The 142,538-nt window shown below is 43.3% G+C and overlaps 4 protein-coding genes and 1 non-coding gene across 16 annotated transcripts in view; 4 read left to right on the plus strand and 1 right to left on the minus strand.

The window, feature by feature from the left end:
• The first annotated feature begins 1,699 nt into the window (after nt 1-1,699).
• On the plus strand, nt 1,700-12,914 carry LOC131746428 (septin-4). 4 transcript variants are annotated; one of them, XM_059047742.2, is made up of 12 exons: nt 1,700-1,829; nt 6,734-7,027; nt 7,349-7,442; nt 7,895-7,981; nt 8,485-8,608; nt 11,056-11,190; nt 11,304-11,421; nt 11,510-11,611; nt 11,809-11,905; nt 11,999-12,161; nt 12,321-12,420; nt 12,692-12,914. In XM_059047742.2, the coding sequence occupies exons 1-12, from the start codon at nt 1,827-1,829 to the stop codon at nt 12,749-12,751; spliced, it is 1,377 nt and encodes a 458-aa protein (XP_058903725.1). In that variant the 5' UTR covers nt 1,700-1,826; the 3' UTR covers nt 12,752-12,914. The 4 variants fall into 4 exon arrangements, with proteins under 4 accessions (XP_058903725.1, XP_058903726.1, XP_058903729.1 ...); XM_059047746.2 differs by lacking the exon at nt 1,700-1,829 and adding an exon at nt 4,400-4,639; XM_067021237.1 differs by lacking the exon at nt 1,700-1,829 and adding an exon at nt 6,322-6,556.
• Nucleotides 12,915-15,212: 2,298 nt separating this feature from the next.
• MTMR4 (myotubularin related protein 4) lies at nt 15,213-38,772 on the plus strand. Of its 7 annotated transcripts, XR_010838093.1 has the most exons (20): nt 15,213-15,340; nt 16,514-16,552; nt 20,216-20,305; nt 20,663-20,779; nt 21,304-21,386; nt 23,359-23,519; nt 23,634-23,730; nt 23,932-24,045; nt 25,293-25,489; nt 25,738-25,866; nt 26,380-26,491; nt 26,990-27,185; nt 27,424-27,609; nt 27,683-27,853; nt 28,004-28,158; nt 32,970-34,371; nt 35,899-36,009; nt 36,229-36,317; nt 36,532-37,996; nt 38,529-38,772. XR_010838093.1 is itself a non-coding variant. In XM_059047689.2 (19 exons), exons 2-19 carry the CDS (start codon nt 16,550-16,552, stop codon nt 36,707-36,709), a joined length of 3,591 nt encoding a protein of 1,196 aa, XP_058903672.1. In that variant the 5' UTR covers nt 15,213-15,340; nt 16,514-16,549; the 3' UTR covers nt 36,710-38,772. The 7 variants fall into 7 exon arrangements, 6 of the variants coding, with proteins under 6 accessions (XP_058903672.1, XP_058903673.1, XP_058903671.1 ...); XM_059047689.2 differs by having other exon boundaries at nt 36,532-38,772; XM_059047688.2 differs by lacking the exon at nt 15,213-15,340 and adding an exon at nt 15,818-15,896 and having other exon boundaries at nt 36,532-38,772.
• A 982-nt stretch (nt 38,773-39,754) lies between these two features.
• Nucleotides 39,755-89,007, plus strand: HSF5 (heat shock transcription factor 5). The gene is made up of 6 exons (XM_059047724.1): nt 39,755-40,358; nt 45,406-45,780; nt 54,646-54,743; nt 58,264-58,788; nt 61,452-61,629; nt 88,937-89,007. Exons 1-6 carry the CDS (start codon nt 39,755-39,757, stop codon nt 89,005-89,007), a joined length of 1,851 nt encoding a protein of 616 aa, XP_058903707.1.
• LOC131747170 (U6atac minor spliceosomal RNA) lies at nt 88,141-88,268 on the minus strand. The gene has a single exon (XR_009332800.1). It is a non-coding gene; the product is annotated as a U6atac minor spliceosomal RNA (small nuclear RNA).
• Nucleotides 89,008-97,018: 8,011 nt separating the features above from the next.
• Nucleotides 97,019-142,538, plus strand: part of RNF43 (ring finger protein 43) — a 59,277-nt gene continuing 13,757 nt past the window's right edge. For 2 of the 3 annotated variants that reach the window (XM_059047710.2, XM_059047711.2), the window contains exons 1-2: nt 97,019-97,270; nt 141,131-141,253. In XM_059047710.2, the coding sequence (XP_058903693.1) occupies nt 97,019-97,270; nt 141,131-141,253 (375 nt within the window). The remainder of the gene's footprint in view (nt 97,271-141,130; nt 141,254-142,538) is intronic. The other variant, XM_059047712.2, reaches the window with a different exon arrangement.

The raw sequence follows: 142,538 nt of genomic DNA on the forward strand, positions 1-142,538 counted from the left end.
ATTCTTGGCTTAGAGATGAGTTCCATGGTCCCTTCCTCTTTGGGGGCCTCACTTCCTTCAAAGCAAGCTGGCACCAACATGCCTTAGGAAACACGGGGCTCTCTGGGGTCTGGGCAGCAGGTGCCAGAGCAGAGCTGGGATTCCAGCTGCAGCTGAGGATGAGCTGCTAGCTGAGATGTGTTTGTGTCTACACTTGAGCAGCAGCCAGAACTGGGGGAAGGAGGGACATTATGAGTGTGGAAAACAAGGCTTTGTGATAGGGCCTGTCTTCCTTGACATAGGCTTTCTCCCTTGGGCCCAGCACCCACAGTCCAGGCCTTGCAGACTGAAGCATCCAAGAGGTATTCTTTTTTTTTTAAATTTATTTATTTGTTATTTATTTTGGCTGCGTTGGGTCTTAGTTGCGGCACGCAGGATCTTTGTTGTGGCATGCGGATTTCTTAGTTGCAGCATGCGGGCTTCTTAGTTGTGGCATGTGAACTCTTAGTTGCAGCATGCATGTGGGATCTAGTTCCCCAACCAGGGATCGAACCTGGGCTCCCTGCACTTCTTTAAGCAATGACACCCCTTCTATCCTCCAGTCTACCATTGCCAGATATTCAATAGCAGCCCCATGTTTTCTGAACCTGATCTCACCTGTGGTACCCAGGCTCCCTCCCTCTCTCTGCTGAGTTTTGACGGATCCCAACCAAGACCACTGGGTCACGGATCAGACTGAAATAGTGTAGGCCGGCCTCTGGCACTTCTACCAATAGAGGGAGGGGGCCATGCCTGTGGCCTCAGTTTTGTCTAAAGTGTATTCAAGCCAGTCAGTCTGCCCTGGAAGAGGACTCTTGGAAGTCAGGGAGGGGCATGCTGCTGGAACCTTCCACAGAAGCCCGACCAGCTCAGACCTGTATTAGCTCAGGAAATCCCCACCAACTCCCCACCCTCTAAGCATCTATGTTCTCCTAGCTGCTGCTGACCCTTCTGAGCCTCTAATGCCTCTAAAGCTGCTGGGGATTCTGTTCCCACAGCATCTCACCTGCTTGCCCAGCATGGCCTCTCCTGAGGCCCTCACCACCTTCCACAGCCACAGGCAAGGCTTCACTGCCCTGGAAAGGCCACGCAGCCTCTCCCTTCCATTCTTCCAACAGATGATCCCAGGATAATTTATGCAGCAAATCCTCTTTAATCTTTAATCTAGGGTCCTGCACGAAGGGAACTCCCTCCTGTCTCTTCTTCACAGCTTGGCTGGAGGTGGAGGTTGTCTGACATTCCACCTTAGGAGGTGTACAGAGGGTATGGACAATCAGTAACTTGGACATCAGCTGGGTTCAATTCCCACAAACCTTGTGGACTCTCCGGGGTAACTGATCGTTTCTCTCCAACCTGTGAGGCAAACTCCCCTCTCCTTCCAAAGGTTTCTTCTCCTGGGGATACCAGGTGGGCCCTTCCTTTTTCTTTGGGGACTGGCTCAAGCCCCCACGGTGCTGCGCTGCCTGGGCAGGCCACTCTTTAGGGGCTGAGTAAGGAAGAGCCAAGTGACCAGCGAAGCCCTGTCCCGAGCGCCTCTCCGCACCCTGTCTCCGGGGGTCGAGAGCTGCAAAGCCCCACGGCGGGCCTGCCTTCCCTTGCCCAGCCTGCGCCGGCTCCCCGCGCCGCGGAGGTGCAGGCCCCGCCCCGGGGCCGCCCCACCCCGCCCCCGCCGCCGGGCCCCGCCCCCGGCTGGTCGGCTCTCGGGGCAGCGGGCGGGGGCAGGCGGTGTGGCGAGGTCGGCACGCAGCTCCGGCCGCGGGTCGCTCGGGCGCTGTCCAGGCGGAGCCGGCCCGGCCCGGGCTGCAGCCATGGTAAGGCTGGCGGGCGCGGGGCGGGGCCGGGCGCGCAGGGCCCGCCGCTCCAGGGCGGCTTCGCCGAGACCCGCGGCGCCGCAGTCCAGGCTGTGCGGGGCGGGAGGCGTTGTCGCCTGCCGCGGGCACAGGCAGGCTGGCGGACGGCGCTGCGTCGCTGCTCCCAAGTTTCTTCTGATGCGAGCAGGCACGGAGTGGGCCCCGGCCACCGGGGTGCTGCCCCGTTCTTGGACGAAGGGGTGGGTCCGTGCTGGGTGGAGAGGGGGCGCCGGCCGAGACGCGCTGGTGGGCTGGGGTGAGTGAGTCAGGCAGGGGCGGAGGTGAGGGTCCCCACCCTTGCCTGGGTCAGCTGTTAGCTGGGTGACTCTTCCTCGCCCACCTACCGTGGGCTCAGGGACCAGCACCAACTTCCTTGGAAAACACACACAGGAGGCCCGCAAACACTGCCTGCCTCGCCAAGAGGGATGGTGAGACGCTTGGGCCCTCCCTTCCCACAGCACCATCTGCCCAGGGACCTCGGAGAGAGGGAGGCCCAGCCACCATCCTACCCCGTGGGATCAGCTGTGTCCCTCGGCCTCTGAGACAGGAACCATGGGGAATCTTCCTCCTGCTGCATCCTCCCCCCTCCCCCCAAGCCAGGTCCCTCTGCAGTGGTGGAGGGTGGAGGGAACTCATTCCTGCCACCTGCCTGTGGTGGGAGGAGAGACAGTAACCCCAGCCAACCACGCTGAAGACCCCCCAGCTAGGAAGTTTTGATGTTTGACTGTGAGGGTGCAAGCTCTTTTCCTGCCATCATTGCCAGAGCCTGCCACAAACACGTTATGCTGAGTGTCAGGGCCTCCAGGCCGTATGCCAGCTTCTCCTCCCAGTCTGGAAGCCCCCTAGCCTTTGCCCTCTGTATTGGGAAGCACAAGCTGTTTACAGCAGGAGGAGATCCGTGACCAGCCTGTGGGGCAGGATGTTGGCTGTGGGCAGCCTCCAGAAAGGAACTCCCCGGGCCCTGTGGAATCAGAAGCTTCCAGGTCTAGAAAGGCCAACCTTTTGGGCTCTTCTCTCTCAAGCTGTGTCCAGGCCGAGGCCCAAGCCTTGGCCAGGAAGTCTTGGTGACACCGTGACCTTCCCCAAAGAGGGGTTTCCTGGGAGAGGCCAAGTGGTGGCTGCCTTTATCCCTGCCCCCATCCTTCTCCTCACATGGGGATGGACAGACCGATTGTCCCAGGGACGGAAGCCTGGGGGAGCACTGATTGTTCTTAGTGCCAAGTGTCCCTAGTGCAGGGACCGAGAGGGGCTTTTTCTGCCACACACTAAGTTCAGTTCAGCTGAGGTCTTGGTGCTTCAACTTGGCTGAGGCCACCCTGTTCCTCTGTATTTAAAGGCACCCCGTCACCACCAGAGTCCTCAGCCTCAGGCCCCTGCCTCAAGCCAGCCTAGTCCTTAAGCTGACTGGGTTCATGTCAAGCCAGACTTCTCTACGAGGGTCACTTTGTGGAAGGAGATCAGGCACCCAGCTGCTTCGGAGATCAGTGGGGAGAGCTCCTCAGCCCAGGAGCCCCAGGGGGTTTTAATTGGCATGCAAAAAGAATGACTTGGCTAACATTAATAACCATCCTGTGACTTGAGATGTACCTTCTCTCCCCAGGTTCAAAGCAGCTTGAGGTATCTGTCATCTGGGAGTGCTTTCTTTCCCCAGCCTTCCTGGGAGGCAAGGAAGGGCCATTCACAACTGGACATTAAGGCCCTGAAATTAAGACACTATTCAAAATCACAAAGGGTATTTCTAGCCAAACCAGAAGCACTGGCCTCCTGACTCCTAGTCAAGTGCTGCATCTGCACTCTCCCAGTTAGGTCCCTCAATTTGTCTCCCACCTAATCGGCAACTTTGAAGCCTCTGGGATCCCAGCCTCTCCTTGACCTGAGCTCATGCCCCTCAGAGACCAAGTGTTAGCAGCTCCCCTGCTGACTCTCTGAAAGTGATGGGGTGATGAAAGTGATACAGGTCCCCATGAGTCAGAGGTCAGGTATCCTAGGATGGAAGGAGTCCCTGCAACAAAGGCCTCTCTGTGGCTGGGACTCTCTGCAGGGAAATCTAGGGGCAGATTTCTGAAGGCAGTGCGGTTCTCCACTGAGAGAACACAGAGGGACACTGGGAAGAAAAGTGGGGCCATTCCTAAGAGAACATACACCCAGGGGGATTGTAGGACACCCCACACTACTTCAGCACTGCTTGAAGTTAAGGTGAAAGAGATTGGAAACCTTTGGGACTGGAGTCTCCTGGGTAGCTGCCCCAGGTACTGATGGACCAGGTCACCTTGGGGACAGGTCTCAACCCTCCGGCAGGCCTCAGTGTCCTTGGGGGTTACAGGAGAGGCCAAGTGGATCAAGAGCCTGTGTTGCAGACAGACTTGGGAGGCTGGTGCTGTGCCCATCGGGGTAGGCGGCGGGCAGGCATCATGGAGCAGCCAATCAGAGGAGGAGGGGACTGCAGAAAAAAACGATCCTGCTGCAGCTGAGCTGTCCTTGGAGGGTGGGAGCCAAGGGAAGGGAGGAGGAGGGGTTGGGGAAGGACATTCCACAGGCTTTTTTGGCCCCTGACAGACACAGGGGGGTCAGAGAGAAAGGGAAAGGAGCAAGTCAGGACGCTGGATTACAACAAGAGCATCAAGACCAGGCTGTTTCTGTGTGTGAGGAACTTTTCTTGGGAGATAAAATTAGACCTAGAGCTTGCTGACAGGGAGTCTGAAGCGTGGGACATGGACCGTTCATTGGGATGGCAAGGCAGTTCTGTCCCTGAGGACAGAACTGAAGCTGGGGTAAGGTGCTGCTCTGGGAGATGGGTGGACCCGCCCTGTTTTCCCCCTGCATTGTCTGGGATTGGGGCTCAAAGTCAGAAAATGATTTGGTCACTGGCAGAGCCGGGGGGCAGGGAAGGACAGACAGGAGGTGAGGCCCCTCGTGTCCTAATTCCTTGTCTAGAGCCCCTGTGGGCCCCTCTGTGCTGATGAGCAGCTCCCTGGCATGGAGAGTGGTGCTGGGTTCCTGGTGACTCTACTTGAAGATTGCAAGGGCTGGGGGTCTCCATCAGTGCCTTCCTTGCTGCCCTGCTGCTCAGTGCCCCTGGGGAAACCAGGCGGAGTGCAGTCCTCTCTCTCCCAGCCTCAGCCTGACCCCTAGACTGACCTGCTGGGTCACTGTGGGGTTGTGCAGAGGGGCAGGATTTCCCCGAATTCCCCAGACCCTTAGCCCACAGCCCCATCCCTTCTCTGTTGCCATATAATTAATCTTCCAAGCTGGGACACTTTGCAGAGTGAAAAGGGGCAATTAGGCCAGAACAACAAACATAAACTGGCATGTATGGTCACCCCACCGGCCCCCACAAACACTGTGGGTAAGAAAAAGCCTGTTGGATCAGGCTTGCCTCAGGACTGTCTCTTCTGGCCACTTGGCCCCTACCTGCTCGTTCCAGTTTCCATCTAAAAGGCCCCTTTTCCTGTCTAAGCAAACCCTGGAGACTACGGCTATAAGCAGGAACGGGGACTTGAGAGGCGACAGCCTGGCAGTAGCTCTTAGGGCACTTTCCCCTCTAGGCTCCCCGTGTAGTCCCTTCCCTCTGCATAAACTCGGCAGCGTGACTGCATCCCTCAGTTCTTCCCTTTGTAAAACGGGGGCCTGAAGGAAGACTGCAGCCATGTTCTCTGCCCTCACCCTGGCTGGGACTCCACAGTGGTCTGGGGTAGCCCCCACTGGCTTGGCTGATTCCCAGAGGGTGAGTCAGCCTGTGAAGCCGGCCCTTGTCCGTTGTCTGGGGGAGGCACGTGGGTTTTGTGAGGCCGAGCTGAGCCCAGCACCGCCAGGCACTCCGCAAAGGGGGCTGGCCCCAAAGGAGAGAGAGGAAGCTTTAGGGTCTGGAGCTGAGGGTCAGAGTAGCGGGGAGTGACCTGTCTTCCCAGCTGGAGATGGAGTGGAGCAGGTCTCCACAGAGAGGCCAGCCCCCCGCTGCCTACCACCCGTGCGGTTCACAGTTGAGACCAGACCCCCTGCCACACTGCAGGCTGAAGCCTATCTCTGGGCACCGGGGGCAAGGGACAGCTGCGGGTGCTTCCCCCTATACATCCCTCACAGTTGGGGGCTGTCAGAAGTGTCCTGCCGTCCTCCCTCACCTGGTCCCTCCCAGCTCCCCTTCACCCACACTCAGCATCCACTGGCAGGTTTCCCCTTCGCTCCTGGGGCCCAGGCTCAGGTTCTGTGTGGCTCAGTGTCTGGAATAAGGGGGGTCAGGTCAGCTGTGCTGAGTTCTGGGCAGTGAGTCCTGGGGAGTGAGCACCTCCAGTAGAGTCTGCACCTCAGTCCCGGAGCTCTGCGACTGCGGTGACGGTGACAGGAGGCAAAGAGACCCCTGCTGGCAGCTCCCTTCTCCCCGCCCCGTCCTTCCTGCCCCCACCCCAGTCTGGCTGGCTGCACCCTCCTTGAGTCCTGAGCCACACTCTCCTCTCAGCTCGAATGCCTCTGTCTGCTGCCCCTCATTCAGCCTGACTTCCTGGCCTTTGGGGGCAGTCCCTGGTCCTGGCTTGGAAGGGCAGCCTCAACAAGCACCCTGTTGAGAGGGAGCCTTGGGACTGGAGCTGCTCAGTTCCCCAGAGCAGTTTGCAAGGGCTCTGGGGGCTGCCCAAGGCTGCTGCTGGACTCCATGGCCTTTCCTGACGTCTTGGACCCTTGGACCAGGGAGGCATGTGAGCAGTCGCGGGAGGGATGGTGAGCGCTTCCTCTGGCTTGGCCGCCTGTGCAGTTTCTTTCCCTTGTAACCATAAGTGCTTCCCTTTCTCCCTCTTGCCTTCTCCTGTCTTCCTCCTTCATTCTTCTCTTCCTGCCACCTGCCCGCCTACCCCACCCCACCCCCAAACCCTCAGATCAAGCGCTTTCTGGAGGACGCAGATGATGCAGAACTGAACAAGTTCGTGAAGGATTTCCCAGGAAGCGAGACCTACCACCAACCAGAGGCCAAGACCTGGGTGTCCAGGCCCCAAATCCTGGAGCCGAGGCCCCAGGCCTCGGACCTCTGTCAGGATGACCTGGAATTCAGACGCCCTTCGTGGCCCCAGCCCTCTGACAGCCAGCAGTACATCTCTGCCTCAGCCCCTCTCAGCCCCTCAGCCCGGCCCCGCAGCCCGTGGGGCAAGCTCGATCCCTATGACTCCTCTGAGGTAGAGCCTCCAGCCCTGCCTTGGCCTTTCAGTGGGCTGGTGCAGGAGGACCCGGGGAGGGAGCAGGGAGAGCCCGAGTGTGTGTGTGCGTGCGTGCGTGTGCGTGCTGAGCTGGAGCCCCTCTCTGTCCTGTGTTGGCCCCAACTCTGTGGTGTCACCCCGCAGGCATGTTGGACGCTGACAATATCGGCAGGGACAGGAGCCCAGCCGGTAGTCCCAGATGGGGCCTCAAAGGAGTCTGGCACTGCTCTTTAAGGCTGGCGTTGGGTCCTGGGGTTCTTCTGCCTCTACCCTGATGCACTCTGCCTTCTCGTCCACCAGGATGACAAGGAGTATGTGGGCTTTGCGACCCTCCCCAATCAAGTCCACCGAAAGTCCGTGAAGAAAGGTTTTGACTTTACCCTCATGGTGGCAGGTAGAGCAGGGGCGGGGCAGGGCAGGGCTGGGCAAGAGGTGTCTCAAGTGGGGATGGTCTATATGTGGGGAGTGGGTATGGGTAGGGCAGGAGAAAGCCAGGGGCTGTGCCTTTTTGCAAAATAGCTGGGAGACGCGGGTGGCCGAAAGTACGTATATGTTGCAGGGGAGGGGGTGGTGACGAGGTACAAAAAACATTTAACCCTCAGCTTTCTAGTAGTTGCCTTTCTCTGTGTGACCTTGGGCAATCTCTTATCCTCTCTGGGCCTCATCCAAATGAGAAGCTGGACGAGCTCTTCTCTGTGCTTCCTTCCAGCTCTGCTGTGGTTTAGTTAGTCTCTTCCCAATTAGATAAGAGAGCTGCTGCCCCTGCAACCCCGCCACCTTGGTCCGGCGGGGTTGCCTCTTGGTTACAGATCTGATTTGGTGCCTCTGTCCTCTCTCCCCTGTCAGGAGAGTCTGGTCTGGGGAAATCCACTCTCGTCAATAGCCTCTTCCTCACTGATCTGTACCGGGACCGGAAACTCCTCAGTGCTGAAGGTGAGAAAAGGAGAGGAGCATGGAGACAGGCAGGCAGAGCTGACTTGGGAAATCGAACTGACTGCAGCCGCTGAGGGATGGGGCCTTCCCCAGCACGCAGGAAGCCGTGGCTTCCTAGAGAGACTGCCAGCATCTCTCTGTAGGCCTCTTTGGCCTGGAAGCCCACCAGCCAGCTCCCTAAAGATTTGGGTGCCGAAGCAGGGCAGGGACCAGAATCCTGCTCTTGGAGTGAGTCTCTGACCCCCAAAGGATTCCAGGAATCCGAGAAAAGAGCCGGGAGCAGAGAAGAGGCTGGGGCCAGAGCCAACAGCCCCCGGCATTTCCTGTGTTGGGAAATGTGCTCCTTGCTGGTTCCCAGAGAACAGGCCCCCAGGCAGCCCCCGGGGGCGGGAAGGGGGGCAGTGCGGGTGAGGCAGTCTAGGCAGCACTGGCTGCGGTGGGTGGTGTGTCCTGACTGGGCAGGTCCTTGCCCTTGCCCTGGCCTCAGTTTCCCCCTTCTCCAGAGCGGATCATGCAAACAGTGGAGATCACTAAACATGCAGTGGACATAGAAGAGAAGGGTGTGAAGCTGCGGCTCACCATTGTGGACACACCGGGTTTTGGGGATGCGGTCAACAACACAGAGTGGTATGTCTGACCAAGCACAGCCCCTGCCCCGCCTCCCACCAATTCCGTACACACACACAGGGGCGCACATAGGCACAGACACACCCACAATTGTCAAGAAGGGGTTTGTGCTCTCGAGCGTGTGCCACTGCCCTTTACCGGGCAGCTGTCTCCTCTGTAAAGTGAGAGGGAAGGCCTTGGAACAGATGATCTCTAATGTTCTGTTGACTTGACCCACAATTCTAGAATGGGGTTGAGGACACAGATAGGAAAGAAGCGCCTCAAGAAAGCAAACCCATGTGAAAACGTGTAGCACAGAGCCTGACATATAAGTAGGCGGTCAGTAGTTGTCACCCTCCCTCCTTCCATTCCTTTCACCAGCAACATTTTAGGCGCTACCAGCAAGTTATTAAAGGCGTGAGAGTGCGTGGAGGGAGGGGTGAGGGGAGAAATACGAGGCAAAGTGAGAGCATGGGTGGAACTTTGTTTAAACTCCCGGGATCCTCTAGGCCACCTGCCAAAATAAAAGGTGGCTTGCCAGCCCCCCCCACAATCATCCCTGACATTTTTTTTAGGAACTAGAAGGATGCTTAGATAATGGTCAGTCAGACAGACCTGAGTAGATGAGGAGGAGAATGGATGATAAGGACAGGAGAAAAGGTGATGCCTTTGATGAGGGAGTTAGGCAGGGTGGTGCTGAGACACCTAGCCTGAGAGTTCAGATCTCGATGCAGCATTTAGGAACTGCGTGATCTTGAGCAAATGACCACGTTCCCATTTCTTCAACTGAAAAGTGCTGGCCTTACCACCTCACCCAGTTGATCTGAAAATCAACCCAGAAAGATGCATGTGAATATGCATGAAAAAGGTACAGTTTTTACGGGGCTGTGTACATTATACTCATGAATATTAAGATGATAATGTCAGGGTCAGTGAAACATAAAAGTGTGGGGTCCCCTGTTCCAAATGATTAAGAATTTCAGCATGGCCACAGCAGAGAATAAACCCAATGTGGGCCTCTCTGAGCGCAGGGCCCCGGTATGACTGCACGGGTCATACGCCCAGGAAGCTGACCCTGGGTAATTGCCTCATAGACTGATCAGACCCTTACAGACCTTTCTGTGCTCTGAACCACTATCCCCTCCATTTGTGCTTGATCATTACAACATGTGACTTTCGGCTCAGCACATTGGTTCATCTTCCGCTTCATGGTCTAAGCCTTGAGGGGAGGGCCACGTCTTATATTCTTGCCACACACTGTGCTGGTACATGGTGCTTGGTCTCTGTAAATAGTCCTGCTGGATTGAGGTGGTCTCCGGTCATCACCACCCTTCCGGATCGTGGACTACGTCTCAGCAAACTTGGGCTCGCCCTGAAACTCGGGCTCCAACCAGCACCTGCTTCCTACTTTAGCAAGTATCACTGCCTCCTTCAATCAGTCTACTTACCTCCTCTTGCCTTCCATAATAATAATAATTTCACTTGCCTGGCGCCTCACAGTTTACAGTGTACACCGCATGTACTCATTTAGTCAACCAGCAGGAATTTATTGAGCACAGATGAGGTGTCCAGCCTGTGCTGGACATTTTAAGGGGTACAGAACAAGTGTGAATAATCCCTGTCACTGGGAGGCTTACAGTCTCGTGGCGGTGGGAGTGGGGGAGTGGGGGGCGCAGCAGGTCTCTGACGTGTGTCAATCAGGTAAAAACTTAGGTTAGTAAATGAGTGGGGCATTGTGGTGGCAAACACACTGAACTAAGAGTCAGAAGGCCAGGGGCTTGAGTGGGTAGAGAATTTGCTAGCTAAAGAGATCTGGATTAAGTGTCTTAGCAGCTCTGGATTTAGCTTCTTCATGTATAAAATGAGTGATGCTCATAATGTCCACCCATCAGGGCACCTATCAGTGAGGATGAAACTCAATAACAGAAGAGCAAGAGACTTGAAAACTGAGGTTGTTGAATATGTATATAAAACCTCTGCGTGTGGTGAAGGGAAGGGGAGAGCAGTGTGTATTCCTGTAGTCACAGGAGCCTTCATGGAAGAGAGGGTTCTTGGATATGGCTTTGAAGGGTGGAGTGGGCTTGGAGAGGTGGAGGAGAGGATGGAACCACATGAACAAAGGCTCTGAGGCTGAACTGTGAACCTGACTTAGGGCTGCCCTGGCCTCCAGTCACTTTTCACCTGCCGGCACCTTGCTAGTCTTATTGCTTTGTTTGGTCACCTGGGCTCTTTTCCTTTCATCAAGCTAATATTTATTGACCTCTGTCGGTGTGCTTAGTCTGATTATCTATCAGGATGTTTGAGATGCACCCCTGTCCCACCCAGGTACCTCCCTGAAGATGTAATAAAGCAAGTCGGGGAATAGCAAAGTCTTGAAAAGACTGCTCGGAGCGTGGGCTCCTTGCAGGCCCAGAGCTCACTAGGCAGCCCTCACTTCCAGTCTCTCTGCTTGTCTGTCCCTGCCCCAGCTGGAAGCCTGTGGCGGAATACATCGACCAGCAGTTTGAGCAGTATTTCCGAGATGAGAGTGGCCTGAACCGCAAGAACATCCAAGACAACAGGGTGCACTGCTGCCTGTACTTCATCTCGCCCTTTGGCCACGGGTATGGTCTGAGCCTGAGGCTCCTGACAGCACTCGGTGTTGCCAAGGGAACAGGCCAAGAGCACCAGGGGCAGGGCTGCCACTAGCAGGTGGTCACAGTTTCCTGTTCCCCAGGCTCCGGCCATTGGATGTTGAATTTATGAAGGCCCTGCATCAGCGGGTCAACGTCGTGCCTATCTTGGCAAAGGCGGACACACTGACACCTCCAGAAGTGGAGCGCAAGAAACGCAAAGTGAGGGAAGCTGGTGGGAGAGGGGAGCAGGTGGGCTTCTGGAAAGGATGGGGTCCCCAGAACTATGGGCCCCTCATGTGTTTGCCAGATCCGGGAGGAGATTGAGCACTTTGGAATCAAGGTGTACCAGTTCCCAGACTGTGACTCTGACGAGGATGAGGACTTCAAATTACAGGACCAAGCCCTAAAGGTGGGGCCACCCCAGGGCATCCCTTTCCCATCTTGTTTCTTCTGGGCAGAAAAGGGAATTAGAATTCTATATAAGGGTGGGCTATTGGGGTGGAAGAGGACCCTGGTTTCCTAGAATGAACCAGAGAAGATGAAGATACAGGTGGAAAGGAACAGGTGAGAATGGCGGTGTTGACAGACACCCCTAACTTCTTCCAGGAAAGCATCCCATTTGCTGTAATTGGCAGCAACACTGTGGTAGAGGCCAGAGGGCGGCGAGTTCGGGGCCGGCTCTACCCCTGGGGCATTGTGGAAGGTAAAGCACCGAGCTTGTGACCAGGGTATCTCCTTGCCCTCAATGGTTCTCCTCTACCCATGCCCCTGGCTGACCCCTAGCCTTGCCGTGCAGTGGAAAACCCAGGGCACTGCGACTTTGTGAAGCTGCGGACAATGCTGGTGCGTACTCACATGCAGGACCTGAAGGACGTGACCCGGGAGACACATTATGAGAACTACCGGGCACAGTGCATCCAGAGCATGACCCGCCTGGTGGTGAAAGAACGGAATCGCAAGTACGGCCAAAGGCCAGGACAGAGCGGGCAGGGGTGGGGTCCCAAGCACAGCCTTGGGTGAGACAAAGCCCTTCCTTTGTTCTATAGGCTCTGTGCTCAATCCAAGCAGGTGCTGGGGTCTCACTAGCCTTACCAACCCCCCTTTCCCCTCCCCCTCAGCAAACTGACTCGAGAGAGTGGTACCGACTTCCCCATTCCTGCTGTCCCACCAGGGACAGATCCAGAAACCGAGAGGCTGATCCGAGAGAAAGATGAGGAGGTGAGAGTTGGGTGGGGCAGTAGGGGTTGCCAGCCTGAGAGGACCCCTGCTTAATCATAACTCTCAGTATCTCTTGGTTTGGGAATAGGAATATCCCTGGCTCTGGTACATATCTGGATCCTGGATTGGTGGCTTAGTGGTTCTACCCAGAGACTCCATCACACCTCAGGGCTACCAAGGCCCTGGCTGAAGGGATTAGAGGTTGGGGGCACTTCTCTAAATCTATAGGACTCTCTGAAAGGCCCCACTTTGATTCATGTGCCTGTTCCAGCTGCGACGGATGCAGGAGATGCTGCACAAAATCCAAAGACAGATGAAGGAGACCCATTAGCCGGCTTTCAGCCTTGAATATTTAAACGCCGCCTCTTCGTCCTGCCTATGCCGGCCCCTCCCAGCACCAGTTCTGCTCAGGCCCCTGCAGCTACTGCCACTTCGCCTTACATCCCTGCTGCCTCCCCAGAGACTCAGAGGAAATAAAGTTTAACAAATCTGTAGGTGGCTTCTGGTGTCACTGTCTGTATCTTTATAAATTTACTTTTTTTTTTGGCCGCGTTGGGTCTTCGTTGCTGTGCGCGGGCTTTCTCTAGTTGCGACGAGCACGGGCTTCTCATTACAGTGGCTTCTTTTGTTGCGAAGCACAGGCTCTAGGCACGCGGGCTTCAGTAGTTGTGGCTCGTGGGCTCTAGAGCACAGGCTCAGTTGTGGCACACTGGCCTGGTTGCTCCACGGCATGTGGGATCTTCCTGGACCAGGGCTCGAACCCGTGTCCCCTGCAATGGCAGGCGCATTCTTAACCACTGCGCCACCAGCGAAGCCCACTGTCTGTATCTTTACCATCTCATGGAAACCAAGAAGATCCTAGGACCCAGTTTTGAAAGGTTGCTGGAGGAGGGTGCTGGCTTCTGACTTTTAGTAGGGAAGGGAGAGTGGGGAAAACTTTCTCCTCTCATGACAGGGTTCAGTCCGTGCCCAGAATCCAGCCTGGCCTGTCCATCCTTCTGATTGTATCTCTCCTGCCTCTGTTATCTGGAACCCCTCTCATCTTTACCACATACAATACTGACAACCCCACAGAAGTTTAGGATTTGATATCTCCCTCGAGAAAACATCGTATTAATTGCATGCAACCTTCGTATTTCCCCTGATTTGGGGAAAGGGATATGTAGTACGAATTAAGTTCTGTACTCCAGGAAGCTTGTGATAGAGCACTGAACAAATGCTGAAACCCCTGTAATCACCAAACACTATAGTAAGTGCTGGGAATGGATAGAGTACAATCATCATCCTGGAAGAATTCAATATTCATTTAACAAATACGTATTAAGCATCTGCTAGGTTGCAGACATTGTTTTATTATTTTTTTAAATTTTTATATTATTAATTTTTTAATTTTATTTTTGGCTGCGTTGGGTCTTCGTTGCTGCACGTGGGCTTTCTCTAGTTGAAGCGAGAGGGGGCTGCTCTTCATTGCAGTGCGTGGGCTTCTCATTGCAGTGGCTTCTCTTGTTGCAGAGCACAGGCTCTAGGCGCGTGGGCTTCAGTAGTTGTGGCACATGGGCTCAGTGGTTGTGGCCTGCAGGCTCTAGAGCGCAGGCCCAGTAATTGTGGCGCACAGGCTGAGTTGCTTCGCGGCATGTGGGATCTTCCCAGACCAGGGCGCGAACCGTGTCCCCTGCATTGGCAGGCAGATTCTTGACCACTGCACCTCCGGGGATGTCCCAACAAACACTGTTTTAAACCTTGGAGTTAAAGCACTGAACACAGGTAAGGTTCCAGTTTTCCTGGAATTTACTAAATGTAGTAAAAGTCCCAGTGACCTATAAGAAAGAGACACGTGAGGACATAATGGCCCTGATGCCTGCTATTAAAGCATTCAGGCCCACTCCTGAACTGAAGCTATCGGTTGAGAATCTGAATCAACTGTTCTCCATTTCTGCCGGGTTGGTGGTATCTCGGGGCTACGGCGACCTCCAGCGGCCACCCACCGCCCTGCTGCCTGCTCCGGCTCCCTGTGGGAGAGAGGAAGGGAGGAGCGAAGAGCTAGATCCTCGGGAGAGTCTTATTCCCCACACCCTTTACAGACCAGAAGGTCGCAGCTAGCTCGTGGCAGTCTCAGTCCTATTTCTCAGGTGAGAGGTCTTCTCAAAACTGAAGGCACCGTTCATTCAGCTCACGGAGAGCAGGGTCGGTTCGCGGATGAAAAGTGAAGGTTGGAGGAACACGTCAAGGTGCGGAAGAAGGGAAACCCTCCCCCCACCGCGCCAGTAGAAGACCCAGACGGAGCCTCAGGCCCAGCCCTCCCTCCTCTCTTAGCGTTCGGGGTCTTTCTCTCCCTTTCGGCTTTGGGACGGATGACCGCGGCGAAACCAAAACGGAAAATGGATAAACTAAGGGGCCGCCGGACATCTACTTGAGAAGTAACCCGGGGACGGGTGGTCACCGGAAGTGGCTGTAAGGCCTCTGTCCCTACAAGGCCCCGCCTTCAATTGCGCTACCAGTAGGCGACAGACCGCCCCCACTTCCGGCCCCTGGAGCTTTAGCCCGCGGCCCCCCTTTTACTGTTCTTCCATTGGCTACCGCAGGGACGCGCTGTGATTTCCCATTGGTCGCGTCTCCTCTCCCGCGCCGCGCCCCCTCCCTCCAGGTACAGTCTCGTCTTCCGGCACCCGATAGGCTAAAGGCTGGGAGGGCGTCTGCCCCATTTGACCAATGAGCGGCGTGAATAGTGAGGGCGGCGGCTGCGTGATGGGGGGCAGGGCGGGACTTGGTGTGGCTATTGGCCAGGGTGGGCGCAGGCCAGAGATAGGATTGGCTGGGGAGAGGGGCACCGTGGTGGGGTCGAAGCTGCGCGGCCTCCGCAGCTGCGGGAGACGGAAGTAGTGAGAGCGCGGCCTCGGAGGGTCGGGCGGACGCCACCTGGGTGAGTCACCGTGCCCCGTGCACTGCCAGTTTGGGAGCCACAACGACCGTGTCTTGCCCGGCCCCGCCCCGGCCCCACCGGCTTTCGTGAGCCCCGCCTTCTGTCATTCGGGGCTCCGCCTCCGAGTCTTTAGGCTCCGCCCCTAGAACCTGGGTACCTGGGCTCCCCTGTCAGCCTGACCCGCCCCCCACCCCCCACCCCGTGGCCAGATCACCTAAGTGCGGGAACCCTGGGCCTCCCAGGCCTGTCCTTGTCTCTCACTCTCTCCGTTTCCCTGAGGCTGCTTGCCAGTGGGCGGTGAGGCAGCACCTCTGGCTTGCCGCTTGCTGGCTCCCCCATGGGGAGGGTGGGCTGTGATTACGGAGGCGGGTAGGGCCACAGATGGAGACTTTTATCCCCACAGCCTTCTGCGAGGCACTGCTGGACTGTCCCTGAGCTCGGATAGCAGGCATAAAGAAAAATGTCAGTGAAACCTGGGCCTGGTTCCCTAAGTGGTTCCCTAAGTGGGCCAAGGAGGCCCATCCTGACATTTCTGTTGCTTGGGCCCATTTGACAGGTACTGACTCTGAGGCCTGCACTGGCCTGATTCTGTCCCCGTTGTGTGGCCTCCTCCCACTAACCTGCACCCCACTTGGTGTCAAGTACACTCAGCAAGGCATGTCCAGCCCTGCTGCCTTCTGATCACAGGTTGTGGTCCCCTCCCTCTTGTCCTCTGCTCTGGACTCTGCCCCCAGCAAACAGGTCAGGTGGGTGCTACTCCCAGACTCAGAGGCTGGCAGAGCACTCTTGTGGATTCACGTTCCCACCAGGGCCAGAAGTGAGCCCTGGTTGGACAGCCTCTGTCTCTTCAGAGTTGGCAGTTCTTTTGCTCTCCCACAAAGAACAGGGTTTGGAGTGTTTTGCTTCTCTCTTTGGGACTGGGAATCAGGACTCTTGAGTCCTGCTCCAGAACTTGATGGCTGCCTTCATGCCTTGCAGAGTCGCTTGTTGCCTTCTCCTCATATAGCTCCCATTACCTCTGTCTAGCATGGTGACTTGTGGAGAGGCTGGATTCTCTGCAAGGAAGGCAAATAAGAGTTGTGGGGAAGTTCAGGAGTAGATGTGTGGCATTTATTGATTCTATGGTTATGTTAATGTTGCTCTTTATGCTTGTGTTTCTCGGTCTCTTTACAGTGAGAAGCAGGTAGCCAGGACCCTCACCACGGTAGAATGGTGAGTACTCTTTCCTCAGACCACTGTGTTTTCTGTAATCCTTGTGTCTTTCTCCATGAAGCTGCCCGCCCCTCCTGGACCTTGAGCTCCAGGCTACTCTGTTCAGCAACTAAACAGGTTCATCTGCCCTGGAGATAAATTAGGGCTTCTTTAGGTTGCAAAACATCAGCCGATATACAGCACTGGGACGGGAAGCCTCTAGATGTCTTTTTCTGCATGTGCTATGCCATGCTTTCCCCACACTACCACTGGCTCCCTTAGCTCTTCGTAATGGCCCTTCTCTTGCTTCTCCCAGTCCTTGGGTGAAGCTCTCTGTTCTGGTCTGAAAAGCAAGGGCTCCTTTATATCAAGATCCTTGTACTTCCTACTGGGTCCCTTGAATGTTGTGGGTGCTGTATCAGGAGCGACTCCACTAAAACTGTGGGGCTTCTCTAGCTCCAAGGTCCTGCTGTCTGTTAAGCTACTGTAGGCAACAGCTGAATATATAGCAGAAGAGCACCCTCAAGGTGCCCAGCATATCACTGGGGGCGGGGTGTGTGTGTGTGTGTGTGTGTGTGTGTGTGTGTTATAATGATCCCATGAATTTTCCACTAACTGTAACTGCCCTTCTTTCACCTCCAGTTCAGGGAACCCCTTAAGCCCTGAGAGCTGGGAGGAGGAAGCAGTGAGATGAGAAGGGAGTGGGGAGCTACAAGCCTGGGTCCAGACCAGGTCCTTGCTCTGGCTGTATCTCTTTAGTTCTTTCATGTGTCCCCTGTCCTTAGAGACAGGTCAAGGCATTCAGTTGGTGAGAGGACTTGCGCTTTTCCTCCACAGACACATGGGTGTGTGGGGTGTGCAGTATTGTTCTGGTTTCTTCTCAGAAAGTCTGCTGGTCCTGACCCCCACCAACTGATAGCCCCTTTCTTTTTTCTCTTCTGTGATACACTGAAAAGGGTCAGCCTGGTCTAATTTTGAATTCTAGCACCACCACTTAAATACTTTAGGTGAATTGCATACTTTCTCTGTAAGCCTGAAGTGTCATTTCTTTGAGAGTTGAATGGTTTTAGTGAGATAATGTTTGAAACATGTCCGGCTTATAGTAGGTGCTTAATAAAATGTCAGGTTTTTCTCCTAGTCCTCCCTTCCCCCAAGACCAAAACTGAAATAAAAGCCCTGGTTTCTGAAAGTTACCAGGGACAGGGAGTGTGGGGTTCCAAACGGTTCCTTCTGTGACTCTTGGTGATATTTTGAGCCCCTTATCACTGCCCCTTATTCTCTGGCCTTCTACCCAACTCCCTCCCTCCTCCATGAGTTTTGTTTTTGCATAGCTTCTGTGGTCCATAGTTCTAGCTCTTCTCTTTCCCAGCCTAAGAAATTCTTTCTCCTCCAAGAGGGACTTTCTTACCCAGAAGACACAGGATGTGAAACAAGGGGAGAGGTGGAGCTGAAGAAGTAGGGCTGGGCAGGGACCTTGGAATAAAAAACCCAGAGAATTTCCCGCTCAGGAGTGTGTAATGACCAAACTGGCACTAGACCAGTGTCCATTCTAAGGGGCAAAAAGGGAGTGGGATTAGTGAGGTCAGGGGATTGGAGGACACTGATGGACCGGGGAATGGTGAGTGGTGGTTTTGGAGGGAAAGGAGGAAGCCTAGAATCTAGAAAGGGCCTCGGGTGGAGGGAGGTGAATTTCATCCTGGGAATCCGAGCAGGCACTGGGGGGACTCAAAGAGGAGGGGAGGGCGTGGGTTCAGACGTCTGAAACAGTGGTGTGGGGTGGCTCAGGTGGGAAGATGGGAAATGAAAAGATGTAGGCGGTCCTGCCGCCCCCTCCCACGCCGTGGGGGGGGGGCAGTCCCGCAGCCCAGACTCCTGAGAGCCCCTAGGAGCCCGACGAGGACGCGCTCCCACGCCGCGGAGGGAGGAGTAGGGGGCTGTGGGCGGGGCCCGGGGACCCGCCCCGCCCTCGCCTTCCGGGCGCGGCGAGGTCGGGGAGCTCCCCTCGCCTGGGCGGAGCTGGGCTCGCTCCATTGTGGAGAGGAGGGGAGAGGCGCGCGCCGAACACCGCCGCCCGCCCTCGCCTCCTGGCCGCAGCGGCTGCACCTGGCCGGCCCCGCAGCCGGGATGCGGCGGACGCCCGAGACTGGCGGGCAGCGCAGCGGCTCCGGGGACATGTGCGCTGGCCCAGACCGCCCGCGACCATGAGCCTGACCGCCCGCGTCTCCTGCTCCATGCTCAGCTGCTTCGTAAGTGCCGGCCCCGCCTGCGGCGGGCCGGGGACCCCGACGCTGGCTGCACCCGCCGCCCTGCCCAGGGCCGGCCCTTGAGATCCCGAATTTAAGCCCATCCCCCTTAACAAGGGCCCTGGCAGGGGAAGGGACGTAATCCCTTTTCTTTCTTGGACTTGTTTTAATCTTCGGGTGCCGGGGATTGTCGAAGGCCGGGGATTGGAATTCTGTGACCCATCATTTTAGCCCTGAAGCCGCTGCCCTTGACTGCAGATCTTCAGGCCCCGCCCTGCAGGGGTACATCCCTTTACCTCCGCCTCTCCATCTTGGGCCCACCCGCTGCATCCTTGCTTGGGGATGTGGGATGTGGCTAGTAGGCCGTCTGGGATGTTAGGGGGCTGGTCGGGGAGCACAGGATGTCTGAGCTGTCTCCCTGGCTCCAGTCCCCTCCCCCTTCCAACCCTCCATCCCTCACCTGACACGCCAGTCTTTTCTCCTTGACTGTCCCCCAGCCAGCCTCTCTTCTCCATCTTCCCTGCCTCTCTGCCTCTGCAGGCCTCCGTACCTCTGCGCATCATTCCCAGGCCCCCCCTCCTCCCCCTCTGGCTTAATGCTCCTTCCCAGCTTCCCCCATATATCCTCTCAGATATCCCTACCCATCCCCTTCCGGCCCGCCCCCCCCACCGCCCCCAATATCTGCCAGACCTCCTCTCTCTCTCTCCCCTGGCTGTCCTGGGTCCCCTGGTTCCTCCCATGCACGTGGATCCCCTCTTCTCCCCTCCCTCCCTGGTGGCTGGGAAAGGAGTTACTTCTGCTTGCTGTGGGTATTCCTCAGGAATTCCCCTCATATCAGCAGGCAGGGCAGGTTGCTTGGCAGGTGGCAGGAGCTTGTTAGCAGTGTGGGCCTAACTGGAAGAGAAGCTCAGCTCCAAAACACATCCTCTTTTTGAAAGCATCCGTGAAGGCCCTCTAGAGGCATGGGACTGAATCCCATGACCCACTCCTCTTTGTCTCCTTCACCCACCAGATTGAAGCCTCAGTGGAGTGACCTCACCTGCGTCCCCTCCTGTCTCTGTGACCAACTGCACACCTGGTTCCTGTTTCTCAGGGCAGCACTTCCCATTCCCACTTCTGTCTTACCCTTACATTTGCCTTTCTTTTCCTTCATTTTCTCTCCGTCATTTGGGAAATTTGGCTCTACAGGAGATTCCCTCTTTGAGGAGCGCAGATTTGCAGTTACTTCGTGGACCTTACTCTTCTCTTAGGCTTAAGAGGATTGAGTTCCCCCTCCACTTCACCCCTCCCACAAAACCAGGTCTCTCTTCCATTTTCCGGTGACCAGAACGTTTAGAAGTGTGTATGGGGTGTATGTGGGTTTATTGAGGGGAGGGAAGCAGAATGAGGCCTGATGGGCCAGGCGGAGCCTGGTGACTTAGGGCTGAGGCCTTCCCCACAGGGTGAGGAGGGGCCCCCCAGCCTGGAGTACATCCAAGCCAAGGATCTGTTCCCCCCCAAGGAACTAGTGAAAGAGGAGGAGAATCTGCAGGTAAGGAAGAGTTGGGGGCCCAGGGTGGGTAGAGCTCCCTGCCTGGTTAAAAAACACCCTCCCTTCCCTCCCCCAACCCAAATATCTCCAAGGGGATCTAGTGTGGGAGCTCTAGCTTCCTGCTCCTTGGTCTCTGGAGGGAGGGGAGCCTGTCTGTATGTGCATTATGGAGCCTTTGGCCCCAGAGAAGCAAAGGCAGCTTTCCTGTATAGCTGTTGTCTGGTGCTGTTACCATGGAGAGAACCTCTGTCCTGCCTTGGCCCAGCTTTTCCAGAGGAGATCCTACAGATCAGGGGTTGGAGAGGGGATGGAGGGGTGACTGACTTCTGGACTGAGGGGCCCTCTGCCCCTCGGCAGGTGCCCTTCACAGTGCTGCAGGGTGAGGGAGTGGAGTTCCTGGGCCGTGCAGCCGATGCCCTCATTGCCATCTCCAACTACCGGCTGCATATCAAGTTCAAGGATTCTGTCATCAACGTGAGTTTCTGTGTTGTTCTCCCACACCCAAGCCAGAATCCCTGTGAAATTCAAGGTGGGATTGCTCCAATGCTCTACTTGACCATGTTTCCAAAGAGTTGGGGTTCCTTTCTTTTTCTTATTATCCTTCTTCTAACGGCAGGTCTATCCTTCTGTCTCTCTTACTTAATTTTCCTTTCCCCTCTTCTGTCTTTCCCTCACTCTGTTGCTGGCCCTTCTAGGGGCACAGTGGCTTTGTTGGAAGAGTGCCACTTACCAACTGTGTGACCTTAGTCAATCACCCAGCTGAGGTGCAATTTCCTCCTTAATAATATGGTGTGAAAACACTTGCCTTGTGGTTTCTTGTGCTTATTAATTGGGGTCACATATGTAGAGGACCCAGCATCGTTACCAGGCACCTAGGAGGCTCTCAGTAAATGTTGGTTTCCTTCCTTCTATTGATACATCAGCATCTGGGCAGGGGCGGGGATGAGGAGTGATGTGGAGTGGGGGGATATGAGAGCCAGTCTGCATTTCCTCTCCAGGTCCCCCTCCGGATGATTGACAGCGTGGAGAGCCGTGATATGTTCCAGTTGCACATTGCCTGCAAGGACTCCAAAGTGGTGAGGTGAGAACGACGGGGCCTCACTCAGGTCCTCTGGCCCTAGTCTTGTCCAGACCTCTCTGCTGCAGGGTTTCTCTGGAGCAAGAAAGGAAAAATACTGCCTCCCTTTCCCCATTTGGAAGAAACAGTGAAAACCTTGTCTGGGTTGGGGGGTCAATTTTCTGATCCACAGTGTCTTGACCTAAAGAAATGGGGATAATGCTCACAGAATTTTCATAAGGATCAGATGAGAAGATGCATCTGAGAGCACTCACACTGTTGTTGGTTCATTTATTTATTCATTTAACACGTATTTATCGAGCACTCTCTACTCTATGCCAGACTGTTCTAAGCACTGGGGATGCAGCAGGGAACAAACAGACAAAATTTTCTGCCCTCATGGAGCATATATTCCAGTGGGGTGATAGGAGTGGTAAATAGTAAGTAAGTAAAATATGTTAAATCATGGTAATGTAAAGTTAAAACGTAAAGCAGGGAAAGGGGATATGGAGTGCTATGGGGGTGAAGGTTGTAGGTTTAAACAAAGTGATCAGAGAAGCCTGCACTGAAAAGGTGACATTTGAGTCAAGACTTGAAGAAAGTGACCATATGGGTATTTGGGGGAAGAGTGCGGCAGACAGGGAACAGTGCATGCAAGGGCCCTGAGGTGGGTATGAGCCTGGCACAGTGGAAGAATGGCAAGGAGGCTAGTGTGGCTGGAGTGGAGGGCAAGTGGGTCAGGATAGTGGGATACAAGATCTGAGAGGTAAGAGGGGTGTCAGGCTGTCATAATGACTGGCTTTTACTTTGAGGGAAGTGAGAAGACCACTGGAGGGTTTTGAGCATAGGAGTGACGTGGTCTGTTATAGAATCACTCTGGCTGCTGTACTGAGAAAAGATGGAAGAAGGATGGGGGCAAAAGCTAGGGCAGAAACTGGGAGACTAATTAAGAAGCTATTGCAGTTACCCAGGTGAGAAATCATGGTGGCTGGTCCAGGTTGGTAGCAATCAAAATGGTGAAAAGTGGTCAGATTTTTGAAGGTAGAGATGATAGGATTTGCTGACAGACTGGATATGAGAGAAAGGGGAATCACTCCAAGGATAATTAAAAGGATGCCCAAACTAATAAGAACCTACTGTATAGCACAGGGAACTCTACTCAATAGTCTGTAATGACCTATATGGGAATAGAATCTAAAAAAGAAGTGGATATATGTATATGTATAATTGATTCACTTTTCTGTATACCTGAAACTAACACAACGTTGTAAATCAACTATATGCCAATACAAATTAATTTTTTAAAAAAAGGTGCCCAGTTTAGAGCCTGCCATGTACTCGGGTCTGTAGGCATTAAGCACAGGAATCCGCATTGCCCTTCCCTTCAAGGAGATTAAAGTCTAGTTGCTAAAGGAAGACTTAACCTGTGGCAATATGCTCTGGGAAAACTTACTGTTTAATACTCCCAGCATCCTAAGAATAACAGAGGAAGGGTTGTGTGGAATGGGTTAGGCTCGGAAGGCCTCAAGGAAGAGGTGGGACTGCAACTTTCTTCAGAGTATCAGTTAGACATGGCTAGGCTGAGAGGAGACATTATTAAGCAGAAGTGAAAAAACAAGGAGACAGGAATGACATGGGCAGGACTTCCTTCCTGAAACAGAAGGTTTGTGCTGGGGAGTCATGGGAGAAGACACAAGGGGTAGCAGACATTCAGGGCCAGATTTGATAGCATTCAGATTTGATATGAGAAATGGTCGGGCCCCATTAGAGGGGATCCTTACGTCTCAAGGACAAGAGTTCTTGGGAAGAGAATTGTCACAAAGACAATGTCCCTTGGGTGTTGCCCAGTCTCCCTGGTCCTCCCCAGGGGCCCCACGCCTTACCTCCTGCTTTGCAGTCTCCCCTCCCCGCAGCCTTTTTGTGGCTGGGTCTTTGACCCTTATGGCCCCAGAGCTCACTCACCTCTTGCCTCACTTCGTGGCTTCTTGCCTGGCAGGTGCCACTTCTCCACTTTCAAGCAGTGCCAAGAGTGGCTCTCGCGGCTAAGTCGGGCCACAGCGAGACCTGCGAAGCCTGAGGACCTGTTTGCCTTTGCCTACCATGCCTGGTGCCTGGGGCTGACTGAGGAGGACCAGCACACCCACCTGTGTCAGCCAGGTGAGGCCAGGCTGCTCTCTTTAGGAGACTTCTTTTTGTCTCCTGCTTCTCACCCCTCCTCCACCCTGGACCTCGTGCTCTTGGATGCTGACAGGCAGGGGGGCTGTGTTGCAGGAGAGCACATACGATGTCGGCAGGAGGCCGAGCTTGCGAGGATGGGCTTTGACCTGCAGAACGTCTGGAGAGTCTCGCATATCAACAGCAACTACAAGTGAGAGGGTCTTGGGTGGGGAACCAAGACACCTGTCCACACCCAGACTTCCTCCCCGTGTGGATAAAGCATGGTGGGCACAGCTCCTGGCTCTGTGAGGGGAGGAGGGCTCCTGGTCCCTCCTTCCCACAGGGCCATCCCGGAGTCTTGTGATCACAGGTCTTTAATCAAGCTCCACGACCCCATCTGGTCTCTTCTCAGATTGTGCCCCAGTTACCCCCAGAAGCTGCTGGTTCCCGTGTGGATCACAGATAAAGAGCTGCAGAATGTGGCTTCCTTCCGCTCCTGGAAGCGGGTCCCTGTGGTTGTGTATAGGTGAGGCGGTGGGGGCCGGGGAAGTAGGGGGATGCTTTTCGTGTAGTGAGGAGAGTCAGAAGTGGAGGTCTGTGGCAGTGTGGTTGACTGGGAACTGACACTCTTCAGGGAAGTGGCTATGAAATAATTTTAAAAGAAAAACTGCTTCAGTTTTCTTTCTCCTGAGGACGAGGCTTTTGGGGAGTTTACACACTTTTCTTTCTTCCTTTCTTTCTTCCTTCCTTCCTCCCTCCCTCGCTCCCTCCCTTTCTTTCTTTCTTTCTCTCTCTCTCTCTTTCTCTCTTTTCTTTCTTTCTTTTTAGGACCTGCGTGTGTGTGTGTGTGTGTGTGTGTGTGTGTGTGTGTGTGTGTGTGAAACATTGCTTTAGAACAGGGGTTGGCAAACCATGGCCTGTGAACCAAATCCGGCCTGTATCCTGTTCTATGTATAGCTTGTGAGCTGTGAATGGTTTTTACATTTTTTTAAAAAATTAATTTATTTTTGGCTGTATTGGGTCTTTGTTGCTGCGCGTGGGCTTTCTCTAGTTGCGGTGAGCGGGGGCTACTCTTCGTTGCTGTATGCGGGCTTCTCACTGCGGTGGCTTCTCTTGTTGCAGAGCAGTGGCTCTAGGTGCTCGGGCTTCAGTAGCTGTGGCTCACGGGCTCTAGAGCACAGGCTCAGTAGTTGTGGCGCACGGGCTTAGTTGCTCTGTGGCATGTGGGATCTTCCTGGACCAGGGCTTGAACCTGTGTCCCCTGCATTGACAGGCAGATTCTTAACCACTGCGCCACCAGGAAAGTCCTGATTTTTACATTTTTAAAAGGTTATTTAAAAAAAGAAAACACAGAAGAGTGTGCAACAGAGACTGGCTGTGACTCCCAAAGCCGAAAATTTATTGCCTGGTTCTTTACAAAAAAAAACGTTTGTGAGGCAGGTAGCAGCCATGAGGTTTGGAGTTGTTCGTGCTCTGGGCTCAGGCTTGTTCTCCTGCTGGGTGTCTGTACCTGGAGCAGGTGCTGTGCAGATTTGATGAGTCAGGGTCACCTTGGGAATACACAGCCCATTTGAGAAATATGTGTGACAGTGCTTTGTAAACTGTAAAGCTATCTCGAGATGTTAAGGGCTTTTGGTTGCTGTTATCATAGCCTGGATGATCTGGTGGCCCCTGTTGGCTCTGGAGATCTTGGTCTGGCCCCCTGGGGTCTCAGCAGTAGGCCTCTGGGAGCTGTGAATGCCAAGGGCCTGATGGTTTCTTCTGTTTTGTTAGACACCTACGCAACGGGGCTGCCATCGCCCGCTGCAGCCAGCCCGAGATCAGCTGGTGGGGCTGGCGCAATGCCGATGATGAGTACTTAGTCACGTCCATTGCTAAAGCCTGTGCCCTGGACCCAGGGACAAGGACCACTGGGGGCTCTGTCGGCACCGGGAATAGTGATGCCGGCGAGGCATGTGACGCTGACTTTGGTAAGGTGTGGGTGGTGTCGGCCCCCTGGGGACTAGGCTCGCACCGTGGCCTCCTGGGCTCCAAGGGAGTCCCCAGTGAGAGGGTGGGAAGAAGATGACAACACACAAGGTGTCTGGGTCCCTGTCTTTCGGTGGGGACGAAAAGGAGATGGGGTGCGAGGGGTCTCATCAAAGGGAGTGCCCCAGGGTGGGGTGCGCCTGGGCAGATGGCCGACCCAGGGTCTCCTCCCTGCTGTGTGTGTGTTTAGATTCCTCCCTGACTGCATGCTCTGGAGTGGAGAGCACAGCTGCGCCCCAGAAGCTGCTGATCCTGGATGCCCGATCTTACACGGCGGCGGTGGCCAACCGGGCCAAGGGTGGAGGTTGTGAATGTGAAGGTATTGCTGTTACCTCAGTGTCTGCGGCCAGCCTGTGCTCTGGTGGCTTTGGGGACAGCTTGTGTAGTGGAAAGAGCCAAACAAACCTGGCCTGGGATAAGGACTCTGCCACTCAATGGCTGTGACTGTGCTTAAATTGCTTAATCTGTCAGAGTTTTACTTTCTCATCTGTAAAATGGGGATGAAATGTGCCTTGCAAAGTTGTTGGACGATAGAGGTTACATATATAAAGTTACTGGCACAGAGCAGCTACTGTTTGTTGAGGATTTACTATATATTGTCATTACTAGTCGTACTCGAGCATCATTGTCATTAATGTTAATGTTATCACTGTTAGTATGTGGCACTTGAGCATCCAGAGGTAAAAGGGTATTTAGATTTCCAGAGTATATTGAGTTCCCATCCTGGAGTGTTCTGCCCTGCCAGGGAAGCTTTGCCCACTGGACTGCTCTTGTCCTGGATGCCTGCTTCCAGGACATGCTCTTATGCTCCACTCTCCTCTTATGTGTGCAGAGTACTACCCCAACTGTGAGGTCGTATTCATGGGAATGGCCAACATCCATGCCATCCGGAACAGCTTCCAGTACCTCCGCGCTGTGTGTAGCCAGATGCCCGATCCCAGCAAGTAGGTGTTCGCTGTTCTGATTCCATCCACCCTCCAGTTTCATCCCTTACCCACTACTTCTCGTGCTTGGAAGGTCTGGTGCGGAGATGGGGAGTGTGAGACACAGGAAACCCGAGGGCCGAGGTGCGATGGGCTAGTTCCAAGAACACTTCTTCCACTTCTCAGCCAACGCTTTGGAACGGCCACAGGACGCTGGGTTCCTTTTGTTTTGATGAGTTGTCCTCAAGGACACAGAGAACTGGGGAGAGAAAGTGGCTACTAGATGTGCATGTGATGCTTCCAAGTTCCTCTGTTGATCCGAACAGTGTCTTGTCCACCTCAGGTCCCATTGTCCCTACCTTCTTGCTAGACACCTCTTGGCAGAAAGGCCATGGGCTGGGCCTCTTAGCTTCAGCTCTCAGTGGGGACTTTGTTAAGGTGTGGCTGGCCGTGGGTGGCGGAGAGACTGTTGTAGCCTCGGCGCCCTTAGTGACAGATGGGACCTCTGCTCTCTTGTAGCTGGTTGTCGGCTCTGGAGAGCACCAAATGGCTGCAGCACCTGTCGGTGATGCTGAAGGCAGCTGTGCTCGTGGCTAATACAGTGGACCGGGAGGGCCGGCCTGTGCTGGTGCACTGCTCAGATGGCTGGGACCGGACGCCGCAGATCGTAGCCCTGGCCAAAATACTGCTGGACCCGTATTACAGGACATTGGAGGTATTCGGAGGGGTTGGGTGGGAAAGATCAGAGGTTAAGGGGCGTTTGGGGAAGGTACTAGGCCCTCTGGATCCGTCTGGGGAATCTTTCCGTAGAGGACACTGGTGGCTTTAAGTCCTCTTCTAGGATTGGGCGTGTTCTTCTCTGAAGCTGCCAGCCCCCTGCTTTGGGCATCCCTGGAAGGAGCACAGTAGCCTTCCCAGAGAGGCCCTACACTTGAACCTCCTCTTTGTTGCAGGGTTTCCAAGTGTTAGTAGAATCTGACTGGTTGGATTTTGGGCACAAGTTTGGAGACCGCTGCGGCCACCAGGAGAATGCAGAGGACCAGAGCGAGCAGTGCCCTGTGTTCCTCCAGTGGCTCGATTCTGTTCACCAGTTGCTCAAGCAGTTTCCCTGCCTGTTTGAGTTTAATGAAGCGTTCCTGGTAAGTCCGTGAGCCTGAGGCCAGGGTGGGGGCCGGCGGCCCAGGCCTGGTGCAAGCTGTCTTGGCCGTCTAGGTAAAGCTGGTGCAGCACACGTACTCCTGTCTCTACGGCACGTTCCTGGCCAACAACCCCTGTGAGCGAGAGAAGCGCAACATCTACAAGCGGACCTGCTCCGTGTGGGCCCTTCTTCGAGCTGGCAACAAGAACTTCCACAACTTCCTCTACACGTCAGGCTCAGAAATGGTAAGTCTGCACCCTTATCCTGTAGGTGTGTCTTGGGGACCTACAGGGAGAAAAGGCCGAGTCAGTGGGAAGGACTTGGGCCCAGAGGCTTAGGAAGGAAGGGGGCCCTGAAACATCTCAAAGAACCCACGTACGGGGCTGCTTCCCTAGGTCCTGCACCCCGTGTGTCACGTCCGGGCGCTGCACCTCTGGACAGCTGTTTACTTGCCAGCGTCATCTCCATGCACACTCGGGGAGGAGAGCATGGACCTCTACCTTTCCCCGGTGGCTCAGAGCCAGGAGTTCTCTGGCCGCTCTCTGGACAGGTAAGAAGAGCCCTTTTTGCTCTCTCCTCTCTCCCCTAGGGAGGCAGCAACTGCTTTGTGTCTTGCCTAAATGCTGTTCTTTTTCTTTTATGAGATATTTTAAAGCAACCTCTTGAGCCAGTTGAAGGCCATACTTGGCCCAAGACTCATAGTTAGCTTGGAGGGCACTCTGTATGTTCCCAAGGTCCTTTCTTAAGATAAGAGTGGTTACCTTTTTTCCAAGCTGCTATCACCCTTTGTGACAGACCCAGGGGAGAGGAGAACAGAACAGAAAAGACTATTTCAGGAAGACTTGTGGGAATGGTCTTGATTGATGTGCACTGATAGACGGCATGGGGAGCTTGCGACCTTAGTAATAACCTTTGCTATGTCCAGCATTAGCTTCCAGAGAAATGGGTTCCCAGAAGGGGAAAGGCCTTCACATTACTCCCTCAGAATTTAAAGGGAGACATAAAAATTAAAGTTATATTCTGGCTGAATATTGCGGGGGAAGTAGAATGGAGATTGGTTAAGTTATAAGAGTAATATCTGTTCTTTGTTTTTAAAAAAAGCCAAGCAGTAGAACAGTAGAAAATGGCAGTCCTGCCTCCCTGATCCCTGTCCCCACAGGTGTCTACAGCTGGCACTTTGGTGCATGCACTTCCAGATGTTTATCTCTACATTGATATAGCCACACTGACAATCTCATGTAGAAATATTTTTTAAATACAAAAACAATCATATTTTGCATACCGTTCTGCAAATTGTTTCCCCCACTGTGTGTTAGGATGTCACCCATGACAGCACACATAAAGATGCTTTATTGTTTTTAGCGGCTGCATAATAGTCCAAAATTAGAGTGCATCAAAATTTATATAACCAGTTTTCAATTGGTCATTTAAGTTTATCCCAGTTTTTAATCATTATAGGGGGTGTTTTAGTTAACATACTTATATGTATATATTAAAAAATTTTTTTTGTAAAATACATACAATATTTATCATCAAAACAATTTTTTAAAAAAGTTTTGTTTATTTTTGGCTGTGTTGGGTCTTCATTGCTGCATGTGGGCTTTCTCTAGTTGCGGCGAGCGGGGGCTACTCTTCGTTGCAGTGTGCAGGCTTCTCATTGCAGTGGCTTCTCTTGTTGTGGAGCACGGGGCTCTAGGTGTGCAGGCTTCAGTAGTTGTGGCACGTGGGCTCAGTAGTTGTGGTGCATGGGCTTAGTTGCTCTGCAGCATGTGGGATCTTCCTGGACCAGGGATTGAACCCTTGTCCCCTGCATTGGCAGGTGAATTCTTAACCACTGTGCCACCAGGGAAGTCCCCTAAACCATTTTTAAGTATACAGTTCAGTAGTGTTACCATATATGTATACCTTTGCTTTTGTGCTAGTGTTTCTGCCAGATAAATTCTTAGAAATGAAAATGCTGCATTCAAAGTATATGTGCATTTCTAATTTTGATCTTTGTTTACTGGTGGAAGGTTTTTAAAATTAAAATATAACGTACATAATTGGTTGAATATTATAAAGGAAAACAAAAACCCCCAACCCCCAAGTTATTGGTTTTAGGGTCTTTGGAGCTGCGTCCATTGTCAGGGGCCTATGGATAGGCTTCAGGAATTCTGTGATTTTTCTCTTTCCAAAAACTATGCAGAATTTGGGTATAGGTTCATAAGTTTGCTTTTCTATGGCGAGGGGCCATAACTTTTTATCAGATTCTCAGTAAGTTCTGTGGCCCATTTAACAACCATTGCTTTAAATCAATATCTAACTTTTCAAACCAATAAATGTCTCTTAAATACCTACAAGTTGCCTAGTACTGTACTAGGTTTTATGGGCTGTACCAAAGACATAGAAGATATTGATCCTATAAGATACCTTTAAAAAGCTGTAAGATCAGGCATAGGACAATTAGAGAACAATTCTAAGTTAGCATCTAAGTGAATAAGAATGTGTCTTGTTCAAAGCTACTAGAGAAATGAGAAGTAAGAAAGGGGTCATAGGGTGACTGTTTACTCAGAGATGTTTTCGTGGAAGACCAGGCAGGAACCATGGCTTTTTAGTGTCCCTAGTGCCTGGCTCAGGGCCTGGCACATAATAGGTGATTTAGTAAATGCTTAAATGAACAAACAAATGTATGGAATAATGGGAGTTATGAGCTTGGTAACAAGGTTAGTGGAGAGGGGTCCAAAAGAATTAGAAACATGAGAGAGTTTCTAATTTTTTAAAGAAGAAGAAGAACCACCTCTTTGGAGCTGGCAGGGTTTGGGAGGAGGTATTTTGAGGAATAGAAAGAAATAAACAGGATAGTTCATTGAGGGCTTTTATACTGAGGAGTTTATTATAAATTTTATTTATTTATTTATTTATTTATTTTTGGCTGCATTGGGTCTTCGTTGCTGTGCGCGGGCTTTCTCTAGTTGTGGTGAGCGGGGGCTACTCTTTGTTGTGGTGCGTGGGCTTCTCACTGTGGTGGCTTCTCTTGTTGCTGAGTGCGGGCTCTAGGCACGCGGGCTTCAGTAGTTGTGGCACACGGGCTCAGTAGTTGTGGCTCGCGGGCTCTAGAGCGCAGGCTCAGTAGTTGTGGCGCACGGGCTTAGGTGCTCCGCGGCATGTGGGATCTTCCTGGACCAGGGCTCGAAGCTGTGTCCCCTGTGTTGGCAGGTGGATTCTTAACCACTGCGCCACTAGAGAAGCCCCTGAGGAGTTTATTTTGATTCAGTTGTCAATAGTAAGTCATCGTGACCTGGTAACAATGGGATTTTTCAAGAATTAATCAGTGAGCAGTGTAGTTGGAGGCACAGAGACCAGCCAGCAGCTGTTGTAATTCAGATATGAAAGGAAGAGTTCTTGGAAAAGAGAAAGGATTAAATTCAGACGTTGTTGAGAAGTCATTAGCAGTCTGTGGAGTTGCCTGAACGTTGAAGGGTGGAAGTGAAGAGTAAAGAGGCCAGTCAAAGATAGGTCCCAAGTCTCTGAGCTTAGAAACCAGGAGGATATTAGTACCACCTATAGACACTGAAAAGTTGAGAAGATGCGTCAGTTCGGGGAGAAGGAGGAGATACAGGCAGGTTGGGATTGAAATATTTTGACAGCACACAGGAGGTGTGCTGCAGGCAGTTCGAGATGGGGTTGGATTTAGAGGAGTAGTTGTATAAGGGTTTTAAAGGAAATGGTTTCTCTAACAGCTGACCTGACTCACCTTCGGTTCTACCTTTCCCTAGATCAGAAATGTAACCTGCTCTCTTTCCTCTTCTTCCATTAAAGTGCAACAACCCATTCTTCTCTCCCCAGCTCAGATCCTACCCTGTCTGTGTAGCCTTCCCTGACCACGTTAGCTGGATGAGCTCTCCCGTGGTTCCAAACTCCTCAGGCATTATTGTCTCTACCAGCATTATTAATTAGACCTTCGGTGCACATAGGAGTCAGCTGTGGGGGACTGCAGGCTGTTGCTATTGGTGAATCTGGATAAAGAGTACATTGGATTTCTTCACACTCTTCTCTCTACTTCTTTTGTATGTTTGAAAGTTTCCATAATAAAAGTAAAACAAAAAAAGAAAAAGAAAAAAATGAACAAGTTGCCAGGCTGTGAGAGTCGAGCTCTGGCTGTGGGACTCCGGAGACTGTGATTGTAACTGTTGTCATCGCCTTCCTGGAATTTGTTACCACACAAACACACATTGGTCACGAAAGTAAAATCAAACACAAGAATACTTTTAAAGAAGTATTAATAAGTTTCAAAAGCCAAACACTTAAAAAAAATCAGCTAGCTCTATTGTAACTCCACCTTTGAGGGATTTTTCAGTGTGGGCTGGGCTGACTGAGGCATCTGAAAATAGGAGGCCAGCGAAGTCTCCACTGTTTCCTGGCAAATTTCCCTCAAGGTTGTTGCTCTAAGGACTTTAGAAGTGTGTTAAAAATTAGGGCGGTCGTCCTTGAAAATGTCTGTTACCCATTTGGTGTACCAGAATCCCTCTAGAACTTTGAGTGCTGTGTGCTAGGGGAAGTTTCCGTGGTGACTTGGGGCTCGGAGGAGCACTCTACCACTAAGTGGTTGTAAAAAGCTGTGCTGGCTGCTCCTGTGCTGGAGGGATAATTTATAATAAGGAAAGCCGTAAAAATGGGGTGTCGTGAGTGTAGCCTTTATGTGTTTATTTATTTATTTTGGCCGTGCCCTGCGGCATGTGGGATCTTAGTTCCCCAACCAGAGATCGAACTTGGGCCCCTGCAATGGAAGCACGGAGTCTTAACCACTGGGCCACTGGGGAAGTCCTGTGAGTGTAGTCTTAATAAGTTTGCGGCTGGTTGCCTATATTTTGAATCCTCGTAGCATCTCTGCAAGGTAATTTATTGTCATTTTATGGAGGAGAGAAACCAAGTGTCTGAGGGGTTAAATAGCTTACCTGTAGTCACATAGCTAATCAGTGTCAGAGCCAGCATTGTCAAGCTCCGGAACCCACCTTCTTTCTGTCTTGCCATGTGTGATAGAGGCGGTTGGACATTAGGTGTGAGGCCGAGGTGTAGTCCTGGCCTGAAGGGTAGATTTGGAAGGCATCAGCTTAGAAGGCAGTTGAAGCCAGGGGAGTGGTTGAGATTGCCAGGGAGACTGTGTGGGGTGAGACTGATGAAAGCTGAGGACAGAGCCTGGGTTCCGGAGTTCATGTCCTCCACTTTTTGCAGAGCAGACTTTTTGCAGTGAACATCGGTCATCTGTAATCTTAAATGTTGTTATTTCTTGTGAACTCTGGCTTTGATTGCTTTGATGACCCAATTCCTGTATATGGGAGGTAGCTCAGTTCCTGACCTGGAGGTGGTGTGTTGTCATTCCAGGTTACCTAAAACGAGATCTATGGATGATCTTCTTTCTGCCTGTGACACAAGCAGCCCCCTGACGCGCACATCCAGTGACCCCAACCTGAATAACCACTGTCAGGAGGCCAGAGTAGGCCTGGAGCCCTGGCATGGCAATCCTGAGGGATCAGAGACAGCCTTCGTGGAATCTGGGGTAGGAGGTCTTCAGCAGACTGTAGGAGAAATGGCTCTTCCTCCATCTCTGCCCAGCAGCCAGAAAGACTACTTGAGCAATAAACCTTTCAAGAGTCGCAGAAGCTCTTCTCCAAGTTACAGACTGCTTAAAACTGCAGTGCCCCAGGAAATGAAGAGCAGCACCTCTGATCCTGAGTTCAAAGTCCTCGAAGAGACTAAGGCACCAGCTCCAGACCCTCCTGCCCAGGATGAGCTGGGTAGGACTTTAGATGGCACAGAGGAGCCACCTGAACATTGTCCTGAAAAAGCAGCTGTCCGAGCACTCTCTAAAGTTGTTTCCAGCAAGCGTGATGGAATCTGCGATTTTCCTGAGTCTTCCCAGGACTCCCTCACAGGTGCCCCCGAGCAGGCCCAGCTAGACTGTGTGCTAGGTGTGGCCTCCAGAGGTGCTCCAGCTCACGGTCCGGGCACCCTTTGCAACCCACTGAGTGCTACCTGCCAAATTCCTCCAGAACCAAGCACTGACTTTCTCAACCAAGACCCCCCAGGGTCTGTGGCAAGTGTCTCCCACCAGGAACAGCCCAGTTCTGTGCCAGATCTGATTCAGGGGGAAGAAGACATGGGCAAAAGAGGGAATAATAGGAATGGGCAGTTACTGGAAAACCCTCGCTTTGGAAAGGTGCCATTGGAATTGGCCCGAAAGCCAATTTCTCAGAGCCAGATCAGTGAGTTCTCTTTCTTAGGGTCCAACTGGGACAGCTTCCAAGGGATGGTGACTTCATTCCCGAGTGGGGAGACCACCCCTCGGCGGCTGCTTTCGTATGGCTGTTGTAGCAAGAGGTCGAGCAGTAAGCAGATGCGGGCAACAGGGTCCTGCTTTGGGGGACAGTGGGCTCAGAGAGAAGGGGTGAGGTCACCGGTCTGTTCTACTCATTCCAATGGACACTGTACTGGTCCAGGAGGAAAAAACAACCAGATGTGGTTGTCTGGTCACCCAAAGCAGGTCTCCAGCACGAAGCCTGTTCCCCTGAGCTGCCCTTCTCCAGTGCCTCCTCTCTACCTGGATGACGATGGACTCCCCTTTCCCACGGATGTGATCCAGCATAGATTACGGCAGATTGAAGCAGGGTACAAGCAAGAGGTGGAACAGCTACGTCGACAGGTGCGTGAGCTTCAGATGAGGCTGGATATCCGCCAGTGCTGCGCCCCTCCAGCAGAGCCCCCCATGGACTATGAGGATGATTTTGTAAGTACTCACCTGCTGCCACCCAGCCACTCCTTCCGTCCATCCATCCAGCCTTTCACCCATTCCATATCCATTCATCGGGTGCTTGCTTGTGTGCCAGAGTTAGGGGGTTGGGCCGTAGGATGAAAGACACAGTCCCTGCTCGCAAGGAGCTCACGGTCTATTGGGAGAGACAAGTCGACAGTTAGAATGCTGTTCTTAAGTATTGAGGGAAGCATCAGGTGTTGGGGGCCTGGGTGGAGTCAAAGGTCGGGGAAGGCTCTCCTGAGAAGCTAATGCTTGAGCCGAGTGCGGAAGAATGTGTCGCTTTTAGCCATGTAGAGAGTGAAAAAGAAATACCATTTGCAGAAGCATGGAAGCAATAGGTACTCCAGCGATATGGCTTGAATAAAGGGGTGTGTGTGTGTTCACACACGTGTGTGTGCATGCGTGCACACTTGTGCTGGGACTGTGAGGGAGGGAGTTGGTAGTGTGGCGGGAGGTGACCTTGGGAAGTGGAAAGGGATTAGAAAGGTCAGCTTGAGTGCCTGTGTTGTGTGGATTCTACCCTCAAGGCAACAAAAGTTTTGGCTAGTGAATCACATGATCAGATTTGCATTTAAGAGTACTACCCTAGAGGGACTTCGGTGGTGGTCCAGTGGTTTAGACTCTGCGCTGCTAGTCGGGGAACTAAGATCCTGCATGCCGAATGGCACGGCCAAAAAAAAAAAAAAAAATGAGTACTAAAAAGAGTGCTACGACCCTAGCAACAGTGTGTCAAGCGGATGAAACCCAGGTGGGGAGGCTGGTTAGGATGTTTTGGAATAAGCCAGGTGAGAGATGATGAGGACCATCTAGGCTTTGCTGGGTCGGGAGGCCTTGGGCTCTGTCACAGCAGTCCTCGGGGAGCTTCTAGAAGCCAGCTCTAGGACATTCCCCCTTGCCTGCTGCCCACTCCTCTGCTGGTGGGATGGTCAGGGCTAACAACTTCTTACTATTCAGGGTGATGGTTTAGAACAGGAGTCAGCAAATTTGTTTGGTAAAGAACCAGAGAGTAAATACTTCAGGCTTTGTGAGACATATAGTTTCTTTTGCAGCTACTAGGCTCTTCTGTTGTAGCACAGAAGCAGCCATAATGAACATGTGTAAATGAATCGAGTGTGGCTGCCTTCCAACTTGACTTACAAAAACAGGCAGTGGGCCAAATTGGCCTGTGGGCCGTAGTTTGCGAACTCCTGATTTAGAATGTAACAGGAGAAATATTCTTTCCATACTGTGATGGAGCATATTGGTTAAGAGCATAGGTCTGAAGCCAGAACGCTAGGTCCAAATCCCACGTTTACTACCTATCAGCTCTTAACTCTCTCTATGGCTTCGTTGCCTTATTTGTAAAATGAGGATAATAATAGCATACCTCATAAGATTGTTGTGAGGAATTAAATAAGTTCAGGCATGTGATGCACTTAGAAACAGTGCCTGATGCATAGTAAACAATAAATGTTAGCGATGATGAAGATGATGGTGGTGATGCCTTTGCTTTTCCTTTAGACGTGTTTGAAGGAGTCAGATGGCAGTGATACAGAAGATTTTGGTTCTGATCACAGTGAAGACTGCCTTTCAGAAGCAAGCTGGGAACCTGTTGATAAGAAAGAGACTGAGGTATGTCCAGGCAAATATGTGGCAGGTACTTTTGCAAGCCAGTGAGTTCTCATACTTCTCGGAGATGAGTGACATGTTCTTCCCCAGATGAGTCTCTCTGTAGGGAAGTAGTAGCTGCCTAGGCCTTGTCATTTTCTTCTGGGATGCTTTCCTTGTGGCAGTGTTGCTTTTCCACTCTGTTGACAAGGACCTGGGATTTTTCCTTTTGCCTCCTGTTAGGTGACTCGCTGGGTTCCAGACCATATGGCCTCACATTGCTATAATTGTGACTGTGAATTCTGGTTGGCCAAACGCAGACACCATTGCAGGTAAGATGTTGCCTATGATTCAGTATGGCTCGTAAAACCTGAGGGACATAGTTATGAACTAAACTGAATTAACCTGAAAATGGAGATATCTTAATAGGAACTATTTTTGTTTTCTCCCAACTTTTTCTTTACTCATGTAAGGCCTTTTAGAGTATCATTCATTCCCAGTATATCGGCATTTCTGATGAACTCTCCCCTCTTTGTGCTTTGGCAGAAATTGCGGGAATGTATTTTGTGCTGGCTGCTGCCACCTGAAGTTGCCCATTCCTGATCAACAACTCTATGATCCAGTTCTCGTCTGTAACTCATGTTACGAACATATCCAAGTATCTCGGGCCAGGGAACTCATGAGCCAACATCTGAAGAAACCCATTGCTACAGCTTCCAGTTGAATGCCAGAGGAGAAGACCTGTCCAGTTTTAGCAGGTTTGAAGGGAGGATCTGCTTCAGGTGTAGTTTTGAAGGTTCCTTGGTGTGGCTCATGAAATCACAGAGCTCAAAGATACAGTCTTGAGAAATCCTCCTTGGTACCATGAGACTGGAGCAGAGGAATTCCAATTTGGCAGGAGGTCCTCTACTGGTGAGACCCTTACTTTGGGGTAATGGTCCTGATCCAGACCCAGAGTCTGGAAGCTTAACGTTGAGTTGGTGGCTCCAGTTTCTTTCTCCTGGGGTCACAAGATGATGATTTCATAGATACTGCCTGGTGATGTATGCCCCAAACAGCAATAGAAAGGCATATGTGTAACCAAACTCCAAATGATAATCAGATCCATCTCTCCTCCACCTTGAAAAAGGCAGATTATAGTATATAAGATAGGAATTCCTATCGTATTTGAAATGAACTATACCCTGTACCTCTGTGCTCTGTGTCTGTGCATGAAGGCTCAGTCTTTAGAGGCACTCCCTCTAGTTGCATTAGCTCTGTCTTTCTGTGGAGTTTGGTTTAAAGACTGGTTCAGCAAGTGGAGGTTTTGCTGTATTTTTCACTTGGCCTATCAGCCAGCATCAGTGAATATTCAGTTTAGGGGGACAGTTTTAGGGAGTGAGACCTTTTTGGGAGCAGAGGAAAACTCTGCTGATGTTCAGTCCTGGCAGAAATCAGTTATTTTGAGCTGTGAAGGCAGGAGTCTTTGTTACTCAGCAGCAGCTCTCGAGGTATGCACTGTGAAGAGTGAGAAGGGAAAAGCAGAAATTATCCTTGTGAAATATTTGCTGATTGTGCCCTACCCTTTGCGCCTGACTTTTCCTAGTTGTCCTGGTGCTAACACAGGAGCTACAATACACCTTGATCCTCTCCTGGCATGAAAATAAAACACTGTTTTTTTTGGTTGTTGTTCCATTGCCCACTTCCCACATGTCCTCTTTCCCTTGGCTGCTGCCTCCTCTGGATCACACTGCTTCTTATCCTGAACACTTGACACCTTGAGGGTAGAATCTAGTGTTTGGTTTTTACCTCCTAGAATACGCTGTTTGGTATGTGAGGGTTTCAGTACAAATGCTGCTGTCTATTTCTGTGCACTTAACAATGGAACCCAAACAGAAGAGAATAAAGCCTCGATACCAAAATTGGGAGAGAAAATGTGTCCATTTGGACCAAACAGTTTTTTTTTTTTTTTTTCATCTTAATATGTACCAGTGGCACTTAACCAAAAGATACAGTGATAAAGCCATGTACTGTGGTTGGGACAGATACAGTCTCCTTGACCTATAATGAAACCATTAGGATTTCCTTATATATTTTCCTTAATTCGTTGGTGTATAAAAGGTAAATTACCTTTAGGCTTAGCCTGTTTTAAAATTATGGTAGCCATCTAACTGCTACTTGTTCATGCTTCTTCCTAGAAAAAAAATTTTCATTCGAAAATAACTAGGATCTGCATTTAGAACAAGAACTGTTATTTGTCCTGACCTTTTCTTCAGCCCTACTGAGAAGCATCTGTGCTTTTATACTTGCCATGGATGTAACCTAAAAAGTTTTGGCGTATCTAGGTCAGTCTAGCAGAACTTTTTTTCGTTTAAATGGAGTTGAATAATGGAGATTTTGTGTCCGGGAAATTCCTGAGATCATTGAAAAAATAAACTATTCCTTGTCTTGATACATGAAATTCTTCTAAGCATTTTCTCAGTCATTAAAATTTACTGCCGGTTGTGAGTGGCTTTTTAATTAACTTGACTTTCACTGCACTTCGATTGGCAACGTTTGAGGAGACTGTATCTGTCTACTTTGTGTGGCTGTTTTGAGGGGCTGTCCCATCAGTGAACATACTGCATGGCCTTGGAGAGAGACTCTGGGCTCTCAGCTCAGATGTATTCATCAAATACTCCTTTCAGAGCTCTTGTGGGTGTAAGTGACATGATGTGGCCAAAAATCCAAACTGTGCAGTTGCGTTGTGACAAACATGCAATGTGCTGTAAAAACTCGATACAATTTAAATAAAATCTCTATATTAGTGCTGCTTTGTTGGGTCTTTTTCTTCATTTTCAGTTTCTAAGAAAACTTAATACTCATTTTTTCTTTGACCATGAGAAAGGACTGAAACATTACACCCCTTCCTCCCAACCATTTCCATTTTTTAAATAGCCCTCTCTTTTTATCAGCACAACTCCTGCTATATTCTTAGTTATTGATCAGATAGGGGAGTTATGCTTATGGATCCTACGGGGTTCTATCCCATCTCGTGTGAGGTTTATTTCTCTTTAATGTCTAAAATTTCACTGGCTGGTTGATCAGGCACACGGGGTTGTACCTGTCTCCCTGTTTCCTGCTTCCCTCCGTTTTCTTTCCACTTTGGGTAAACGGTCTTGGGAAAAATATTGGCTGAAAAGAGTATATTTCAAAACATGTAAAATGCTACTCTCTAAAAGGTGAATCTGTGTACTCAGGATACTATACCACCATCACCGTTTTTATTTGGAGAGACAAGCAATTCAACTGTTAGGACTAAGGTTATAGAGTTGTGCCCTTTGCTGTTGAGAAACGTCCGATTTTGTACTGCCCCACTGCACACTTGCTGAATTCTAAAGTCCCACAGCTCCGCCGGCCGCAGGGAAACATGGGTCTCAGCATTCCACAGGGGATAACAGGGCCGATCTCTTTGCAGGACGTAACACTACCTGGCGGGCGGCAGTTCCCAGCCCGTCCGGCGGGTTTAGGACGCCGAGAGAGCGCGACTTCCCCGCTGCTGCACGTGGCCAGGCCGCTGGGGCTCAGGGGGAGGATCGCTCGCGGCGCGTCCGGCAGCGCAGCGGGAACTCGAGGCCCCATTGGCCGCGCAGGAGGGCGCCGCAGGGGCTCGTGCGCCAACGGTCCCCGGGTCGGCGGCGGCGGCCTGGCGCTGGCAGGAGGGGGCAGGGCGAAGCGAAGGCCGGGGGGATCGAGAACGGAGTGTGAGGGCCAGGCTCGGCGGGGCGAGGCCCAGGGCCCGGGCGGGGCGATGGAGGAGGCGCTGCTCTCCACCCCCATCAACCCCAACAACTTCCCCGCCAAACTGTGGCGGCTGGTGAACAGCCCCCGGTACCGCTCGATCCGCTGGGACGGCCGCGGTGAGGGGCTGCTCATAGACCAGCCGCTCTTCGAGGCCGAGCTGCTCAGCCCGCCCGTGGCGGGGGCCGGCGGCTGCATCGGCGGCGTCGGGGGCGCCGGAGCCGAGCCCGAGCTCTTCAAAACCACCAACTTCACCAGCTTCATCCGCCAGCTCAACCTCTACGGCTTCCGCAAGGTGGTGCTGGGCGCACCGGGCGCAGCGGGGCCCGAGCCGGGGCCGGGGGGCGGCGGGCCGGCGGGCGACGGGGCCCTCCACCACTTCCACAGCCCACACTTCCGCCGCGACCAGCCGCAGCTGCTCGTGCACCTCAAGAGGCTCACCAGCGCCAACAAGGCCAAACTGGCGGCCGGCCTGGAGGTGCCCTGCCGGCCGCCCAACCGCTTCCAGAGGCTCCTCATCACGTCGGCCTCCGCCTCGGCCTCGGCCGCCACCTCCCCGCTGCCACATCAGGAGCTGCCGCCGCCGCCCGCGGGGTCCCGGCCTGAGCCGCACGGTGAGTCACGCCCCGCGCCGGGCGCACTGCAGTCAGGGGGCAACCGCCACTTGCGAGGGCATTTGCGCATCCTCTCCTTTGCTGTGTCGGGAATGCGCCCGGGAGCCGCTTCCCGCGATGCTTGCCCGGAATCGGCCGAGGCACCTGCACCGCCCTCACCTGCGCCGGCGCCGCCTCTGCCCAGCGTCCTCCGTGAACATTGAGGCCCTTCTGTGTCCACTAGCGACCACAGGGACCTCTGCATTAGGCTTGCTTTCTAGTCCTCCCAGAACCCTTTGGGCTCCAAACCTGTATAGCCATTTACCTTCTCGAGACGCCGTCTCTCCCAGGCGAACACCTCAAATAAGTAGGCCTTTGTTGGAGCCCTGGTTCTGGAAGAAACACAGAAGGGGCTCCTCTGTTCTGATGGGAAGCAGAACAGAGTTCCTATACAGGGTGAGGATATGGCAAAGGTCAGGGTAGGAGGGAACAGTCACAGCCAAGGGAACTTAGAACATTTATGCCAACCAAGGGAAAGTGAACAAGGTGCCTCGAGTGGAAGTTTGTCCTTTGAAGAGACATGCCATCTTCCACCCAATGACACAGCTAAGAAATCTCGGAAGACATGTTCTGACAATAATCATATTGTAGGTTCTGGAGTAAGGTGTAGAACAACAGGCGTTGTTTATATATCTTAAAAGCAAAAATATAATAATATATTTTGTTGTTTACCAGATAACTGTTCCTATGTAGAATGAATTGGCTAAACAGTTCTTTCATTGTAGCTGATTAGACCTGATGCTTATTTAGGTGTTATGGTTAGACAAATGTAAGGCAAAAGTGGTTTTCTTTACAACTGTCAAGTTCTAGTTAAACAGGATTTTAGAAAGCTCACATTTGCAGCCTTTGAATTTTTCACTGTTGCCTTCAGTCTTTCAGTTTTGAAAAAATTTTCTGTGTATAAGTTTGTATTTACTCAAAGTTCAAAAACTCTCTGTGATAGAAATTTATTTTATGAACTTGGTTTCCGATGCCCTTACCCCTCTTCCAGGAAGGTGAGGGTGGCAGTATTCCCCTTCGTTGTTTAAAGAGCCCGTGATATGAAGCAGCATAGCAAGAAAGCAACAGGATATGATAACGAGAATTCATTCTTTACCTTCAACTAAAAGAGTAGTAGAGACATTTTCATCATGTTAACATGGATTTAACCTAAAAGTTATCGAGGTCCGAGCACGGGTTGGAGAAGAATTTGCAGACACAAGGCAGAATGTTAAGGAAGGTAGGGTTTATTAAAGAGAAGGGTCGCTGCAAGAAAGAACAGTGGGCTGACTTCCTGTTAGCCAGGGAAAGTCAGCGATGAGCATGGGTTGCTTATCTGTTTTTATAGCCAGGGAGCCTGCAAGTCATCTGCTGTCTGGGCGAAGTACGTATGCTTTCAGTGTCCTGAGCGGCAGAAAGATGGGGCTGATGTCTTTCCTTAAATGGGACGGGAAAGGGACAGGGCATGCTGCTTGGGAGGGCTCTGGGACATTGCAGTGGTCACATTGTGACAGAGTGATAGGAGTCCGGTAACTCTTTGTTGTGGCAGTATTGACCCTTTGAGTTTATCTTGTTCTTTGTCCTTGGAGCACACCACAGAAGTGTCTGGGTTACTTCTCAGTTATGGAAAAACTTTAGATATACGAAGAAAAGTAACACTATGTTCAGTTTAACCTAGGCCCAGGGTTATGAATGAAGCAATGTTCATTTGGAATTTAGAAGATAAGGGATTAGGTTGTGTATCTGTGGAGTTTAGAAGATAAGAGATTAGGTTAGAGTTCTGGTAACCAGTTGGAAAAATAGCAGTGGCATAGGAGTGTTCTAAAGGAATTCTAAAGGAGTATTAAGCCGCTTACTTCCATATAATGGTCATTGAGTTTGGTGGGGAATCGAATGGGGAAAAGCAGTGGAGACAATACCTTGGCATTCATTTGGTAGAATCTCTGACATGGATATTTGTTTTTCAGATTGCGTGTCTGGTGGGCATAAGGAGAAAAGACTGAAAATGTGTCCGTGGGAAAAATAGGATAACCACTTCAAAGAAAGAAAGAAAGAAACATACATACATACAAGCCAACTCTTGCTCACTTTTTTCTCTTCTCCGATTTTCTTTTTCTCTCCCCTATCTTAAACCCAGTTGCATTCTAAGGATAGAGTTCACTTTTTAGTTGAAGAAATACAGGGACTACATAGGATCTGATTTTCTTCACTTACAGTTCAGTTGGTCAGCATTTTAAAGATTATTTGTTGACAAACATAAATTTAATTCATACTTTTTCAGTATAGATAATACATCAATCCATATATACCTAAATTATTGTAGTTTTCATGCATTTCCTGTTTTTTACCATTCCACCTGTTGGTATGTGCAGAAGCTGTGTCAGGTGTGGATTGTCTACACCACAGGCTTGGTGCACTAGGGAACTGTGTTACTGGTTTGGGTGGAATGTAATTCTAAGTTCAAGAATACCAGCCCAACTTTGTTTTGCTTTAATTCCATGTTCTAAGTCCTTGGCTCTTCTATTTTTCCTCACCTAATTTTTATTCTGCTTGATTCTTGCCTTGGTTATATGCCTGACTACACTGCTCCTTTCCAGTTTCCTTTCTGTTTTCCGTGTTCTACTGCAGCTTCTGGTTTAAATATGTCTCTTTTACAGTAGAATCCTCTGTTTTTGGACCTAGTTGTCTTACTTAGATCCACTGAGCCAGCTGTCCCGTTCACCTTTTGAGAATGTACTTGATAAGAAATGTGAGGATCACATGTTTTTCCCTTTTTTGTTTGCCCACTATTGTTATTTTGTTTCTAGTGGCAGTTTATTTTACACTACTTGTTAAAGTTTTCTAAACTAAGTCTGAGCAAGTCTGAGCACTAGATAATCTGTTTTTGCCTGGGGATCACAAGCTCTCAAGAGGCAAGTTTTGCGAAGGAGGCAAATTCTTTCCTGGGGATTGATTAGCTCAGATTCACTTTTATAGACGGAATAGAAAATTTAAGAACAGAAATTCAGCCTGCCTTACAGTTCCAGGATTCTGGATTTAATCTTTACCAAATATATCTTAGATGTTCTGAAGACATGTAGGTGATGTTCTATATAAAGTTGGTCAGAATAGAACCCTATGAAGTAACCCTTAACAGAAGAATAAATAAGAGCTGAGCATGTTTTAGTTCCTTATTTTAAAAAACCAAACAAATTGAAAGGAATGTCCTTCTAATCCTGTGTCCTTATGTTAGCAGCATCTAGAGAATATAAATATTTGGCCATCACTCAGAATTTATCGTAGTAGAAGTAGAATTATATTTTAATTCAGATCTAAACCAGAATTATATTTTAATTCAGATCTAAACCAGAATGTGAGAAATCAGGGTAGAGCATTCTTTAATTATCTGCTTAAGTTATTGACAGTCTGAAAATTCATCAACAACTTAATGCTAAAGAGAGTAAAGAAGGGCACACTGCAGCAACATGAAGTTTTAGCATCCAAGAAAAAATCAAGTGGTGGGTAGTTTGGGACCTCAGAAACACCTGTTCGTGAAGAGCAAAAAAATGTTTCTTTGGGTCTTAAAGAATTCTCAGTAGTAGTTCAAAGTGTGTATACATGTGGAATTGCTAGCTAGTCAAGTAGCATAAAAACTATTTTTGTATTTTAAAGGATAAAAGGAAAAATAGTTTTTAAGAGGTGTATTATTTAAATACATTTAATCTTCTGAGCTAAGATTTTTTTTCCCATTAGATTTAGAGCTCTTGGTTTCCAGTTTCCAGAATTGTTTATTGCATATATTTGTTTATTTTTGGCATTAATGCTTTATTCTTTTTAAATTTTATTTTAAGAGTTTATTTGAGCCAGAATCAATTTGAATCAGGCAGCGGCAAACCAGAAGTGGTTAAGAGCGCTCCCTAATGCTTTATTCTTTAGAGGAAATTAAACACTATAGAAATACTAGAACAAAGGCAGTGTAACATGTAGAATGGTTTTACAGTTTAAATATTTGGAAAAGTAGGTATCTGAGTGCCATCTTTAGCAGATGAGTAGCACATAAATTAGATTTCCCTCTGTTTTATGGATTAGTTTAATAAAACAAATTAAAAAGACTTTGTGAACTACATAATTTAGTGCATAAAGCCCTTCCTAAGAATAAATTAGGCTAGCTATACGTTCAAGAACCACAGTCTTTAAAATAAGTTCAGCTTGCAACATTTATATTTTCCTTTTCCTCGTTACATAGTATTGGCCTTTTTCTCTCTTCCTCATCTCCACTTTTTAATTCCTTTCTACTTTGCTAGATAAGAAAAAGCAAATATTGGAATCTCTTGGCCTGAGTGTGTGGGTTTTTAACAAACTCTCCAGGTGACTCAAATGTAAATCAGTGTTTGAGAGCCATTATATCTAAGAAGGGACCCGACTAGAGGTACTCTGAGGAAAAAAAGACCATGGAAAATTATTGATTGAGTTAAGGAATGAACAAGTCAGAGTTTTCAAGCTTGACTTTTCTGCAAAGATTGTTGTTAAAATTTAAAAAAACTGAAAGGGAGCAAAGAACATTAAATTACTTTTTGGTTTGTGTTACAATTTTTATTTCTTCCATACTTATATCTTTTATGTATATGGTTGAGGGCTTATTTTTGTGCCTATTATTAAGGTTCCTAAATGATTTGAAAGACTGGAGTTTCTAAAACTTCTAGGAAGTAGTTTACAGATTGGAAAAATCTGGGTCAGTCAGTTGAGGTGAAAGGTAAGATGACATTTAACATTTGATTTAAAGTTAGAGTTTGTCTACTTTGTCTCTTATAACAGTCATATTGAGAACCAAACAAAAGTTATTTGATTATTTTTTCAGCATTATATGTGTAATCTCATATTCTGGCTTCTGAACAACTTGTTTTTACCAATAAATTTCTGTTGTGTTAAAAATGGCTGAGAACTCAACATACCCACGAGTGAAGAGTAGTGCATATTTTGTGACTTTTGGTTTACTGCGTCTGGTGGTGTAATGTAAGATTAGTAAATGTGCTCCTCCTCTTTTATGCAGGACCAGTGGCTGTAGGACAATTCCACCGGTCGATCCGGAGAGATAGTTTGTCTCCTTACTCCTACGTATCAGCTTCATCCCACAACCACGGTACTTTCCCTCTGAAAGGTTTAGATCGGACCCCGATTCCTCCTAGAACATGGCAGAACTCTCTTGGAATGCAGCCAGGACAAGTGGAAACGTCTCCCACTTTTTCAGATAAAGGGGTTCCATTTCCTGTACTACAGAAGTTTCCAACTGAGGTTACATATACCCTGCAGCCCAGTGCCACATCCGTACATGTTCAGCAAGGTCCTCAAACAATGGTCAGCTCCTCCCAAAAATATAGTAACTACACACCCTCAGCGCAGTACTCCCAAGCCTACTATCCAACAGGTATGAGAAATTCAAGTTCAGTGGCTTCTCTTAAGGTACTTTTAATGAGAATTTATATTTTTTAATGTGTTTCTGTATGCCTAAACAAAAATAGGAATATGCACTTAAGAAATGTCAAAGATTTCTCATGAGTACACATTATTTAGCAATATGTAAAATTTCATTGATTCTTAAAGGTTGTGAAAATTCTGTTCGTGCATAAAGGTGTATGTTTTTAGTGAAACTTTTGTATCCTCAAAATATGTCCTAGTAATAAAATTAAGACTTAGTATATCAGACCTTGGTATAACTCCTGCTCTTGGTGTAGTAGTTTTTTGTGGGTTTCTTTTTTTTTTTAGAAAACATTCTTATATACATATTGCATTGTTTATTTTTTAGTTATGTAGGTGAGACTACCTCATAACGAAATCATGTTAGTATCTCAGTAACGAAGTTTAATAAAAGAGCAGCTCACCATCTCTTAAGACTAAATTATATTCTTGTAGTAAAAATGTGATGGTGTGGTTTGGCAGTGCAGTCCCTGCAGTGTTCATCCTAGCCAGTGAAGAACTGGGAGTAGCAGAGAGAAGAGCCTGACAATGACAACTGACCCAGAGCCCAGCCAAGGGCATGGAAGGCCTGCTAGTAGATCTCAAGCCACTCATTGGGAATCCTTAAGATAGTGACCCTCTATTTAGCTTCTTGGGGCTAGGGAGTGTCTTTTTTTTGCGGGGGGGTGGGGTGTACATTTTTGCAAAATGATAGCATTACCATTTAATTCAGAACAATTTCATTGTTTTGCAGAAGCACCATAGAGGTGATGTGTGTTTTCATGTAGTGTTCACACAGAGTGATGAAATGGGGCAATAGAAACAAGTCAAGGGTCAAGGCTTTCAGAAAAGACTGGGAAGAGAAGAAAGGGGGCAATCCTTTGCCCTATGAATTAAGGCTCTAGGCATATTAATTAAGTACATCTGGAAGCAATTTCTAGAGGTATTTTGTTAGACCATGTTTCCCAGGCAGAACGAAATCAAAAGCTAAAATAAGTGGAAGGCATGTAAATTAGATAAGGGGGTAAATAATTTGTTGCCTTTTAAAAGTTGTAAATTTGGGAACTGTTCCATTTGTAATAGTACTCACTATTTTCTAGCTGGTAGCATCCAACATATTGTTTTATTATTGGCTCATTGCGTTTTACCTAAATATGGCCAGTAAGAGGGATTGCTTTATTTTCTCAAAGCACTTAAGTTTAATAATATTAAAATAATAATACCAGGGTTTAAATTAGATTGGGTTGTATAGATTTTTGGAGCTGCTACTGTTTTGGAGGATGGAGTTGAGAAGGAAAAGGGGAAGGAATTATATGGAGTAAGATGGTATAGCTCTTCTAATCATTTACCTATTAGAGAATAAAAAAATGTTTTTTACCTTATTATATAAAAAAAAGTTGAGGCCTAGTTCTTTTTTCCAGATTTTCAGCTACTTCTTTGAAGAACAAAAATATCTGGATGATCTTTAAAAACAGAAGATGACTAATTTCATGTTATAAGTTGTATATCTTATGTATAGCAACAAATACTATCAGATTTTTATTGAGGAGTTTAATAAACAAATTAGGCATTTCTGTCTAAATTATAATTTGGCTGCATTCCATATATGCATAGAATATATATATATATATATATATATATACACACAGAGAGACAGTCTGTGCCTTTCTTACAGTTGCTTTATGTTCTGTAGCCTGTCAACTGGACAATACCCCTACTTCCCCTCCTTTTACCAATAAATGTTTCTCTTTCTTTTCTGAACCTCCCTCTAAACCCCCCTCCTCACACTACTAAAGACTCAAAAAGCTTCTGGGGAGTTGAAATTTAGAAGGACTGCAACACAGAGATGTAGAAATGTTCTTCGCCTTCTAATTTGGAATTTTGGAGAAATTTTCCTATGGACATATTAGACATAGTGGTTAGGTTCTATATTACTGTTGGTCCTTCTGTTAAGGTATAGATGGTTATAGTCTGACTTAGGAGCCAGACTAGCCTATGTGATGATGTTTCTACAGGAAAATGTATTCCAAGTTCCAAACAATCCTCTTGGAAACTCCTAGTTCTAAATTTTATGAGAACTAGTTATATAGTATTTACTAGAAAACACTACAAATAGTTAATATTATTCCTCATTATGGAAATACTATTTGTTAAATTATTGTGATTTAAGGATATATGTTATTTAAAAATATTTTATGTTAGCTTGGATTTAAATTTATAAATTAATTTATTAATTTGATAATTACACTGAAAATCGTCTCCAAGAGTCCAAGGTAAGGACTAGGGAAGAGACACATTAAAAGAACAAGTAAGTGCTGCTGATGTTTTGATAATGTAGAGTGCATATGAAATAGAATCTGGGGTTATCTGAATTTTTTGTTTTGTCTTCTTTGATATGGATAATTGAAATGACTATGAAGGTTCTGAGGTTATGAGAAAAAGAAATCTCATGATTTCATGGTGACTTCGAATATATAGAATAGTTCTATGATACAATGTAGGCAAAATTGCTTTGAACATTCTGAAGTAGTATATAAATAAAAAAATAAAAAGTTGTATTGTTAAATACAAAAGACCGGCTATGGAAAAGAAAGTGCTAAAGAAATACTGTACAAGTACTTAATTCCTCCAAATTTTAGGTGAAGGAAGCAAAAATTCGTGAGCAATTTAACCAATATTTAGTGAGTACCTGTTTATGAAGGGCTTTACAAATGACTTTCCCAGAGTTAAGTAAAATACTATTCTCAGAGGCAGGATGATGATACTCACTCCCAAATCCAGCTCTCCAAATCCTAATAAAGTAATTAATTTTGGAATAATGGTCATACTTCAGTCCTTTCAAAGTGAACTATATGACTTGAGGTTTGGATCAAATTTTAGTAAAAAACAATACTCAACTTCATTTAAAAATTAGTTATATTGAAAATAAACTCGGATCTGGTCTTCAAATGGTATAACCAGTAAATTTCGAATTTTGTAATATTTCATAAATTATTAATTTCTCTAGTAAAGCGAAACATTGAGACTAAAAAACTGCTATCAGACTGACTCATGAATGGACTCACCTGAATTATTTCTTACATTTGTCATTCCTCTCTTGAAGCATCTGTTTTCTTTTTTAATTAATTAATTAATTTTGGGGGCTGCATAGGGTCTTAGTTGTGGCATGTGGGGTCTTCACTGCGGTGCGGGGTCTTCATTGCGGTGCGGGCTCTTCGCTGTGGCGCGCAGGCTTCTCTCTAGTTGTGGCGTACAGGTTTTCTCTCTCTAGTTGTGGCATGCAGGCTTAATTGCCCCACGGTATGGAAGGTGGGTTCTTTACCACTGGACCACCAAGGAAGTCCCAAAGCATCTGTTTTCTTTGCCTAGATCGTTTGTATTTTTTCCAGTCTTATCACTTCTTCAAAGACAAAATGTTGTAGATCCAGTGCTATTTGACTCTTTTTAGTCTTACCCTATCTTGAATTCAGTTTTTTTCCTCTCATGCTATTTTTCAGTGTGCTGCTACAATTTAATGTCCCTTTTTTATAAAAACCTTCATTTTAGACCTTTTTATTTGACTGATTCTCTATATACTTGAACATACATAAGAATATTAATATATTCATATTTATATATAGAGTCCTGTATTGAGGAATTATTTTACTTTGACTCATGTTGTAATGCTGAATTGACTCAAAATCAACTTTGATTTTTTTTCCGCATTAAGTTTTAAGCTCACAGCAGTGATTAGGAATTTGTAGCTGCCTTTTATCTCATATTTTAATTAACAAATACTTGTATAACAATCACTGTGACCAGGTACTATTCTGAGCACTTTCCAAATGTTAATTAATTTAATCCTCACAACAACCTTATAAGATAGGGAATGTAGTTATCCTCATTTTATAGATTAGAAACTGAAGCACAGCCAGGCACAGGCAGGGCTGGGGAACAAATCTGGGCAAACTGACTCAAGGGTTCATTATTTTGGCCACTGTGCTCTGCTGCCTGCCTGCCTGTCATACAAAGAGGGACTTTTGTTTTGTTTTTCTTTTGCGAGAGACTCTTTCCTGATATATCTCTTCCCCAGAGTTAGTTACTTCCAGATAGGGTAGATGACAGAGGTTGGTGGGGGGAGCTCCCCTGCTGTGCTGCCGGTGGCAGTGGGACTGGCCCTGGGCTATTGACTCACCCTGCTCAAGCAGAGAGAACATACTCCAGCTGCTGGAGTCGGGGGTCCAGTTTGGGGCCTCTGAGGAGTGGGGCTGTGTCTAATTCGTTTCTGTATCCCCCTGCACCTAGCATAGTGCTTGGCCATAATGGGCCCTTAGTAAATAATTTATTGAATGAATGAAATAATTCTAGTCTCAGCTTTGCAGTTAATCATCTGATGGACATTGTGACATTCTGTGGATTATTTCATGTCACTCAGCCTCAACTTCCCTTTCTATAAAGTGGCGATAATATTTTGGGTCGGGGATTAAATGAATTAATGTATGTGAATAGACTATAAAACTTAAAACACTATTTACATATAAAGGATAACATTTTAAAAACTGTATTTCAAATGAGCCTAGGTATTAATACTTTAAAGGCTAACTAAAGTGATTTGTAAGAACATAGCCTTCCCCTGAAGGTACATATGTTTACTGAAAAACATATTTTGTATCATTATTTAAAAGTTTTTCTGAATTGGCTCTTGGGCAAAGAAGGTTGCTTATTATAGTTTTAAAGTACATTAAATTTTAAAGATTTGATCTTTAGGCTTCTAATCCTACATAATGTCCATAAACAAGTGTGGAATCTCAAGTTATAGGAGCTTTCTGATGCTCAGGTAGCCTGTATTGTCAGTTTCTCTGAAAAGGGCTGGTTTTGTTCTAATGGAAAGAGGGACTTGGCATAGATACACCAGGAGGTTTTCTTTAGCTGCCAGAAGAAACGAAGCAAAAGCACAATTATATTTTCCTTGCTCTTTATTGAGGTAGAAAATATGTAACAGAATTTACCATTTTAACCATTTTTAAGTGTACAGCTCTGTGGCATTAATTATGTTCACATTATTGTACTAGCATCACCACCATCCATTTCCAGAACCTTTTCGTCTTCCCCCAGCTGAAATCTGTATCCATTAAACACTAACTTCACATTCCCCTCTCGCCATCTTTTGGCAACCACCATTCTACTTTCTGTCTTGAAGAATCTGATAACTCTAGGGACTTCGTATAAGAGCAAACATATATTTGTCCTTTTGTGATTGGCTTATTTCACTTATTTCAAGAGTCATTGATACTGTGGCATGAGTCAACATTTCCTTCCTTTTTATTTTTATTTTTATTTTTTTATTTTTTTTTGCAGTACGCGGGCCTCTCACTGCTGTGGCCTCTCCCGTTGCGGAGCACAGGCTCCGGACGCGCAGGCTCAGCGGCCACGGCTCACGGGCCCAGCCGCTCCGCGGCATGTGGGATCTTCCCGGACCGGGGCACGAACCCGTATCCCCTGCATCAGCAGGCGGACTCTCAACCACTGCGCCACCAGGGAAGCCCCCTTTTTATTTTTTATAAATTTATTTATTTATTTTTGGCTACATTGGTTCTTTTATTTTTTTAACATCTTTATTGGAGTATAATTGCTTTACAATGGTGTGTTAGTTTCTGCTTTATAACAAAGTGAATCAGTTATACATATACATATGTCCCCATATCTCTTGCCTCTTGCATCTCCCTCCCTGCTGCGTTGGTTCTTCGTTGCTGTGCGTGGGCTTTCTCTGGTTGTGGTGATCGAGGGCTACTCTTCGTTGCGGAGCACAGGCTCCAGGCATGCGGGCTTCAGTAGTTGTGGCACGTGGGCTTGGTAGTTGTGGCTCGCGGGCTCTAGAGCGCAGGCTCAGTAGTTGTGGCTCACGGGCTTAGTTGCTGTGTGGCATGTGGGATCCTCCCGGACCAGGGCTCGAACCCGTGTCCCCTGCATTGGCAGGCAGATTCTTAACCACTGCGCCACCAGGGAAGTCCCTAGAAAACCATTTCTTTACCTCACTGTAGATGAGGAGATGTTGGGGTTCTAGTTGCTCTAGTAACTTATCTTGAAATTAAATTTACTATTTATTAGGATGTTTTTCCTTTTGAGTATTTCCTTACTGTTGACACTGTACTATTCGAGAGTAGATTCACGTCCAAAACATTTTAATTCTAGATTTGAATTACCTCCATAGAATAAAGTATATGAACCTGTTTTCCTAACCTATAGTGGATGTGAAAATTTTTACCTTTAGATAAATTTTTAGTAATCCTGGCTTTATTACTAGAATTGTTTTTTTAATGTCATCAACTCTGATATTTATATATGAAATAGAAATTGTTCATTATTTCCAGTTTTTTATTCTATATGCAATTTAATGCCTTAAGTGAACGCTGCCTTCAGGAAAATACTGGAAGATCTTTATGCGGATGAACGTGTCTCAGGACATAGCGATAAACTCAGTTTTATAAATGTTAGTGCTTTCACAGTGCTTTCATAATACACGCTAGATGAATTTTTCATGTATTAAGCACACAGTTAACATTTTTATAGCTAGGTTTTCATATTCAGTAAACTTATTAATACTTTGTTTTGTGCTGTTTTGTTGATTATACAAAGTAGCACTGCACTGGTAAGGAAATAGCCATTGAGGAATCTTTTTGGATTATCTGTTCAAGTCCTCCCTTTCTTCATGCAGGTACCTTTCTACTTTCCGTCTGTAACTGGACACTTTAAAGGACATTCACTATTTTGCTGTTTCCTTAGATACCAAATCAGCTATCAACTATCTATTAATATATTCTCTGTTATATATTCTATTTCTCCAAGAAATTTATTTTAAAGTACACTTTAACAACTATTCAAAATGTGTAAACAATGGAGTCAGATCATAGCAATATCAGAAAAATAAAGCTAATACCTTTCACTGATTTATTTGTAACAAAACACTTTTATGGTGCCCTGATGGGTGAAAACCTGCAGCCCCTGACTGAATCCTTTACTGCCACTAGGGGGCTAAGTTTTCCTTAGCTGTTAAAACTAAAGATCCCAGTTTTTTTCAGTTTTGGTGAACCCCGCAGACCCCTCCTTGCTGTTTTACTTTTTGGATTTAACTTATGTCCCAGGATATTTGTGCCTTTAAATATTCTGGGAAACCAAATTCAAATCCAAAACATTAAAATTGCGTATTTGAGTAATCTCCAAGGATATTGGAAATGACAACAGCTTGAATTTTATGTGGCCATTCTAGTAATATCTGGCTTTTTCAACCACTGGACTTGTTAAAATTATGTAATTCAGAAAACATCAACCCTTACGTTTGTACTGGAACTAGAATTCTATCCATTATTTTAATTTTTTACTTCTGTGTACAAAATGTAATACCTTAAAATGTACATAATAAAATATTTATTTCTTGTATACCTTTATGAACTTCTGACACTTAATAAATCAGTAGTCAGTAATGGAGAAATAGGGAAGCATTTTAATGAATTTTTACAATCCTTTGGCTAATTTACTTCAAAGATTACCGAATAAGATTACTTAGTAATTTTATTAACACACTCAAAATATGAAAAACGTGGACCAAAAAAGAGAAAGTTGCCACCTTATAAAAAAGATACCTTAAAAATGTTCAGCAAGTGGAGTTCTAGTAAAATTAAAATATTACATTTAGGAAGAAGGAAAGATTAGGGAAGTATTACGATATATTAAAGAGCATGTACTTTGCCTCTGTCACTATCGGCGTTGTGACTTTCGGCACATTTTTTAACATCCCTGAGCTTTACTTTCCTTATTTTTGTAAAGTAATGTTAATACCTCATTCAATTGTTGTTTGGATTAAATGAGGCCATATATGTAAAGGACCTAGGACTGTGCCTGGAATATGGTAGGTGTTCAATAAATGTCATCCTCTGTTTAATCCAGAGATGTGATGTTATAATTGATTCTCAGTCATTCTGGAGGGTCTCTCTCTGGAAAAGAGGAGACTCAACCTATTATTAAGGCTACATCTGTAAGTATGACTCTACCAGTAGAAAGAGTTCAGTCTTTTCATGGTATCCTAACTATAAAGTTTGGAAAATGTATTTCCTTAGCTAAAATAATAGCATTGTTAGCTATTTGTTTATTGATTGCTTACTGTATGCCAGTACTGTTCTTAGTGCTTTGTGCATATTAACTCATTCACTCCTCACAACAAACATGTTATGTAGGTACGATTATTATCCCTATTCTAACAGAATGCAGAAACTAAGGCCCAAAGGGATTAATGTTGCTCAAGTTTATACAGCTATTAAAATTTTGGAGCTGGGCTCCAAAGCCAGGCAGTCTGGCTCTAGAATCTGAATTCCTAACCACTTGTCTAAATTGTTAAAACATTTTTTTCATAGATCCCACTGGATGCATTGTATAACAGTAGGAGTGTTTGGAGAGTACTTATACTTATTTTATCCTTAAAAACCTTCCTCCAAATGTTTGTTACTATTAAAATGATTGAAATAATTATTTTAGAATTCTGACTATGTTCTGATATTTTCAATAAAAGGAAATTACTACTTTCAGTAAGAATAAATGTTTGGTTAGAAGGGCAACAAAATGTTTAGGTGCTAAAGAAATCATTTATAAAAGTAGACATGACCCTTTTAAATGACTTTTAAAATTGCCGTATTACCATTTGTTTTCAACAAATAAGGGCACCTAATTGGACTAAATATATTTTATTGCACCCACAAAGGAAAACTTTTGGAATTTTTTGTTCCAAGTTGAAAGAGAGGAGTGCCTTGAGTGCTGTAGCGATTTATTTGGGTTGACGGCTTTTCTGTGTTTGGATTTGTTCCAGCTGTGCTGCAGTGCTGCTCTCCGTCTACCCACCTGGATGCGCTCAGTAGTTGTGTGACTCCCGCTGCCCCTTCCTATGCACACTGCAACTACTTCCAGGTGAGATGCTGGGAACCATGGACATGCCCTGCATCAGGTACAATACGATTGGCCTTGCAGAATTCCAAAGTGTAATTTTATCTTAATGAGTAGCCAGAGGTAAGCTGTGGATTATGGCCTTAGTTTTTCTCAATTAAAAAAAAAATAAAGAGTCGATGTAAATGATGTCTGAGGATTCTTCTAGGCCTACACTATCTTCTTGGCCTACTCTTAGGCACTAGCCACATGTAGCTATTTAAATTTAAATGAATTAAAGTTAAATAAATTTTAAAAATCATTCCTCAGGGAGGGTGGGAGGGAAGGAGATGCAAGAGGGAAGAGATATGGGGATATGTATATATGTATAGCTGATTAACTTTGTTATGAAGCAGAAACTAACACACCATTGTAACCAATTATACTCCAATAAAGATGTTAAAAAAAAATCATTCCTCAGTCGCACTAGCCACATTTCAGGTACTTAATAGTTTCATATGGCTAGTGGTTACCAAATTTTATAGTACAGATAGAGAACATTTTCATCATTGCTGACAGTTAGTTGGAATAATGTTGTTCAGCTAACTGTCAGCAATGGTAAAATTGAATACCACGGTAAAATGAATACCAGATAAACTCTAAATCACCAAATGACAGATCCTTCCAAGATGGTACAATTACTTTTTTTTTAAAGGAGAAAGGAAAATGATGTCAAAAACGAGAAAGCCCTCATGTTGTAAACACCGCACTTCAATTTTTTCTCATATTTGTTAGGAAGCAATTGCTTTTATTTAAATGTTGTAGACTACTACTTCTAGGATAAGATTAAATCCCATGTTTGTATTTTTATGCTATAGTTGCTTAAAGATTGGAATTGTTTTCCTTTGATATCATGTAGTCATGATAGCTTCTGTTCTTTAGAGAATATTGTACTATTGGCATTCCAGTACTCAAAAGAACATTCCTTTTTTCTTTTTTGTCTTTTCTTTCTTTCTTTTCTTTTTTTGAGGAGTATAGAATCAGATCAAGGGGACTTAGCTGGACTTTTTTTTTAAAATTTATGTATTTATTATTTTTATTTTTGGCTGTGTTGGGTCTTCGTTTCTGTACGAGGGCTTTCTCTAGTTGTGGCAAGCGGGGGCCACTCTTCATCGCGGTGCGCGGGCCTCTCACTATCGCGGCCTCTCTTGTTGCGGAGCACAGTCTCCAGACGCGCAGGCTCAGTAGTTGTGGCTCATGGACCCAGTTGCTCCGCGGCATGTGGGATCTTCCCAGACCAGGGCTCGAACCCGTGTCCCCTGCATTAGCAGGCAGATTCTCAACCACTGCGCCACCAGGGAAGCCCTAGCTGGACATTTTTAATGGCAGCTGTCATCAAGCATGTTAGTCTAGCCAGTTCACCTTCACTGGAAGGACATATCTATGTCACAAATTAGATGCTCTTGTCTGTATATCCAGGCATTCTCTCCCCTGGATCATACTGGAGATACTCTGTTGGTGTTATATCTTGATTATATTTATGTTTTTTTAAAAAATGATTTCCTACTCTTATTTAATTTAATTAATTTATTTTTTTAACATCTTTATTGGAGTATAACTGTTTTACAATGGTGTGTTAGTTTCTGCTTTACAACAAAGTGAATCAGTTATACATATACATATGTTCCCATATCTCTTCCCTCTTGCGTCTCCCTCCCTCCCACCCTTTCTATCCCATCCCTCTAGGTGGTCACAAAGCACTGAGCTGATCTCTCTGTGCTATGCGGCTGCTTCCCACTAGCTATCTATTTTACATTTGGAAGTGTATATATGTCCATGCCACTCTCTCACTTCGTCACAGCTTACCCTTCCCCCTCCCCATATCCTCAAGTCCATACTCTAGTAGGTCTCTGTTTTATTCCCATCCTACCCTACTCTTTTTTTAAAAAATAAATTATTTTATTTATTTTTATTTTTGGCTGTGTTGGGTCTTCATTTCTGCGTGCAGGCTTTCTCTAGTTGTGGCGAGCGGGGGCTACTCTTCGTTGCAGTACGCGGGCTCCTCATTGTGGTGGCTTCTCTTGTTGCGGAGCATGGGCTCTAGGCGTGTGGACTTCAGTAGTTGCAGCACGCGGGCTCAGTAGTTGTGGCTCGCGGGCTCTAGAGCACAGGCTCAGTAGTTGTGGTGCACGGGCTTAGTTGCTCCGCAGCATGTGGGATCTTCCTGGACCAGGGCTTGAACCCATGTCTCCTGCACTGGCAGGCGGATTCTTAACCACTGCGCCACCAGGGAAGCTCCTATATTTATGTTTTAAATAAATCATTTAAAACACCTTTGAAGACCTTTGCTTACTACAAGACAATACATGTTCACTGTAGGAAAATAGAGCTAAGTAGACATAAAATTTTTAAATGGAAAAAGAAGTATTTCAGATAACATTCTGGAAATAAATGCAGTTAGTTTTGTTGGCCTGCAGACATGAGTGTGCATGAATGGTCAGTATATTGCAGTGGTTAAGAGCAAGAACTCTGGAGTCAGGCACACCTAGGTTTGAAACCTGACTCTGTCAGTTACTTCTTTGTGACTTTGTATAAATTATGAAGTTTCTCTGAACTTCAGTTCTGTCCTTTGGAAATGGAGATGATCACATTTCATAGACCTCTTGTGAGGATTAAATGAAATAATGTATGTAAAGCACTTTGTATGTGCTTGGCACATAGTAAGAACTCAATAAGTGGGGCTATCAGCTATAGTAAAGTAGCTTGATTGCTTAAACCATTTAGATTTACATTATTTGGCATCAGTGGCCTTCAAATCATTGACACAATCTTTGTCAATGTGTTTGGCAATATTGACTCACTACATGTTTTATTTAATAGTAACTCTTCCATATCTTATGTTTCCAACCTGAGATATTCAGCAAACATTTATTGAATGCCTGCTCTGTGCAAAGTACTATGTATAAGAGAATACATCTTGAAGATATCAGTCTAAAAGTGACACCTATTTTAATCTATTGTTTTATTATTAAAATAAATAATCTCAGGACCAAAGGACATTTGATATTCCATCCATTTTTTCCCAGATCATTTGGAACAGAATATCAGTACCTCACCCCTGAATTTATAGAAGCATTGGTGGACTTGTGAGCATCCTGTGTTTGACATTTCCTTACTACATTCCTAAAACAGTATATTACAGATACAAGTGATGTTTTTGTCTGTCAACCTTTATGGAAGAATTTGGTTTACAGACATTTTATCAACAAATAGGCTTTTGGGTACTATGGCTTTTTTGATTTTGTGTACTTTAACCCTGAGAATTATTGGTCCATTCCAGTATTAAACTTAATATAGTGGTTGACATATAATAGTTCCTGTGTAAGTGTTAACAATAGAGTCGAAGCTACCACTGCTGAAAAGTTGATTGGCATTCAAGTTTTCTTAGTGAGCTTTAAGTTTAATTTGTTTATATTTAGTGTTCATCAGCCTAAATGTTGTTGCTATCCTCCTGAATCTCATAATTGGTTTTCTATCCAAACAGTCCTATTTTCTCTTTTCCCAGAATCCTCCAGTGCAATCTTCCTATCCAGTTGAATTTCTGGCTTCTAATTGGCCTTGCGGTGCTACTGATGAAAATAAAAAGACAGAAGTAAACCTAGAGGCTGTTTTTCAGATAGTAGATGAGTTGCATTCCTCCCCTAAATTGGAGATGGTAAAGGTGGAGCCTGTTGAGAATCAGTGCTCAACATCTCAGTCTAACAACAGAGGCCACAATATCCTAGCTAATTCAAACAACAGCAATCCATCTTCCACAAGTCAGGCTAGCCAGCTGGAGCCACTTACGGCTGTAGGCTCAGATATTACATCTTTTGTGGTTGGAACAGAACAAGCAATTACCTGCTCTCTACCACAGTCACCTGAGTACATCTATACCATCCACACAGCTCAGCCTGTTGAAAATACTACAATGCAGGAGTCTGCAGCCACCCAGCAAGCTCATGTCAAACTGAAGGAGCAGCTAAGTCATAATCCATCTCCATCTTCAGTAGTATTTGGGCAGGAAGGTCTACCGTTCAGCACACACCAGGTAAGAGGCAAAGAAAAAATCCTAATAGAGCTCAAAGGTACCTAGTGCTTCTTGCTGAAGACTGTTCTAGTGGAGACTTTGTCCAGGTTTTATTTGGGTTTAATACCAGTTCATTATGCTCTCCAGAAGGATCATGTCCCAGTGGTTCTGCACAAAAGATTCAGAAAGAAGTAACCTTAACCCTCAGGCATCCTCTCACTACGTTGTGGTCTGAAGTCAGCCTCTAGAGAGGCAGTCTGAATGAGCATTGTGGTATGACTTATTTTCATGTTAAAAGCATCCCTTGAGTTTTGCTTCCTAACTTAGTTTGGATGGACTAGGTGTGCCTGGCTGATTAAATTCCACTCCTCAGAGGGGATGGTTTATCTCACAGATAATATCAAGACTTTCCTGGTCATTTGTAGCATGGAGGTAAGGAGATGGTTGGAGGTGTTTTCATACTTTCTTACAGCATCATTGAATTCTAAATTTTTAAAAAAGATTTATTTATTTACTTAATTTATTTTTGGCTGTGTCGGGTCTTAGTTGCAGCAGGTGGGATCTTCGTTGAGGCATGCGGGATCTTTTGTTGAGGCATGCGGGATCTTTTGTTGAGGCATGGGGGATCTTTCTTTGTGGCATGTAGGTTTTCTCTCTCTAGTTGTGGTGTGCAGGCTCCAAGGCGTGTGGGCTCTGTAGTTTGTGGGACGCCGGCTCTCTCATTGAGGCGCGTGGGCTCAGTAGTTGTGGCGTGAGGGTTTAGTTGTCCCATGGCATGTGGGATCTTAGTTCCCTGACCAGGGATTGAACCTGCATCCCCTGCATTGTAAGGTGGATTCTTTACCACTGGACCACCAGGGAAGTCCCTATAGAATTCTGATTTGACTTGACAGCGTACTGTGTTTGAATTTCCCTACTAATATTCTCATTCCTAAAGCAGAATTCTGACTCTAGTTTGAGAGATATATTCTGAAGGTAGAGACTAATTCCTTTATTGCTGCTAGCTTATGACCAGGAAATGAATAAACTTTGATTCTAAAAAATAAAAGTACATCCAAATTAAAATCACTTTTGTGATTAAGTATTTTTTTTTCCTACTTACGTTTTTCTTGATGTCAGCCTGATACATATGTATTTCATTTTGGATTTTTTTTCTTTAATGGAACTGAAAATGTCTTCATTGTTAGAGATTCCCAAGATTACTTTTTGGCAGTTTGAGTGTGTGTGTGTGGCGGGGGCCGGGGGTCGGGTTCTGGCCGCATCACACAGTTTGTGGGATTTTAGTTTCCCGACCAGGGGTCGAACCCAGGCCCTCAGCAGTGAGAGAGCAGAGTCCTAACCAATGGACCACCAGGGAATTTCTAACAGTTTTTAAAATGCATTCTTTTCTAGATCTAACTTTAGATCCAAATGTCTTATGGGTTTTGGGGGTTCATTTATTTATTTAATTTATTTTTGGCTGTGTTGGGTCTTCATTGCTGCGCATGGGCTTTCTCTAGTTGCAGCAAGTGAGGGATACTCTTCCTTGTGGTGCACAGGCTTCTCATTGCGGTGGCTTCTCTTGTGGAGCACTGGCTCTAGGCGTGCGGGCTTCAGTAGTTGTGGCTCGCGGGCTCTAGAGCGCAGGCTCAGTAGTTGTGGCACACGGGCTTAGTTGTTTCGCAGCATGTGGAATCTTCCCGGACCAGGGCTCGAACCCAGTCCCCTGCATTGGCAGGCGGATTCTTAACCACTGCACCACCAGGGAAGCCCTATCTTATGGTTTTTATCAACTCATTGTCCTTCTTGAGCCCAACTGTTGAGACCTGGTATACTATGTATTAATATTATAAATTCAATAGACCAAAGATAGTCCCATTATGTTTCAAATATGCCTATGAAAAGAACATGAAATTTGCCTTTATTCCTTCATAGTCACATCCAGAAGATTAGATTTCGTACCTTAAAATTGCATTCACACAGTTATTTTTTTAAAAAAAATTGTATATCACAGCTTTTGAAAGCTGTATTTTTGAACTCCTAGCTCTACTTCATTATATTGTTTTATTTTAAAATAAATTCATAAACAAATAGAGTATTTGAGAAGTTGGTCAGCTTGACAAAGGGATTTGATATTCGAAAGAAAACGTAGGAACTCCGAGAGAGAAATTCATATGTCATAAGCAGGGCAGATCTAGATTTTATAGGGGGTGAAGCTATACGAATTTGAGGTCCTCATTAAGCCAAAGAATACAAAATTAATAGAATAAAGTGTTTACAACCCCTCTGACATCATCCAACAGGATCATGCCTATGACCATTCCAGTATCACCAAGAGGGGCAGGCAATCTGATGGAAGGGACGTTAGAGTGGGAAAAGATAGTGGTATTAACCAATTGTGAATTTGTGTGATGTGAATTTTATCAAAAAAAATGAATCTTCACAGTGAATCTTCCTCTGATCATAAGTAAATATTTTAGCTCCATAGACATTTCAGTAGTTTGTGTATGGGGAAATATACATCTTACTACCGAATATTCAGATTAGCTTAAAAAAATCGGGTGATATCATTCTTAAGGATGAAAAGCCTTACAGTCTTATTTGTTGGATCATGTTTCTATAGTAGAACTCCTCTGATAAAACATCTTAACTTTTAGTAGATATTTGGGGGAAATTTGGAATAATGAGTGGGTTTAATATTTTAGGTGGATGCCAGTATAAAATGCCAGATCAAAACACCTGAGAATATCTTGCCTTCAGAACAGATGGGATTCCTTATTTCAGAAATGGGGCCTGCTAGCAAGCTTAGTAAAGACACAGGTTTATTCACTCCAACCAGATACAGAGAGCGAAGAAGCAACTCACAGCAAGGAAAGTCCCCTGGTAAGGATTATTGTGCTCTAGAATGCTAGCAGTAGAATCATAGTGTAGAATTAATATATGAGTAATAATTTTTCTGGTCTTCATTTATTATTCATAATTGTAATATGCTAATCACATTGCTGTTTCATACAACTGCAATTTTAACTCTATTTTTTTCTTAATCATCCTTTTAAAGTATGTAAAAGTTATATTCTAGTATTGCATGTAAGAATATGAGCTTTTGAAAAGAGAACATGGTAAGTAAAAGCAAAAGAATTTGGATTATTTAACTTGGAGAATGCAAGGATGAAGGGTGATTCAATAACTGCTTTAGATGCCAAAGACTTTGTAATTACAGAAGTATTTGTTCTCTTATTAGCAGAGTATAGTACAAGAGGGAATGTGCTTAAATTGTGGCAGGAAAAAATTAGATGGACATTAAAGACATTATCCTGAGCATATTATAAAGATACTCTAAAGTATGATTCTGTATCAATGGGATTTTTCTTGTGGTTTGTAGGAGCCTGAGTGATTGTTTTAGTACAGTTGCTGCTACTCTTTCTAGGGAAATTGGAAAGAATCATTTTTTTTAAGAAAATGGTGACATCCAATAAAACATGTTTCTTGTATGATCCAAAACCAAGTCATCAAAGTCTTCAGTGGACAACTTGAATATTCTCAAATTATATGCATGTCAGAGGCATGCAATTCAGTGAATTAATGAATCAGGTTAAACAATCATTTTAACCTATAAAAATTGGAAAAATCTTGGGAACGTCCGTGAGAATTTCTCCAAAAAGTAAACTAATAGTAATATGATCGAGATGTTGTTTAGACTCATTGGGTCCTTTCTGCAAAATGCCTTTTAGACTATTTTAGACTAAAAGCTATCTTGATCACTCATCTTGTTTGTTAAACTTAGCTTGCACAGTTGCTTTTAGTTGAGTATATGATCCAGTCTATGATCAAAGATTAAGATTTCTTACCACTGAAGATGTTCAAAGCAATGGCATAGACTTTGAAGGCAATTTAGAAAAGGACAGTGACGAATATTTACTGCACACTCACTTTTATGACATACAGCAAACTTGCTGAAACTGGTATTATCGTCTTAAAGATCGGGAAACTTAATCTTGGAGAGGATAAGTAACTTGTTCAAGATCACATTAATTTAGCGAATCTACTCACAGTCCTTCTGTTGACTGTGTCCTTTGATGCACAAAAGTTTTAAGTTTTATGTAGTCCCATTTGTCTACTTTTCCTTTTGTTGCCTGTGCTTTTGGTGTTGTATCCAAGAAAGCATTGCCAAGTCCAATGTCATGAAGTTTTTCCACTCTGTTTTCTTCCAGGAGTTTTATAGTTTTAGGTCTTATATTTAGGTCTTTAGTCCATTTTGAGTTAATATTTGTAGACAGTGTAAGATAAGGGTCCAACTTTATTCTTTTGCATGTGAACATCCAGTTTTCCTAGCACCATTTGTTGAAGAGACCTTTCCCCATTGAGTGGCCTTGGCATCCTTGTTGAAAGTCATCTGACCATAAATGTGAGGGTTTATTTCTGGTTTCTTTATTCCATTCCACTGGTCTATTTTTCTGTCATTGTGCCAGTACCATGTGATCTCTGTTTAACCAATCAATTCTGCCATTGTAGCACAAAAGCTGTCATAGATAATACATAAATGAATGGTTGTGGCTATGTTCCAGTAAAACTATTTACAAAAACAGTTGCTGAGTCCAATTTGACCCAAAGGTCATAATTTGCCAACCCCTGAGTTAGACTAACAGTTTATTTCTGAAAAGCAACAGTGGAAGCCAGAAAGGAGTAGAATCATATTTTTAATATATTAAAAGAAATCTGCAGGGGCTTCCCTGGTGGCGCAGTGGTTGAGAATCTGCCTGCCAATGCAGGGGACACGGGTTCGAGGCCTGGTCTGGGAGGATCCCACATGCCGTGGAGCGGCTGGGCCCGTGAGCCACAACTACTGAGCCTGCGCATCTGGAGCCTGTGCTCCACAACAAGAGAGGCCGCGACAGTGAGAGGCCCGCGCACTGTGATGAAGAGTGGCCCCTGCTCGCCACAACTAGAGAAAGCCCACGCACAGAAACGAAGACCCAACACAGCCAAAAATAAATAAATATATAAAATTTTTTTTAAAAAAAGAAGTAACCAAAGAAGTCCTTTAAAAAAAAAAAATCTGCAGTCCTGGAAATCTCTACCCAGCCAAAAGATCCTTCAATAATGATGGCAAAAATGAAGACATTTTCAGATAAACACAAAACAGAGAGCATGTGCCACAGCAGATAAACAGTAAAGGAAATTCTGCAGGGTGGTCTTTAGGCAGCAGGTAACGAGGAGACATACTGTAGCTTCGAGAGTAATCACCAAAATTGGTATAGAAATAATCCAAAAAAGGCAGGAAAGGAGGAAGCAAGGAATTAAAAATAAGGAAGACAGAGAAAACTAATAAAATGGTTGACCCAAATTTAGCCAATACAACTATTATATGTAAATGGTCTTAAAATCTCAAAGACAGAGATTGCTAGAGTAGATAAAAGGGCAAACTCCTACTATAGGCTGGCTACAGGAAACATGTAGGTTGAAAGTAAGTGTATAGAAAAAGATACAACATGCAAACAGGAAGAATGAGAAGGCTGGTATGGTTATTTTTAAATATCAGAAAAAATAGACTTTAAGACAAAGAGTGTTATAAAGAGGGCCACTTCATAATGATGAACAATTCATCAGGGAAGTGTATCAACTATAAATGTGTTCTTTGTAATAATAAAGCTTCAAAATACATGAAGCAAAAATTGACAAAAATTAAAGGGGGAAACACAATTCCTCAATGTACTAGGATATTTTAACACTTCTGTCTAAGCAATTGATAGAATAACTAGACAAAATATCAGTAAAGACATAGAAGATCTGAACAACATAAACACCTTGATCTAATTGGCATTTATAGTACACTGAGCATCCCACAACTGCAGAATATACATTGTTCTCAAGTGCATATAGTACATTTACCAGGATAGGTCATTCATTGGGCCATAAAACAAGTCTCAATACATTTAAAACAACTGAAGTCAACAAAGTGTACTCTCTGAATATAACAGGATTAAATTAGAAATCAGTAACAGTAATTAGGAGACCCTCAAATATCTGGAAATAAAGTGACATACTTCTAAATAATTTCTGAATCAAAGACAAAATCACAAGGAAAATTAGAAAATATTTTGACAATGAAAATACAACATCACAGTTTGTGGGATGCAGCTAAAGCAACGTTAGAATGAAATGTGTAGCTTTAAATGCTAATATTAGAAAAGGAGTAAGATCTAAAATCAATGACCTGAGGTTTTACCATATGAAACTAGAAAAAGAAGAGGAAAGTAAACCCAAAGTAAATATTAAAAATAAAAATAGAAATCAATGATATAGAAAACAGACAATTGAGAAGACTAACAAATATAAAACTGGCTTTTGAAAAGATCAACAAAATTGACAAACTCCTAGCTACACTGATCAGGAAAAAGAGAACACAAATCATAACTACCAAGAATGAAAAGAGATTGACACCTCAGAATCTGAGAATAGTAAAAGGATAGTAAGAGAATACTATGAACAGTCTTATGTTAATGAACACAACCAGGGAAATGGAATAGCCACAGTTCTTAAAAAAAACACCTTGTCAAAATTCACACAAGAAGAACCAATGAATAGCCCTGTATAGATTAAAGAAGTTGGTTATCAAACATTTTCCTCAAAAGAAGAAAGAAAACTACAGACTAATAATCCTCATGAATATAGATGCAAAAATAATTAACAAAATATAAGTAAATTGAATGCAACAATATGTAAAAAGGATGATAGACAAACAAAGTAGAGTTTGTCTCAAGAATGCTAGGCTTGATTGAATTTCAAATGCTAATATTATTCACCATATTAATAGAGTAAAGGAGAAAAAACTCTATGATGATTTCAGTAGATTCAGGGAGAGCACCTGACAGACTTCAGCACTCATTCGTATAAAAACTCTCAGCAAAGTAGGAATAGTAGAACATTTCTCAAACTGATAAAGAGTATCTATGAAATATGTATAGTGAGGATCACGATTAATAGTGAAAGACTAAACTATTTACTCAAGGGATTGGGAACAAGGCAAGGATGCCTACTTTACCACTTGTACTCAGTATTGTACTGGTGGACCTAGCCATTGCAATAGGCAAGAAAAAGAAGTAAAAGGCATAAAGATTGGAAAGCACACAATTGGAAAATGAAATTTTAAAAAAAATCAAACATTTATGGTAGGCCCCAAATCATAAGATACCTAGGAATAAGTTGAACAAAGGATGTCTAAGGCCTCTATGCTGAAAACTACAAATTTTGCTGACAGAAATTAAAGAAGACAAATAAATGGAAAGATGTGCCATGTTCATGGATAAGAATACCCAGTATTGTTAAAGTGAGAGTTCTCCCCAAGTTGATCTATAAATTCAATGCAATCCTAATCAAAATTCTAGTAGACTTTTTTTTCTTTAATGACAAGCTGATTCTAAAATTTAAAAGAAAATGCAAAGGACAGAGATTAACCAAAGCAATTTTTAAAAATAAAATATTGGAGGAGACTTTACCAGATTTCAAGACTTACCATGAAGCTAAAATAATCAAAATGTTTGGTATTGGTGAAAAGAGGGACCTATAGATGAATGAAACAAAATAGAGAGTCCAGAAATAGATCTGTACATATGTGGTCAATTGATTTTCAACAAAGGTGCTAAGGCAGTGCAATGGAAAAAGGAATGTGTTTTCAACAAAAATTAACATTGACCCATACCTCGGCCTGAAGGAGCAAGATGGTGGAGTAGAAGGATGTGCACTCACTCCCTCTTGCAAGAGCAGCGGAATCAAAACTAACTGCTGAACAGTCGTCGACAGGAAGACGCTGGAACTCACCAAAAAAGATACCCCACATCCAAAGACAAAGGAGAAGCCACAGTGAGACGGTAGGAGGGGCTCAATCACAATAAAATCAAATCCCATAACTGCTGGGTGGGTGACTCACAGACTGGAGAACACTTAGACCACAGAAGTCCACCCACTGGAGTGAAGGTTCTGAGCCCCACGTCAGGCTTCCCAACCTGGGGGTCTGGCAACAGGAGGAGGAATTCCTAGAGAATCAGAATTTGGAGGCTAGCAGGATTTGATTGCAGGACTTCGACAGGACTGGGGGAAACAGACTCCATTCTTGGAGGGCACACACAAAGTAGTATGTGCATCAGGACCCAGGGGAAGGAGCAGTGACCCCCATAGGATACTGAACCAGACCTACCTGCTAGTGTTAGAGGGTCTCCTGCAGAGGCGGGGGGTGGCTGTGGCTCAATGTGAGGACAAGGACACTGGCAGCAGAAGTTCTGGGAAGTACTCTTTGGCATGAGCCCTGCCAGAGTCAGCCATTAGCCCCACCAAAGAGCCAGGTAGGCTCCAGTGTTGGATTGCCTCAGGCCAAACAACCAACTGGGAGGGAACCCAGCCCCACCCATCAGCAGATAAGCAGATTAAAGTTTTACTGAGCTCTGCCCACCACCAGTCCCTCCCATCAGGAAACTTGCACAAGCCTCTTAGATAGCCTCATCCACCAGAGGGCAGACAGCAGAAGCAAGAAGAACTACAATCCTGCATCCTGTGGAACAAACACCACATTCACAGAAAGATAGACAAGATGAAAAGACAGAGGGCTATGTGCCAGATGAAGGAACAAGATAAAACCCCAGAAAAACAACTAAATGAAGTGGAGATAGGCAACCTTCCAGAAAAAAAATTCAGAATAATGATAGTGAAGATGATCCAGGACCTTGGAAGAAGAATGGAGGCAAAGATCGAGAAGATGCAAGAAATGTTTAACAAAGACCTAGAAGAATTAAAGAACAAACAAACAGAGACGAACAATACAGTAACTGAAATGAAAAATACAATAGAAGGAATCAGTAGCAGAATAACTGAGGCAGAAGAACAGATAAGTGACCTGGGAGACAGATGGTAGAATTCACTTCCATGGAACAGAATAAAGAAAAAAGAATGAAAAGAAATGATGATCTTTTGACAAAATTCAACACCCATTTATGATAAAAACTCTCTAGAAAGTGGGCACAGAGGGAACCTACCTCAACATAATAAGGGCCATATATGACAAACCCACAGCAAACATCATTCTCAATGGTGAAAATCTGAAAGCATTTCCTCTAAGATCAGGAACAAGACAAGGATGTCCACTCTCGCCCCTATTATTCAACATAGTTTTGGAAGTCCTAGCCACAGCAATCAGAGAAGAAAAAAAATAAAAGGAATACAAATTGGAAAAGAAGAAGTAAAACTGTCACTGTTTGCAGATGAGATGATACTATACATAGAGAATCCTAATGATGCCACCAGAAAACTACTAGAGCTAATCAATGAATTTGGTAAAGTACCAGGATACAAAATGAATGCACAGAAATCTCTTGCATTCGTATACACTAATGATGAAAAATCTGAAAGAGAAATTAAGGAAACACTCCCATTTACCATTGCAACAAAATGAATAAAGTACCTAGGAGTAAACCTACCTAGGGAAATAAAAGACCTGTATGCAGAAAACTATAAGACCCTGCTGAAAGCAATTAAAGATGATACAAACAGATGGAGAGACATACCATGTTCTTGGATTGTAAGAATCAACATTGCGAAAATGACTATATTACCCAAAGCAATCTCCAGATTCAGTGCAATCCCTATCAAACTACCAATGGCATTTTTCACAGAACTAGAACAAAAAAATTTCACAATTTGTATGGAGACACAAAAGACCCCGAATAGCCAAAGCAACCTTGAGGAAAAAACACGGAGCTGGAGGAATCAGACTTCAGACTATACTACAAAGCTACAGTAATCAAGACAGTATGGTACTGGCACAAAAACAGAAGTGTAGATCAATGGAACAATATAGAAAGCCCAAAGATAATCCCACACACCTATGATCAACTAATCTATGACAAAGGAGTCAAGGATATACAATGGAGAAAAGACAGTCTCTTCAATAACTGGTGCTGGGAAAACTGGATGGCTACATGCACAAGAATGAAGTTAGAACACTCCTTAACACCATACACAAAAATAAACTCTAAATGGATTAAGGACCTAAAGTTAAGACCGGACACTATAAAATTCTTAGAGGAAAACATAGGAAGAACACTCTCTGACATAAATCACAGCAAGATCTTTTTTTGATCCACCTCCTAGAGTAATGGAAATAAAAGCAAAAATAAACAAATGGGACCTAATGAAACTTAAAAACTTTTGCAAAACAAAGGAAACTACAAACAAGACGAAAAGACAGCCCTCAGAATGGGAGAAAATATTTGCAAACGAATCAGCGGACAAAGGATTAATCTCCAAAATATGTAAACAGCTCATGCAGCTCGATATTAAAAAAACAAACAACCCAATCAGAAAATGGGCAGGAGACCTAAATAGACATTTCTCCAAAGAAGACATACAGATGGCCAAGAAGCACATGAAAAGCTGCTCAACATCACTAATTATTAGAGAAATGCAAATCAAAACTACAGTGAGGTATCACCTCACACCAGTTAGAATGGGCATCATCAGAAAATCTATAAACAAATGTTGGCGAGGGTGTGAAGAAAAGGGAACCCTCTTGCACTGTTGGTGGGAATGTAAATTGATACAGCCACTATGGAGAACAGTATGGAGGTTCCTTAAAAAACTAAAAATAGAATTACCATATAACCCAGCAATTCCACTACTGGGCATATACCCAGAGAACACCATAATTCAAAAAGACACATGCACCCCAATGTTCATTGCAGCACTATTTACAATAGCCAGGTCATGGAAGCAACCTAAATGCCCATCGACAGATGAATGGATAAAGAAGATGTTGGAAATACACACAGTGGAATATTACTCAACCATAAAAAGGAACGAAATTGGGTCATTTACAGAGATGTGGATGGATCTAGAAACTGTCATACAGAGTGAAGTAAGTCAGAAGGAGAAAAACAAATATCATATATTAACGCGTATATGTGGAACCTAGGAAAATGGTACATATGAATCAGTTTGCAGGGCAGAAATAGAGACACAGATGTAGAGAACAAATGTATGGACACCAAGTGGGGAAAGGGGGGGCGGGGGATGAACTGGGCGATTGGGATTGACATGTATACACTGATATTTATAAAATGGATAACTAATAAGAGCCTGTTGTATAAAAAAATAAATGAAATTCTAAAATTAAAAAAAATTGAGCCATACCTCGCACCATACATAAAAATTAACTAAAAAAGGGATAAAAAAGAAAAAAAAATTAACTGAAAATGAATCACAGACCTAAATATAAAAACTATAAAACTTTTTGAAAAAAAAATAAGAGACAAGCTTTGCTACTTCGGGCAAAAATTTCTTAAAACACAAAAAGTATGATCAATTAAAAAAATAATAAATTGGATTTCATCAAAATTTAAAACTTCTGCTCTTTGATAGATATCATTCAGAAAATGAAAAGGCAAGCCAAAGCCTAGGAGAAAATATTGACAGCACATGTATCAAAACAAAGACATGTCTAGAATATAAAAACTCTTACAGTGCAGTTCAAAAATGGGGTACAATATGAACAGACATTTCACAAAAGATACAAAAATGGCCAGTAAGCACATGAATAGATGTTTAATCATCAGAGAAGTCAGGTTAAAACTGCAATGAGATATCACTACACACCAATTAGAATGGCTAAAATTTTTTAAAAAGGAATAAAACATGACCATACCAGGTGTTGATAGGGCACTGGAACTCTCATACACTGCTAGTATAACCACTTTTGGAAACAGTTTGGCAGTTTCTTAAAAATTAAGTTAAATATATAATAAAATCAAGTTACACTTTGCCCATCCACTTCTCTCAACCTAATGGCACCTATATTGAGATCATCTGAAAAAGAGTGTTTGGGAAGATAACAGCCTTAATCTCACCTTTGCCATAGTCTATCAGAGATACTTGAGAAAAGCTTGAGGCCCTCTTTAGAGGTACCTCTAACTACTGTTTCAAGTTGGGATAGTAAAGTTCTTTGATGCACACCCCAAATTACTGAATGCTAGTCAGTTGGTTTTCAACCACAGACAGAGGAATATTCCCTTCCGTCTCTGCTTGCACCCTGGCTACCTCTAGCCTGAGTTCATCTCTTATTTTAGGGCTTTGCTGAATGTATCAAGAAAACAGCTAACACATTGTGAATTTTGTCAGCCTTTCCCCGTATGGTTACATTCTCGCTTGGCATGTGGTCTGCTTTCCAGGGTATCACAGGCAATGATTTTACCAAATGTTTTGACATAGATTTCAAAGATCACCAATGTTCTAGCCTGATGTGTCTTAACCACCTGCTGCTGTCTGACTGCTAAGCCAGTACCACATATTTTAATTTGAATTACAGCAGCACCTCACTTATAGATTCCAAATTCCATATTAGTCCACATATAAGTTAGGCTACTGTAAAAAACAAAACAAAACAAAAACCAGTGTCTTAAACAAAAGCTTCGCTTTTCTCTGCTAGCCCTCAGGTGTTACATGGTGAAAGATGGCCCACCACTCTATCCTCATGTCAGCCAGCAGGGTGCTATAAATATCCCTTCCTTTTATGAGCATAATCACTGCTTATGCTCACATCAGTTTGACTAGAACTTAGTCACACGAACAGGCTGCAGGGTAGCTTGGAAATGTGGTCTGTAGCTGTGTCCATTTGCCTGTGTAAACAATAGCATGATTTAAAAGAAGAGTAAATATTAGGAGACAACTAGCAGTCTCTGTTACATGGACTAAGAGAAAATATTTATAACACAAAATATAAAGCATTGTATTCATAATACATAAAAGCTTCTACAAATCATTAAGAAATAAAGCAATCCAATAAAAAGAAATAAAATAATATTAATGTGTAGTTCAATTGAAGAAATACACATGATCAATAAGTGTATAGAAAGATGTTGAACCACTCAGATAAATCAGTAATCAGAGGAATGCAAGTTATAAATCAACCAAAAAAATTTTTTTTTGCTAATCTGACAAAACTTAAATTATTGATAATATCCAGGTTGATAAAGGCGTAGGGAAAAAGGAACCTCCTATACACTGTAATTGGAATGTAAATTTGTAGAGCCATTTGGAGGGCAATTTGGCATGATCTGTAAATCACTAAAATGCTTATGTGCTTTGACTCAGGAATCGCATTCCCAGGAATCTCTCCTACAGAGTTCAGTGTAGTGTGTTATTTATAATAGCAAACATTTGGAAAAAAGCATAAATGCCTGACAGTGGAGTATTAGACAAACTATGATAAATTCATGTAATGAAACACTGTGCAACTATTTAACAAAATAAAGTAGCTTGATATGTTGTTACTTGGAAAGATAGAAAGTGTTCGTAATATGTTAAGTGAATGAAGCAAGTTGCAGCATACTGTGTCTAGTACAACCCCCTTTCTAGAACAAAATATATATATATATACTGTAAAATTATAGGGAAAAGTCTGGAAGTAAATAAAACTGATACATAAAACAGTGGTCACCACCAGGAAAGTAGAATTGGAGGTGTAGAGAAGTATTTTTTTTACTTCTTAATTTGTGTATGAGTGTACACAACGGTGGGATTATGGGGAAATCTCCCTTTTTGTATTTTTCTAGATTTTTTAAATTAAAAAAAATTTTAAATAGTTTAAATACTGTAAAGAGTTTCTATAGTATGAATATAAAAGCCTCAAAATAATAGGAATGAGCAATTTAATGTTTTGAAAAAAAATTTATCTCCCAGATATTAACCCGACTTTTGAGATTTAGATACGATTTGATTCAAGCTAACCTTATCCCACACCAGAAATGCTTTTCTAAGATTTATGAGAATTTCTAGGGCTTACAGTGGCTTTTATTTTTGAGTTTCTGCTTTTGCTTAATTCTAGATTCATTCATTTCTCACCTCCTGTAGGTGTTCTGTCTGCTCCTTGCCAGACCAGCTGCAGAGCTCAGCCCCCTTACTTTGATTTCTCCCCTCCCCTGAGCATTTACATTAGGTATTTGTATGTGTAGCACACTTTTCTGAAGATTTGGTGAGGTTGAAAAAGTGTTTGCATTTAAAATATTGCAAATAATTTAAAATGGAATGTTAGCCATTGTTCTTTTTAAAGGGCCTTCAGTCAGTTTACCGCCTTCTCACCTTTCCTGGTCAGTAGTCAGTGTGGCCTCCTGTCGTGTTGTCCTCTTTCCTTGTACTAGCACCACACCTTCTCTTCTCTGATATCTTTTTTTTTTCATGTTCTTTAACCAGGCCCTGAATTTTGTGTCTTAGGCAGAGAAGGTTAGGAATCTCTTCTGTTTCCTAATGAGGCCTTGAGACCTCATCTTGCCCAACCAAGACAACCTGTCAAGATATAGTCTTCAACAGACAGTTACCTCCCCAAGAGGAACTCTGGTGCCTGCTGTTGAAATAATTTCCTCTTATGGTTGTAAGTGTAACTGTTAAGTAGTTAGCACATTAATTATCTTTTTTAACTCTTCCTTTTTTTTTTTTTCTAATTAAGCCTTATCCTTTGGTCAGTGGTGTTGACAGGTGAGTCTTAATTGACCTTGGCTTCCTGCTGTGAAAGAGAGGAGTTGTGAAATTTTGGCATTATTATGACATCGAATCATATTTTCATTTTATTAGGGGCAGGGAGCAAGTAACTTATGCTTAAACTAGAACCTGTTTGCTAAAAAGTTAGCTTTTGTAATGAAAGTGTAAGGAGAAATACAATTCATGAAGTTGCAAATTCTTCTTCCTTGATAGAACTTAGCCTAACAAACAGTTGGTCTATGAAAACATGGCTACATATATAAGGTCCTGTGGCATTAAAAGATTTTAACCAAAGTCAGTATAAAATTTATATACTATCTATTAGAGGCTGTACAGCACAGTCAATAGGAAGAAAGCTTCTGGTATTAGAAAAAACTAAATTAAAATCTGGATTCTGCTATTTACTTAACTTCACTGAGCCTGAGTTTCTTCATCTGTAAAATGAAGACAATAATAAAACATATGTTTATATAAAACATGTAACTGGCTTAGTATGGCACCTGGCACATAGTAAGTACATGGTAGCAACAGAATTTTAGCAAAATTATTATTTTCATAATACTTACTATTTTGATGTTTATTACTGTCAAATGCTTTTCAAATGACTGGTCTCACTTTAAATTCATGTGGGCTCTTAGTGTTGCCAGCAGTTCTATAATATTTCCCTAGTCAGTACACTCCCCATTTTCCAAAGGCACTTTATCATATCTTCTCTCTGCTCCAACTTCCAACACAACTCCTCTCTTTTCATTCTCAGCTATGACCTTGTTTCTTACTGAGAAAATAGAAGCAGCTAGAAGAGAACTTTCCTATCTTTCCACCAACAAATTTATCAGTCTACCACTTGTGTAACTCTACACTCTGCCTTTCTTCCTATTATAATGGAAGAAAGCCAGTCCTCCCATATGTGTACACAGTCCCCTTTTGTGTACTCACAGGCTTAGCCCTGAACAGTTATCCCCCCTTACTCTTCAATAATTACATCTTACCTTTTATGTTAGATGATTCCCATCAGCATACAAACATGCCATCATAGGTTCTATGTTAAAAGAAATTCCTCTCACCTTCCCTTCATTCATATTTTCATCCAGCTACCCCTCCTTTTTTCTCTTCCTCTTAGAGAAAAGCTCTTTGAAAGCCTATCCTTATCTCAACCAGGTTTTCCAATCAGGTTTTCATTCCGGCTACGCAGCTGAAACTGTTCATGTCAAGGTTTCCAATTACTGCCATGTTGCCAAATCCTGTGGTCCATTCTCAGTCCCACTTGACTGTACCTCAGCAGCATTTGAACAGACTACCTCAACCTTCCTGAAATACTTTCTTCACTTGGCTTCTGGAACATCACCCTTTCCTGGTTTTCCTTTAACCTCACTGGCCACTTTGTAGTTTCTTTTACCGAATCTTCTTTATCTTCCCTGACTTCTAAATATTGATGAGTCCCAGAGGGCAATTCTTAGACCCCTTTCCTTCTCTCTCTATTCATTTCCTAGGTTATACCAACAAGTCTCATTGCTTTTATTGTCTAAATGGTGATGATTCCTAAATTTATATCTAAGCCTCTATCTTCTCTGAACTCCAGATGTGCATATCTTTTTCCCCTTGCCACTTTTTGGTTGGATGTCGAGTAGTGTCCCCAGTGCATTATAATGCCACCCTTTCCCCAGTTTTACTTATTTCAGGAAATAATACTTCTAGTCACCTCTAGTCAACCAGAAGTCTTGGAATCTTCCTTGACTCTCTTCTCTCACATCCCACATCCAACCCATCAGCAAGTTCTGTCAGCTCTGTCTCAGTGTAGATCCAGAATCTGACCATTTCTTATCACCTTTACAGGCTATCACCATGGTCCAAGCCACTACATCTCTTGCCTAGTTCTTTCTGCTTCCACTGTGTGCCCCTACAGTTTTTTCTCCACACAGCAATCAGAGTGATACTTTAAAATTATTTCCCTGTTTAATTTTTTCCAGTGGTTTTCCATCACATTTAGAATAAAATCTAAAAATCCTTACTGTGATTTGGCTCCTGGTAACTGCTCTGACTTTATCTCCTACCACCTTCTGTCTCTCTCATCTATTCCAGCCATAGCAGCCCCTTCACTGTTGTTTGAATGCCCCAAGCATATGGTCCTGCCGTCACACTTGCTGTTCCCTCTGCCCGAAATGCTCTTCACCCAGGTATTCACGCGACTTGCTCCTTCATTTCATTCAGCTCTCTGCTCAAATGCCAGCTCATTATAGGGACCTTCCTGATCCTATTGTCTGTAGTAGCACCCTATTCTCCATGTCCTGCCCTCCTTCAGTCCCTATTCTTTTTCCTTGGTTTTCTTCTATAATGTTCATCACTACTTGACATTTTATATTTATTATTTTTCACCCCCTCTAGAAGGTTAGTTCCATGAGGGCAAGGATTTTGTTTTGTTCATTGCTGTATCTCCAGCAACTAGAGTATTACTTGTGGCACTCAATGTTTATACACTGTTATCTTACTAATATACTTTTTAAAAAAGATCCTTGGAAAAAAGCAATCTTAAAAAAATTGTGGTAAAATACACATAACATAAAGTTTACCATCTTAACCATTAAAAATTTTTAAAAAAATTTTTGCTGTGTTGGGTCTTCGTTTCTGTGCGAGGGCTTTCTCTAGTTGTGGCAAGCGGGGGCCACTCTTCATCGCAGTTGCACGGGCCTCTCACTATCGCGGCCTCTCTCGTTGTGGAGCACAGGCTCCAGACGCGCAGGCTCAGTAGTTGTGGCTCACGGGCCTAGTTACTCCACGGCATGTGGGATCCTCCCAGCCCAGGGCTCGAACCCGTGTCCCCTGCATTGGCAGGCAGATTCTCAACCACTGCGCCACCAGGGAAGCCCTTAACCATTTTTAAGTGTATAGTTCAGTGGCATTAAGTACATTCACATTGTTCTGCTACCATCACCACCATCCATCTCCAGAACTCTTTTCATTTTGCAAAACTGAAACTCTGTACTAAACAATTCCTATTCCTCTCCTCCCCCCAGACCCTGGAAAACCTATTTTACTTTCTGTCTCAATGAACAATCTTTAATTAGCCAACGAAAGATAAGTTTTGAACATCTGGGGAGTCAAATTCAACCCATAGGTTGCTTTTAATTAGTGCTTATTAACAACTACTCTGGAGTTGGTACAGTGCCAGGTACACTAGGGTTACAAAAGTAGTGTCCTGTACAGTTCTATTTTGCTGGAACTAAGAATTGCATATGTCTTACTAAAGATAACCATCCTATATCTCGTTACTATGCTCTGACATTGAAAACTGAGATGTGTTTGGTTATGAGTTTTATTTTTATGGCCATCTTCTGCTTTCCCCTTCTTTTTGTCCCATCATTTCAAACTGATAGGAAAGTATACATTTTTAGGAGAAATTCACATAACAGAAAATTAACGACTTTAAAGTGAAAAGTTCCATGGGATTTAGGACATTCACAATGTTCGTGCAACCTCTATCTAGTTCCAAAACATTTGCATCACTCCAAAAGAAAACCCCACATTCATTAAGCAGTTGCTCTTCGTTCCGTCCTCCCCCAAGCCCTTGGCAACCAACAATCTGTGTTCCATCTCTATGGATTTACCTATTCTGGATATTTTGTATAAATGAAATCATACAATGTGTGACCTTTTTGTGTCTGGTTTATTTCACTTGGCATGATGTTTTCAAAGTTCATCCACAAGGTAACATGTATATCAGAACTTCATTCCTTCTTATGGCTAAATAGTATTACGTTGTATGTATATATGACAGTTTTTTATCCACTCATCTGCTGATGGGCATTTGGGCTATTTCTACCTTTTGGCTATTGTGAATAGTGCTGCTATAAACATTGTACATGAATTTGAGTATCTGATATCAATTCTTTTGGGGATATACCTAAGAGTGGAATTGCTGGATCATTTGGTAATTCTATGTTTAACTATTGAGGAACTGGCAAGCTATTTTCCATAATGGCTGAACCGTTTTACATTCCCACCAGCAATGGACAAGAGTCCCCATTTCTCCACATCCTCCCTAGCACTTGTTATTTTCTGCTTTTTATTATCACTATAGTCATCCTAAGTAGGTATGAAGTGGTATCTATCTTATTGTGGGTTTGATTGCATTTCCCTCATGACTAATGATGTTAAACATCTTTTCATGTGCTTGTTGGACATTTGTAGATCTTCTTTGGAGAAAAGATAATTTTTTGGACAACTGTATAATAATATTCGATTTGATGAAATATTCTCCTATTTTGGTTAGATTTCTCTTGGTTAAAGCTGTGGTGTGTGCTATTAGAGCAGAAGTTGGTAAACTGTGGCCTATGGGCCAAGTCTAACTCACTGATTGTTTTTATATGGCCTGCAAGCTAAGCATGTAGCTAAGCTAAGTAAATTTTTCTACATTTTAAATGGTTGCGGGGGGTGGGGATCAAAAGAAGAATATTTCATGACACTTGGAAATGATTCAAATTTCAGTATCCATAAATAAAGTTGAATTGGAACACACAACCATACCATACATTTACATATTATCTGTGGTTTCATACTGCATCAGCAGAGTTGAGTAGTTGCAATAGAGGCCATGTGGCCCATAAAGCCTAAAGTATTTGCTATCTGGCTCCTTACAGAAAAAGTTTGTCTACTCTGTGTCTTACTTCATTCTGCTGCTATGACAAAAATACCATTGACTAGGTGGCTTATAAATAACAGAATTTTTTTCTCACAGTTCTGGATGCTGGGAAATCCAGGATCAAGGTGCCAACAGATTCAGTGTCTGGTGAGAGCCAGTTTCCTGGCTCATAGACTGCCATCTTCTTGCTGTGTCCTCACATGGCAGAAGGGACAAAGGAGCTCTCTGGGGTCTCTATTTTAAGGACACTAATTTCATTCATAAGAGCTCCACCCTCAGGACCTAATCACCTCCCCAGAGTCCCACTTTCTAACACCATCACATTGGGGGTTAGGTTTTAATACATGAATTTTGAGGAGATATAAACATGCAGTCTATTACACCCTGTATTAGAAAGTCCTCATTCTTAGCTTCTAATTTTTCACAGTCCTGATCATTGATGGCCAGAGAAGCCATTAAGAGTCAGGAGGGGCCCCTGGTTGGTTCCTGGGTTTCAGCACACACACACACAAAAAGAGTCAGTAGATACTTGTGGGAGGATTCAAAATGAACTAGTATTCAGTTTAGTTCTTGTAGATGACTAAATATTTTTTATTTTGATGTATACTAAATCCAAGTTTAAAGTATTAAAGATAGGAACTAAATGTAAAATTTCTAAAGTATCACTTAAATTTCAACTGTCGCTATCATTAGGAGTACCTCCCCTCAATAAAGTTCCAACTCTCACATTATTTATGGTAAAAATAAGAGCATTTCTTGAAATCACCTCTAAAGACTCCTTTGGCCCCAAATTCTGAAGTACTATGATTCCACCATTAACTGTTGGAATGTCATTATGTTGCTCAATATCCCATTGAACAGGGGTTTCCTGTATCCCAGAACTTATCAGTGCCCTTCTGTAACTGAATTATTTTGAAAATTTGTCTTCCCTAGGGCATCTTCTTACACTTTAAGCTTTCTTTGAATTTTTTTTCAAGTAGGAGACTTCAAGTTGGTTAGGTATCCAGATTGTACTGATTTCAGTAGATGTGCGTTTTGTTAGAAGGAGGTTGTTAATCACAGTCATTGCCATGCTGTGTGTAGGCCTTTTGAACACGTGTTGACTTAGGAAAATACCTTTTGGATTAAAAAAACATCAAGAGGTGCAGAAAATTAGACTCAATAATGCTCCTCCAATTTCTACAATGATATTACCCTAAACCAAGATAGGGTAATATCAGCCAGATATTAATCACCCTAATAACACCCAGATATCAGTCTTATTGTGCAAGCTACACTCTCTTATGTTCTGATGGGTTACTTTATAGTTAAGGGAAAATGAATGTTTAAGAGGAAAGTTCAATCCATTCCTGAAGAAAGGACTTCTCGTTTTGTAGCTATTGGATTATGGATGAGATTTCGTTAAGGTAATAGCCTCCAAATCCTAGAGAGTGCTCTCAGTAGGAGTTAACATTCCCAGGGAATTTCCTGGCCATCCAGTGGTTAGGTCTCCGTGCTCTCATTGCCAAGGGCCTGGGTTTGATCCCTGGGCAGGGAACTAAAATCCCACAAGCTGCATGGTGTGGCCAAAAAAAAAAAAAAAAAATCCCAAATGAGTAGATGCAATGTTCCTGTCCCTGGAGGCCTTTCAGTTCTCAAATCAACTCAGCCACTGTGATTCTCAAACACTTATCTTCTCTGATGAGTATACAAGGTTCTCTTCTTTTTTTTCTCTCTCTCTATGTATTTTATTTTTTATTGGAGTGTAGTTGTTTTACAGTGTTGTGTTAGTTTCTACTATACAGCAAAGTGGAGTTCCCTGTGCTATACAGCAGGTTCTCATTAGCTATCTACTTTATACATATTAGTGTATATATGTCAATCCCAATCTCCCAATTCTTCCCCCCCGCCCCCGACTTTCCCCCCTTGGTGTCCATACATTTGTTCTCTACATCTGTGTCTCTGTTTCTGCCTAGCAAACCAGTTCATCTGTACCATTTTTCTAGACTCCACATATATGCGTTAATGTACAATATTTGTTTTTCTCTTTCTGACTTACTTCACTCTGTATGACAGTCTCTAGATCCATCCACGTCTCTACAAGTGACCCAGTTTCGTTCCTTATTATGTCTGAGTAATATTCCATTGTGTACATGTACCACCTCTGCTTTATCCATTCGTTGGTCGATGGACATTTAAGTTGCTTCCATGACCTGGCTGTTGTAAATAGTGCTGCAATGAACACTGGGGTGCATGTGTCTTTTTGAATTATGGTTTTCCCTGGGTATATGCCCAGTAGTGGGATTGCTGGGTCATGTGGAAATTCTATTTTTAGTTTTTTAAGGAACTGCCACACTGTTCTCCATAGTGGCTGTATCAGTTTACATTCCCACCAACAGTGCAAGAGGGTTCCCTTTTCTCCACACCCTCTCCAGCATTTGTTGTTTGTAGATTTTCTGATGATGCCCATTCTAACTGGTGTGAGGTGATACCTCACTGTAGTTTTGATTTGCATTTCTCTAATAATTAGTGATGTTGAGCAACTTTTCATGCGCTTCTTGGCCATCTGTATGTCTTCTTTGGAGAAATGTCTATTTAGGTCTTCTGCCCATTTTCTGATTGGGTTGTTTGTTTTTTAAATATCAAGCTGCATGAGCTGTTTATACATTTTGGAGATTAATCCTTTGTCCATTGCTTCATTTGCAAATATTTTCTCCCATTCTGAGACTAGTCTTTTTGTTTTGCTTATAGTTTCCTTTGTTTTGCAAAAGTTTTTAAGTTTCATTAGGTCCCATTTGTTTATTTTTGTTTTTATTTCCATTATTCTAGGAGGTGGGTCAAAAAAGATCTTGCTGTGATTTATGTCAGAGAGTGTTCTTCCTATGTTTTCCTCTAAGAGTTTTATAGTGTCTGGTCTTACCTTTAGGTCCTTAATCCATTTTGAGTTTATTTTTGTGTATGGTGTTAGGGAGTGTTCTAATTTCATTCTTTTACATGTAGCCATCCAGTTTTCCCAGCACCAGTTATTGAAGAGACTGTCTTTTCTCTATTGTATATCCTTGACTCCTTTGTCATAGATTAGTTGACCATAGGTGCGTGAGTTTATCTCTGGGCTTTCTATCCTGTTCCATTGATCTATATTTCTGTTTTTGTGTCAGTACCATATTGTCTTGATTACTGTAGCTTTGTAGTATAGTCTGAAGTCAGGGAGTCTGATTCCTCCAGCTCCGTGTTTTTTCCTCAAGGTTGCTGTGGCTATTCGGGGTCTTCTGTGTCTCCATACAAATTGTGATATTTTTTGTTCTAGTTCTGTGAAAAATGCCATTGGTAGTTTGATAGGGATTGCATTGAATCTGTAGATTGCTTTGGGTAGTATAGTCATTTTCACATTACTGATTCTTCCAATCCAAGAACATGGTGTATCTCTCCATCTGTGTGTGTCATCTTTGATTTCTTTCATCAGTGTCTTACAGTTTTCTGAGTACAGGTCTTTTGTCTCCTTAGGTAGGTTTATTCCTAGGTATTTTATTCTTTTTGTTGCAATGGTGAATGGGATTGTTTCCTTAGTTTCTTTTCCTGATCCTTCATTGTTAGTGTATAGGAATGCAAGAGATTTCTGTGCATTAATTTTGTATCTTGCAACTTTACCAAATTCATTGATTAGCTCTAGTAGTTTTCTGGTAGCATCTTTAGGATTTTCTATGTATAGTATCCTGTCATCTGCAAACAGTGACAGTTTTACTTCTTCTTTTCCAATTTGTATTCCTTTTTTTTTTTTTTTTTTTTTTTTTTGCAGTATGCGGGCCTCTCACTGCTGTGGCCTCTCCCGTTGTGGAGCACAGGCTCCGGATGCGCAGGCTCAGTGGCCGTGGCTCACGGGCCCAGCTGCTCTGCGGCATGTGGGATCTTCCTGGACCGGGGCACGAACCCGTGTCCCCTGCATCGGCAGGCAGATTCTCAACCACTGTGCCACCAGGGAAGCCCTGTATTCCTTTTATTTCTTTTTCTTCTCTGATTGCCATGGCTAAGACTTCCAAAACTATGTTGAATAATAGGGGCAAGAGTGGACATCCTTGTCTTGTTCCTAATCTTAGAGGAAATGCTTTCAGATTTTCATCATTGAGAATGATGTTTGCTGTGGGTTTCTCATATATGGCCTTTATTATGTTGAGGGAGGTTCCCTCTATGCCTACTTTCTGGAGTGTTTTTATCATAAATGGGTGTTGAATTTTGTCAAAAGCTCTTTCTGCATCTATTGAGATGATCATATGGTTTTTATCCTTCAATTTTGTTAATATGGTGTATCACATTGATTGATTTGCATATATTGTAGAATCCTTACATCCGTGGGATAAATCCCACTTGATCATGGTGTATGATCCTATTAATGTGTTGTTGGATTCTGTTTGCTAGTATTTTGTTGAGGATTTTGCATATATGTATGCATCAGTGATATTGGTCTATAATTTTCGTTTTTTGTAGTATCTTTGTCTGGTTTTGGTATCAGGGTGATGGTGGCCTCATAGAATGAGTTTGGGAGTGTTCCTTCCTCTGCAATTTTTTTTTTTTTTTGTGTGTGTGTGTGTGTGTGTGTGTGTGTGTGTGTGTGTGTGGTACGCGGGCCTCTCACTGCCTTGGCCTCTCCCGTTGCAGAGCACAGGCTCGGGACGCGCAGGCTCAGCCGCCATGGCTCACAGGCCCAGCCGCTCTGCGGCATGTGGGATCTTCCCGGACCAGGGCACGAACCCGTGTCCCGTGCATCGGCAGGCAGATTCTCAACCACTGCACCACCAGGGAAGCCCCCTCTGCAATTTTTTGGAAGAGTTTGAGAAGGATGGTTGTTAGCTCTTCTCTAAATGTTTGGTAGAATTCACCTGTGAAGCCATCTGGTCCTGGACTATTGTTTGTTGGAAGATTTTTAATCAGAGTCTCAATTTCAGTGCTTGCAATTGGTCTGTTTACATTTTCTATTTCTTCCTGGTTCAGTCTTGGAAGGTTTACCTTTCTAAGAATTTGTCCGTTTCTTCCAGGTTGTCCATTTTATTGGCATAGAGTTGCTTGTCTCTTAGAATACTTTGTATTTCTGCAGTGTCTGTTGTAACTTCTCCTTTTTCATTTCTAATTTTATTGATTTGAGTCCTCTCCCTCTTTTTCTTGATGAGTCTGGCTAATGGTTTATCAATTTTGTTTATCTTCTCAGAGAACTGGCTTTTAGTTTTATTGATCTTTGCTATTGTTTTCTTTGTTTCTATTTCATTTATTTCTGCTCTGATCTTTATGATTTCTTTCCTTCTACTAACTTCAGGTTTTGTTTGTTCTTTCTGTAGTTCCTTTAGGTGTAAGGTTAGATTGTTTGAAATTTTTCTTGTTTCTTGAGGTAGGATTGTATTGCTATAAACTTCCCTCTTAGAACTGCTTTTGCTATATCCCATATGTTTTGGATCATCGTGTTTTCATGGTCATTTGTCTCTAGGTATTTTTTGATTTCCTCTTTGATTTCTTCAGTGATCTCTTGGTTATTTAGTAGTGTATTATTTAGCCTCCATGTGTTTGTGTTTTTTACTTTTTTTTCCTGTAATTTATTTCTAATCTCATAGCATTGTGGTCAGAAAAGATGCTTGATACAATTTCAGTTTTCTTAAATTTGCTGAGGCTTGATTTGTGACCCAAGGTGTGATCTATCCTGGGGAATGTTCCATGTACACTTGAGAAGAAAGTGTAATCTGCTGTTTTTGGATAGAATGTCCTGTAAATATCAATTAAATCTATCCGGTCTATTGTGTCATTTAAAGCCTGTGTTTCCTTATTAATTTTCTGTCTGGATAATCTGTCCATTGTTGTAAGTGAGGTGTTAAAGTCCCTCACTATTATTGTGTTACTGTTGATTTCCTCTTTTATAGCTGTTAGCATTTGCCTTATGTATTGAAGTGCTCCTATGTTGGGTGCATTTGCCTTATGTACTGAGGTGCTCCTATGTTGGGTGTGTATATATTTATAATTGTTATGTCTTCTTCTTGGATTGATCCCTTGATCATTATGTAGTGTCCTTCCTTGTCTCTTGTAACATTATTTATTTTAAAGTCTGTTTTATCTGATATGAGTATTGCTACTCCAGCTTTCTTTTGATTTCCATTTGCATGAAATATCTTTTTCCATCCCCTCACTTTCAGTCTGTATGCATCCCTAGGTCTGAAGTGGGTCTCTCGTAGACAGCATATATATGAGTCTTGTTTTTGTATCCATTCAGCGAACCTGTGTCTTTTGGTTGGAGCATTTAATCCATTCACGTTTAAGGTAATTATTGATGTGTATGTTCCTTTTACCATTTTCTTAATTGTTATGGGTTTGTTTTTGTAGGTCCTTTTCTTCTCTTGTGTTTCTCACTTAGAGAATTTCCTTTAGCATTTGTTGTAGAGCTGGTGTGGTGGTGCTGAATTCTCTTAGCTTTTGCTTGTCTGTAAAGCTTTTGATTTCTCAGTTGAATCTGAATGAGATCCTTGCGGGGTAGAGTATTCATGGTTGTAGGTTCTTCCCTTTCATCACTTTAAATGTATCATGCCACTCCCTTCTGGCTTGCAGGGTTTCTGCTGAGAAATCAGCTGTTAACCTTGTGGAGATTCCTTTGTATGTTATTTGTCATTTTTCCCTTGTTGCTTTTCATAATTTGTCTTTAATTTTTGTCTCTTTGATTACTGTGTGTCTCGGTGTGTTTCTCCTTGGGTTTATCCTGCCTGGGACTGTCTGCACTTCCTGGACTTAGGAGGCTATTTCCTTTCCCATGTTAAGGAAGTTTTCAACTATAATCTCTTCAAATACTTTCTCGGGTCCTTTCTCTCTCTCTTCTCCTTCTGGGACCCCTATGATGTGAATGTTGGTGCGTTTAATGTTGTTCCTGAGGTCTCTTAGGCTGTCTTCATTTCTTTTCATTCTTTTTTCTTTATTCTGTTCTGCAGCAGTGATTTCCACCATTCTGTCTTCCAGGTCACTTATCTGTTCTTCTGCCTCAGTTATTCTGCTATTGATTCCTTCTAGTGTATTTTTCATTTCAGTTATTGTATAGTTCATCTCTGTTTGTTTGTTCTTTAATTCTTCTAGGTGTTTGCTCTTTAATTCTTCTAGGTCTCTGTTAAACATTTCTTACATCTTCTCGATCTTTGCTTCCATTCTTTTTCCGAGGTCCTGGATCATCTTCACTATCATTATTCTGAATTCTTCTTCTGGAAGTTTGCCTATCTCTACTTCATTTAGTTGTTTTTCTGGGATTTTATCTTGTTCCATCATCTGGGATGTAGTCTTCTGCTTTTTCATTTTGTCTGTCTTTCTGTGGTTGTGGTTTTCATTCCACAGGCTGCAGGATTGTAGTTCTTCTTGCTTCTGCTGTCTGCCCTCTGGTGGATCATGGTTCTCTTCTGAATGAAGTCCTATAAATCTCTGGTGACATCAGGCTAGTCTCTGTCTTTTTGCATTTTTATTGGTTTCTATACTTTAATTCCTTGATTGGCAGCTTTGTTAATGAAGGAAGCTCACTTTAATAAAATTATTGTGTTTAGATGCTTGTTATTAGAAGCTGTGTGCCAAATGCTTTTTTTAAAAAACATATTTATTTATTAGGCTCTACTGGTTTTTAGTTGTGGCACACAGGATCTTTGTTGCAGCCTGCGGGATCTAGCTCCCTGACCAGGGATTGAACCCAGGCCCCCTGCATTGGGAGCTCAGAGTCTTAACTACTGGACCACCAGGGAAGTACTGACAAATGCTGTTTTAAAGCCCAATCATTAAAAAAAAAAAAAAAAAGCCCAATCATTAAGGCTAAGAGGGTTTGTTGCTCATGCATAACTCACTACATAACTCATTCTGCGACTATTACAGAGCCATACAGACTATTGTTTCTTTAAACATGCCTATTTGTGATGTGCTGTTGTCCATTATTTGAACCTATCAATACAATAAAATCTCAATTAAATAAATGACATTTGTTCACTGAAAAAAAGAGGATTTGTTGTTGTTGTTCTTCAGTCTGCCTCCCTATAAGAGATCTGTAGTTGCTTTATAGTCTTTACCTTTGTCATTATCAAGAATTCCTACTCTGCTTTCAAAGTAGGGTTGCAGTTGGGTCTATTCATATTCCAAATTCTTATTTTAGTATTTTCTATCACCATATGGCCTCTCCTTCTTATTCTGATATGGAGTTGAAGTGTTTAGAGAATGATCATAGTTAGGTATTACTCATTCTGTATCCTTTGGTCAGCTTTTAAAAATCCTGATGCCTAGGTTGTACTCTATACCAATTAAATCAGAATGTATGGGGGTAAAAGCCCTCGATCTCAGTATTTTTTTAAAGCTCCCCAGGTGATTCCAATTTGCAGCAAGATTTAGAAACCATTGACTTTGCTTATTAGTCATATAGTGTAGAGGTTCTTTCGGTCATCTCTTCACTCCTCAGGATTAATTAGATGACAGAATAATGCATTTTAGTTACTTGAAAAAAAAAGATGTTATATAAATTAAGATATTACTGTAATCATTGTCACTGTTCTTTAGACTGTAAAGACGCCATTTTTGTGGTAAAATATACATAACACAAAATTTACCTTTTTAACCATTTTTAAGTGTACAACTCGGTGGCATTAAGTACATTCACATTATGTACTACCACTACCACCATCCATCTCCAGAACTTTTCTCATCTTCCCAAACTGAAACTCCATATCCATTCCATCCTTCTCTGCAGCCCCTGGCAACCATCATTCTACTTTCTGTCTCTATGAATTTGACAACCTAGCTACCTCATATGAGTAGAATCATACAGTATTTATCCTTTTGTGATTAACTTATTTCAATTAGTGTGATATCTTCAAGGCTCATTCATGTTGTAGCATTTGTCAGAATTTCCTTCCTTTTTAATGCTAAGTAATATTCCCTTGTATGTAGCTACCACATTTTGTTTTTCCATTCATCCATCGATGGACACTTGGATTGCTTTCACTTTTTGGCTATTGTAAATAATGCTGCCATGATCATGGATGTACAAGAAGCCAGTTTTAAGTGATAAACTGATGTCTGTTCTCCCTCTACAAGATGCTTATCTGGATAGATTGCTTGTACTTTTTTTTTTTTTTTTTAATTTTTTTTGGCCTCACAGCATGGCATGCAGGATCTTAGTTCCCCAACCAGGGACTGACCCCTTCCCCCTGCAGTGGAAGCTTGGAGCCCTAACCACTGGACTGCCAGGGAATTCTGAAATTTATTGTTCTTTATGGATAGGTTGTAGTGTTGTTCACCAGATGAGCTAGTACCTTCTCCTAGTGATTGGTCTTCCTTTCACAAAATATGGAAAAAAATTAGATACTGTTCCAAATCCCTCTAGATTTACTCATAGATGGTGGTAGAATTATTTTATTGTATCAGTTGTCTTGCCCAGGCTGTTCATCAATCCTACAGAGGTTGTGTTCTACAAATATAGCAACAAAAGTCTCTGTATGTCTAGTAGGAAATAAAGGACTCATTCTGTATAATTTAGTTTAACTCCAAAATGCTACTAGGACAAAATTGTAAGCCTAAAAATCAACTTAAAAAAGGATCCCTGGTCATGTTGCTCTAGAAATTGTAAACTAATTAGACTGAATCTAGAAGCCACATTAGGATTCCTTCATTGCTGACTATGTTATTCAGATAGGCCATTTAACTCTGTTTCTTTTTTTTTTTTTAACATCTTTATTGGAGTATAATTGCTTTACAATGGTGTGTTAGTTTCTGCTTTATGACAAAGTGAATCAGCTATACATATACCTATATCCCCATATCTCCTCCCCTCCCACCCTCCCTATCCCACCCCTCTAGGTGGTCACAAAGCACTGAGCTGATTTCCTTGCACTATGTGGCTGCTTCCCACTAGCTATCTGTTTTACATTTGGTAGTGTATATATGTCAGTGCCACTCTCTCACTTTGTCCCAGCTTACCCTTCCCCATCCCTGTGTCCTCAAGTCCATTCTCTACATCTGGGTCTTTATTCCTGTCCTGCCCCTAGGTTCTTCAGAACCATTTTTTCTTTGTTTTTTTTTAGATTCCATATATACGTGTTAGCATACGGTATTTTTTTTTCTCTTTCTGACTTACTTCACTCTGTATGACAGACCCTAGGTCCATCCACCTCACTACAAATAACTCAATTTTGTTTCTTTTTATGGCTGAGTAATAGTCAGTTGTATATATGTGCCACATCTTCTTTACCCATTCATCTGTCGATGGACACTTAGGTTGCTAAAAACAGTGGTTAGATGCCATGAAGTAGGTGGCAGTGCCTTAACCGTATGCGTGTTGTCAGGCCCGAAGGCCTTTTCCATCCTTGTCAAGGGGAGTGCTAACCTTCTCTCTCCTTTCATACAACACTTAACTCTATTTCTGTACATGGTCTTAGCTTTTTATGTTAAAGAACCGAGTGCCTGAGCTGAGAGCTCAGTTTTTTTACTTCTTTCCAGTCTTAATGACCACTCTTTGTTTCTTGACCTCCTTGAAGGGTGTACTTTATTTTTTACAGACAATTCAGGTAGACATTTTTATAAGAGAATCAGCTGTGTTAGTGAATAAGTGGAAATTTTTTGGAGGCAATCAACTTTGGAAAGGTAGTGATTACTTATTTTAACATTGTATTTCTGAAGGCATTACTTTTTCATATTCCCAAAACCCACCTATCTATTTTTATAGCATCAAAGAAATGAATTTTCATTTGTGTGTGTTTATTTCACTTTGATCTTTTTGACACTTTTCCTTAATTTTTCACTCATAATAAAAGTCAGTTGAAAAGAGGCTTATCCACATCACTAAAAGGAGAGAAACTTTAAACTTTGTTAGTCTCTGGGTTAACAACTGGGCTGCATCTGTGTGCTTTAGAGGTACAGGAATGCCCCCCAAATTGAGAATCTGATGAGGTAATGTGATTTTAGAGCCCATTCTACAGGTGAAACATAACAACTTGTTCTTCTTGTCTAAAGACTTGTCTATCGAACTCTCCAGTTCGAGAAGCTAAGCGTGAGTAAACAAATCTTTTTTCTTTCTAGATCTTCATCTGCTGGTGGATGTGGCCTGCAAGCAGGAGCACTTTCCACAGGAGGAAGAATTAAAAGAGTGAGAATGGATGACAGACATGACATTGTGCACTGGCTGTAGCTGGAGGCAGACTAGCCTTGCACATGACACACTGTTGGGGCTCTTTCAGTTCTTTAAGGAAAAAAAGTATTTTTGTTTTGTTAATTGAGAATTTTGTTAATTGAGAATTGGGAATTTGGTATTTACTACAGCTGTTCAGTTCAGATTGTTTACCTTGACAAACTACCAAACATCTAGCAGCCTTTTTCTGTTTTTTTTTTGCTGCCCAGATCCCTTTCAAATGAAAGTTCCTGGTCTTCTGTTACAGTCAAAAAGCATCTAAAGACAGCTGCATCTATGGTACCGGAGAATAATCTGTGTGGGTGTCCTGATCTGTCGTCTTGCCACTCTCAAGAGTAGTCAGCACAACTCCAATGGGGAGTTCAGTCTATCTGTTTCAAGTCGCAGTGTGATCCTTTTAGAGAAAATTGTGTGAGAAACAAAGGCATGTGAGGTTACCAAGATCACAGCTCTAAATGGGTCAGGAATTCCAGGGAGAATCTCTGGGAAAGAGTTAATTTTTTCTAAGTGATTAACCAGGAAATGCTCTCACTTCCTAACCCAGTATTCTGTTTCAAAAGCAAGGCGTCCGGACTTGGACCATCCATCACACTTAACAGCCCCTGATTCTTTTATATTTACGGGAGTGTTCTTCTATTTTCATATCTTTCTTTAATTTTAATGATACATTATCATAAATGGTAAGAAGGTTTTGTTAATATATCACTTATTTAATATATCTTCTAAAGAAAAGTATTTAGCTCGTTGAATATAATTGTATTTATAAATGCTGGTATAGTTTAAAGTTTTAAAGCTTTATATTCTTATTAATATTGAGGGGTAGAAGGATAAAGGATGCATATATAATATTTTTATTTTAAAACGGGAATGTTCAATGTGTGAACAAAACCATTAAGAGATTTAACACAGTGTTTTCTTATTTTAGATTTTTGCATTCAGTAAGTATAAATTCTCGTCTACAAAAAAAATTGTGTGCAAATTTGGGGAGAAACTGATTAGTAGTCACCTAACAGAAGCTATACCTCTGATATTTTTAATAGTTTATGTATGGTTTAAGCTTCTGAGAGAAGTTTGGATAGTGGGATAGACTATAACATTTTTATCTTATCCCCTCTTTAGGATCCTAAATTCAAACAGTAGGATTATGGGACTGGTTTTTAGGAGAGGTGTCTTGGATGTCCACTTTCTGTGGTTGATCCCTCACTTGCTCATCCAATGACAGCAGAAAATTTCTGATTTAAAGTCTTTTAAATTGACTAGAACTTTCTTATTGGATTTTGCCTCCGTTTTCCTAATAAGCACTGCAGAAACAAAAGGAAAGCCTAGGAATATGAAACTAGTGAAAAAGGAAAGGCCCTTAGTGATATGACATAAGTACTATTCAAGCCATGGTGGATGTAGCAATTCATTTCTTAAATTGCACTGTGCCTTCCCAATGATGTACTTCCCCAGAAGTGTTACACAGATAGTAGTTTTTTGGAAAAGGATGAGCTCTATATTGGTCTGCAGTGACTCAGGTTAGATATGAAAATAGGTTCTGAAAAGTAACCTGTTTGGTCCATCTGATTAGACTAGACGATGTCCATGTGATGAACATTTATTCATCTTTATTAGCAAGGCTTAAAAGAGGAACAGATTATCAATACTCCTACATCTTTTGGTCAGACTGTGTATTTTGGCAGAGTATGTGAAGAGGAGACCCAGTTTCTATATGAAGGAACTTTGCCTTTTCTCTGTCAGGTTGAAAAGCTGTTATACTATGTAGGTGATATTCATTCCTGCCCTTAAATATGCCCCTCCTGGCTTTGTATATGTTGAAAGAGGTAATATCTTTTGAGGAACATGTGTCAAGCAGGAACCTTGGCATGGATTTGGTTTCAATTGTTTTAAGGCTTAATTAATGAAATACCTTTATCAGCTTTCCAAACTTTTTAAAATATATGAATACAACAGACCAAAGAGCTGGATCTACTGCTATACTCACATGCCTGCTACCTATCAGCGAAAGCTATCATTACTGTCTTGGACAAAGTGGCAAAAGATAAAATAAAATCTTTGTGTGAATTAGTCAGTAGGGTCTGACACATGCTAACAAGGTTCCTGACTAATGCCTCAGTATTTCAGCACCTTAAGCATGATAAATTTCAGTCATTCAACAATAAAGTGTTTCAACTAGACTTGTTGTCTTGCTTGTTTTTACTGTTTGGTGATCAATAGAAAGCTCAGTCATTATAACTATTAATCATAATAGTAAAGTTCAGAAGAAAATGTGCTCTGTTTTCCAAAGAATCTGACTTTTCACAAAAAATCCTGAGTTTTTTTCATTTACACTTGAATAGAGATTGAATCCTTAAAATGCCATTAAGGATAAGGACAATTCTTGGGCATGTTTATAGAACCCTAGTTTTTTGGAGAAGGATCAAGGTCTTCAGTAACTTTAGTCAATGCAGATGTGAAAGTAGATCCTGAAGTGTGATCTGTCTCGTGTAAAGTTAGGTAGTAGGTGTCAGTGAGATGGGCGATTCATTACCATGAAGATGATGGCATCTTCATGACATCTCTATGGTAGTTGTGGTCTGTCAATCCCTGAGGGATAACGCCAAAACTTTGAAGCCAGAGAATAATTTCTCTTGCTTATTAATTCTGGTGACTTTGCTTGTCAATACTGTTTAAATAAACACAATATATCAGTGAACTAAGCTATATAGAGCTGTTTGGTTTGATCCTGAGTAACTCAAGGTACCCCAGACTCATGATACCTATTACCATCATGCTCAGATCTCAGAGTTTCCTCAAGAGGGGGCAACCACATCTATATTCTTTTCCTTTCAACTAAGTAACTGTATTAACTCTCAGGTTTGTGTTGTCTTAATTCCTTTGCAAGTTTCAAGCAGTAACTGGTGAGGCAAACTCAATTAGTAGGTTACTTTTTGTTTAGTTTAACATTAAAGATATTTTTATGTATATCAGGTATATAATAATGTACATTTTACACATTTTATGCTATAGTTTTACCTGGCATACATAAAATAAAAATGTAAAACCAGGGACTTCCCTGGTGGTCCAATGGTTAAGAATCTGTCTCGCTGGGACTTCCCTGGTGGTCCAGTGGTAAAGAATCCGCCTTGTAATGCAGGGGACATGGGTTCGATCCCTGGTCAGGGAACTAAGATCCCACATGCCACGGGGCAGCTAAGCCCCTGTGCCACACTACTGAGCTCGCGCACCTCAACTAGAGCCTGCCTGCCACAAACTACAGAGCCCACACACTCTGGAACCTGAGCGCAACAACTACAGAACCCGTGTACCCTGGAGCCTGCGTGCCACAACTAGAGAGAAGCCTGTGCACCACAATGAAGATCCCACATGCCTCAACAAAGATCCTGCATGCCGCGACTAAGACCTGATGCAGCCAAAAATAAATAAAATTAATTAATTAATTAAAAACAAATCTTTAATTAAAAAGAGAAAAAAGAATCCGTCTTGCAATGCAGGGGACGCCGGTTCAATCCCTGGTCGGGGAACTAAGATCTCACGTGCCGCCGGGAAACTAAGCCTGCGTGCGACAACTACTGAGCGCTCACACCACAACTAGAGAGCCCACGCGCTCTGGAGCCCGGGCGCCACAACTAGAGAGAAGCCTGTGCACTGCAACGAAGAGCCTGCACACTGCAGCAAAAGATCTCACATGCCACAACTAAGACCCGATGCAGCCAATAAATAAATAAATAAATAAGTAAATATTTTTAAATAAATGTAAAACCAGAGCAGACTTTTAAAAAATTATCTCCAGAAGAATTAGAGCTACTCCTATTCTTTAGGAAAGGAGCTATGAAAGGTCTATACTTGCATTATGTTCTTAAGGTCCAACCACTAAAGAAAAAGTGCTAAATTAAGAATTTACTTTAGAATTTCTCTCTCTCCTCTAGGTGTTATTAGGCCTAAAATGCCAAAACTATCCCCATAAATCCTCTTTAAAATTTTTTTATTAATTTTTTTTAACTGAAGTATAGCTGAATTACAATATTGTATTAGTTTTAGTGTACAACAAAGTGATTCAGATATACATATACATTTTTTTTCAGATTCTTTTCCATTATAGTTTATTACAAGATACTGAATGCAGTTCCCTGTGCTATGCAGTAGATCCTTGTTGTTTATCTATTTTACATATAGTAGTATGTCTCTGTTAATCCCATACTCCTAATTTATTCCTCCGCCACCCACTTTCCCCTTTGGTAACGATAAGTTTGTTTTCAATGTCTGTGAGTATTTCTGTTTCGTGAATAAGTTCATTTGGGTCATATTTTAGATTCCACATATAAGTGATATCATATGATATTTTTCTATCTCTGTCTGACTTAGTATGATAATCTCTAGGTCTATCCATGTTGCTGCAAATGGCGTTATTTCATTTTTAAAAAATATTTATTTATTTATTTATTTGGCTGTGCCAGGTCTTAGTTGCAACATGTGGGATCTAGATCCCTGACCAGGGATTGAACCTGGGCCCCCTGCATTGGGAGTGTGGAGTCTTAACCACTGGACCACCAGGGAAGTCCCTCATTCCTTTTTATGGCTGAGTGATATTCAGTTGTATATATGTACCACATGTTCTTTATCCATTCATCTGTCGATGGACGTTTAGGTTGCTTTCATGTCTTGGCTATTGTAAATAGTGCTGCTGTGAACATTGGGGTACACGTATCTTTTCGAATTGGACTGTAGACCCTCTTTAGGGATGAAATTCTCAAGGTGACTAGGTCACTCATACTTTTTGCCTTCAGAGGCATTATGTCCTTTAATCTTTACAACAAACCTACAATGCAATTATTATTCTCCACGTTTTACAAGTGATCAAGTTGTACAATTCTTTTGTACAAACTAAAAATTGTTTTAAATTTTGTTATGTGTTTTTTACTACAATTTAAAATGCATGTAACATAAATCTTAACCATTTTCAAGTGCAGTGTTAACCATATTCACATCATTGTTCATTTGCACAATTTGGAAAGACTGTTGGCAGCAGGTCAAAATAAAATGTCTGGGCACAGTCAAATATAATCTGGTCGACTTGAAAATTCAAATTTTAGAAACATATATTAGAAACTTCTGCATTATTTCTAAAGACAGGGTTACTAGAAGGGTTATTGTTCATGAGTGTGGTAATTAACCAAAAATTAGTTTTCTTTTTGCCTATATTCTTCTAATTAAGCATATATATTTTACCCCTTTGTTTGTATTTATGATATAGACTTACTTGCAGTCTCACATTGAAGGCCCAGGTCTGATCCATAGTATTATTTCACCTCCCAGGGATGTGAGAAGAAAATAACAGATTCCAGACCTCTGACGTCACCTAATCTAAAAGCTTGGTACAGGCACAGTTTAGAAAAGAGCTACTGAATTTAAATTAGTAAGGGCTGAAGAAAAACTATGCATAAAATGGACAGAGTTCTTGCCAGGGTAGCAGACTTAAGACAGCAATAAACCAGTAAGAACTATAGCACAGGATCACTTTATTCTGGCTTTGTGGCATTTACAGACACTAAAACCTGGAAAGAGCAGAAATGCCTTTGAACTTATATTTGCAAAACCTTGTGTCCATTATTTTATCTTCTGGGTTTCCTTTTTTTTTTTGTCTTTATTTCCTTATACCACCATCTATGTCTCTTGGGTGCAGAAGCTGCTTACATGTCTGTTTGTGTGGCCCTGATTTACATGTGGTAGCTTGCTTACCCAGAGAAAGGTATTGAAGATTGAATTGGATGCAGTTTGGCTGTGGCTCAATAGAGGGAGTCGAGGAGCCGAGAGAGGCTCTCTTCTCAGCACAGGAACGTGTCTGCTGAAGTGTGCGCGCACCAGGCCCCAGCCAGCCAGGAGGAGGAGGGGCGGGATGGGGGCGGTTGCCTCTAGCTGCTCCACCCTCACTTTGTGTCAGCAGGTAGAGAGCGTGATTGCAGTCCCAGGGGAGGGAGTCAGAGCTAGAACACCAGTTACAAACCACAGGCTTCCTCCTCTAGGGAGCTGATCCAGAATTGTCTTTCTGGAAGGAAAGCACTCGAATCCTTCCGAACTTTCCAAGTCTATCCATGATGCAGAGACATTGCCCTCTGGGATTTTCTATGTTCCTGGTAGTGAATTGTTGCTGATGTGTTATTTGCTACTTTGCTTCTTTTTCAAGATTTGATCATTTTTATATGCTGTTCGGGGAGAAAAAGGACTTTTGTTAGAAAGGAGATTTCAGAAATGGTTTTGGATCCTCTAGAAGTGTTTTTAGAGTTCTTGGGGACAGTAGCTCTAACCTTGGAGTAAGTTTCTGCCTTTGACCTGCATGGATTATTTTTTCGGGCTGCGGAATTTCTCGGCACCTAGCTGCAGTGTGGGGCACTTGGTTTGGTTGCAGAGTAAGAAGGTGGAAGAATGAGCTGTACTTGGTTAAGCAGTTGAAACCTTTTTTTTGAGCAGGATCTTTAAAAGCATAATTGAATTTGTTTCACCCCCGTGGATTCCAGTGGGCCTGACAGCACAACAGGTTTGCAGATTTCTTTCAAAATTCTTTTTTTTTTTCTCCCTCTGCCTCAGCAAAAGAAAAGAATCTATATCACAGGTTCATGTTCCATTGCTTGGCTTTTCAGCATTTATTCTGAAGACTTAATAAGATTTTTTAACTTGACCTCTGAACACAGTGGGCTTTGTGGTTGAAGTGCATTTGTATTTACTTAAGGGTGCACATTTTGAAATCTTAGAATAAGCCGTTGTTTGTACAAAGACCCAAATTCTCAAGTGTGCCTAGAAATAGCACAGATCTACTCTACTCAGGTTTATTTTTACTTTTTCAGGATGTTCTACTTAGAGCCTGTAGACTAATCACCTCCTTACTCCCCCTTTTATTCCCCACCCCCTCGAGGAATTTGAAAACGTGTTAGGAATAGTCCTTTGTTTTACTTATGAACCTAGAAAATTACAGATTATAAGATCTGGATAATAAAGTAGTTTCCAAAAGCATCTCATGGGAAATCAAAGTGCTTGGCGTTCTCAAGCAGGAGCATAAAAGCTGGAATCCCTAAGAGAGAAGGGAAAATAAAGATAGAAGTATGAATGTCAACTGGGAAAAATAATTGGAAAGCCAACCTTTTCAAATATTCTTCTAATTATGAAAGTTGGAAAAGCTTGTGATACTCAGGTTTATCCTGTGACTATGTGAAGACATATAAATTAGCACCTCGTTTACAGGCAAATCTAGGTAGAAAATCTAAAAATCATAGCATATTTAAGTTCATAAAAGTGTTATAAGTTCAATGGGCCTGGAACTTTGGCTACAATGAAATACAGTTTAACGTTGAAACTTTTATGAATACATGTTGTAGCATCTTTGGACATCTCTCAAGGTGTGACCTGACCTCTCCTTCCCTATTTTTTAAGAAAAAAATTCTCCTGTGATCTTTAGTCTTTTACCGTTGACAAATTTTGTGGCTTTAAAGGACCATCTCTTCGTTTTCTGAGCTGGAGTTTTTCACTCTCACCTTTGATGCATGGCCTTAGTCGTTTACTTTGCCTCGTTTTGTTCATTAACACTGGGTTTAGTGGCTCGAGAACTTGATGCATATGGAAGACCCAGCACCAAGTGATCTGACATAATTAAAATTCAAGATGTGACATTCAACCTCAAGCAAAATTGAAAATTCCAAAGAGAAGCGGCGATATCTTTACTAATCATAGTGAAGATGGGAGAAAATGACATACCTGAAGTAGAAGTAGGCTGAAAATACCTTCTTCCCTGCCTGATCAGGAATACCACCTGTTCTTGGGAATATACTTTAGAGAAAGGAAGGGCCAAAACTACGACTCGGCTTTCTGAAACTGAAGCATAAGTTTCTTTTCCTCCGTTTGTCTGGATCTAGGAACCTGTGTTTGGTATTAGCTAGTGGAAGCAGTATGTATGGCCAAAGTGCATTGCTGCAGCTGGTAGCATGAGTGGTGGCCACCAGCTACAGCTGGCTGCCCTCTGGCCCTGGCTGCTGATGGCTACCCTGCAGGCAGGCTTTGGACGCACAGGACTGGTACTGGCAGCAGCAGTGGAGTCTGAAAGATCAGCTGAGCAGAAAGCTATTATCAGAGTGATCCCCTTGAAAATGGACCCCACAGGAAAACTGAATCTCACTTTGGAAGGTGTGTTTGCTGGTGTTGCTGAGATAACTCCAGCAGAAGGAAAATTAATGCAGGTAAGGATGACTTTATTATTTTTCATTTTCCATCTGTTTGAAATATGCCTTTCTTCTTTTGTCTGCCACACCAAATTCCATACAAGGGCTCTGCTGCTTAGCTTTCTGTGTTTCATCTTGTTAAGCATATTGCCTTATTGGCCTTCTAAAGCAAATTCTTATTTTATACTTGGGAAGAAACATATAAATACTGTATTTTATAAGATCATCTGCTTATTTTTAACTCTCGCACTACACTGCATTACATAATAAGTCCTTTCTTTGCAAGTGATATATTCTGGACACTATTTTTTTTATAGATGAAATATATGGGCTTGTATTTAATTAACTCGAGGATTGTACTTTACATCATGTTTAGATTTGAGGTGAGCACCGAGGAGGTTGATTTTAATGGTCAGTAGCACCCTGAAATTCTAGAATGTCCTTGGAGCAGATCTGATCAGTATGTCACTTTTAAAATTCAGTCAAGCTTGAATACTACGGCTGGCCTTATACCACGTGTGGCACCCTATTGCTAAGCCCAAAATGGAGAGGACTGGATTACAAAATGGACACAAGGTATAAACTTGCCTCCCTGATCACTTTGGTCTTGCCTACACATAATTTTATTATTTTCAAAAATTTTAAATTTAACATCTGTTTTTTATTGACCCACAAAGTTTTTCAGACACAGTTTCTTGGGCTTTCAGGTTGTGAATTTTGCCTATAACTCATTCATAGCCTACTCTTTATGTGTTTAGTGTATGAACTGACTGAGGCCATGACATTTCATAGATGAATTGCTCATTCCCCATGGTGAAGATAGAGCCTTGAGGGCTCTACCTTTTTCATGTGGCATTCTAGTATCTTACTCTATAAAATTATGTTGCTTATGGATTAAAATTCATTTTACAAAAGGACATTTCTTGCTGTAGCTCTTAGTCATGGGTGAAAAATGTTAAATATCACTCATCTCAGCATCTAAGCTCAGATTTTTATTTTGTGACATGAACAGAACCAAAATATTGTATGAGTTTAACTTTTTGTCCACTGAGAGGAAAAAGGTGAGAAAATTTAACAAATTATAGAACTCTCTTTGCCAAACACAGATTTTTACATATATGACTTAGTGGCTCTTCATGATCACTTCTTAGGCAATATTTTGAAGCTGGGATAAGTGAAGTGGAAGAAGAATTGGGTGAAAAGGAAGGCTCTGCTATTTAGAAAAATAAACAGACAAAAAGAATATATATTGAAAAAATAGTGTAAGAATTTTTGGATAAGAGTCTATTCACTTAATTTGAACTTTAGGATAGAATTAGGAATATTTAAAAGTTGAAACCATAAATCATTTTGAATACAACAATTGGAAAGGAAACTTCCATCCTGACCTTACCTAGTTAATACCTTGAAGCATGAGGTATGTGCTCCATTGTAATTTTTTGCCCTAAGTAATTTTACTATAGAACCATACTCTGGAGGCTCTGAGGTCTTTGGGAACCATACTAAGCTTTGTGTCTTATTAATGTCCTGTGGCAGCATGTTCAATGGGTTAATTATATGCTGCATAAAAGTGTCTTTCATTTTAAATGTTTTGTATTCTATTATCATAAAGCTCCACATAAAGTTTCTGTGTATTCATAAAGGAAAAGGTATATAAGAGATACTAGCTGGCATTCTCTGCCCCATTTATTACCTTGTCAGTCTGTATCATATCTTCTCTTATTTTGCCCTTTTTCTCACTCTGGTAAGTGTTGCTTAATCCTTTTTTTTTTAACCTATTAACTTTGAATCTATCAGTGGACTTTAAGTATTGATTCTTTACTTTGTGAAGAGAGAATTTCATTGTATCTATTATTTAGCAAGGCCTTTCCAGGCTTTCCAATAGACAGTTTGCATCATTGGCAATTTTCAGTCTTTTTCACCTTTTCTCTCCATACAAGCTTCTTCTAGGTCATTAATAAATTTGTACATTAGCCTAGTATTAATCTCTGGAGACTTTCAGTATTGGTTTATTTTCTATTAATCAATTTTTAATCTACAGTAATTACTAAATTTTCTTAATAACCTCTTATGAGAGACTATATTAAAAAAAACTTTTGGATGATATGCCTCAGTTCATTTTTATCCACTATTTGATTAACTCTTTCAAAGAAGTCTAGCATGTTAGGGACACATGGTTTACACTTCTAGGATCCATGCTGTTTGTTCCTTATCAGATTACACTGCCACACAGGTTTACTCAACTGTGGTTAACCAAGCCTTCCACTCAACTGAAGTTGTGTTTACATGTCCTGGAGCTGTGCTTTGCTGCACTTTAGCTTTCTTGGTGGATATCTGTCCCCTGGTGTCACAGATCTAAAGGCAATCTTCTCTGTTGGCTTTGCAGAATTTTGGATAACGCTGTGTATCCTTCTACCTCTGAATTATTCTAGCTGCCTGTTAAGTTTGATTATCTTCAAAGATGCAGTCAGGTCTTTGTAAAATTGGGCATGCTATGCATTGGGAGATGTAAAGTTATGAGAACAGTGATTTAAAAAAATCATAATGACCTTGTTGTGGTTTCTGGAGTTTCCAGAGAGTTTCAGAAAATCTGACATTTCTTTACATTTTGTTCAACTATTTCAGGGTATGTACTTTTTCATAAGGACCAAATTAACTGGACTTTCATTTGTATTACAATTTTAATTTTCCTTAGACAAAGAGAAATATCCCATGACAATGTTCCTCCAATTTGCTTAATAATAAAATAGGCCATAGAACTGTCTCTAAAATAATTTTGCTTGTTTCAGCTTCATCTGATGGCTGTATATACAAGGCCAGGCCTTGGTGAATTTTTGTCCTGATTCTTATTCCTCAGTCTTTGTACTTAGGTTTTTCTTTACCAACAGTTATATCCATTGTACAAGATATGTTCAGAGTCTTAAATTATAATATTCTCTTTAAAGTACTAGAAGAAAGTCAAAATGGAAGAGGAAATGTTGCCTTGGCTGTATTCCTTTCATTTCTCAAGTCTTCTCTTTTCCATTTCAAAACTCCCCATCTTAGCCCTAACCAAATTATATTGCTTTCCTTTCTATTTTGCCCAAGAGCTGCTTCTTTGCACTACCATATCATTTCAAATCCCTGTGCAGCTTTGCCATTGTCTTTAAAGTGTCTACTTCTTAGGTTTCCCCTACATTTGCCAAAATCCTATCTCTCCCTCTCCTGTGATTTCTTTCTACTTTTTAAATCTTTGTTTCCCATTGAATTTTTATATTTAGGATAACCTTCCACCACTATTCTGCCTCAGCATTTCTCTAACTAGCCCTCAAAAATCCACGTCCAAAAAAAATTTTTTTGTAATTATGAGTAATGATGGATGTTAACTAAGCTTATTGTGGTGATCATTTCACTACATATATAGTATATATATATCAAATCATGTTATATACCTAAAACTAATACAGTGTTATATGTCAATTATATCTCAATAAGAAAAAAAAAGAGAATGTGGGAGACACACACAAAAAAATCCATGTCAAGGAAACTTTCAAGGATCTCCTCATTACTTGGCAGTGACTGATAAAGAGGACTTAATGATAGTTACTATTATTCTTACTATTTTGACTGTTCATTTGACTAATTCTTCTTCTGGTTTGTACCATTGTAGAAGGAAAGTGAGCTGGAGCTTATGCATTGTCTCATTGTCCAGTTTTCTGGTTTGTTTACCTCTTATCAACATTTGTTTATATTATTTCTAAGTGATATTGTTGCTACCATTTTACCACTGTAAAAATGATTACAGTCTTATTTTCTTTCTCAGTTTTTGTTCTTTATTAATAAATGTTACTTAGAGGGACAACTCAAATTAATCTTCCTTCTCCTCAAAGCGAAAGAGCAAGAGGATCTTTGTGTAGCGTAGGAGAGGTCACCGATTCTTTAACTATCACACTCTTCCTGCTCAGCTGGTTGTCCTGGATTTTCTTAGACTCCAGGTTAAAGTTATGATCAAGATTAGAATGTACTGCCCTGAGGCTTCAGACCTACAATGGGAGCTGTGGTAGTGCAGCATTTGGCCAGTAGCAGTGAACACCTCCTGGACAAATTCCCCCTTGCACAATGTCTCTGCTTGCCCCTTCATTTACCTATTAGTCAACACATAGTTATCCCATCTTTCCATTTTCACTTTATTTGTAGTCAGGGCCTGAAGTGAATTATTTGGGGAGGAAGAGAAAACTTTATAATTAAAGTGTTAGCCAAAGCCAGAGAGACAATGATTTATAGCAAACTGTAGTTGACAAAGTGACTAAACTGTGACTAAAGGGACTTGACTTTTAGCTTTGACTCTGCCACTAAGTAGTTGGGTGATTTGGGACAAAATAGTTTTTTACTTTTCTAGGCTTTGGATTTCCCACCTGTAAAACTGAACTTGTGCTATGCACTTCACATGTATTAACTCATTGAATCCTTGTAATACCTTCATGAGAGAAATACAGTACTTTTTTTTTAAGATTAGGGAAGATGTTTTTTAATTGAAGTATAGTTAATGTACAATATTATATAGGTTTCAGGTATACAATATAGTGATTCACAATTTTTGAAGGTTATACTCCATTTATAGTCATTATAAAATATTGGCTATATTCCCTGTGTTGTACAATATATCCTTGTAGCTTATTTTATAATACATAGCAGTTTGTACCTCTTAATCCCCTACCCCTATTCTGCCCCTCCCCCCTTCCCTCTCCCCACTGGTAGCCACTAGTTTGTTCTCTATACCTGTGAGTCTGCTTCGTTTTTTTGTTGTTGTTACCTTCACTAGTTTGTTGTATTTTTTAGATTCCACATATAAATGATATCATACAGTAGCTTTATTTTTACATATTATAGGTAAAGAAACTGAGGCTCAGAGTGAGGCTCACAGCTATTTGCTAAGATCTAATAGTAGGGGGCATAGCTGGAACTTGAACCCCAGAGCTCATGCTTTTCTAACTCTAAAATTCTGTACAGGGACTTCCCTGGTGGTCCAGTGGTTAAGACTTCGCCTTCCAATGCAGTTGGTGTGGGTTTGATCCCTGGTGGGGGGGGGAGCTAAGATCCCACATGCCTCGCAGCCAAAAAAACCAAAACATAAAACAGAAGCAATATTGTAACAAATTCAATAAAGACTTTAAAAAAATAAAATTCTATACATCTACGAATGCCAAAGATGAACAAAACACCAGTGCAGGCTTTGTCTAAATGATGAATTTATTTCCAGAATAGAAAGGAATGAAACTGATGAGTACTATTCTCTGCAATTGATCCAAACTATATAATATCCTGCTAACTTCTAATAATCTCTGTATTTCTTCTATTTCTCTCATTTGTGTTTCATTTACAAAGATATTTACAAATCAGAATGTTTATTTACTTAGTATTTCTCTTTCAGTGGAACAACTTTCATTACCTTTCTTTTCATTTTATAACAGTCTGTGGTAAGTTATCTTATATGGGAAACTGAAATAATAAACTGAAATAGTATGCATCTAACTGTCATAGTATGCATCTAACTGTTAGAGTTCCTTGGAAGCAGAGATTTCAAAGATTTTGTGATTTTGCTTTGAGGCCAGCCTTTAAAAGAAGTATAAATATTCAAGGTACAGTCAACTCTTGGTTATTTATGTTAATGGTGGTGCAGAAAATTCAGTTAATTTGTAATTGTCTTTGGAATGTAGTCAGAAGTACACCATCAGATGTAACTCCTCTGTGCACACAAGCAATCTTAGGTGCTTGCCTTCTACTATCCCAGCTCAGAGCCTTCTTGATAAGGCTTTGTTGTTAGAAGCATGGCACCCAGAAGAGAGAAGGAAGCTGCAGAATATTTTTAATAATAATTTTTCAAGTTAAGGAGATATCTCATTTATATAAAAGTACCTATTAGACAAATTTGTGTATATAATAGTTCCATACTTCATGTGGAAATCCAGCAAAATTGTAAGTTCAAATTCATTAATCTCTGTGGTTAATAGGAGGTAATGAATGAGCTGTACCCTTGGTTATTGCCCCTATCAGGCTATTTAGTGTCCTTTGAACTGATTCTAGGGGTATGCATTTCCTTGGTTTTTGTGGTAAACTCTGTGTGTGTGTGTGTGTGTGTGTGTGTGTGTGTGTGTGTGTGTGTTGTAATTTTATCTACAAATTAGCCATAATTAGCTTTTTATACAGTTTTAAAGATATCCCTGGGGCTCAAGGTTTTCTTTTTGTTTTTAATAAAAAGGGTTTACATTTCATTCACTGGAAAGTGTTTATTGGAACTTTCATGTGCTTTTTTCCCCTCCTTTTACTCCCTTCAAATTACCAAGTACAGTAGAGAAAAAAAGATGTTATAAATGAGCAATGTACAATTATAAATGTTCTGTCAGAAACCAGAATTGGTAGCAGGGTATTGTCAGAGAAGTGTGTGATGATGTTCCATCGAATTTATGTAGCAATCTTCTTCCAAGAAGCTTAAAATGATTCACAAATACTTGCAAACCAAATACAGGTGATACTCCATTTTATAGAAAAGGAAACTTAATGGGAGAGAGAAAGCAAGTTAATTATCTTAGAAGAAAGTTGCATAGAGATGGACCCAGTGTGCTTTGCAGGAGATAGACTAGTAATCCACTTTTTCAGTTATCCAAGGATGTGGATTTCTCAGGGAAGTCCTCAAAAGCTAAAATATTGTCAGTGGCTGAGATATCCTCTATTTGGACCAATGTTGCTCAGTTTGACAATTCAGTTTAAAAGCTATTGGTGAAGCAGTTTGCCAACTTTATGTCTCAAAAAGCCCACTGAGCTAACTCTGACCTGAATTCATTGTTCTTTTGAGAATTGTTAGAGAACAAGCCACGGCCTTTACAGTGACCTATACGGCCCTTCAGGATCTGGCCTGGCACCTGCACCTTTTACCTCCTCTCCCCTCACTCTACTCCAGTCACCCTGACCTCCTTGTTGTCCTTCAGTTAAACCAAGACTATTACCACCTCAGAGCCTTGCCACTTACTAGTCCCACTTATACCCTGGATATTTTCTTCTCTCAGTCTCAGATGTCAACCCCGTGTCAAATATACCTTCTCAGTGAGGCCTTCCTAGACCATCCAGTTCCGAAGGACTCTTCCTATTCCCCCTAGGGCTCATAGTCTCCTTCCCTGCTTTGCTTTTCGTTATAAACTTACTGCCATGTGACATACTTTTATAGGTGTCTGCCTCCCCTCGGTAGACTATGAGCTCTGTGAAAGCAGGGATTTTGTCTCTTTAGTTCAGAGCTTTTTGGGACTAGGGCTTTAGTATTACTTAGATAGTGCCTTTGACACAGTAGGTACTCAGTAAATATTTATAGAATGAATATAAGGAACATTATGGTGGTGCTGAGTGGCTGTGATAGGTTGGACATAACTCTAGGATGAAGCAGATTTATTTATACCTCATCACATTTTTTAAAGTATATTGTGAAGTCAATTATTTTGAGTGCTTTGGGTTTGATAGAGCATGCTGTATTCCTTTATTTCTCTGACTTACTGACAGCATAGTGACTCCTTGATTGTCATTTTCAAATTGTAAATATGGCTATAATCAGTATGTTTGAGGCGCTCCTTTACCCAGCACTTATTTAGTTTAATAACTAGCCCAACCCCTACTTTTTAGAAAATTCTAAAGACGCAGACGTAGAGAATGGACTTGAGGACACAGGGATGGGGAAGGGTAAGCTGGGATGAAGTGAGAGAGTGGCATGGACATATATACACTACCAAATGTAAAGCAGATAGCTAGTGGGAAGCAGCCACATAGCACAGGGAGATCAGCTTGGTGCTTTGTGTCCACCAAGAAGGGTGGATAGGGAGGGTGGGAGGGAGACGCAGGAGGGAGGAGATGTGGGGATATATGTATATGCTGATTCACTTTGTTATACAGCAGAAACTAACACACCATTGTAAAGCAATTATACTCCAATAAAGATGTTAAAAAACAAAACAAAGAAAATTCTGATTTGCCAAAAAAATGGGTTGGGGTACTGATTATAAGATATTAGCATGTATCCAAAGGACCTCACCTTCTTAGTCCTTAGGCCTGTGAGTCCCAATTCTAATTTTGAGATACCCTAACACAGTGGTTTTCAATCTTTTTTTTCCATTCTTTTTTCCCTAAACTATTTGGTGGGGCAGGGGGGTCACTGGCCCCTTTGAGAATGTGCTGAACGTTATTGACCATATGTACTTAATGTACAATTTTGCATAAAATCTCAGTGAGTTGAGAGAATCTCTGAGACACATGTAGGAATCTAAAGACTCCAGATTAAGAGCTGTTATCCTAGAATAATCCCAATTATTTCAAGAAATGAAACCAAATTCTCAAAACTAATTTACCCTCAGTTTACTTAATTTAAAAAGTATTTGTGTACATTACTAGAAGTCAAACAGACAACAATATTACAGTGCAATTATAAGAAGGTTAGCCTGACCTAAGATGACCTTAGATATAAAAATTGGTATCTGACAAAGATCTGCTTATATATAGTGTAGTAAAGGGATTGTGCTCTCCAAATATTAGATGAAACTGCATCAACTCAAGAAATGCTTACAGCCCTTCATCATGGTGGTTTCACTGAAAGGCCCACAAGAATAAAAGATAATTTCCTAATTTGTTTTGACATAAGTAGAACAATTGTGGCTTTATGTGTTTATTTGATTACTGAAGTCAGAGAACAGAGGCTGTAAAATGAGCTAACTTTGGTTACTTTCCATCAGTTTGTCTTCTGTCCTTTAGACTCCATTGCTTTTCCTAAGGTGTAGGAGTCCTTGGGCCCTTCAATTTCTATTTGCTATAATGGAAAACTTTGAATCTTTTTAAAAAAGCTTATTGTTTCTTGCTTGTTTGTTTTTAAATAACAGATAAGCTACTTTACATACTCTTATTTTTTATCTGGGTTTTAAACATTACAGTTCATTTTGTTTTGTTTGATACTTTTTAATATATTAGAGTTTGTGTTTAAATTGCATATTCAAAAACACCGAAATAATCAAAGTGATTTAAATTAGGGTTTTTAAAATTGTAAACACAATGTATCACATTTTTCCTGGATAATAATTAGATTATTTAGATACTCTGATCCCTAAATCTAAAGCAGTGGTCCTTGTTCAAGATGGCAGCGTTAACTATCTTCAAGACCCCTGTTCGTTTTTTTAAAATTTAGAGTACTTCTGTTATGATGGAAATCAACCATATAGCACTGTAATGTTAAATAGCATATTCAGTTATCATGTACCTATCAATTTTGTGCATGCTGTTATATCAAAAGGGTACTATTGTGCATATATAAATATATGATAATTGAGAAACACTGTTGCTATTGTTAGTTCTGTAGAATAATTTGGATGAGACTGAAGGCCTTATGTTTTATGCCTACTGATCTTGCTATTTCCTAAAAAATGATTACAGATTTCCATTCTTTTTTCACCTAAACTATTTTCTACAGTCTTATGAATTATCCACTCTTAAAAAGAAATCTTCTACATGGTTCAGGTTTCATGTTCTTGCACTTTTACATCTTCTACTTAGAATCATATTGGTTATCTGACTTTAAGAACCTTGTGGCCAAGTTCTTTTTAATTTTGTGAAGGACTTTCTTGGCCTTTTACTGGAATTAGGTCCTCTTCAGTTTTCATACCTGGGGTAAAATACAGTTTTGGGTGGGAGGGCAGAGGCACAGGCTATTCCATTTGTAAAATATAATCATCAAGTTTCAAGCTAGGAAAAACACCTAATCCAGTCATTTCATTTTACAGATGAAGAAATAAACCCAGAGAGATTAGTGGTTTGCCAGTCAAAGAACTGCCAATCTACTACCATATCTTACTGGCCAGCATTTTTAGCAAACCTTATTTATTTATTTTAAACTTTTTGGGGTCATTGCAGGAAGATTAAAAAGAAGATGTTGGCAGAGATTTTCCCCCTGAACATTCCATTAAGAAGATATGGAGTGCCGTAGGGTCTCTTTCCTCTTTGATCCCTAGTCAACTAGAAGGCATACTTTCAAACAAAGGAACAAACAAAAAAATACCTTGCTGCAATTTAGCATTACTTTACATGGTGCATATGCAGAAAGTAATTTCCGCCCACAGACTCACTGCATCAGGTGGCCTTTTGTCCTGGATTGTCTCCTCAAAGCAACAGAGGCTCTTTATAAAGTCTAGGCCAGGAAACTTACCGAGATTGGGGGTGCACTGGAGTCTCTCCATGTCTTATACTGTGGGTCTCCTACTGTGTACCAAACGCTGTGGCAGGTCCTGTGGGAATACAAAGAACAGCACCCTAGCCTAGTCCAACTAAGGAGATATACCTTCAACAGCGGAAATCAGTATGTGATGAATGCCAAACAAGAAGTGCAGGCATAAATGCACGAGAGTGCCAATTTTCATTTTCTCAGGAGTCATTCAAATGACTGTGGTGATTCTGTCTCAAGATCCCCTATGACTGAAGAAAAAATCAACAAAAACCGTAAAATTTTAACCCAGGCAACTTCAAGGAGCTTAAATCTAGAGGACAACTACAACCCAAACAGTCATACCTTCTAATTTTCACTTTTATCAGTTAAGTATAGGTTATAATATTGCCTGTAAAAATATTCCTGTATGTATAATACTCATCAGTAGCATTTTCTGTAGAAGTCCAAATAACTAAACACCATGGCTTTCTTTTCAAATTGCAAACTGATTTTCTAAAATGTACGAGAAGTTTCTGTTGAGTTGTAGTAAAATTAAAACAGAAAATTTAGCTTTAAACAGAATTGAACACATTGGGAGTTCTGTTTGAATTGATAATCTAACTGGCTCGTTTTAATTCTTTGTAAACTGCATAAAGGAAGAAATAAAAACTAAGACTATGCAGAAGGTGAAAAGTATTTGAATATCATCTCTATTTAGAAAACTTATTTCAGTACCAAGATTTTTATTATTATTATTGACTTTAGTCATTATTATCTGTTATTCCCATTCTCTTGGGTTGGTTATAGTATAATATGAGGGCTACAGAGACCAACTCCAGAAGAATATACCTGTCTGCTATGACAAAAACATTAGATTATTACCTGCTGTGAAGTTAGTAAACTGTATGGTATACGTCATATATTTTTATTGTCATTGGACATTATTTGAAATTTAGTTGTCTCCCTTTGGATATATGAAAAGTCCATAGGTGCCTTGTGACCATTTAAAAGGTAAAAGCAAGTCACTTAACCTTTCATCTGTTGGGGTAGGGTTGGTGGGGTAAGTAAATGATCTTTAAGTTCCTTTCCAGCTGTAGACATTTAGAGGTTATACTTATTTCAGAAATAGACTTATTATACAAAAGGGACATGTAACTTGCTTACTTATTTCTTTTCCCTGAGATAAAATTGATTTGGTAGGTGGTACAAAAAAATCTGACCAGATTCCTTAAAGTCACACAACAAATTAGTAGGAAAACTAAGCACCAGACTCAGTTGCACTTCTAGTCCTTTGGTCCTATACTATGTTTACATTCGGTTAACACACACAAAAAGGACGTTTTCTCTGGAGTTTTATATTTTAAAATATGTGTAGTAGATTGAGGACCCTTATTCTAAATGCTTCATCAAGGCTGTCCCAGCGACCAAACAAACCACACTGACTTCAATCACGAACCTACATCTAAGTGAATCTGAACCTTTGGAAAGGCTTGAAGAAGCCAGAGGTAACCTAGAGCTGTAGTAGTAGGAGGAGGAGGATGAATCTGATCCTAAAATAATTTGTACAGTTGAATTATTAGAAATAAGTTGAATAGTTACATTAGCAATAAGATTTCAGAAAAGCTGATAGGTGTTCATGTGTGGAGTTGAGGGTTGGAGCTTCAGTTAAGTAAGCATCTGGAGGCATCTGGGAGGAGTGGAAATGGGGCCATCTGATTAGTAACTGTGCCTTGTTATTAAACCGTGACTTTCTGCATTGTGTATCCCCAGAGTTGGAAAACTTCCGCTGGCAAAAAAAAAGAGAAGGGCTGCCGTGCTGTTGCTGAGGGCCATACAGTAGACACAAAAGCGCCTTCTTAGAGGCCTGCAGCAGAGGCAGCTTGTACAGGCAGGCCCATTCCTCTCAAAGACTGGGAATCAGATTCTTTCCCCAGGGGGTTTCCAACTAGTTTGCACTTCAGAAAAATCTTTTCTTTCTCCTGCTGTTCACGCCCTGCAAAGAATTTTCTTCCAACCAAAGAAATTGTTTTATAATCAAAGATCCTTGTCCTTAGTTGTTGGACATCAAAGAAAGTTTGGAGGAGACTGGGGGATTATGTGAGTGCCTAGAATTTATTTTGAATGCAAACTTGCAACATTAGCAAGTCCCCCAAAGAATATACTCATTTCAGAGCTGGGAGAGAGCCTAATATAACTAAGTCTCTATTTTTCCTTGGTTGCATTTAGAGGTTATAAGATACAGTAAGATACAAATGAGTTGAGCAGCTCTATCTGGACTTAACTCCTGTTATGTTTGGTTCTTGAGGTTCTTACCAAGGGAAGAGGTACCCGTACTCCACCTGCCTTTTTAAAACCTGATATTAGGGAACATCAAAATCTATTGAAACAAACAAAAAACCTCTTTTTTTAACCTTCAATACTTCAACTCTTGGGAATTTGGGGCTTCTCCCAGGGCAGTTGATAATATATAACCAATGTTGGGAGCCACATTCCCTACATTCCCTGCTGTCTCCGAGGTGCTGTTGGTGTCATTTTCTCCCACAAAGGAAACCCTCAGCACCCTGAGGGCCTGAACTCAGGTCTTGGCAGGTAAATGAAGGAGGAACTTCTGGATTTAAACTGTTTGGTTGAGTCAGGCGTAAAAAGGCACAACCATGTTAAGTACCAGCTTCACAGTCTTATCTCTGGGGCCTGAATAGGAAGAATTTATCAGTTAGGGAGAATTAAGACTAACTTTAAAAAATTATTTTCTGGGTAAGAACAATGATTCTCTTGATATTTTGGTTCTTGCACTTTGGGACACTTATAGGGCCTTGTTCTCAGATTATGGCTCCTTCTTAAATATCCTTCTCTGAATCCACGAAATTTTTTCAAGTTTTTCTGGAATCCATTTATACATTATCTAACTTTCCTTCCTAGGGCAGATTAACAACAACAAAAACAAGAATTAGGAAAACTAAAGTGATGGATAGGGCAGATTTAGGCAGAATTATGCCCTGGGCAAAGAACATTCTTGTTATTTTGATCTTGGCTCTGTGGTTATGAACAGAAAAGAGTACACGTGCTCTAGAAGACTTCCAATCTCTTTCTATCCCTTCATAGCAACCACAAAGTAGTGGTTGGAAATACAATTCCAGGAACACCAAAAATGCTCACAGTTGCAATAGTGGCAGCTACAGTGCCCCCGAAAGGACTCTCTGAGTACTCTTCCTTCTCGTGGTGTCCTTGCGGTTAGGAGCCGACATCATCAATCACAAAGGCTTGTCCTGAAGACAAACCTGGTAAGAATGTCAGTTCTCTGTCCTTGCCACCAGAAACAATCCTTTATATTTTACTGTGTTCTGAACTAACATGCTATAGTTTTTTTTTTAGAGAAATACAGTCTCTTTGATGGACTCATCAACTGATGATGCTTATAAAACTTTGTTTATAGTACTAGGAAAGTAAGTCAGCATTTTGTGTGGGGTAGGCAGGATTTGCCAGTTTTTCATTCCACTCAGTAGTACTAACTTGCCTGTGCTACTCCTATGCAAATATTAGATTGTAATTTTCAGGTGTTTTAAACACTAAGAGTATATGGAGAAAATTCACAGAAATGTAAGCGTGTCCCTTTAACTTATATACGGGAATAAATAGGGACTCGAACTATAAGGACAACCTGAAACTGACCTTTCATTCTAGTCATCTCCTTTCTCCTGAGTTGGTGTATGCTTGAACCAAATTAACGTTATTATAGAAAATGCCCTAGTCTTTCAAGCAATAACAATCTTCAAGGTATGGAACAGGATTTGGCATTTTGCTTCCATTTTTACTGTTTTGTTTTCTAAAGGGAATTTTGAATTGGAGCCTGTCTGGCAGGATTCCATACTTCTACCAAACCACCTGTCCTGGCAGAGACAATGGAATCCAAAGTCAAGTTCTTTATGACTGCACCTGCCTTGTAAGTGCTGCCAGAAGATCTGATTTTCTCCTGTTGCCAACCTCTACCCTGAAACTATAGTAGTTGGCACCCGAACAGTGGGGTGCATACAACCCAAATTGGGACTTAGATGTCCCAATTCAGTACTAGTACTAGTTCTCCCATTGACTTTTTTTTTTTAATTTATAAATTTATTTATTTATTTATTTTTGGCTGCCTTGGGTCTTCGTTGCTGCGTGCGGGCTTTCCTCTAGTTGCAGTGAGCAGGGCCTACTCTTCGTTGCGGTGCACGGACTTCTCATTGCAGTGGCTTCTGTTGTTGCAGAGCACGGGCTCTAGGCGAACGGGCTTCAGTAGTTGTGGCATGCAAGCTCAGTAGTTGTGACTCGCGGGCCCTAGGGCTCAGGCCCAGTAGCTGTGGCACACGGGCTTAGTTGCTCTGCGGCATGTGGGATCTTCCCAGACCAGGGCTCGAACCCGTGTCCCCTGCATTGGCAGGCAGATTCTTAACCACTGTGCCACCAGGGCAACCCTCCCATTGACTTCAAAAGTAGTCTTTTGCATCGCATTCAATGATTATTTTACTATTTATCAAATGGAGGCGATGAAACTTTCTGGTCCACTTGGTTTTCAAGATTTTTGTGAGACTCTATTAATGATGATAAATCATTTGGTATTTTATTATTTGGAAATTGTCCTGTGCAGTTATGCACCTAGTATGCATGAAGGAGAGTATGATCTACCTAAAGGAGATCAGGAGCATATCTCTGAAGTCAGAACACCAGGCAGCGTTTCCTTTTCCTTTTCCCAGAAATGTAAGTTACCCTATGGGCTACCAGTTGAATGCTCTCTGATTAGGCCACTGTTGCGGAAGCAATCTAACTTCCCTGATGAGGACTTTTCTCCTTTTGAATTATCAGAGTGTTTCTTGGGTTCCCTTAGGGTAGAGTTACTTCATTATCTTCTAACTTTATGTATAGCTGGAGGCCTTCTGGCCTAAGCACATAATTTTTATCACCAATCAGGTAATTGAAGATAATATGCCCACCAAATAGTGTTCTCTGTACAGTATCCACATATGATGATATGATAATAAGGCACAAAATGCATTCTAAAATGAGTGGCAGCATCCTGCAGTGAAAAGAGCTCTCAGTAGTCCTGTGTTTCAGTCTCAGCTCTGATCCTTCTTAGCTCTGCACCCTTAAGGAAAATTGCTTAACCTCTTTGAGTCTGTGTCCTCATGAGTAAAATGGGGATAATAGTAATAAATAGCCTGCCTACCTGAAATGAAATAATGTATGAGAACTGTCTTTGAAAATTGCAAATGTAAGGTAGTATTGTTATTAATAGTAATTAGACTTGAGCTCTTTCTTTTTTTTAAAAGATTTTTTTTTTGACGTGGACCACTTTTAAAGTCTTTATTGAATTTGTTACAATATTGCTTCTGTTTTATGTTTTGGTTTTTTGGCCACAAGGCATGTGGGATCTTAGCTCCCCGACCAGGGATAAAACCCACACCCCTGCATTGCAAGGCGAAGTCTTAACCACTGGACCGCCAGGGAAGTCCCTTAAGCTCTTTCTTTTTTATTTATTTATTTATTTTGTTTGTTTGTTTAATGGCTGCGTTGGGTCTTCGTCGCTGCGCGTGGGCTTTCTTTCTCTAGTTGCAGTGAGCGGGGGCTACTGTTCGTTTCAGTGCGCTGACTTCTCATTGCGGTGGCTTCTCTTGTTGCGGAGCGTGGGCTCTAGGCGCACGGGCTCAGTAGTTGTGGCTAGCTGGCTCTAGAGCCTGGGCTCAGTAGTTGTGGTACACGGGCTTAGTTGCTCTGCGGCATGTGGAATCTTCCCAGACCAGGGCTCGAACCCGTGTCCCCTCCAGTGGCAGGCAGATTCTTAACTACTGTACCACCAGGGGAGTCCCAAGCTCTTGCTTATTCACCTAATTACTGTAAGAAATATTATTAAGTTTGAGGGTTGTTGATTTAGGCTCAGTTAACCTGTTTGAATTCAATTTGGCATTATCCTAAAATAACTAAGCAAGACTATTTGTCTTTTTAATGTAGCTAAGAAGACAAAGCTTTAGATTAAAAATTTTGTGGGCCATAAAGCTGATTAAATTAACCATAATGTAATAACAGGTAGCCTTGGTGACTTAGAGAATGACTAATAGTGTAGAGGTTCTAGGGTGGGAACTTAAGTTCTGTAACTGCCTTGTTTGTGCTGTGGTGAATCACTTGCCCTCCCTGGACCTTTGCACATTGGTAAGCCCATTACTTTCCTTCCATGGTCAATGAGGTAATAATCACCGACACAACGCAAAACAGCTGCTTTCTAAGTTTTTACTTCTCAGAGTCAGAGGGATCCTAGAGCCATGTTACACATTACTTTTACATTTTCATTTTTTGAAATTTTGGAGTGTTTTTTTAATGGCTGCTACCCTGAAACAATTGCTCAGAATGCTGACGCTTCAGCTGTCCAGCTTTGCAGCAATTTTCCAAGGGCTAGAAGGGAAGGAGTTCGGGATTATCAAAGAAACTAATTCACCCAGTTCATTATACTTGTATTGTGCTGGTCTCAACATGTTGTTCTTTGAAGCTCAGCAGATGAGGTTCTGTAGCCTGCTTGGAAATTATCCCACAAGTCCCTGAGACTCCCAGTTCCCCATCTGAGAAGTATTAGATCAAAATGCGAACAAATATTTTCAGTCATAGCACCTATCAAATATTTGTGGCCTGGGAATCATTTTCAGGTAAAGATCATCAGTGAGTCATCTCAGGGACTAATTATGCTGTATGGAAAATCTGTATTCCATACTGTAACTTTACCAATTTGAAGCCTCCCCCACAAAAAGGTAAATAATGGGATAAAGGTAATTATGGGTTTTCTCATCTTTTCTACTTACCTGTTCCCTGTTATGATTAAACACACATAGCTTATAACTCTTTTAGAAACAAACTCAATTACCATTATTATCCTTTCAACACTTGCATGGTATTCTAATCCATTTCAATCACAGTGGGACATAGTGGGAGTCAGGAGGCAAGTGCATATGGGGGAAGATGGAGAGAGGCAAATGTTTTCCCTTCTATTGGTTTTGGGAAACATCCTTCTTCTCTGAAGGTACTTCTTGGGGAAAACTGTTTTCTTCTCAAGGCCTAATAAAGATTAGTGAGAGATGTCTGCTAAGCATTTGAAGCTCTTTGAAATAAAGACATGGATAAACATTCAGTATCACTGTCATTATCATTAAAAAGGAAAGCCCAGCATGTGATGTTTTGGGTCACTTCCAGCGGTCTTGTTTGATGTTCTTAGTTCTTTTTTTGACCTTTACCTCTTGATATCTTTATACATTTATTGAGGCTGTTGGACAAAGTCTTGAGATCCTAAGCAATATGGTGTTAAGAATGAATGACTGCTAGCCTCCATTTTTTATGGGTGGAATGCCTGAAAATGTTTTTAAAATGAACAGTTGAGGTTTCTGTCTTTGGATACCTGTTGTTCAAGTTTGGCAATGTTGGCGGCAAACTTAATTTAGTATCTGATCATTTGATTTTTTTTTCCAATTCTATTCCCTACCTTGGAACCAGAGTGTTAAAGGAAATTTTTCATTAAATAGAATAAATACCAAATTAACTAGGATTTTTTTCTGTACTGTGCTTATGAATTAGAGATAAATTGAAAGAATGAAGCAGATATAAAGGATCTAAAAAACAAATACTGGGCTTCCCTGGTGGTGCAGTGGTTGGGAGTCCGCCTGCCGATGCAGGGGACATGGGTTTGTGCCCCGGTCCGGGAAGATCCCACATGCTGCGGAGTGGCTGGGCCTGTGAGCCATGGCCGCTGAGCCTGCATGTCCAGAGCCTGTGCTCCGCAACGGGAGAGACCACAACAGTGAGAGGCCCGCGTAACGAAAAAAAAAAAAAAAATACTGTAAGAACTTCTGGAAATAATATAAGTACTTCCTAGGGACACGATAAGTTCCAGCTTCTTGTACATCAGAATGTAAATTATTTCATGCTAAAAATAACCATAATGTTATCCTTGTAGTGTTACAAGATACCAAAGATACTAAATAAAGGCTAAATTATGTTCAGTATAATGTATTTAACTGATAGTGTGTACCAATACATTTTACTTATTTGCACCTTGGCCTGCATGTTCTTAGTTCCCCAACCAAGAATTGAACCCCGGCCCTCGCTGTGAAAGCACCGAGTCCTAACCACTGGACCACCAGGGATTTCCCAGTACCAATACATTTTAGAAAGGGTTTCAATAGTACAAATTGAACTTAAAAGGACTTCTTTCTGGTCTTTGGAAGTCTGAATAAATCACAAAGTTTTATTTTGTGCCTTCTATATTCAAGAACTTGTGCTAATCAGAATATCCTGTCCCCTGACTGGAAGTTCTATTTGAGAATTGAGTAGAATTATCACTCTTTTTTTTTTTTTTTTGAGTTTGTGGGGTTACTGTGTTGTTTTGTAAAAAAAATGTGGGCACATTCTTCATAACTCTAGTTAATGTATTGTTTATTTGTTTTAGATTTTAAATGCTTATCCTGCAGTCAAATTTGCTCGTACACACATGTATTTCTCCCCTCTAGTCTTTCAATTGAGTTTGTTTTTTTCAGTTCCTACCCCAGTTTCAGCATCTCTACGTAGACACACAGATTTTTTTTTTATTTCTCAGCTTAGATGTCACCAAATAAATGTAAAGTAGGAAAAAAAATTGAAATTTTCCATCAGAACCAAAGGAACTCAACAGAAATTGAAAATGAGGGTGGTATATATCATGTTAAACACGAATAGAAAATTATTTGACATTAACATCATGTTTAACTTTATGCAAAATCAACCACCCTGAAACTACTATGGTAATGTATATGTTTGTATGATATACACATAAACACTCATTTTCAGTCCTTTAGGGGAAACTACTTCCTTTAAGCAAACCTTGGATCAATCTCTGAAAACAACTGCCTTTGGAGACCCTTAAGCCAAATTAATTATCTGACCTTTGAAATTTTGCCTATTGAGAGGATGGTCACTTGCAAAGTGGATAACTTTAGGACAGTCCCCCCTCTGTATTCTCTTCCCTGAAGCTTCCTCTTCCACTTATAATTTTAGTTAATATCACTTAGCAGAAAAAAATTCGGTCTGATCTCTTCACAAACTGTCTTTCTGTTTCAGACTTGTCTCAAATTAGCATGTTGGAGCTGAGTTTCTTCTCGTTTCTGTTCTGCTCACTCATCTCACCTCAGTTGTGTTGGCTGTCTCTCTCCTTAAGAATTTTAACCTCCTTCTGTTTTCATTCTCTCATTTTCATTTTGGGACCACCAGAAAAAATCTGTGCCCACTGTCAGATAAAATGCCTCTTCTCACTATGAAAGGTTTTACCACTTTAGTATCCTCCATATTACATTGGTCTTATTCAGTTGGGATTTTGATGACCAGGTCTGTTCCCTTCTATGTCATGTACTGCAGCAGGTTCACCGTATGTGTTCAGTGAATGCCATCAAATAGCCATCATTTTGTTGAACAGGTTGGTGTGTTGCTGCCATTGTTCACATCTGTTTTCTGCAGGCTGCATTAACAGGCAACTGCATGCCAGATTACATGCTGACATCTGTGTCTTCCCATCAGAAAATGATCCTTTCCCCCTGCCTATCAAGTGAAAGCTTAGTTTTTAGAGAAAATTACAAAATACAGAAAATGAAAGAGAAGAACTGAAATCACAGCATCTGCGGTTTTCTCTATCCTTAATGGTAAGGCAGCTTCCTAGAGGATTTATTGTAATATGTTGATGAAATGTTTATAGTCATCCTTTTGCAGTTTGTTTAGAAAGTAGTTTCTAAGTAGCAGTTCCTGCATCATCTAGAAAACTTTTAGCTAGAGAAACCACGTTTCTTTTCTTTCTCAAGCTCATCTTTTTTTGAGTTTAACACTTGGTCTTTATGGTGAGAGACTAAGTTAGATGATCTTCCTTGCAAAAGGATGTTTCTCAGATTTTTGTGTTTTATAGCTTTCTGATTTCATTGCCATGGTCGATTTACTTATCAGGGAACTGTGACTACCTGTAGGAGTTCAAGTGTACACTGTAATAAACTATCCCTCAAAAGAAGGAATAATTTCATAGCTATTGCTATGATAGTAGGTTTGGATGCATCTTACCATGGATCCAGACCTCTGAAATAATTGAGTCATGTGTATGTTTAAAGCTAGGGAACTTGCCATCACGTATTGCCTCACATTGACAATACCCTTTCCATAATCTTTGGATAGGTAGGTCATGCCATGACAGACTATTTGGTTCCCTCAGAGACATTACTTTATATTTTTCCCAAAGGAATTTCAGTTCCTGTTTAATATTTGCTAGTTTTACTAGGTACTGAGGCAGAGAGGTAGTAGTAGTATTCTCGTGAAGAAGGAAATCAGTGTTTCTTATCTATTTTCCATATATTGTCAGTCTGTCCAAACAAACCTACTATATGGAAACCTCATAAGGAACACTGTTTTCCTCTTGATATACTTGCCTGCTCAGCACCATGCCCCACTTTGGAGAACCCTGTGGTAGAGTTTCAGCTCTCTAGATAAGGTCATCTGTAAAATAGCTGAACCATTGAGCCTCCATAGATTTTCAAAACCCTGAAGGCGAGAGGAATTGGGAAGATGAAAGGGGGCCATTTCCTCAGAGTCCTAAAGTTCAAAGCTGCAGCTGGGGTTCCGTGGAGCCAATGCATCTGGAGCAGCCCAGTTACTGGAGAGGTAACTGTGGCACTATGGCCTTCCTGTTGTTACCCTCTAAGGTATTCATCTAGGTGGCCCTTGCCCTTCCACTGTGAATCATCTCCTCAAGTCCTTCTTTCCTTTTGTTGGCTGCTTTGAGCTTCTTGTGTATTAATCTCCTTTACAAAGTCAGGGCTCTAAGCAGGGGATAGTAAACACTCTAGGTAGACTTTCACCCGTGCTGTGTGAGAAGGATTGCTGAACTGTCGTGTTTCTGCATATCTCAAAACTGCAAAAGAACTCTAAGTTCTTGCTCACTTGATTTCTTCTGTTTCTCTAATAACTTTGTAAATGACTTCTCTCCATTTGTATAATATCCAATGCATTATTTTTCTTCATTCTAGCTGATGTCAAGTCTTTGATAACCATCAATACAGAGAGGCTAGAGACATGTTTTCTTCCCTCTTGAAGCTATTTTTCTAGAAGTGTTTGGGGCTAGATTCTAAGGGATTGTCTGGAGTTTCTTCATAAAATTTACCATCAATTGAGAGGATTTACTTTTGTAGTGTTACCTCTCAAGGTTACTACTGACTCATATTCTTTCTACAGTTTCAGTGCAACCAAGATTTCAATTTGTATTTTAAAAGTCAGAATGAACTCTAGTCTTCCCCTAGGAGAGAAGGGTATCCCCAGTAGGTAGGAGCAACCCAACAATATACAATTGTGTTTCTATTCAAGGCATGGTGCCAGTAAATGCGCATGGGTTGTGGTCTTGTAGAAAATGTAAAACATAACAATGAATCTCAAAAATCAGTCAGTTTCCTGACCTACAGTGTAATCAAAATAGTAATGTCAAGTTTATCTCCACCTCAAGATAGGTAGTCTGAAAAATAGTCTTTGAACATGAAGGCCTGTCCTCCACTACACAGGGTGGGTCACTCGTTGCTCCATAATAGCAACATTACCAGCAAGTTAGGGCAGGAGAAGAAAACAGCCGTAGCCAACAGAAGCAGCAGAGGAATTCAAGGAAACACAATGTAATAATGATTTCACATATATATACACGTGTATATACATATGTGTATATAATATTGTTGTAATATTATACATGGATAAAAGAGCACGAATTGCATCCACTGTCCCCAAATTTTCTTGTGAGAGCATTTTGTGATAAGTTTTATGATGTCTGTTCCCTCAGTGTCAGACCATGTATGGAAATAAAAGACCATATAACCCCTCCTTAGATTTTGAAGACAGGTATTCCTCTTTGAGAGAGTTGTAGTAATGATAATAGTTTTGGGGTGAATGGGGAACTATCATATATTGGCTTTAGACTTCTAGGTCTTAGTTGCCATTTATTCTACTTTCAAATGTATTCAGAGGCCAACAGGTACTCAATAAAGAAATAGGGACTTCCCTGGTGGCGCAGTGGTTAAGAATTTGCCTGCCAATGCAGGGGACACGGGTTCAGGCCCTGGTCCGGGAAGATCCCACATGCTGCGGAGCAACTAAGCCCGTGCGCCACAACTACTGAGCCTATGCCCTAGAGCCCGCAAACCACAACTACTGAGCCCACGTGCCACAACTGCTGAAGCCCATGCGCCTAGAGCCTGTGCTCCTCAACGAGAGAAGCCACCGCAATAAGAAGCCTACGCACCGCAATGAAGAGTAGCCCCTGCCCACCGCAACTAGAGAATGCCCTCACGCAGCAATGAAGACCCAACACAGCCATAAATAAATAAATTAATTAAAAAAAAAAAAAGAATTAGTCAAGAGGCTTCCCTGGTGGAGCAGTGGTTAAGAATCTGCCTGCCAATGCAAGAGACACAGGTTCGAGCCCTGGTCCGGGAAGATCCCACATGCTGCAGAGCAACTAAGCCCGTGCGCCACAACTACTGAGCCTGTGCTCTAGAGCCTGCGAGCCACAACTACTGAGCCCACGTGCCACAACTACTGAAGCCCATGCGCCTAGAGCCTGTGCTCCACAACAAGAGAAGCCACTGCAATGAGAAGCCCGTACACCGCAGCTAGAGAAAGCCCACGCACAGCAACGAAGACCCAATGCAGCCAAAAATAAATAAATAAATAAATAAATTTATAATTAAAAAAAAGAAATAGTCAAAACTTCTACTCTCTTCTTTGGAGTCCATAAGTTAACATATAATTAAATAATCATTAGACTCAATGTTCCCTGGTTTGAGTGCTCTTTAATATACGCTGACCCCAAAAAGCTTTTCTGGCGTTATTGGTGTTAAGTCTATTTCTCTATGATAAGCTAGCTGGTTTCCCATTGTATTTCATGATTAATACTCATATTGAAACTCATACATACTTGTGTGAAAAACATTTTGATAATGTTCAAATAGACACCAGTCTCTTGGGAGTCACCCTAATAAAGAGGGTCACTGTTAGCTCCCCCTAACTTTATTTACTATCATTTTTTTTTTTTTTTTGGTTTTTGTGGTACGCGGGCCTCTCACTGTTGTGGCCTCTCCCGTTGCGGAGCACAGGCTCAGCGGCCATGGCTCACGGGCCCAGCCTCTCCGCGGCATGTGGGATCTTCCCGGACCGGGGCACGAACCCGTGTCCCCTGCATCGGCAGGCGGATTCTCAACCACTGCGCCACCAGGGAAGCCCTATTTACTATCATTTTTTTTTTTTTTTTTGCCGTATGCGGGCCTCTCACTGTTGTGGCCTCTCCCATTGCGGAGCACAGGCTCCGGACGCGCAGGCCCAGCGGCCATGGCTCACGGGCTCAGTCGCTCCGCGGCATGTGGGATCTTCCCGGACCAGGGCACGAACCCGTGTCTCCTGCATCGGCAGGCGGATTCTCAACCGCTGCGCCACCAGGGAAGCCCTTTACTATCATTTTTGAAGTCTCTCGGTGATGTTCTTTTTCAAGTTGTACATTGCTCTCAGAAAAAAACAAGATACTGTCCTCCCTCCTCTGTGTGCTACCCCATAATAATAAATCCAGCCTTACAGATCTTCTGTCTTCGAGGCTTCTGTATCGTGTGGTAGTGCAGATTTCTGCTTCTTCTCAAGGCCTTGTTTCCCTACGCCATTATCCTCTAGCTGTCAGCTGTACACCTCCTAAACTGCTTAGAAAAGAATCTGTTTCTCCTGGCCCCAGAGCTGACCTTGACCCTTTCCCAGTCCTGAGCACTCCTGGAAACTCAGCCCCCTCAGCACCTAATTCATGTCTGATACTCTTAACTTTCTTGCTCTGGCCTCAGGAGAGAGAGCACATTCTGAACACTCCTGCTTTTGTGTCGGCATCTCTGTGAGGTGATTTGGAAGGACTCCAACCAGGCATGGAAGGGCTCTTTGATAATATCTGATGGGTGGGTAACAAATTCGGGCACCTAGCCAAGACACACATTGCCTGTAATCGTTAACTCAGTCTGTAAACAGTTCAAACGGCACTGAGAAGCCGTCAGTTATTATATTAGAAGAAGCCTTTCATCTCTCTTGCTTAGCAGCCAGGCATCCAGCACTGGCCCCCACTGGGGCCACTGGAGCCAAGGTACTCTGTGCACAGCCACCAAGGCCTAAGCCACACCAGGATGGACAGTGGAACCTGCTCCAATGACTGCCTTTCAAACTTTCAGCATTGGAGCAATAACTAAATCATTCATTTCCTTTTGTTCGGCACCTGGAAGATGCTGGAAGAAAAAAAAAAAAAAAAAAAAGAAGACACAATGCTGAGCCCAAAGGAACGTAAAGATTACAAACATTCCTGCCCTCAAGGTACTTACTAATTGAGACTTTTAAGATAATACCAGGCATATACTAGAGATAAGTACCACCATGAGCATTTGTAAGTGCCAAATATGATATACACTGAGTTTCTACTGGAGTTCACAGCAGTGTGGACAAGGCTGATCAGGGAAACCCCTTGCCAATTCTGTGAGAAAACTTTTTTCAGTAACTTTTAATAAATTGACCTCTTTTCCTTCATGTTTCTCATCCATTGTCTTTTGCCTTTTTCATTGAGTTGCTAATTTTGCTAGGCACATACTGAGTATTGTAGGTGTTTGGCGAATGAAATCAGTAAGTCTCTTTTAGAATAATTCTGCTAAGTAGAATTTTGCAGAGGTGGAGTTATGGACCTGTCTTCCCGTTGAGTGTTCTGGTACCAGAAGATGGTGCAGGAAAACCAAGCACAACTTATTCTAAGCATCTTAATTGCAGAGGACCCTTTATTGACGAATATATTTTAAGTTGTTCAGATTAGTTTTAAGGCTACTATTGCTGAAGTGGTTTGTTCCACGTAGCACTGGAGCAAAATTTAGATTAGGCTGTAGTTTTAAATAAACAAGTGAAATAAAATCCTATACTCACCATAATCAAGGTTAGCATCAAAGTCCCAGGTTATGCCCCTTACACCAGAATCCTAAGTATAAAGCAGCTAGATTCTTTTCCTCTACAAAGCAATATCTTAACACTTGCCCCACTTCCTTCAACTGAAGGAAAATGATAGAGCCGTAAGACATTTTTCCAGAAAAAAAAAAGGGGTTTTGAGGGGTGGGAGGGAGCTGTCTTATATAATTAACTTGACTGGGGTCCTCATGACTCATTAGGAAGCTCTGATCTCATGGCTCTTATTTTCTTTGTTTCATTTTCCATTTTGCTCAGCTTTCTGGGTCACCTTTTCATCCCCTTTCCATATTTTGGATTTGGGGTTTGCCTCTGTCCTACCGTCCACGTTTTCTGTGCTGAATCTGAATGTAGCTTTGGAAGAGCACGGATAAAATAAAAAAGAAGGCATGGCTTGAGGATGTGCAAGCTTGAACTCCATCCTGTGTTCTCCTTCTGATTTACCAGTCTGCTGAGGATGAACTCCAGTAAATCCTTTCTTTTACCTCGGATGACAGTACTTTCCCATACTTCACAGAAGAAAGCAGCTCAATCTTAAAGAAAGACATGAAATCCTTTAGAAGAAAAGAGGCACTAGAGCAAACAAAATCAAGGTTTTTTTTTTAACCAATTGCTCAGCATTGTTATTTGTTCATGGTAAACATAGTGGTTATTTGAAAGGATGTGTTAAATCACATTTATACAGTAGAATTGTAGAAGTGCAGAATTTAATAGGTACTTATACAAGGAAGCTTTGAGGCATGCTATCTGATCCACTCAATTCAATGCCTTGGTTCATTTTGAGGTCGTTTACAGGTTTAATATGATGGAGAATAAAAGAGGCAGCCCCTGCTCTTGCACCTGAATATAGCCCGTCTTTTGGGAAATGATCTTCAATTCTGGCTCCCCACCCTCATTCCTTTCCTTGTACCTGTTAGTAAGGAAGCCGCCTACCATTATTTTGGTCCCTCTAGATCAATGGTTCACAAATTTTAATGTGTATCAGAGTCAGTTTTAGAAAGCTGCCTAAGGCACAGATTGCTGGGCCCTGTCCCCAGAGTTCCTGATACAGTGTGACTGAGGTGAGCCCTGAATATTTGCATTTTTAACAAATTCCCAGGTGATTTTTGTTGCGGCCCCTCCCGTTGCGGAGCACAGGCTCCGGACGCGCAGGCTCAGCGGCCATGGCTCACGGGCCCAGCCGCTCCGCGGCACGTGGGATCCTTCCGGACCGGGGCACGAACCCGTGTCCCCTGCATTGGCAGGCGGACTCTCAACCACTGCGCCACCAGGGAAGCCCCGCCCCCCTCCCCCCAGGTGATGTTGATGTTGCTGGGTCTTCGGGACCACATTTTGAGATCCAGTGCTTGAGGTTACTGCCTACCTTATAACCATGATGACTTTAACAGGTACCGACCATCTTCACAGGGCCAGAGCATCCAACTTGTGTTGACGTGACTGAGGCTTTACTGTCTGAAAGTGGACAGTTAGGTACAAGAGATTTTGTCCTACTTGCAGAGATTAAGTGGCCAGAAGGCTAGGTCATCTACCTACATGCACCTGGCAAACGGCTTACCAACTCTTTTAAGCAGCAGGTAGCAGGTAGCAGGTAGCAGGTGGGAGCTCGCTTTTGGAAAACCTATTAGCTGGGCTACAGAACTAATAATATGACATAAGGAGAATAAAACCAATGCTTTGGATTAGTTTCTGTGTCATCCTCAAAGAGAAGATTCCAAGTTTGCCTTGCCTTTAGGAATTCTCACTTTTCTTCCTTCCACTTCCCTGAACTACAGAACCTCTTAGGTTGTACATTAGATCATTTTAGAAGCTAAGTGATTCGAGTTTCACTCTAGTGTAGCAGCCTGCACGGCACCTTCCCTTCTGGATTTATTGCTCAAGTGAACCAACAGCCACAAACTCTACTTTTAATAGGATTCATTTATGCAGCCATTTTAACCTTAAGTATTTTCATGCATTAAACTTAACATTTAATGTGTTACATCAATAGTACTATATCTGAAGATATAAAGAGTGTTTGGCAAATCGGTAGCTCCAGCCCTGTCTTTTGACTCAAACTCCAATCCTTATTTCAAATCAAATTGTCTATAGGATTTAAATGTTCATCTCGAATTCGGCCTTCCCAAGACTGAATTAAATTTTCCCTGCTCAAAATTAACATCTTTTTCCTATATTCCTCTTTTGGTTGATGCAACATTCCCCCCACACCGCGTTCTCCAGGTTTAGAAACTTTAACTCCTTCATTCCTATAGTTCAATCTGTCAGCGAGTACTTTCAACACTTCCTTCATAATTTCTGTAATTCATCCCTTTGCCTTTTAACTGTTACCACCAGAGTTCACGCTCTCATCATGCCAGTAATAGGTTACTGGAACAGCTCTCGAATTGGTTTTCCTATCCCCAGTTTTCCTTTCATTCCACTGTAGTTTTTACTATGATACTATATTGTTCTGCCTAGAATACTGTTTTGATCATGAGCTCCCCTTGCTTCAGAATTTAGGATGATTCCTTTTTCACAGATGGCCAAGAAGGTCTAACTCCTAGCTTGTCATTCAGTGGCCTTCACAAGTACACCCTACCTCAGCTATCCAAACTATCTCTGCAGATCTGTTTTTTAGTCATACAAGTCATGTACCTTGAAGACTTGAGAAAAACTGGTCAAGAACCCTACTTTTCCTCTCACTTGGACCCCCTTTTTTTTTTTTCTCAAGGCTGTAGCTGGGAAGTTCCCCAAATCCATTTGACAGATGCCAATGGACCAGATCCTGCTTATTTTACTTACGTAGTTATTTTTCTCCTACTCAAAGGGCTGGCTTAAGATCTGTCTCCTCTGCAAAGCCCACAGGACCTATTGGCTGTACCACACCATGTGACACTTGATAATAAATCATTTTGTACTACCATTTAGTTTGTGTATTATCTCCCCAATAAAACTGTGACTCCTGGGAAGGACCTAACACAATTTTGGGAGGGAGATATGTGTTTACAAATACTTGCCAACTAAGAGGCCGTATTTCAGTCCCATTCTGAAGTGCCCATGGGGAAAATCTCCATGAGTCCCCATCTAGCCTCCTACTCAATAGTGACATCGCGTGACTCTCTATATCTTGACAAGGAACGTGGGGGAGCTATTGATCTTCCCTGTTATAAAGGGTTTGCGGGGAAATTGTAGCAGTTGCTATATTTTAGGGAGAAAGATGGCTCCAGAAACAGTCTTGATAATGTCCAGGCTAAGAATAAACTTAGTGACAGACAGCAACTCCGCTAGTTAGGTATTTGGCTAGTAAGGGAGTTCAGCGTCTGAAGCATTTCGGGTAGGTGTGGGCTTAGCAATTAGATATGCTGCTACTTTCTGAGGTAAGCCTACCTAAAGGCAAAAGCATGGCCTGATGACTGGGTGCCCGATGACTCCTGCAGTGTAAGAACTCATTTATAGGCATCTTCCCAGAGGTACCCACCCGAACAGACACTAAGAAAAAGCAAAGGAAAGTGCCCAGGACCTCAGGGTAGTCACTGTGTCAACAGCAATATCAGATAAGGTGGTTATTTTATTGGGGGGGGTGAGGGGAAGAGCTGATGCCCCTGTGGTTAGTGATTCAGAAACTTGGTGCCACATTATATGGCACCATGAAGCCACCTTATGTTCCAGCCACCCCATGGTGGCTGATGTTTTATAATTACCAATTTACTCACTGAGCCAAGAGGAAATGGACTGGATGAAAGCCAGAGTAAGGTATAGTTATCTCTTAGCTGAGCCACATTCGAAACCTGTGAAGCCAAATGGCTCTTTGGGACTCCTTTCTATACCAGTGGAGCGATTGTCATTGTCAACCTAATAGTGTTTGCTTTTTATAGGTATCACATATTTTTGCTTGCTTCTTCCTAAGACAGATGTATGTTTTCATTTAAATGTATTCAAGTGAGCCCCTATGGCTCACACAGGTTGCCAAATTATGATATCTCAAGCAGGAACAGGGTCCAGACAATTCCTGTTGGCTGAACTAGGACTGAACTTAATCCTAGACTGACTCAGCTTCTCTGTTAAAGTTGTTTGGAATTCTGATATCCCGCCAGAGATTGTTTCTAAAGAGTTCTCAGTGTGAAGTATGAATCACAAATGAATGGAGTCTCGGGAGACCAAAAACTCAAGCTCAAGTAATAATTCAATACACATTTATTGATTGCCTGTTATGTTAGGGCACTGGGTTATGTGGGATATAAAGAAACCCCTTGACCTCAATGTAGTAGATGAGAGTATAAAGCAGAAGATGAAAAGTGCCTTACAATAAATACAAATAAGTCGATTGGGACATTTCAGTTGAAGAAGAGATTCTTCACGAAAGAGGTGGCATATAAACTTGTCCTTGAAAGATAAGTAGGATGTTTTAAAGTGACAGGATAGGAGTAAGAGGCATTCCAAGAGAATGTAAGACAATAGTGAGTAATACAGTTTGGTTGGACAAGTAGTATAGTACATTTAGGAGGGAAATGGAGATAAAGCTGAAAAGGGAGAGGGGAAGAGAAAGGAATTAGTACTTCTTGAGTGCCTACTATGTGCAGGAATGGCTGGTACTTTAATTGCGTTTATTTCATTTAATCTGTACAATGATTTTCTCGGGAGGGTGGTGGTACCCTCATTTTTTTAACCCATAAGGAAACCAAGACTCAAGAGATTAGGCCACCCTTCAAAGTCACACACATCTTGTACGTGACAGAGTTGAAATGCGAAACCAAGTTGTCTGATTCTAAAGCCCTGATTTGATAGGCTGAGTTTGAGTTTAATTCAGAAGGCAGTGGAGAGTCATTATGGTATTTGAACAGGACAGTGATATGATCAGTGCTATCTTTAGGAGATTGTTCTTGCAGAAATATACAGAGGTTTAGAATAGTGAGAGATTGGAGACTAGTTAGAAGCCTATTGTAATTGTTCAGACACCAGAGACATAGAGAAGGTTGGTTTCCAAATAGGAGTTTAAGTGATTGGATAGGGAGGAGGAATCATAATGACTTTGAGATGCTCAGGCTAGATCTCTAGGAAAATGATGTCCCCATTAACAAAAATGGGTAAGTTAAGAGGGCTTATTGGTTTAGGGTAGAGTAGAGGGCGAAGATGGTCTGTAGGTTTGCAATATTTGAGTTTGAGGTACCGGTAAGATGACAAAGAAATAATGTCCAATAGACCTTTTGAAGTGCAGGAGAATTTGACTTTGGAGACAAATTTGGGAATTATCATCGAAGATATTGGGGTGATAAGAATACCAGAGAGAGGGCTTCCCTGGTGGCACGGTGGTTGAGAATCTGCCTGCTAATGCAGGGGACACGGGTTCGAGCCCTGGTCTGGGAGGATCCCACATGCCGCGGAGCAACTAGGCCCGTGAGCCACAACTACTGAGCCTGCGCGTCTGGAGCCTGTGCTCCGCAACAAGAGAGGCCGCGATAGTGAGAGGGCCACGCACCGCGATGAAGAGTGGCCCCCGCTTGCCACAACTAGAGAAAGCCCTCGCACAGAAACGAAGACCCAACACAGCCCAAAATAAATAAATTAATTAATAAACTCCTACCCCCAACATCTTCTTAAAAAAAAAAAAAAGAACACCAGAGAGAAATAATAGAAATCAGAGAATATGTCTATATTTAAATGAGAGGAAGAAGAGAAAAAGAAGAAAGAGACAACAAATGAGGGACAGTCAGAGAAGTAGCATTATGTCATGAACCGTAGGTGAGGAGGGTGTCAAGAATGGGTATTCAACAAATCAGAAGGAATTTAGGAATATTTGTCTTCCTTTAGCCTCAGTCCCTTTTCTTAGGAAACAACTGGCACCATTAAGTACAGATATGTCCTTTTTTTTTTTTCCCCTGCTTTTAACTCTGTTATGGAGGAAATCAGGAAATCAAGAGAACTGTCTATTAAAAATGTGTTTGGTGGTCACATTTTTAATTTAAGCTAGTGAAAGCTCTCAATTTTTGTGCTAGCAAAATAAAGTAAAAAATTCCAAGTCTTGCACTAAATCATTGGAGGTTTAGTTCCCAAGGAGGCTATTGTAATTTTGGTGCTTCTGTTCTTTGACTCTGTGATTCTTCCTGTGGTCCATCCAGTCTCCTTTCATTATATTTAGTGCATGAAATCCACGCCCAGAATTCAGGATTCCTGGTTGCAAGCCCAATATGCATTGCGTTGTTTCTTCAACCTAATTTGTGATATGGGTGGTACTAATAAAGGAGACTAAAATAGCTAATGAAGGATTATAAAGCACTTTGCTAATATCAACTGCAACATCAAAGCTGAATAATAGTCTTAATTTAGGGTGAAGAGTTCCATTAGCAGAGTAAAAATAAAAAGGACAAAGGGTAGTGTTGCTTTGTACCTTGATAACCGTGTACAAATCAAAAGTGCTGCTATTGATCCTCATTGCCCTGTGAACTCTCAACCCAGGAATTTGGCTCCCCTCCCTAACTCTCTAAGTACTTCCCTTACCCACTAAGTCTGATGATGGCACCTCCCTGAATCTCTTGACAAATGCAAACAGGAACTTCTATTCAGCAGAACTAACTTGGTAACTGAGAAGATTCCTCTTCCATTTATCAGCACTTTGATTATCTTTTGGTATCTCTTACCATCTGCGCTTAGCAAGAAAAATAAAGGGCTTTGGGCAATTAGGAAGTAACAAAGAACTCATAGTTCACAAAGAACAAGTCAAGGGATATTTGGAATATTTGAGCATACAGTCACATTTGGCGTGAGGTAGCCTCCCTACATCCTACTCAGGGCAGGGTAGGCTGGCGAGCTGATCAGGCTGCCAGGAACCTGAAACAAAGGCAAGGGGATGATGTCAAATGGCCCCTCAACTGAAGTCTTTAAATTCTGGGCTTCAGACACATCAACTTTTTAGGGTATAAAGAATGGAGAAAAGAAATACAATTCATCGCTCATTCCACTAAAGGTAAGTTAAAAGAACGCACTCAGAAAAAGCATGGAATACTGTTCGGAGTAAATCAACTCTGAATTGTTCCATGCAGATCACGGGTCCAAGTCCTCATAACATCTTGGTAGGGACTGAAGTTCACCTGAGACACTCAGCCAATACTATGGCCTAAAGCCAGTGGGGAGCAAGACTTTCTTTGAGTCAATTCTACAGGGATGATAAATAAATAAAATTGTTTTAATAGTATCTTAAATGGCTCCTGCCCTGAAGGAGCTCCCCATCAGATCTAAGAGATAGACTAAAGGACCCAAAGTGACAAGAGAGCACTTCCAAAGCGACATAGCAAGAGTAAGTTAGTCTACCCGTTCATTCCATGTTCTCCTAGTATGTATGTGCTGTGCTCTGTGAATTAGCATTCCCCATGTCTTGTTTCACAGATGGTCTTAGGACTGTTTTACATGAGCGGGTGTACGCATGACTATAGGTCTACTGTTAGATTCTAGTCTCTTGAGAGCAGGAGCTATTCCCTTTTTTGGGGGCAGGGAAATGTGTTAATGATTATGCTCGACTTTGCACATTGATACTGAGGAAAGACAATAAATAATAAGAGTATCTGGGGGGGTTTCCCTGGTGGCGCAGTGGTTGAGAGTCCGCCTGCCGATGCAGGGGATACGGGTTCGTGCCCCGGTCCGGGAAGATCCCACATGCCGCGGAGCGGCTGGGCCCGTGAGCCATGGCCGCTGAGCCTGCGCGTCCGGAGCCTGTGCTCCGCAACGGGAGAGGCCACAACAGTGAGAGGCCCGCGTAACACACACACACACACACACACACACACACACACACACACAAAATACTATAAAGTTGACTTTAAAACTTATAGGGAATATACAGGTTTCTGAAGAGAAAGCAGAAATCTGAAAATATTCATATCCTGACCAAATAAGGCAACCACCAAACTTATTTATCTCAGATCCGTTTATTAAAACAGATAATTCAACATGCATATTTTTCTTAACATCTACCATGTACTGAGGGATGAATAATACCTAGTCCCTGACCTGAAGGAGCTCAGGATCTACCTTACAGGAAGGAGGAAAGGACTAGTGTTTTGTTGAACATCTATTAAGAACCAGGCGTTCTCCTGAAGGAAATGGGTAGGAGAGTGGGTCACAGTGGAACACTGAAACAACTAACTGTAAAAGGTAAGTGTCATTTAAGGCTTTTGAATACATCACTTTAGGAGACTATATGGGGGAAAGCATTTAATTTGGGGGACTGAAGGCTGTTGAGAGGATTAGAGAAGGACCCAGTTTGGGCTGGGCTGGGAGGTCAAGGGCAAAAAGGGGTGGGGAGCTGTAGGACTTAGATCTTAGAGTCTCTGGCTCACAGGGGAAGGGGAGGTGCCACTTTTATCTCTGTACAGCCGAGGAGATAGGGGAAAGGTTCATAGGAAGAGAAAGTAAAAGGAATATAGCAGTGAACCAAACTAGCTTCCCATCTTATACACTTCCTGTAAAAGATTTCTTAAGAGCAAAGACAGTGTTTTTCTGGTCTCATTCTCTTTAATGCCTAGAACTCTGCCATAGGAGGCCACTTCAATGTCTTACTTTTTAGTTCCTAGGAGCTCAAGAGTTGCTACTATTAGGAATTACTAAAGTATTCAGAGGATGGAAATAGCAATGGCACAAATGCCAAGATATCCAGGCACCATCCATAGAGACCCAGTGAAATGCTGAGCCCAAAATGGTAGTACCTCCTAGGTTCTCACAACACTAACTCTTACTTTTTCTTTTATCCCCTGCCTAGAAGGCTGCACCATGGGTGGGAATAAAAATCTACTCTCCTGTTGCATCCAGGCAGCTGCCAGCAGTCTGTTTGCCTTGTTCTTTGCTGGCAAATCATTAAACAGCCCCCCCCCCCCAGAGCAGGCCTCTTCCCCAGGGCCACCCCATGGACAGGGGTTCAGACCTGTGGTCAAAGGGCTGTCAGCAGTCAGGCTGGAGCCCTTGGGCTGTCTCCAGCACAAGCCTCCCCTGACAGTTGCCTCTTCTGAACAGAAGCCTCCTTGGCCTGATCTCAAACCCCAGTGGCTTTTGAGGAGACACTCTGGGCATCTGTGTTGGCTGTGGCTTGAATCATTTTGTCCTCCTCCTTCCTGATGTAATTTCTAAGTGCAGCTATCCCTGTATTTCCTCCGTTGATTCTGTATTGAAGCACAGGCCCATGCTCCATATTTTTTTCCACTTTGCAATGTAAATGGAATAGTATTGTTACTGCCCAGGAGCTGGGGATTGTGATGAGCCAAGCAAACTCTATAACTTCACCCCATCCCCACTCACAATGCGACAGTTCAAACCTGGGCATCTCTTTGGTTGCACTGGCCCATTTGGATACAGTATCTGCCCTCCAAGCGCTTCTAAGCCAGTCGTGGAAGACAGCAGTATGGAGCAGAGTTTGCAGGGCAACTTGAAATCCCTACAACCTCTGAGCAGGAGACTAGGCCAGAAAGACATGGAATGTGTGTGAGAAACAACCAGGTTAATGTAGCCATTTCACACTCGTGCACTGAAATCAGCAAACTTAGCAAAGCTTGAGTAGCTCTGCTGATAGTCCTGATACACCTCTGGCATATTTAAATGAATAATCCTCAAGTTTCCTCAAGTTTCATTTCTTTGGTCTTTTTCTCAAGGACTGTCTGGTTTTAGTCTTTGGCCTTTTCAGCATTAAAATCTGAACCTAAATAATTACTTAAAAACAAACAGTCCCTGCTTCCAGCAGGTTTCTAAATTCCTACCATCTCTGGCATGAGTTTGGCTAGAACAAGAATAACAAAATAATAAAGCAAACTGTGTCAAGGCTGTTCGCAAACAGCACATTGGGTTAAATGTGAGAGTTCAGTGAACTCTCTCACTGCGCTAAGAGTGAAGCCCATGCCTGGGAAGGGCCCTGTCCGAGGCGTCCTTAGACCCTTACCCTGGAAGTGTGAGGGGCAGGTATTACCCCTCGCGATGCTGCCGCCTGTGTGAAGACCTCCGCTTTTCTGCAGGCGCCTCTTTGAATGAGACCCGGCTAAATGAGGGGCCTCCAGTAGGATGGAGGTCAGGGCGGGCGTCAGAATCTCCCACGACAGTGGTCACTAACTGAATGCAGAACTCAACTGACATTTCAGGACCTCTTGGTAGGATTCCTGGCAGTTTGAGGCAAGGTAAATGCCTCACCTGGTGGAGGGAAGGAGTCCAAACCACATGACTGGCGTGTCTTCTAAGGTCTTGATGTCTGTGGGCCTCAGAGCCTTGGCATCTGTTTCACAGCCTTCCTTCCAAAGTGTGCTGATGTAACTAAAATGGCATTTGATGGGCTCCTCCCTCTCCTTTGCTCCCAACTTCATGGGTAGCTTCTTGGTGTCCCTGTAACTAGAGGTCATTCTGGACTGAGTCAGGGCAAAACCTGTTTCTATATGGGAAGATAGTGGACAAAAGGTCTACCTCTTGGGCAGCTGTGATTTTTCTCCTTCTCTCTCTCCGGTTACTGCCAACTAAGATTTCTTCTCTGATACCAATTTATTTCAAAAACAGCTCAGATGGTTAGCTTTCTCTTCTTTCTCCACCCTTTCTTCTTCCTGCTTGTGGCTCTGCTTATGACCCTGTGACCCACCCTTCCGAAGACACCAAGGCAGAGTGTGAGGTCAGGAAAGCCCCACCACGGGGCCATCATAGGGTAAAGAGGCCCGGTTCCATCATGGAGCCTGGACACGATCTGAGACAAGCAGAGGTGAATTTTTAACTTGAAGAATGGAGGCTCTAACGTGCGGGGGAGACAGTGAGGGGGGTGGCAGTCTAGCTGAATGTCCATTATCTGGGTCTGAGCTTCTGTGACCTCTAATTTTAGGACACACCTTTCTTATCCTAGACATACACGGACTATTCACTGGGAAAGCACCTCTGAGCAGTGTCTGGGTCTGGCTGCTTGCTGTGGCTAGAAGAGATGAGCTAAGCCCTAGGGGAGAGGAAGGAAGCTGAGGATGCTGGGCGGAGAGAGCCTAGGCCCAGAGGGAGAAGGAGCAGACAGACTTGGCTCCTGTCTTGTTGCCAAGACTGATTCAAGTTTGAAAATTCTAGAAATGTAGGCTCTCCTGAAGCCTTCTGTTGAGGCATTGTAGTACTCGGCTGATGTTTGCCGTACCACACAGAATACTTCCCGACACGTAGACCTGGACGTGGCGTGGTGGAATAGTCAGGGAGCTGGGATTGAATTGAGGAGAACTCAGCTTCCTTTGAGTGCCTCCGTATGTAACCATGAGCCGTCTGTAAGGTGAGGCTCGCATTCCTCACCTGTGTAAAGCAAGGTCCCTTACAGGTCTGGACCAGGCTCAGCTGTTAGCAATTCACATCTCTTTTATAAACTGTATGACAATTGGATTCAAGTTGAGTCTTATTCATTCTTTCACCAAATACTAAGGGCCTGCAACATGCAAAGCCCCCTGATTGGACCCTTGGTGGGCTCAGCTTCTCCACTCAGACGGTTGCCCTGCCCTCTGTTGGAAGCGGGCGGGTCCTTTCAGCTCTTCTGTTAACAGCACTCTTGCTCACCAGTGCCCGTGCCCCCAGGAAGCTTTTCGGATCAAGTTAGAAACACTGGAGGCCTCTGTCATCCACCCTCTCTCTTGCTAGTCCCTTTCTATCAGGGTCATGCTTCTCTCATCCCACCAACATTATTTTCTTTTGTACCTGAAAAAAATTACACAGTTAAGCAGGAATACGTTTTCCTTGGAAAAGCATTTTAACAAAATCGATAAAAGGAAACTTCTCTTGACAATTCCCCAGCCTCCCAACTTAACTGATTAGGAAACTCAGCCATCCCAAAGAGGTAGAGATGCAGGCTAAGGTATGGATGGGAATGAGGTCTAGAAGCTTCCAAATCCTAAACAATTCCAAAGCCTAAACAATTGCCATTAGGATCTAACCTGTAGATGTGAGCATTGACCTCTTTAACTAAAGGGCAAGATGACCAAGCTGGACCTCAGAGACTGTCCCGGTGCTCGGAGCCAGAAGCAGCAACTCCAGGCCTGTCTGCTTTCCCCGCCCCCCAGCTACAGGAGCTTGACTTTATGAAGCTGGTGTGTCCTGCCGCCTGAGATAAAAGTCAGGTAGCTCCAAGTTCAGGTAATGGAGGTTGCACAGGAGAGGATGATTATAAAATCTGAAAAGAGGAAATGGGCAGAAGGTGCCTTTGATGCCTGGCCAATGTTCCTGATTACAAAAGCAAAATTGTAGCAGGCAGTAAAGTTACCTGTCCAAGGCCTGGGTGAAGGTCTGTACGTGGAATCAGAGAAGTGAGAGATTACTGCAGCAGAGCTGGGCTGGGAAACAGGAGACAGTAAAGAATTGCTTGCAAATGCACACACCCCAAGAGGAGGAGACGCCACGGATAAAATAAGACCAGCGTTAAGTTCGGGGCTCAGTTGAGCCCTGGAATGCCCTTTGTGAGGAGGTAATGAGATCACATGGCCTCCTTCATGGGAAGGAGGCAGGCTGAGAACTGGAAGAGCTTGTTCAGTGGGGTTTGGAGGGCTGAGCCCAGGAGGGAAGTGACCGTGGATAATGAGCTGTCCCAGACTGTGCCTTGTGGAACACTGGCATTCAGAGGCTCTGTGACGACCGACTGCCAAGGGAGAAGTAGTCAGAAAGGGCTTTGTCCCTTCCAGGAATAAGGAGGGATTTTACCATTGCAGATGCAATAATAAAAACACTACCATTTTAATGAGTACCTACTGAGTGTCGGGCTCTGGGCTAGGCGCTTATGGCCATTATATCCAGTCTTCATGATAATCAGGAGGCATCTATTTATCCCATTCTGAAGATGAGGAGTATGAGGCTCAGAAAAGCTAAGTAACAACCTGTCCCAGGTCGCCCAGGTAAATGATGGAGTCAGAAAATGTACGTAAGGTCTGTTTGGGGAGGGAAGGGAAAAATCAGAACAAATAAGTTGAAGGAGCAGGACAGAGACATGGAGAACAGACACAAGAGCGTGAAATACAACGCACACCACTAAAGACCTACATCTTTACAAAGGTGTTTAAAATGTGTGTGCAAAGCGGAGTTCTCAGCCAGAGTGGCCTGGACGCTGTGAGCAAGTCCTCTTAATCTGCTTCTCATAGCAGCATCTGGAACGGGGTGTCGCATCTCCTGGCCTTTTAGGAATATGCAAATAACCAATCCTTAAACTCACCAACTTTCCAGGAACGCTCCCCAGCCACACCCACCCCGAATCCTGCAAAGCCCATTTCTCTTGGCCCCTCTCCTAGTGTCACTGAGAGGACGGGTGGCCGATGTAGAAATCGTGTTTGCATCTTTGTTATTAGGACACCTTGCATCCCAAGGAGGCAGATGCATTTAGATCTGTTTTCTTCTCAGGAGCCCTCTTCCCAGCTGAAAATTCCCTGGAGGAGGGGGCAAAGACAACCTCTGTGTTTACACCCCAGGGAGACTAACACTGCCTTGCTAGGTGATGAACAGCACCCCGGTTCAATGGCCTTTTCTTGGCTTTTGCTTTTAATCTGAGAATACGTACTTGAGAAAGTCTCATTGTAAAAAGAAACCATACAGAAGTATAGTGAGCATGATTTTCATGCCACAAATATGACTATACAAGAAATACCATGGTACTTTATTAGTTTTTTAATTGAATTAAACCTGACTTCAAGGTCTTGTCCCACTAGGTCAATGGAAATTTGTTTTCATGGGAACTCCCCTCATAGAGCAGCCAAACTGAAATAGCTAAGGGACATCTCTGATTCTTGTTCACACTGGTCTCCTCAAACATGTCCATTGTCTGAGCACAATCCAGGTAGGCACAGCATCTCTGCTAGGGTCCAGCCTCCTGGGGTCCACCCCTTTTGGGGCACAGGCTGTAGCTTCCGACAACTTGGCACATCTCCAGCCTCCTCCCCCCCCCCAAGATTCCAGGGACTCAGACCACCTACACCACTCCCCAACCCCAACCCCAACCCCAACCCCAACCCCAAGCGGCCTCTCCTTTCTGCCTTCAGGACACTCACATTTCCTCAATGAGTTCAGTCTTTCATGGAAGTCAGGAAGATAGGTCTTTAGCAACGTTTGCTTTTGGCCAATGCCCCCGAGGCAAGGAAATAGAAGGCGAGCCTCTCTTCTTGGAATGGGAGGAGAGAAATGACAGGAACAATGTATAAATAGCTGTCATTCTTTTTTAGTCTTCCACAACAGCACAAAATGAAACTCAATATCTCCACATATTAGCCTATGATCGAAGTACTCAAAGCAAAACACCAAAGTCTCGTCACCATTTCCTCTGTAATTCCTCTCCCAAAGCCACGATTATCAGGATTTGGTGTGCATTGTGCTGTCTTTATAGGTATTCGGTTGTAGACATTCAATCTTTAATTTTAAAACCTATGTAGCAGGCACTGGAGGGGCAGTGGAGGTCTGTCAGGGCTGGGGGAGAGAGGGAGGGATGTACACAGACAACTGAAACACGCTAGGGTGAGTACAGGACTGGGGAAATACAGCGCACTAAGGGTGGCCCAGATGAGGGCCTCCAACCCACCCTGACAGAGCAGCAGCAGCAAGTACCAAAGAGTTCGGGGACATGAAACAAGGTCTTTCTGGAGCGTGGGTTGCCAGGGGAAGAGGTATTGACAGGGATGGTGAAGGCGGGCCGTGAAGGCACTGGAGCAGGCAGGGACTTTTTAAGCTGTGTTTAAAAGTGCAGACTTCCCCTAAGAGCTATGAGGAGCCTTTTCAGTGCTTAGAGAGGAAGAGTGACTCGCTCAAATTAGCATCTTAGACCACTCTGGCTTCAGTATAGGGAAGTGGGTTCAGGGGGAGGCTGGGCAGTGAGTTGACCCTAGTTAAGCAGCTATTTCAGTAAATTGGGGTAGAAATGATGGTGACCTGTGGTCACCGTGGTGGGAGTGGCAGAAAGAGGACAAATAAGAGAAATGTTTAGGAGATAGAATTGTTAGAATTTGGTGATCGGTTGTTGGTGGTAGTGGTGGGGCGCGAAGGAGATCAGAGGAGAGGAGGAAGATAACATCTGACTTGGGTAATAGGTGGATGGTGGTCCCAGTCCCTCAAACAGGTAACACCGGAGGAACAGTCTTTTTTTTTTTTTTTTGCGATACGCGGGCCTCCCACCGCCGCGGCCTCTCCCGCCGCGGAGCACAGGCTCCGGACGCGCAGGCCCAGCGGCCATGGCTCACGGGCCCAGCCGCTCCGCGGCATGTGGGATCTTCCCGGACCGGGGCACGAACCCGCGTCCCCTGCATTGGCAGGCGGACTCTCAACCACTGCGCTACCAGGGAAGCCCGGAGGAACAGTTTTGAGGGATAAAATGATTAGTTCAATTTTGAGCATGCTGAGTTTGAGGTGTCTCATTTAAGGTTCTTCAGGCAGAAACATCCAGGCCCCTCCTGGGGTCTGGAACTCAAGAGAGGTCTGGGCTGCACATATGTCATTAACCACCTCTACGTGGAAACCAAAGCCATGGGATTGGCTGGGGTCACCCGAGGGACCATGGAAAGTGAAAAGATAAGAGGGCCTAGGACATTCCTGGAAGTTATCACCAATATTTCGGGGACTTGTGTTTGGGCCTGTATGCTTTAGGAATGTATAATTAGGAAGGCAAATTTTCTTGGTTATGAATTGGGGGAAGGTATCATGTTTTCAAAGTCAAATGGAGATTGTTCTTAATTTTTTATTTTTATTTTTAAAATTTTATCCTACTTCTTTCCATTTCCTCTGATCTTCTGCTCTCAGCGGTGTAATCCTGGGCATGTTACTTAACTGTTCAGTGCCTCAGTTTCCTCTTTTTTAAAATGGAGACAATTATAGGGTTGTTATGAGGATAGAAAGAGGTAATACACAAAAGCGCTTAGAACACTCACTGGCCCACCGTATTTACTCAATAAACGTGCACTCTCATCATCATCATCGGCGTTAGCATGGACAGTGCTGGGTTTGCTATGTGTTTCATTTGGAATTGCATAACTCCAGAGGGTGGAGTCAAAGCTGGGTTCTAATCCTGTGTGACCTTAATTTCTCTGAGCCTCAAGCTTCTTCCTCTTCTTTAAGTGGGGATGAGCACACCTACCTCATAGTGAGATAACATCTACAGGCTCTGGTATGCCAAAGGCATTTACTAATGGTTCATTTCCTCCTCTTCCTTCTTCCATAGTAGTTAGTTCAGGACCACGGAAGTCTGGTGACTCTGCAGCACGTTTTCTCCCCCTCTGTCTCAGCATCCTACCACGTGGCACTACAGTACAATACGCGTTGGTTCCCCCGCGAAGGCCTGGGGGCAGCCTGGTGGTTAAGTATTTGAAAATCCTTCTCTCAAGACTACTCTTCTCCAAAGTGACTTTCCCCTGTCTCCATTGACCCTCTGGTCAGTGAGAGGCATCTTGGAGTTATCTTGAGAAAGCTGGACCATGGGTAGGGTGTGAGAGCAAGCAAAGCAGTGGACTTCTGGCTGCTCCTGAAGGGAGGTCTCACATCTTTTGTTCTGCTGGAGCAGCTGACTCCTGACTTCTCACCACACCAGCCTGTCCTCTGCAGTCACCAGGGAGATCCTCCTCAAACACAGATCTGCGGTCCCTGCTCTTGCCGACCTCTCATGCCGGGCCTAACTGCCCCTCCCAACCCTCAGCACAGGCCGCTTCCTCTGCCAGGAACGTACCCTCCCCCCTGGTTGTGGTTTAGTCCCCAAGGAAGCACTGAGGTCACTCTGCCCTCCTGCATGGAATTGCTGGTCCCCCTCCTCAGGCCCTTGAATGAACCTGCATCGTAACATCACAAGACACAGCGTTTGCACGCTTGTCTTCTGAGCTTCTTTAAAGGCAAGGAGCCTGTCTTATTCATTGTTGCCTCCTCGTTGCATTGAACAGTGCCTGGCACCAAGAGGGCCTTCGGTGTTGGTAGAATGAAGAAATGAATGGGCAGATGGACAGACTAATGGAGCTTGTTGAGATGGGGGCTACAGCTTCACTGGAGCCCCCAACCTCATGCCCCAGCCCATTTCCGGGGGTTAGGGGGGATATGTAACCTTTCTCCCACACTAAACCTCGATCACCACTAGACTAATAGTCCTTAATTTCTGGGAGCAAGAATGGACATCCCCCCCATCTCATCACCCCCTGCCCAAAGATTTTTCTTCACAAGGATACAATTCAAAGTGAGGTCGTGCATATGTATTGAGAACCTACTATGTTCAAGGAACTGCAGTGAGAGGAAATAGCCTGAAAGTGCTTTCAAAAAGTGACCGTGCTTTTATTTATTTTATTTTATTTTCTTGGCTGTGTTGGGTCTTCGTTGCTGTGCGCGGGCTTTCTCTAGTTGCAGAGAGCGGGGGCTACTCTTCGTTGTGGTGTGCGCGCTTCTCGTTGCGGTGCGTGTGCTTCTCGTTGCGGTGGCTTCTCTTGTTGCGGAGCACGGGCTCTAGGCGCGCGGGCTTCAGTAGTTGTGGCTCGCAGGCTCTAGAGCGCAGGCTCAGTAGTTGTGGCGCACGGGCTTAGTTGCTCCACGGCATGTGGGATCTTCCCGGACCAGGGCTCGACCCCGTGTCCCCTACATCGGCAGGCGGATTCTCAACCACTGCGCCACCAGGGAAGCCCCATAAACATCTTAATAAATTCAAAATTCTCTCTGGTTCCTCTGATGGTTCTTTCTGGAAGTCCTTTAGTCTAACAGCAGTAGCCAGGGAATCGTGGGCAGCTCCCTAGTAGGAAGTTCCCTTTCTTGCCAGAATACACTGGGTTTCCACCATGTGGGAACCCCTGGCCCATAGGATTATCCTTTGTTCTCACAGTACTCCAGGAAAATTAGATTCAAGGGGGTATTAGAATCACCCCGAAGGAGAAGGGCGTGTATAGAAGGGCAGTCTCCTCCCTTTGATGAGGGGCCCTCTGGCCTCTGTTAGCATGTATAAGGCCCACTTCCCCTTAGTCGTTGCTCAACACCAGCCGGGCTAGAGGCTCAGGGTCTCGGACTGGACCTGCCATACCCTCAGAGCAGGTGGGCCGAGCAGACCGCATCATTCCCGAGGACAGGACAAGCTCCTAGGAATTGTGCTATTCAAGGCTTAACTCTTAGCCAAGCCTCATCCGAAAATAGTTCTTCTCCCTATCAGCACCCTGCTTAATCCAAGGATAAGCAAAGGGGGATGCTGAGAGGAGCAAGATGGCACCAAGTGAGAAGACCCAAGCCACAGGAGAGATGGGAATCTCCACGGCAACAGCTGCCGAGGAGACAGGAGGCTCCAGCAGCACCCAGCACCGCCCTGGGGGAGCAAGGAGGGGAGGCAGGATTCTGAAGGCACTGATATAGGCTCACAGCCTGGGAGTTTGGGAGCAGAATTAGGAGGTGAGAGGGGCTGGGGCCAGAAGAAGAGCCCTTTGCAGCTGACCAGTTTGGAGAAGCAGGGCTTGAGGCTTGTTGGGACGGCTTTGCAGCAGGATTTTCATTCACACCCCCCTTGCTCCTATCTGCCCCCACCTCCATGTGTCCTTGGCCTTGGCACCCCTGAAGCGACAGCTGGTGGCTCCTAGCTTACCACGAGGCCATCTGATAGGAAGGCCCCCTCTTCCGCGGCACCAGGAGACCTGCCGGGCGCCTGTGAGAACAGTAGGGACGTGCTTGCCTCTCCCAGCTGTGCCTTCTGCCCCCTAGAGCCCCCTAACCCGTCTCTCTCTCTCTCTCTGCAGTCCCACCCCCTGTACCTGTGCAACGCCAGTGACGACGACAATCTGGAGCCTGGATTCATCAGCATTGTCAAGCTGGAGAGCCCCCAGCGGGCCCCCCGCCCCTGCCTGTCTCTGGCCAGCAAGGTAGATTCGCACTTGACCCCCGCACACCCTGAACCCCTGCGCGCCCAGCTCTGGGCTGTGAGAGGTCCTGTGTCTGCTTGTTTCCTGAGAGTGATGTGCTCAGTTCAGGTTTTTATAACCCACGACTGGTCTGAGAGACGTGGAAATTCAGGCCACTGTCCTCTCCCCGCCAACCACGTGCCAGCAGAACGTTTCAGCTGTCATCTAGAGCATGTGCCCCATCCTAGCTCTTCCCCCATCACCTGGAAATTCCTACACCCCTTCCCCTGCCTAGCATCAGAGCAAAGAGGGGGTCAGCTGGAGGGCTTTCCCATCTTTCAGAAATATTCACTGAGCACTGTGCAAGAAGAGTGGAAGCAGAAGCCATTGAAACACTCTTCCTCCGAGGTTGCAAACCGGCAGCCCCACACTTCCTCGGGGCACCTTTGGCTGGAGCTGGCAGCAGCTGCCACCTTCCCACTGTCATAGGCTTTCTGGTTTGCCAGGCTCCCCACTGGCCTGCTACCTCATAGAGCCTGTAAACATTTGCATTCATGACCCCTGCTTTAACATTAGTTACTATTTTCTTTGTACTTATCATGTGCCAGGTGGGACATGGGATAGATACTTCTTATACATTAATTCTCATTTACTTTCCACAACAATCGAAGACTAGACATTGTTATTCTCTATTTGAGAATAGAGAATTCTATTGTTAATCTCTATTTGACATATAAGACAAATGAGGGTCAGAAAACTTAAGTAACTTGCCAGCGTGACAGAGATAGGAAGGGGCAGAGCTGAGATTTGAACCGAGCCTTGTCCACTTCTCAGACCTGAGCTTTCATTTATTTATTTATTTATTTGGCTGTGCCGGGTCTTAGGTGCGGCATGCAGGGTCTTTGTTGCGGTCTGCGGGATCTTTAGTTGTGGCACGTGGGATCTAGTTCCCTGACCAGGGATCGAACCCAGGCCCCCTGCACTGAGAGTGCGGAGTCTTAACCACTGGACCACCAGGGAAGTTCCTCAAACCTGAGCTCTCAATCTCTGTCCTCTGTTACCTTCCATTCTGGCTGGAAAAAACTGAACATACGTGAAAAGAGTCTCGTGGTGACCCAAGCCAGAGTGTATACTTAGATTGTGGGTGGCACGGTCAGGCGGACTTGGGGGAGGGGGTCCTGCTCCCAGGGGTGGTGAGAGAGGAGGGTGGCGGTCCTGCCCTCTGCGCCTGCTCCTTGAACCCTGGCCCGGGGGATTTGCGGTCCTCCCGAGGGCTGTTTCCTGGGCCATGAGTCTCAAGGAAACA

This window comes from Kogia breviceps, chromosome 19 (assembly GCF_026419965.1).
Source record: "Kogia breviceps isolate mKogBre1 chromosome 19, mKogBre1 haplotype 1, whole genome shotgun sequence".
Lineage (NCBI taxonomy): Eukaryota > Metazoa > Chordata > Mammalia > Artiodactyla > Physeteridae > Kogia > Kogia breviceps.

What these genes read in the sequence shown, in the direction of transcription:
- LOC131746428 (XM_059047746.2), top strand. Translation starts at nt 4,580, where the DNA reads ATGGACCGTTCATTGGGATGGCAAGGCAGTTCTGTCCCTGAGGACAGA. An exon ending in CTTTACCCTCATGGTGGCAG is followed by an intron (nt 7,443 to 7,894) that starts GTAGAGCAGGGG and finishes CTCCCCTGTCAG; the next exon opens with GAGAGTCTGGTCTGGGGAAA. An exon ending in TGGAGCGCAAGAAACGCAAA is followed by an intron (nt 11,422 to 11,509) that starts GTGAGGGAAGCT and finishes TGTGTTTGCCAG; the next exon opens with ATCCGGGAGGAGATTGAGCA.
- MTMR4 (XM_059047687.2), top strand. Translation starts at nt 20,168, where the DNA reads ATGGGCCAGGCGGAGCCTGGTGACTTAGGGCTGAGGCCTTCCCCACAG. An exon ending in TCTGGCCGCTCTCTGGACAG is followed by an intron (nt 28,159 to 32,969) that starts GTAAGAAGAGCC and finishes TTGTCATTCCAG; the next exon opens with GTTACCTAAAACGAGATCTA. An exon ending in AAACGCAGACACCATTGCAG is followed by an intron (nt 36,318 to 36,531) that starts GTAAGATGTTGC and finishes GTGCTTTGGCAG; the next exon opens with AAATTGCGGGAATGTATTTT.
- HSF5 (XM_059047724.1), top strand. Translation starts at nt 39,755, where the DNA reads ATGGAGGAGGCGCTGCTCTCCACCCCCATCAACCCCAACAACTTCCCC. An exon ending in GTCCCGGCCTGAGCCGCACG is followed by an intron (nt 40,359 to 45,405) that starts GTGAGTCACGCC and finishes TCTTTTATGCAG; the next exon opens with GACCAGTGGCTGTAGGACAA. An exon ending in ACAGCAAGGAAAGTCCCCTG is followed by an intron (nt 61,630 to 88,936) that starts GTAAGGATTATT and finishes TTTTCTTTCTAG; the next exon opens with ATCTTCATCTGCTGGTGGAT.